Source organism: Thermobia domestica, chromosome 10 (genome assembly GCF_964235325.1).
Source record: "Thermobia domestica chromosome 10, izTheDome1.hap1.1, whole genome shotgun sequence".
Taxonomy (NCBI): domain Eukaryota; kingdom Metazoa; phylum Arthropoda; class Insecta; order Zygentoma; family Lepismatidae; genus Thermobia; species Thermobia domestica.
The window spans coordinates 158,145,198-158,289,376 of record NC_137463.1 but is presented as its reverse complement, the minus strand read 5'-3'; the positions used below and the strand labels follow the sequence as shown (position 1 = coordinate 158,289,376).

General features: G+C 35.7%; 1 protein-coding gene across 2 annotated transcripts; it reads left to right on the top strand.

Annotated features, from left to right (window-relative positions):
- The first annotated feature begins 67,413 nt into the window (after window positions 1-67,413).
- LOC145662788 (uncharacterized) lies at window positions 67,414-138,907 on the top strand. Of its 2 annotated transcripts, none has more exons than XM_081728671.1 (9): window positions 67,414-67,455; window positions 76,866-76,929; window positions 83,595-83,732; window positions 96,781-97,014; window positions 105,858-106,178; window positions 110,087-110,185; window positions 121,715-121,866; window positions 127,365-128,057; window positions 130,254-138,907. In XM_081728671.1, exons 1-8 carry the CDS (start codon window positions 67,420-67,422, stop codon window positions 128,037-128,039), a joined length of 1,719 nt encoding a protein of 572 aa, XP_081584797.1. In that variant the 5' UTR covers window positions 67,414-67,419; the 3' UTR covers window positions 128,040-128,057; window positions 130,254-138,907. The 2 variants fall into 2 exon arrangements, with proteins under 2 accessions (XP_081584797.1, XP_081584796.1); XM_081728670.1 differs by having other exon boundaries at window positions 67,414-67,687.
- Window positions 138,908-144,179: the final 5,272 nt, after the last annotated feature.

The window sequence follows — 144,179 nt, the reverse complement described above, 5'->3', positions numbered from 1 at the left end:
TATCGATCCTTTTCTAGAATTTTTGATATGTATCCCGACAGTACTCTTTTCCAGATTGTAAGAAATATGGTTAAAATTGCTCTAGACATATCAGAATTATGTCGAAACACACACATACATCCACTTTCATATATATATATATATAAATACAGAGTGAGCGAGCGAGAAAGTGAGAGAGAGCGACCAAAGGCATCACCAAATCCACATTGCAAAAGCATATATCAGGTATTGAATTGAAAATCTATGTAAAGACCTTCTGCTGTGGCATGCTTCATAAGGACAATTCCAGTCTGCTCACGTGACCTTTGGGGTTCATGAATTTCTTGCGAGCGTTCCGACTTTGGATTCTCTGTTTATACCCTCTTTTAATGCCTCGGGTATTTTTTCAAGAATATCAATGACATGCTGTAATACGAATGTTGAGAAGTAACCTCTATATGACAACTAGCTGCAAATAAATACACTACATAATTTATTTATTGCGATGATATTATTTTCTTAATTTGAATTTAACATTCATATATATCATAGAATGCCAACGTACTGTGAACACCTGTTATATTTTAAACATAATAATCACTATGTTCTGCAATGATTATATGTTATATATATACAACTGACGTATTTTAATGTAATTATTATATAATTTTTTATGCATTGCGGAAAATAGAATTTCATAAAAAAACGTTGACTCAGACGAGAATCGAACCCTCAACCTTAAGATTTGAAATCCAAGAGCGTACCAGTGAGCTAACACAAGCGCTCTGCGAAGACTACTTCTAGCGATATATAGCTGTATTTAAGATAATAATGACATTCATATCCACTGCAAAGGCTGTTTTGTTCTACTTTGACTTTTATTTTAGTACTTAGGAGAGAATAATGTTCTATGTCTTAACTTTCACCATTCTTTTACATATGGAAAGATTCGTTTACGTATCTAAATATTCCATTAAGTATGGAGAGCAAAATGACAAACAAGCATGAGCTGACATTAATACAAAGTTTCGAAATATTGTATCATTAAGTATTTCAATCAATGTTGCTTTTTTATATATAATTGGTAACAAGTCTTATTATATTTAAAAGAAGAAAAACACATCTGCAAACTTTTTCCCGATTGCAAAGGCTGGCTTCGAGGTTCGAACCTGGCTTACTTTTTCCCGAAGATACCCGAAGCTGGACTTTGAAAATTTTTGCCTCAAAACACCAATAAAGAATGCGCTCAACCTTTTTGAGACAAGGTGTACACCTTGTCTCAAAAAGGTTGAGCGCATTCTTTACTGGTGTTTTGAGGCAATAATTTTCTAAGTCCAGCTTCGGGTATCTTCGGGAGAAAGTAAGCCAGGTTCGAACCTCCAAGCCAGCCTTTGCAATCGGGAAAAAGTTTGCAGATGTGTTTTTCTTCTTTTAAATATAATAAGACTTGTTACCAAGTGTTTAAAAAAGCAACATTGATTGAAATACTTAATGATACAATATTTCGAAACCTTTTTTTTTTAATGTCAGCACATGCTTGTTTGTCATTTAGCTCTCCATACGTAATGGAACATTTAAATACGTTAAAGAATCTTTCCATATGTAAAAGAATGCTCAAAGTTAAGAAATAGAACATAATTATCGCCTGAGTACTAAAATAAAAGTCAAAGTAGAACAGAAACAGCGTTTGTAATGGATATGAATGTCATAATTATCTTGAGATCCTTTATACATCGCTAGAAGCATAATTCTAGAAGTCCTTGTGCTAGCTCATTGGTAAGCTATCGGATTTCAAATCGTAAGGTTTTGAGTTCGAATCCCGTGTAGGTTAATCCTTTTTTTTAAAATTATATTTTCCGCAATGCATGAAAAATTATATAAAATAATTACATTAGAATACATAAGTTGTGTATATATAACATAATCATTGCAGAAAATAGTAATTATTATGTTTAAAATATAACATCTGAGATAATTTTCACAGTAGGTCGGTATTATATATGAGGATGTAAATACAAGTTAAGAAACTCGTTCAATAGCAATAAATAAATCATGTAGTGTATTTATTTGCAGCTATTTGTCATATAGAGGGTAATTCTCAACATTCATAATACAGAATGTCATGTATGTTCTTGAAAAGTTATTCGATGCATAAACAGAAGGTATAAACAGAGAATCCAAAGTCGGAACGCTCACAAAAAAATTCATGAACCCCAAAGGTCACGTGAGCAGACTGGAATTGTCCTTATGAAGCATGCCACAGCAGAAAGTCTTTACATAGATTTTCAATTCAATTCCTGATATATGCTTTTGCAATGTGGAAGTTGTGATGCCTTCAGTCGCCCTCTCTCGCTCGCTCACTCTCTATTTATACAGAATATAAAATTGGATTTATGTGTGTATTTCAACATAATTCTGATATATCTAGAGCAATTTTAACTATATTTCTTACAGTCTGGAAAAAGAGTACTGTCGGGATACATATCAAAAATGCTAGAAACGGGTCGATATTAGTATCGAATCCATAGTTTCGTGGTCGCTTAGGTGAATGGTTCTACTTTCAATTCAAGTCCAACTAAGCTCCCATTAGCACCCAGGGTGGTTACGTAGCGACATAAAGATATCGAAATCATTCGATATTAGAATCGAATCGTAAGTTTTCAGCGCCGCTAAAAGTGCAGCATTTCCCATTAGTCCACAATAGTCCACATTTCACATTAGTCCCATTGCCTAGAGGGCAACATATTTGCAGAGTGCAAAGTTTAAAACTTGAATAATATTTTATTTTTTTCCGTATGAAAAAGTTATAAATCAAGAGCAAATATACTATTTCACGAACAATCCTCTTTTACTATTCTAATATGTTTAATAATAGCGTAAGAAATCTAATAGTAATTCAGAACATGTTTCACAGTTGTTATTTTTTGTTACATAGTTGTAGCTGTAGCATGTAGTGAGTGGAATTTAACTGTAATAAATTCACTAATTAACCATATTCGAATTCAGTTTTATTTTTAAGTTCGGGATGAAGAGGCGGAGAAATATGTAGTTATTGGGGGCACCGAGCTTTTCTACATTTTACTTTCAAGATCTCCATTTTTCTTTTGTCATTTGTTCCTAATAAAAACAGTTCAGTCACTTTTGGATTGTCATAGGATAGTAGGAGTTGGATTTTGGGATGCAGCCTGTGAGATTCTAGAGGAGCTAACTGCTTGAAAAAGTATTTTTGAATCATCTGTAACATATGAAATAAGGATATGTATCATGAATAAATTGAAAGTAACTATGTCTGCGTAATCATCACGGTCAAATTGCAAAGTCAAATAAATTGACGTTTGGTATATAATCAGGCTCCAATCCCAACTGGGAAGTTATCATACGCGTGTCACTTTCATTATAATACATATCCTTAGGGGGAGTAGAAGTCCGAATTTTTGCGAAAAATTGAGTTGAGTTGAGTTTAGTTTAGCGTCCCTTTCAGCAGCGAGGCTATATGAGACGTGGACCTACTGATTAACGTTGAATCCGAACCACATGAGCGAAAAATTAAGTATCTCACAAGCCGTTCAACTGAGAGCTGAAATTCAGCATATAACTCTTTATTAAAAATAAAGAGAATATGTCCTGGCATTTTTTAAAATTATCTTCTATGAGCGGGGGGACGGGGGTGCATTTTCTATATATTGGAAATTGGTAGTGGGTTGATTTGTAAAAATAATCGAAAACGATTGATATTAGTTGAGAAACAAATTGAGTAATGCAAATTAAAGTTCTTTTTGAATTTTATACCCACTGCTTTCTATTTATAATTGCTGAAGCTGGTGTTTAATATATGGAGCATTCCGACCATAAGGCAATCAAGCCATAAAGTTAGAGAAAAATGGCCATAAAATTTGTATTCTAAACTTTATTACATGGGCATTTTCAATTAGTACGGCATGCTTAATTATATAGAAAATTAGTTTCTCTCTTTCTCTCTCTCTGTTTTTTTTACGTTGGTCTACTTTTCCTTGATTTGAAACTTTCAAATTTCACCCTATTTTCTACTGAAATGTGTCTGTAAGGCAACAAAGAAATAACTATATATGATAAATTTAAATTCATTTTAATTTGGAAGATGAGAAACACTTTGCCATTATATATCGTAAAGGTCAGACCCACCAGTATTGTAACAGAGAGGTGCTTGAGCCATTAACGGTAGAAATTCAAACTCCGATAAGTGATAATTTCACAGTCTTGTTTTATTACAAGTGTAACCTCTTTAGCCAATGGAGAGAAGGACGTGGGCCATCGGTCAGAGTTGATGTCGATAGGTTTTGGTGGGTCGGAGTTGGTCACAATGGTTCAGAGTGGTTCATAGTTGGTGGTGGGTCAGAGTGGATCACGATGGTTGATGGATCAGAGTGGGCCAATGGGGCATTTGGGTGGTGGGTGATAGTGGGTCATGGTGGGTCGTGGATCAAATTTTCATTGACCCACACCATCTCTGGTTAAAATTGTACCAAAGATAAGAGGCACCGAAGATGCATGTCGGCTATTATGCTCAAATTTTGCTCATGGATAGTACTCCACCAGGAAGCAATCTGAAACGGTTCACGGTATCACCTTCTAGAACTCGAGATGTAGGGGTTTGTCTGATTGTCTAAATTAAGACGTCAATGATTTATCCTTCAACAACCAAGCTTTTTATGATCGTTTCCGTGGGGAAGTCAGAAGAACACGTGCCTAGTAATGATAGTTTGCGTCCACCCCGGGTATTTGTTTTGTGTTTTTTGATTCACCTAAATATAAACAAATCACACATATAGGCATTTTGACATATTTTGGGAGAGTAATTTTGTGGTTCGTTGGCGTTTCATCGCGTCTCTGCTGCTGGTAGTAAAGTTTTCAAAATGGAACTTGGGCCACCACGGATCGTCGCTGCGGGGCCACCAATTTCTGGCGAGAGTTCAATAGTTGACCATCTGTAGTCCACCGACGCTTACAGCTTAGAGTAATGAACGATGTCTTTGCCTTGTAGAGTTCATGACTACCGACGTCGGCAGTCAACTAGCTTTTAGTATTCCTTTACTAACCATCTATTGTTCATGTTTGTACACGGTGTTGTCATAATAATAATAATAATAATAATAATAATAATAATAATAATAATAATAATAATAATAATAATAATTATTATTATTATTATTATTATTATTATTATTATTATTATTATTATTATTATTTGTAGTAATAGTAGTATAATTGATGATAGAATAATTATTGTCTATGGATTGTCCAGGTAGGACTACACACAGGATTTTGCTCGTTTTGGTTCGACTTGACTCTAATCCGAGTCGAGTTGGAAGATATTTTTCGCGCCGAGTCCAAGAGTAGACTTCAAAGATGTCTGTTTCGAGTCGAGTCGAGTTTCAAAGAAAAGTCGTTCGTGCCCATCCCTACTAATGAGAGCTTAATCGGAGTTAAGCGAAATTGAAAGTCTCACTATTTATCTAAGCGACCCCGAAAACTATGAATCTAATATCGATCATTTTCTACCAATCTTTTATATGTATCCCCCTCCCATTCACCATAGGTAACCCGACAGTACTCTTTTTGAAACTATAAGAAATGTGGTTAAAATTACTCTAGGCCAGTGGTTCTCAATCTAATTCCTATCACGATCCCCTTTTATCACACGCTCTTGCCAGCGACCCTTTTATAATTTGTTTTATAATAAGCTTGTGTGGGATTTTTAACATACCTATTTCTATAATAGTAGAATCCATGTTTTGTTTATAGTGAACAGTGCCATGGAAAATCAGCGCCTGGGGCGATAGTATAGTACGATGTCACCGTATATATGAGTGACGTCGACAGACTAGCTACGAAGCGCCGCCATGGTTGGCACGAAGCTCAATAACATTTTCAAAGTAAACCCTACCTTTCCTTAATTTTGAGCATATTTTATTACGTTTTTCCTTCTATTTTACACATGTGCACATGCACTTTCCTAACATGAGTAACACACTTCCTCCGAAATGTGTGGCTCCTTTTTTCGGCGCCCGGCACTGACAGTGGATACAGTAACTGTAATATCTATATTCCCAACGACGAAGGTGCTGGTTCAAGATGGATGTTAAACTCCTTCATTGAAGAGGCCATTAACGTATCCGATCTAAGCCCACAACTTCTTGACCAAATAATAGAATGATCATGCGACAAGTCTTTGCAACTGGTTTTTTTTTGTAACGAAGACTTGGACAAGTTCTGCCTGATGAGGAGAGAAGAATATCCTGGTCTGGGGATTGCTGCTTTAAAAGTAATAATTCCATTTGCTATATCGTACTTGTGCGAAAGTGTGTTTTTTATGGTAAACATTAAAACAAAGATAAGAAATCGCTTATCAGTTGAAAATGGCTTGATAATGTTCGTCATGAAGATTGAACCGGACATTGCTGAACTAGTGAAATTACACCATGCTTAGGTGTCTCATTAGGTTTTAATTTTAATTGTATTTCAATGTGCAGGCTTTGTTGCATGTGTATTTTTCTAGTATTTCTATATACAGTTCTCATTAGTTTTATATCATACCTCTTTGATTTAAATTCATTTTTAAACAACTCTACTAACTAACTAACTCTATGGCCTATGGAACCCGGAGGTTCAATGCCGCGTTCACAAAAGCTCTACACTGACTTCTATCCTTAGCCAATTGGATCCAGTTTCTACTTTGTATTCGTATCTCAGCGAAATCCATCTTAATATTGTCCTCCCATCTGCGCCTAGGTCTTCCTAATGGTCGTTTTCCGATTGGTCTTCCAGTCAAGATTTTGAAAGCGTTTCTACTTTCTTCCATTCTAGCTACATGACCTGCCCACCTAAGCCTTCTAGACTTGACAACCCTAACAATGTTGGGTAAACCGTATAAATTATGTAGTTCCTCGTTATGAAGTTTCCGCCATTCCCCATTCCCGTTCCTCTTGGGTCCGAATATTCGTCTAAGGATCTTGTTCTCAAATACTTTCAGTCTATGTTCTTCCCTCAAAGTAAGCAACCATACAGAACAACAGGCATGATTATCGTTTTGTATATTTTAAGCTTCAAATTTCTCGACAGAATTCGCGACGTCAAGACTTTGAACCGAATAGTAACACGAATTCTACACCCTTTGAAAATGTTCAGTAGACTTATTTTTTATTGTTCTTTACAGTGTGTATAAAAAACAAAAGTATGCCTATCAGAACAAAATTAAAAATAATATTTAAAAATAATTTCTGGTATTAGATTCTAACTATATTTATCTCTTCCGCCTATCTTCGCGATCCCCTAGGGGCCGCGACTCCCAGGTTGAGAAACCCTGCCCTAGGCATACATGAGTTATGTTGGAACATACATACATACACTTTTATGTGTATAAATGCAGATAAGAGAGAGTTGAGAGAGAGCGATTAAGGAATTACCGCTCTCAATCTCTTCACTTTACTTTTGCGATTCGCGAATTTCTTACGTGACAGTTTGGGGCTAGCTAGTTTTTTGTCTTGGACCACGATCCGATTTTCGATATGCTCTACCTAAATGCTGTAATGCGAATATTGAGAAGTTATCTGCGATGAAAGTAGCTGCAAATAAATACATTACATAACTTATTTATTGCTATTACACGATTTTTTAAATTTGTATTCAATATTCACACATAACACACCGACGTTCTGTCAATACCTCAGATGTTATATTTTAAAGATAAGAATTACTTATGTCGTGAAATGATACGAATATATATATATATATATATATATATATATATATATATATATGTATATATATATATATATATATATATATATATATATATATATATAATCAACTGATATATACAACTGATGATATGAATATATATATTCAACTAATATATACAACTGATGAATTGTAATGTAACTATTTTACATAATTTTCATGCATTGAGGAAAGTAGAATATCATAAAAGAATTTCACCTGAACGGGTATCGAACTCACGATTTAAACGCTCGGTGGTGTACCACTGAGCTAACATGACCGCTTTTCGGAAGCTGCTTCTGAAATATAACTGAGCTCATACGTAAATGCTCTTTTCCGTATGGAAATCACAATGACGAAACGAGAGTGTGAATACATAGTCTCGAAATATTGTATCATTAAGTATTTCAATGTTACTTTTTTCTACACTTAATACCATTTCAACATGTCTTATTATATTTAACAGAAGGAGAAACATATCTGTACATCGTTTCCCGATTACTAAGGTTGGCTTTGGAGGTTCGAACCAGCAGCTTTAGTTTACTGTTTTCCGAAGATACCCGAAGTTGGACTTCGAAAGAGTTTGTCTCAAAACAGCTATCATCATATCGCTCAATCTGTTTGGTATATGGTATATGTTTTTATACGTGTAAAGTCGTCAGTATAACAATTCATTCTTTAAACAGCTTTTCGTATGTATTAATATTCCTTTATAAAAACTGTTTTTGATATTATTATTACGGCACACCATTTTCAGATTTCTTTCGCGAGTCGTTGACCAAGTCGTTCCCCACCAGCGTTGCCAGACTCACAGCTCGGAATTATTCCAAAACCTGATCGAACTTATGCTAAATTCGGTCAAATTATGCTAGATCCTCATAATTACTAATTCAGGAGTTTAAAAAAACGAAGTTGAAATACGATAACGTAACTTAAAATACACAGAGAGCAAGAATGCAATACTTCACGCACCAAAATTTTAACTCAGCTAAATTAATGCAGTCGTTGCCAGACTCAATGGCGTATATATCGTATAAATGAATGCAAAGTTTTTGTTTACATATTTTGAAAGAAAATTACTTCGCAGCATAAGGGGAGTTGGGAATCGTCTGCTAGGGGGGGGGCGGCAGATTTTTGGTCGCTCTCGGAGCTGTCATTTCAGGAATAAATATGATCATGAAGTCAGAAATAAAGATGGTGAAGTTGTCAAAAAGTTGGCGGGAGAATGGCCCCCATAGCTCCGCCCATGCCTCGGAGTTAAAGGATTAGAAAACCCTGGGTGGAGCCACAAAAAATCCCAAAGACGTTTCGAACTTACTTCGGAAAATAAGACTGCCTGTATGGTTTACCGACTGTATGAATCAATGGAAGAGGAATTTCTGCCGTTCTTTTTCTTCCCACGACCAACTTCTTTCTCATCTCCAGGTTTTACGGCTTTCTGATAAACTTGCTGAAATTGTGCTAGATTTGGGCAGGATGCTAAAAGCAAGATGCTAGATGCTAGAGACATGCAAATTATGCTAGATCTAGTATCATTATGCTAGATCTGGCAACGCTGTTCCCCACAATAGGCGTGTCGTGCAAGTAACCAATCACACGTCAGGTACTAGCTTTTACCTATTGCTTCCTTCTCACAGCTCAGAACATTGGTAACTATGGATAGACGTACAGCAGTAATTACTTTATGGGAGTTGGAAGGTTATTCTGCAACTGCAGCTAGCAGGCGAGTAGGTGTCCCGGCCTCTACAGGAAGGCGATGGATTCGGAAATATGGTGCTACAGGTCAGACTGATAATTTACGATCTCCTGGTCGTCCGCATGTGTCAACCGAAGCCCAAGATGCGAAATTAGTAAACGAAGCCCGGTTAGACCCACTAAGGACGTCTAGACAGCTAAGGGAAGTTTCTCTCTTTCCTGGTAGAAAGCATTCAGCTCTGCGAAGGCTTCGTCATGCTGGGTTACGTGGCCGTGTTGCTGCCGTGAAGGAAAACTCTCAGACGACCACAAAATTTACCGTCTCGCGTTTGCACAGGCGAATGTGGGTCTCAATTGGGAAAACGTAGTTTTCTCAGATGAATCCATATTCACAACATCAAAGAAGGGACGCCGTTTTGTGTATCGTCCGAGAGGCACCCGATATGACCATGGATATGTGGCTGCTTGCAATCGCAGTGGCCATGTATCTATTTTATGTTGGGGTTGGATTTCCAGTCGCGGAGCAGGACAGCTTCATAGAATTGAAGGACATCTGGACAATGCTCAGTACTTAGACATTATCAGTAATATCATGGTGCTATCTGTACGAGTATTTCAGCCTGATGGTGTAATTCAGTTCCAGCAATACCAGTCGCCAATACATACTTCCCGTGTGATTCAGGAATGGTTCGCAGGGCATCCTGAGATTGATTTAATCGACTGGCCGCTCGTGGAGCAGACCTCAATCTCATGGAAAATATGTGGGCAGAAGTGAAGCGTACTCTAAGGAAAAGTTGGCCTGAGGCAGATCCACCAAGAACTCAGGATGACCTGTGGCATCTTGTTTCCGAAGCATGGCTGGAGGTAGGGGAAGGAGATAGATTTGTCACCCATGTAATAGATTCCATGCCCAGAAGAATGTAGCGTGTAATAAATTCAGAAGGGTCTTGGACACAATATTAATATCCCCGCCTTAACTCCCGAAAACAGCCCTTTTCAGGGCTACCTAAACGCTTCTGAAAATATTTCTAGAAGTAAACCACTCCTTGTATCCGATTTCTGTGCAATCCTACTAACAAAAGAATGATTATTAGCTGTAGGCTTTGAACTCAAGACCTCTTTATTGGCAAGTCCGTACTCTACCAGTGAGCTAACATGAACACGCAAACCCAACCTGAAGAAACACGACTTTCAATTTCTGGTATTCGATGACAATGATGCTCATATACTTGGCAAATGTTGTATTCAACTTGGGATATTCCGCAACACGCACACACACACACACACACACACATAAACAAAGTGAAAGAGAGAGAGAGAGAGAGAGATGAATATACAAAAGCATATTCAACGTATTCGAATGAGACTCTAAGTAACGACATTCCGTTCTAAAGAGAGTTTGTGTTTCTTCCCGTCACGTTAAGGGGATCGGGAAAAGTTATGTGTCTTGAAGCAGGATACGACTTTGGATACTCTGTTTATACACTTTCTATATCCGTAGGAATATATTGTATTTCACGAATGTAAATGACATGCTGTAATGAGAATATTGAGAAGTTACATCTGTATGACAAATAGATGCAAATAAATACACTACATAACTTATTTATTGCTATTGAACGAGTTTCTTAACTTGTATTTACATCCTCATATATAATACCGACCTACTGTGAAAATTATCTCAGATGTTATATTTTAAACATAATAATTACTATGTTCTGCAAAGATTATGTTATATATACACAACTTATGTATTCTAATGTAATTATTTTATATAATTTTTCATGCATTGCGGAAAATATAATTTAAAAAAAAGGACTAACCTAGACGGGATTCGAACTCTCAACCTCAAGATTGGAAACCCGACAGCTTACCAATGAGCTAACGCAAGGACTTCCAGAACCATGCTTCTAGCGATGTATAACGTATCTCAAGATAATTATGACATTCATATCCATTACAAACGCTGTTTCTGTTCTACTTTGACTTTTATTTTAGTACTCAGGCGATAATTATGTTCTATTTCTTAACTTTGAGCATTCTTTTACATATGGAAAGATTCTTTAACGTATTTAAATGTTCCATTACGTATGGAGAGCTAAATGACAAACAAGCATGTGCTGACATTAAAAAAAAAGGTTTCGAAATATTGTATCATTAAGTATTTCAATCAATGTTGCTTTTTTAAACACTTGGTAACAAGTCTTATTATATTTAAAAGAAGAAAAACACATCTGCAAACTTTTTCCCGATTGCAAAGGCTGGCTTGGAGGTTCGAACCTGGCTTACTTTTTCCCGAAGATACCCGAAGCTGGACTTAGAAAATTTTTGCCTCAAAACACCAATAAAGAATGCGCTCAACCTTTTTGAGACAAGGTGTACATGAGTGTGGCGTAGTTAACCTTGATAAATCAGAAAACATTGGTACTCATTGGATATGCTATTGGAAAGATAACAACATAAAGTACGTGTTCGATTCTTATGGTGGTGTTCCTCCTAAACAACTGGTACAATATCTTGGTACCGAAAACTTACTTTACAATGACGAACGAATACAAGACTTTAACTCCGTTATATGTGGCCATCTTTGTGTTAAGGTTTTAAATCTTCTAAATCAAGGGTATTCTTTTAGCGACGTTATGTATATGATTAAAAATGATTAAGTGCTTTTATGGTTTGTATCCATAAAAGTTTTTCTTTAAGATAAATATGGAAGCTATACACAATAGATTTTTAGATTATTTTGAGAAGCATGAGGATGAACTAGATGCATTAGATAGATATAATTTTTATCAGTATTTTCAGGATGTTAGCGAGATAGACTTAAAAGATAAAAACAACGTATATAATGCTATTGATCTATGGAAAATGCTAATACCAAAATTTTTGTACACGGAAGAAGAGTTGGAAAAGTTACGTCCAATAATTACCTTAAAGGACTTGTTGTCAAATTATAGCTCTAGACCATTAGAATGCAGTAATTGTGGTAGTAAGTCATTAACAAAAGGTATGAGTAGTTACATTTGTGATAATTGTTGTGTAGAGAGTGGTTGGGTTTACAGTACTTGTGAAGAAACGAAAGCTGCTTGTGCGAGAAAACCCTGGTACGATACTATAAAAAGATTTAAGTTACAGTTATCTCGTTTGCAAGCTTTACAGGATAGAATTGTCCCCGAAGAGGTGCTCAAGGTGCTAAATGATGAACTTAGAGATATACCAAGAGATTTAATATCAACAAAAGATGTTCTAGAAGTACTAAAGAAAAACAAATACACAAAATATTATGATGATGTCTATTTAATACACTATCACCTTACCGATCAAAAACCATTAAAATTACAACATATGGAGGAGACACTTATAGACGACTTCGAAAACTTACACGAGGTCTTTAGGGAGCTGTATAAGGAAAGAGCATTGTTTATTAACCTAAAATGTGTATTGCGCTATCTGTTGAAAAAGCATGATGTTCATGTTGATATTGATTTTAAACGCTCACCTAGACAAATAGAGATGTTAAAGAAATGTTTTGAAAAACTAGGATGGGCATTTTCTGTATAATAAATGAGTATAGATATATTTGGTAATGTTAAAGATAGAAAAGACGATGTTGATATTAGTGAAGAAAAATTAAAATTGTTGGAGAATTTAAATGATATTGTTAGCGTAAGTCAACTTAGATCAATAGAAGCTCAATTAGAGAACGATAGAAAACGATTTGAAGATGCATTAGAAACGTTACAAGACACATACATAAAGAAAGAAGATTTTCAAAAGATTAGGATGGATACTACTAAATTGGTTATGCAGAAAGAAACCATGCCTCTACTATATCGATTAAGAGCTAAAAACGTTAAGGAGCCAATCTTTAGAATATTTAATCTCTCTAACGGTTACAAATTTCTCTATAATGGGAAAATAATGCACATGGAATTAAGTTTGGATAAATACTTTCTAGATATATATTTGGGTGATACTTTGATTAACGAGATACCTTTTGACTTTAAGAAGAACGATATAATTACGATTAAACCAAATAAAAATTCTGCTATGGAAGAAGGACAATTATTGTTTGTTGTAATGTACATAGAAAGAGAGCTTTCCTAAAGACGTTTGCTATATAATAAATATGGATATCTTTGGTAATGTTAAAATGACATCAGAGTTAGATAATACAGTTGTGAGAAAAGATATTGCTATGTTGAAAGAAGGGCTTAACTTCATCAAACGGAGTTATGTTATAGAGCTTCATAGTCGATTGATATCAGAAAATGTTGAAACTCCGTTCTTTTTAATACATAATCTATCACATACAAATTTCTTTATAAAGGTAGGATAATGCATATAGAGTCATCTTACAATACGTATTATATAGATATATATTTAAATGATTCTCTAGTTGAAACTTTTCCATTGCACTTTAATACAAATGACAAATTAGCAGTTAGACCATCTAAAGATTCTGATCTGAAACATGGTAAATTACTATTGCTTCTTATGCATGTAGAAAGAGAAGACGAAGATAGTGATGATGATGGTGAGAATGTTGATAGCATAATATTAAACAGCGATAGTTATTGATTTTCTATATAATAAACAGGATGTATTGTGTTAAGTGTAAGAAATCGACAGATACGAAGAAAGATACCATTAGAATTGAACAAACAAAGAATGGAAGATATCTAAAGAAAGGTATTTGTTCTGTATGTGGTGTTACTAAAACTCAATTCGTTAAAAAGCCTGATTGACTAGAAGAAGGTAAAGGTGTTAGAGAAGACATTATAGAAGAAATTCACAAACCATCTAGAAAAAACTTTGACAGATTAAGTGTAGTTATAAAAGGTATCGATGATCTTTGGCAGGCTGATCTTGTAGAAATGGATAGTGGAGTATTAAAAGGTGTTTCCAAAATCAATAAAGGTTATAAGTATTTGCTAACGATTATAGATGTGTTCTCGAAATATGCGTTTGCTGTTCCTGTTAAAGATAAGAGTGGGAAGAATGTTACAGAAGCATTCGAATCCATATTAAGAACGAGAAAACCTAGTAACTTACAAACTGATCAAGGTAAAGAGTTTTACAATAAAGAGTTTAAGAAGTTGATGGATGAAAATAAGATTAATCACTACTCAACCTATAGTGGTAAAAAAGCTTTTGTTGTTGAAAGATTTAATCGAACACTTAAGCAGAACATGTGGAAAAGGTTCACGACACAAGGGAACTACAAATGGATAGAGATATTACCAACACTAGTTAAAGAGTATAATCATCAAATTCATAGAACAATTGGTTTAAAGCCTATAGAAGTTAATAAGAAGAATGAGCGAGCAATATTGGAGAAAGTGTATCAAAAAGAATATAAGCGTGTTAAGCCCAAATACAAGTTAGGTGATCATGTTCGTATAAGTAAGTCGAAAGGGTTATTTGAGAAAGGATATACACCTAATTGGTCAACAGAAGTATTTGTTATTAGTGAAGTTATTCCATCTAATCCGCCTACATATAGAATTAAAGATTTAGAAGAAGAGGATGTGCAAGGTAGATTTTACGAGCCAGAACTATTAAAGACGAAACACAAAGATGAATACTTGGTAGAAAAGGTGTTGAGAAAGAAAGGTGATAAAGTATATGTCAAATGGCTAGGGTTTGATGATTCACATAATAGTTGGATAGATAAGAGTAATGTTGTAGTGTAAATATAAATGTTTGTCTTTTATGGTTATTATGCCATAAAAGGATAGTTTGAACGAGATAAGGGGATAACGAAACGTTACCCCCATAACATATATTTCCAGGGTCGGAAGAGCGGTAATTCACCGCCCTGCGTTAATCCACAACAACATACAATCTTCATCAACGAGTCTGGTCTACTACAACAAACTTCTTGGTTACAAAACAAACACTCAAAAGAGTTATTAGATTACTACAACAAACTTCGAAATTCCCAGCATGCTGGGGAATTCAGAAACTCATCTTACACAGTAAAACTAGCTGGATAACGAAATAAACAATCTAAAGAGTTAATTTCTTATATAAAGCCATCGCACTGAATACAAGCGTTTAACAAAGAAACACAAAGAAACTCCCGAACGGAAAATTTTCCGGTTGCAAAATACACCATCATGACACAAGACCACTTCAAAGAAGCGACGTATGCATGTTTGAAAGGGGTCCAGTACTGGTGGACCGCACGAAAATGAAGTTAAAAATAAAGATTTTCTATATAATAAATATGAGTACTATGGATAATTCTCCTAGTTTAAACGATATTTGCTACGAACAGATTAAAGATGATTACTGGTATGGTCTGTTTGGTGATTTCAAGTTGATTATAGATAAGAGTACAGGATATTTCAATGCAACCAAGTTGTGTCAAGATGGTGGTAAGCCGTTTAAAGATTGGTTACGATTGGTTAACTCAAAGAATCTTATTGAATATTACAACAAAAAAATAAATAGAGCAGATGTGCTCCACTTAAAAAGTTCAACATACGAAATAAAACTTGAAGGTAACGAGATAAATAATAAAATTTCTGGAACATATGTGCACAAAAGAATTTTTCTAGCTATTGCTTTTTGGATATCACATGACTTTTACGAAAAATGTTCTGTAATCATCGAAGACTATTTCGTTTCTAATTTTAAACAAATTCAAGAAGACCAAGAAGAGCTGCAATCAAGAGTAGAAGAGATAGAACAACAAATGGGGCAATTACGATTGCACAATCAAGAACTAGAAAGCAAAGTTGATTATCTTAAAACAGTTGCAGCACCATATACAGAAGATCCAGGAAAGATACATAGGCTATTCATTATCAAGAAAAACCTTACTAAAGAACAACTTGAAAATATACTCCTTTACTATGACGAAGAAGAACGAGATCAAAAAGAAAGAATAGAACGATATAAGTATTGGGTTGGAAGAGTACAAACATGCAATTACGAAAGTAGGATTAAACAACTCAAACTTAAGTATCCAAGTATGAGTATTCTGCTTAACGTCGACGATCCAAACTCTGTCAACTTATACAACAGAGCTAAAGAAAGATATGATGATAGAATAACTTGGCATGGTTCGCATATGAACACAGATTTAAGTGATATAGATCTTGTTGACAGGTTTATTCAGTTAAGAGACATTTAAGTATAAAAAATACGAGAAACTAAATATACTATTGCTTTTATGGTTTAAACCATCAAAGTACAATTTCAAGCGTTAAACAAACCATCTGTTGCAACATCGAACGCTAAATTCAGCATACTACCTAAATCAGGATTATTATGATATTTTCTTATTATGGCTCTCCAATCTACGTAATGTCTAAATATATATATAAAATCTACAGAGAGGTCTTGATAAATTGAAATGTTATGCCAACGAACTCTGTCTTTGAACTCTGCAATAAATTCTTCTGTTAAATTTTGAGACATTGAAATCATTTCCCAATCTACTTTGTCAGCGTAATCTCTTATAAAGTTTTCTGATAATTGACGAGTTCCAGATATGTACCACCAATTAACTCTATTTGCATGTTCTCGTATAAAGGCTTCAGAGAGTTCGTTTTTGTAAGATATAGCATCAAAATCAACTTTATCTATAAACTCATTAATAAATTCTTCAGATAGCTTTTGGTGATACGATACTTCTTTCCAATCAACTCTATCTGCAAATTCTCTTATAAAGTCTTCTGATAAGTCTTGGCTTCCTGAAATAATCTCCCAATCAACTTTATCTGCAAATTCTCTTATAAACTCTTCCGATAAATTTTTCCATAAACATATTTCAATCAAATTAACTTTCTCCTGATATTTGCGTATGAAGTCTTCTGTAATGTGATCATAGTTATATTCCTCCTCATAATCATCATAGCCTATAGATAGCCATTGTTCATCAGTCAGTGAATCTAATATTTCATCAGACAAGTTCATAACGTTCGCATAGAGAATGTTTTGCGTAAGAAATGAGTTGTTTTCTTTAGTGGCCTTCTTGAACAAATGATCTAACATACCTATGGACACGCTAAAATTTATTTTGTCTTTATCATTATAACCACCAATATCTAAATATTTACATACACAATCAAATATAGGTTTGTAAGATAATATTTCCTTAGCTCTAGTCATGTTTGTTTTTTATTCTTAGATTTAAATTTATTTCATTTTTGTTGGTTTTCTATATAACAAATATGGAGAAAGATTTTGATTTATTACATGATAGACTTGAACTAATTCATCATGATCTTAAACTCTTAGCAACACTACTAGAGAAGCAAATACTGTTAAAGGAAAAAGAGTTATTAGTAATGCAACAAAAAACATCTGATTTGAGTAGTGATGATGAATACAAATATGGTAGTGATGATTATGATTATGATTATGATGATGATGATGATGAGTAAGTTTAGAAAAATGATTCAGTTTTAAATGTCTATATGTGACTTTGATGGGTTATTCCCATGAAAGCCGTGTTCTAATACAACGCGTAATATGTAGACAATGGCTGGGGTGTACAATGTTAAGCGTTGTACTAGGACAAATGAAAATGAACTGAAATAACCCGGTGAAGAGTACTAACGAAGATTTTCTATATAATAAATAGGATGAGTAATTATAACAAGTTTACTGTAATAGAGTTAAGACGACAATGTAAAGAGAGGGGAATCAGAAGATATTCCCGACTACGAAAAGCAGAACTGATAGACCTTCTTAAACAGCATGACAATGAACAAAGCAGGAGGCAGATTAAAGATGTATTCCCATTTAAACAAGAAGTATTTGAAGAACCGAAACCGAAAAGACCTAAGCTAAAAGTTGAATTGAAAGAAACATCATTGAAATATAGATTACAGACATTTAGAATAGAAAACATTGATGGATATAAAGATCCTTTGAAATTCTTAAATGCAAGTAGTAGGATTGTTAAAAATAAAATCAAGGACAGTTTTAAACTTTTCAATGCGCTTAAAGTTAATATGTCATTTATTTGTAAATTTAAAAAAGGAAATACAAGAACATAATTTTAAAACTTCAAATGAAATAATACTCGAATTTACAGATTTAGATGACTTTTGTAAAAAAGCTTCATACAAACTCATAAGAGAAATGGAAGAGTTTCAAAGTAAAGGATCTGGATGGATGTTACATTCTATAGACTTTTTAGAATTAAGAATTAATAAGTATGTATCAATGAGAGGTTCCTCTTACATAGAACTTCCATACATGATTAAGAAGAGAAGAGCATGTGTTAATATAAAGAATAATGATCAAAAGTGTTTCCTATACTCAGTCATATCTGCATTATATCCAGTTAAACATGGGCAGCATGGAGACAGGGTCTCTACATATAAAAAACATGAAGATAAGTTTAAAGATGTTTTTAAAGATATCCCATTTCCTGTACAAATTACTGATATAGCCAAGTTTGAAAAGATAACTGATATTTCCATTAGTGTATTTAGTTTTGATCATAACTATTCAATTTTTCCACTTCGAATCGCACAAGAAAAGAAAGAAAAACATATTCATCTGTTATATCTTAAAAGTGAAAAGAAAACTCATTTTTGTTGGATTAAAGACTTGTGGAAGCTTGTAGGCAGTCAAATAACTAAAGATGGTCATAAAAGGTTCCTATGTGAAAGATGTTTAGCTAAGCATTTTAAATCAGAAGAGTTATTAAAAGAGCATGAAAAATACTGTGGATTATATTCAGCTGCAAAAATCGTTTTACCAAAAGAATGGAATAAGGTACTTGAATTTATTAATTATAAACGATCTTTGAGAATTCCATTTACAATTATTGCTGACTTTGAATCACTATTAGAGGAAATTATTACATGCCAACCTGATCCAGAAAGATCTTATTCAAACGCATATCAAGAACATAAACCAAATAGTTTTACATACTATGTCAAAAGCACTTTAGATTCTTATAAAAGCAAACCAGTAGAATATATAGGAGATAATGTATCAGATGTATTTGTAGAAAAATTAAAAGAAGAAGCTATTAAAATTGCAAAGATTTATGATACTTATAAACCTATGAATCGCCTTACAGAAGAAGAAAGAAATATATTTGAATCATCTGAAAAATGTCATATTTGTGAAAGAACTTTTGAAGAACTTCCACGCTTATTAGAAAAGAAAATAGAGAGGTTAAATATTTTAACTAGTTGTTTAAAAAAGAAAATCGAAGAAGGTTATAAACATCTAGAAGAGGAATTGTATATGAAAAAAGATGATGATGATATTGATGATATAGATGACATATTAATGGATATAAAAGAGCAAAAGGAGGATATAGAAGTTATACTTGATGACTGTACTAAAGAATTGAAAAAGACTATAAACAATATAAAATCATGTATAACCAAAGTTGCTGATCATGATCATTTAACTGGAAAATTTAGAGGAGCTGCTCATTCTTATTGTAACATAAAATATACAAACCCAAGATTTATTCCTGTGTTTATTCATAACTTATCTGGATACGATACACATCTATTTATAAAAAGTTTAGGAGGCGGAGAATTAGAAGAAAAGATAACTATAATACCTAACACAGAAGAAAAGTATATTACATTCTCAAAAACGATAAGATACAAGAATAAAGAAAATAAAGAACGATCAATCCAATTAAGATTTGTAGATTCGTTTAGATTTTTATCAAGAAGTCTAGCTGAATTAGCAAAAAATTTAAAACCAGAACAATTTAGAGAAACATTAAAATTCTTTCCTAAAAATGTAATTGATTTAGTAAAAAGAAAAGGTATCTATCCATATGATCATGCTGATTCACCTGAAAAACTAGATGAACCTGTTCCACTATCTAGAGACAAGTTTAAGAATAGATTAACAGGAGAAGATATAAGTGACGAGGATTATAACCATCATCTATTAATCTGTAAGATATTCAATTTAAAAACTTTAAGAGAATATACTCAATTCTACAACAAAACAGATGTACTTCAATTAACAGACATTATTGAAAACTTCAGAGATACAGCTCTTAATACATATAAGTTAGATCCTGCATGGTATTTCACAAGTCCAGGCTTCTTCTGGGATGCAATGTTAAAGATGACACATCAAAAATTAGAATTGTTAACTGATTATGATAAACTGCTCTTTATAGAAAAAGGTATAAGAGGTGGAATTTCCCAATGTTCAAATAGATATGCAGTAGCTAATAATAAGTATCTAGAAAATTATAATCCTAAAGAAAAAAGTTCTTACATAATGTACATGGATGCAAATAACGAATATGGATGGGCTATGAATCATCATATGCCTTATGGAGAATTCGAATGGAAAAAGGTTATTAATGGTGTAAATGATAAATACTGGATAAATAAAATATTAAAGACAGACGATGAGTCTAATACTGGATATATACTAGAAGTCGATTTAGAGTATCCAAAAGAACTTCATAATAAACATTCAGATTTGCCATTAGCTCCTGAAAATTATATAAACAACAAGAAACTTCCAAAATTATTAACAACACTTTACGATAAAGGAAACTATATATTGCATTATCAAAATTTAAAATTCTATGTGTCACAAGGTCTCAAAATTAAAAAGATACATAAAATATTAGAATTTAAACAATCAGGCTGGTTAAAGAAATATATAGAATTAAATACAGAACTTAGATCGCATGCAAGGAATGATTTTGAAAAAGACTTCTATAAATTAGCGAATAATGCAGTATTTGGAAAGACTATGGAAAACATAAGAAAGAGAGTAGATATAAGACTAGCACATAATGTAAAATTAGCAGAGAAACTAATAGCTAAACCTACTTTTAAAGATAGAACTATATTTTCTGAAGATCTAGCTGCTATTCATATGTATAAGACAAAAATTACTTTTAACAAGCCTATCTATGTTGGGATATCTGTTCTGGATATATCTAAAATTTGTCTATATGATTTCTATTACAATGTGTTGAAGAATAAATATGGAGATAAAGTCAAACTATTAATGAGTGACACAGACTCGGTTATAGCACATATAGAAACAGAAGATGTATATGAGGATATGAAAGCTATGTATGAGCATCTAGATACATCTGATTACAAAGATAATAACAAATATGGGATAAAACAAGTTAACAAGAAAGTATTAGGAAAATTCAAAGATGAACTGAAAGGTGAAATCATAGGAAAAGTCGTAGGTCTCAAATCAAAGATGTATTCAATACAAGCACCTCAAATAGACCTCGAAGATAAAGACTTTAAAAGTAAATTTGATAAAGACAAATGTTGTAAAAAGGCAAAAGGAATAAAATCGAATATTGTTAAATCAGAAATAACTTTCAAAGATTACGAAGATTGTGTCTTAAAAGATTATGAATTATATAAAATGCAAAATACTATTAGGAGTAAAAGACATAATGTATATTCAGTAGAAGAAAACAAGCTAGCATTAAGCTCTTACGATGATAAAAGATACATATTAGAAGATGGGATACATACTCTAGCTTGGGGTCATTATTCGATAGATTTAAGGAAAGAAGATTTACTAACAACGCTAAAAGAACTAATGGATAGCTATATCAAAGGGAGACAAGAAAAAGAAAAGCGAAGAATAGAAAGTTTAAGAAATGTTTAGATATAAGTTTTAGATGTAAGTTTAAGAAATGTTTAGATATAAGTTTTAGATGTAAGTTTAGGTGTAAAATTCTTTTATGGTTATATATCATAAAAGTAGATTGAAGATGTATCCTGTATGGGGTCAATGTGGGGAAGATGTAATTTTCGATGTGTATAATTAGATTCTATGCTGGAGGATTTCATATATAAAAAAGCCTGGTTTGAGGAAGTGGCCCCAGATTGGTTTTATGAATACTACTTGTATGGGAAAGCACTATGTTAATATTTGAACTTTGTTCGGTGACAAACAAAACTTTAGTTGGCTATCGTGGCAAGCAGATGGCTTCAAAGTGCAACGATTCGAAACCAAGAAGCTGATGGATGTATAAACTAAAGTCTTATGATAATGTAGCCAACTACGAGTGGTTTGTGAAGCTAGAATTAGAATCACAATGTTGAAATACTTAAAAAAAAAAAAAAGAAAAAAACTTTTAGGAAAAGTGCTTCGTAGTTTACCGTACTTAGTATAGCATTACATAAATTGTGTTGCATCAACTGGAATTTTTCATGTTACAGAAATAAAAGTATACTGTCACTCATGTGTGCCCGAAGGAGGGGCAGGGGGTCGCTCCACTTGCTAATGAAAACGTATTAAATTTCTTAATACAAATAAAAAAATATCAAATGTAATAGGGTATATAGTAACCAGGGAGTTGAGTCTCCTAGAAAATTTTCATCGGGCGCCCATACTGTCATTATTTTTTCTGGATAAATGAATTGTTAGATTTGAAAAATATTTCTGCAAATGTTTTCTCTTTAATTTTGTTCTGAGTACCTATAATCTGTTCTGGTGTCTTGTTAATACATTTGAGCGTTTAATAAATATGCAAAAGTTCGATACTCTCGATGTTTGGTGATTTTTTTTTTTTTTTTTTTTTTTTTGAGAATTGATGCCACTGTTACATAATTATGCAAACACGTATTCTGGTCATTCTAAGCTATGTTGTCGGGTACCTGCTTGGTTATTTGAAACCGTAATAATGCGACTAATCGAATGAATCGCTGATTAGAATATTTGAGGTCTATTAGTCTACTGGTACTCATAGCGAAAATACATGCAATAAAGCTAGTCTTAACACTGCAACAGAATATCGATTTATGAATATCTTAAAAGGACATGGAGGGAATATCTTGTTCCAACTACATCTTCAAAGCGTGCGAAAACTCAGCTATAAAATTCAAGAAGTAGTTTGTGTGTGTGTGTGTGTGTGTAATATCGAATCCTTTTCTGGTGTTTTGTTCAATACATGACAAAATTGGTAATTTTGGAAAAAAAAAAAAAAAAAAAAAAAAGCAATGTATGTTCAAGATGATATCAAAACAAGGGTTCGATATTACAAACTAAGAATTAATTTCAACTTTTATTCTTATGGATATTATGCACGTCGTAGGTCCAACGCTTCTTTCGTTCACTTTTGTGTTTTCTTTAGTTAAGTAGTCTTTAACACCAGTGGACCAGTGTGCACTCTTGTTGAATCCATAGAGCAAAAATTATTGCTAGCCAGTGTGTGTACTGATAGTTTCCAGCAATTCGATGAAAATTGGGTCAATATATATTGCCCAGCAAGAATTCTTACTGGATCTAGCAAGACGACATGCTGGACCGGCAAGGACCTCTAGATAGGGAATCGGTGTGATAATTACCGTAAATCTTGTACGGTAATAACACACCTGTGCTTTTTTTTTTAAAAAAAAAAACGACCCCTAAATATTACGGTAAATTACCGTAAAATATACGGTACCAAATTTGTTTCTAAACACGGTCAATATTATTTTGCTTCTAAATATACGGTCTGCCGTTTTTATGAAAAAACGGTGGTCCGTAAAATTTAGGGTAATCGGATGGCAGCGAGAGATGACGGTAATCGGTCAGTAAATTTAAGGTGAAATGTTTTACAGTGTATTTTTGTATCCACTTTGACGATATAACTTAGGGGGGGAGGAGTTAAAAAAATAAATAAAACTTAATAATTCTTGAATGAAACGATTAATCCCGATCAAATTTTTAACATAGATGAGGTTCGAGACACATGTTTTTTACCATGTCACTTTGAAAGTAGAACTTAGGGGTGGGGGAGGAGAGGGAAATTTATAAAAACAAATAACTCTTGCACTACCGGACTGATCTTGATCAAATTTTCAACCAAGATCAAGTTCGAACCTGAGATGTTTTTTGTCATATCACTTTGAAGGTGTAACTTAGAGGAGGAGAAAGAGGACAGACATTTAAAAATAATCGAAAATAACCGATATTAGTGCCGATCTATAATTTCTGGTGTTGCTGAAATGAACAGTGATACTTCCGATGCTGTTTAAATCCAAATTCAACCCCGCAGCTTGGGAAAGGTGGAAGGGGATATATATATCAGACTAATATCATTCATTTTTGGTCATTTATATATATATATATATATATATATATATATATATATATATATATATATATATATATATATATATATATATATATATATGAATGATATTAGTGCCGAGTCTATAGATTTCCAGGTCGCTGAGATGAACAATGACACTTCTGATGACGTTTAAATCCAAATTCAGCCCCGAAACTTGGGGGACGAGGAGATATATATATATAGGGTGTCCATAAAGTCCGTACCACCCAGTATATCTTCGAATCGACTACGAATATGAGAAAACGTAGAACCACTTCAATCATTATTGCAAAAACACGACCCCTCGTACTCCTATCTCGGGGTGTATGGGGTGGACCTTTTATAACTCAAAATTCAAGTCCCTTAAAATAATGATGGACGTGTTTTTGCGTTTTATCATATTCACAGTCGTTTCGAAGATACAGAGGGTGGCTACCGACTTTATGGACACGAAATATGAACTCCAGTCATTTTGGACGGGGTAAATATAGTGACTTGAAACTTTCGGCAAAATATTTCTCTGGTCGAAATCTTTTCAACGATATATTACTCGACCCTCTTTGCTATTTAAAATTTTCAAGTTGACTCCATGTACTCCTATATGGGAATATCTGCAGTGGATCTTTTATAGCTCAAAATTCAAGTCCCTTAAAAAATTATGGACGTGTATTTGCGTTTTCTCATATTTGCAGTCGTTTCTCAGATACATAGGGTGGCAACTGACGTTATGGACACAAAATGTGAACCCCCGCAATTTTGGACGGGCTCAACATAGAGACTTGAAACTTTCGGCAAAATATTGCTGTTGTCGAGACATTTCCAACCATACATTACTCGATTCCCTTTGCTATTTGAAATTTTCAATTTGATCCCACGTACTCCTATATGGGGGTGTCTAGAGTGAACCTTTTATAGCTCAAAACTCACGTCCCTTAAAATAATGATGGGCGTGTTTTTGCGTTTTCTCATATTTGCAGTCGTTTCGACGATACACGGGGTGGCACCGGACTTTATGGACACCCTGTACTTAAAAATGATCGAAATGACCAATATCAGTGTCGAATTCATAGTTTTCGGGGTCGCTGACACGAACAATGACACTTCCGATGCCGTGTCCCGCAACATGGGGAAAGAGGGGGATAGGCCTTCATAAAAATCATCGAAAATGACCGATATTAAAGAGTGCTTTAGAAATAGTAAAAAGTGACTGACTAACGGAACATATTACTATTTTTTTTCTTAATTTAACTCAGTGAAGCGGGTATTCTATAATTCTAGTACTCTACAATTTTAAACTTGGTTAAAAGCAAGAGGTTACTATCCTTTGACTATTCATTTCAATATCTTGTATATTTCTTGCCGCCCTCTTTTATCTTAAACAGGTAAAGTCGTGGAACGTAAAACACGAAACTACAAATTCAAGTGCAAGTACCAACGAAAAAAAAATCTGACAATGGTGAAAAGAAAATCAAATTTGAGTACAGAGGATTTGGGACGAGAATACATGATTTTTTTCAAACGTTTAGTGGGGAGGAACATTCACATCAACTCGGATTGGAGCCGAATTTGAAACTTAAGATTGATTAAATGGCACTCTGTCTCTTTACAAATTTCAGGCTAAATAAGACCATACATACTGTTTCTCTTTAGTGGCTTTTGTGTGTTTTTTTTTACGCCTTTATACAATATCGAAGCCACGAGTGACATGACCTGCTAATGCTTTCCGAGCTATGATTGGAGTTTCAGTTCGGTGCAATTGTCGAGTGCACACACTGCAAACAATTACGGTCACATTTACTAACCGATTACCGTCAATTCTGGTTTCCAATCGATTTCTCTAAAATTTACGGTATTATTGTAAAATTTATGGTTATAGGCCACAAAAAGACCGTATTTATACCCTATTGCCACAACTTTAACACTAATACCGTAAATGTTTAGGGTAATCAGTTGGCAGCCAGAATTAACGGTAATCGGTTAGTAAATGTGACCGTATTATTTACAGTTCAGACCGTTATGTAAGATCAACTCTCACAGTATACGCCGTTCATCGCCACACTATTTCGCCTCCAAGGGAACTGGCTGGCAGGAGCACTCCACTAGTCCAAACTGTTATTTCTTAAAGAGGATCATAATCACTATCCTGTTTTTCTTCTTTTAATCCTAAGCTTAAAGCAATTGTCTTAGGTTTGTGGACATAAAGGACTATTTTTAAGTAAGATTTGTACAAAATCACCAAGAAATATTCTAATTTTTACTCTATTACATAGACATGAGGGTAGAAAGAATAATAATTTATATCTACTCTGAGAAGTCCAGAAGAGCACACATGAAACTTATGATGAGATCATGAGGCCCTATTCTATCCTGCACTTTCATGTGGCTCGGATTCCACGTTAATCAGTAGGTCCACGTCTCATATAGCCTCACTGCTGCACTGGAAGTTAATCTCAAAATCAACTACACCTATCCTGCACTTACCTGGCTAATTTTACTGTTCTACTTTAATCAGTACTTTCTGTTTATATCTTATTCTTCAATCCACACTGAGCAAGTAACACAACGCAGTTATACGGACGTAACATGGTGGTGCTACCTAAATGTCAATCGTAACTTCCCCTAGATTTTGAGGCTCACTCCTCTGGGTTGGACTATTACGAGGAATGATAAAAAGAAAAGGGGGGGGGATACAAAGCATAGAACTCTTATATTATTCACTGTAACTTAACAAAAGGTTATTTGTAGATTAATAATATGTCTGTCTTGGTGCAGGTTTGAAGACTTCAGATACTGATAATGTATACCTGAGAAGCGGACATTAAAAATGATGACTCGTCTAGAAAATTTTTTTCAAGAGTAGAAGTGGGGTCAGTGGTTTCAGTGGACCAAAAACACTACACCTGCTGACATTCATAGGAAGCAACATGTAGGGCAGTGATGTCATGCCTTCAAAGAAAGGCGAACCAATATTGTTAATGACAACCCTGGGCATAGCGCTAGACCCACTAATTCAACAACTGACATTACACTTGGAACGACTAGAACACTCCTTCTACAACGGTGACTTCCATTTTTTCCCTGTTCTAAAGCTAAAAAAAATGGCTGTCGACAATTATCTGACATGTGATTATGTCAAAACCGCTGTCTCACGGTGGATCGAGAAATTGACGCGGATTTCTATACAAATGGTATAGAAAACTTTATCTGTCGTTGTGAGAAGCGGTTGAACAAAAACTGTGATTACATCGAGGTAGGGCTGCTCCGATAATCGAGTAATCGATAACAATTCGATAAAATTTCAAAACCGTTTCGTCGATAAAGAATTTTAATTTTATCGAATTATCAAACTTTCGAGACTGTCGAATTGTTTGAGACTCTGGAAATGTTTGAGACTCTCGAATTGTTTGAGACTCTGGAAATGTTTGAGACTCTTGAATTGTTTGAGACTCTCGAAATGTTTGAGACTCTCAAATTGTTTGAGACTCTCGAACTTCGGTTTTGAGAATTTATTATCCGGTACTTGAATCCCTTGGAGTATTTGGGATTGTCTAAATTTCGCGTAATATCTGAACTTCAAGTATCATTGAAACAATCTTTGGGAATTTTGGATGCGAAACTCCCTATAGATCGCGCTGTCTGTTTGTGTGATGTCCGACGATAACTTTCGACCAAATTGTACGATTTTGATGGAACTTAGCTAAAATGTTCCTCTTTGCTTTCGTCATACAGCAAAGTTGGCGTGAGTCAATGAAAACTTGACCCACGACCCACTGACCCACTACCCACCGTGACCCATTCTGACCCACCACCCACCATGACCCACTCTGACTCACCACCCACCGTGACCCACTCTGACCCACTGTGACCCACCACCCACCATGAACCACTCTCATCCACTGTGACCTATTCTGACTCACCAAAATCCATCGTCATCAACTCTGAACACGATCCACGGCCTCTTCTGTACTGACTAAAGAGTTTACACTTGTAATAAAACAAGGCTGTGAAATTGTCACTAATCACAGTTTGAATTTCTAGTCAATCTCTCAAGCACTACTCTGTTAGAATAACGGTGGATCTCACCTTTATGATATAAAATGGTAAAGTGTTTGTCAGTGAGGAAATTGAAACAGTTCGAGGTGGGGGGAAATTAGTGTCAGCCTAAAATATACTTGTACTAAGAGAGTATTCTAGCAAGTGTTAATTTCTGAGCGCATTCCAAAAGAAACTTCTATTCGCAGGAAAATACCTCTATACAATATGGAAAAGGTTATGGTTTCTCAGTTCACAGTATTTTTCTCACAAAAACAAAAAAAAAAAAAATTGAAAAATCAGTTTTTCATAGTTTATAAAGGTGCTCGGGTACCCTATGTGAGAGCATCTCCATAAAGTATGCTCATAATTGTAATTTGTGTAATCACTAAAACACCACGTTAAATTAAAGTTACAAATATAAATAACTGCAATTATTATGAATATTTATTCAAAGTAGTTTACCTAAAGCAAAGAAGAGACTTACTAAAAATTAGGTACAAAGTTGAATTACACAAATAAGCCATTACTAATACAAGTATACATTTTCTATAACTCGTAATTTTCCACCTTAAAACAAACCTGAAATCGTTTTTATTTCCTGTTGGTAACTTTTTCTTGGTAAATCATCCGCAGCGGAAAAATGTCCATCCTTCAGCTAAGAAATAACTAGCTCGTGTACTTTGAGCTTGTCTAGCGGTGGGCCATTAACATTGATGAACAACAAGTTAGATAATGTTTGAGCAATTAGTCTATTTCTAATATCAGTCATCCGTAAATTCATAAGGGGAAATCCCCGTTCGCATTCTAACGTGGAAATTGATAATACTTCTACCCGATTTCTGCAACTCCTCATCGACAATCTGCTTGTTAGACTTAAGTCTGATAACGATTTTTCTTGGTCAGTTTTGAAATACTTAGCAAGACGTATAATCTCTCTATCACCATACAACATCTCTTCCATATCGACCATGTCAGTTGGCAATGTCGACTCATGGAGAACAGAAACTTCATCTACCACGCCTTCGGTAGGGAATCTTGTGAATAAATTATAATTTATTAATTAAAGCCTGATAAACTGATGATTTCTTATTTGTTTATAAATTTAATTTTTGTAGTTACACATGAAGGTTTGTTGCCATTACGAAGTTCCTTCCCCCGTCTAGAAAGTGAAAGGGAACGAGGTTCCTGGAAAGTGTTCAGAGGTGAATAGGAATTTCCCTCCTTCTTCCCCTTCAATTACCACACTGATGTTTGCCATGTGCCAAATTACGATGAATTTAAATTAAATTATCACAGTATAATTATTTTCTTGTTGAATTATCAATACTTTTCAGTGGAAAAAAGGATGAAATTTGAAAGTTCCAAATCAATGTAAGTAGACCAACGTAAAGGGAAAAAAGTATAAAATTTTCCATATAATTATGCGTACAATCCAAACTTAAAATTTCCGTGTAATTAAGCTTACAGTACAAATTTTATGCCTATTTTAGTCACAAGTTTTTGAATTGATTGCCCTGCGCTGTAAGCGCTCCATATAATAAACATAAGCTTCAGTAATTATTATAGTAGAAAGCAATGGATATATCAAGCCAAGCACTGTATTTTTTGTTTCTGATTTTTTTCTTAAATAACATCGATCGTTTTCGATCATTTTTACAAGCCAACTCACTACTAATTTTCCATTTACAAAAAGTGCCCCCCCCTATAAAAGAGAATTTTTAAAAAAATGCTAGGACACATTCTGTTTATTTTCAATAAAGGATTAATACACTGAATTTCATCTCGTAAGTTTAACGGAGTGCGAGATACTAATCTTTTTCTCGCAAAAATTCGGATCCTCACTACCTCCTTAGGATGTTATGCATTGTAATGAAAGCAATATAACATCCCAGTTTGGATTAAAGCCTAACTATATACCAAAAGTAATTTCATTTGACTTTGCAATTTGACCGTGATGATCAGGCACACATAGTTACATTCATTTTTTAAAATAATAATTTATATATTACAGTGATTCAAAAATGTATTTTTTTCAGTAGTTAGCTCCTCTAAAAACTCACAGGTCTCGAAAGCCAGGTAGTAGTATAAGTCCTATTGCTATTATTACTATTAAAAATATCAATATCCAAAAGTGCCTGAAGTTCATTTTTCACTTGGTTAGATATACTCACCTCAGGTAAGTAGACAGAAACAAATGGAAAAGGAAGGGAAATGAAAGTCTTGAAAGTAAAACGAAGACAAATTTACCAGTCTTCAGAAGATACAGTCTACAATGCAGTGAATAGAGTGCGTTGGTAGATCATACTGAGTCGGTGGGTCGCAGTGGGTCATGGTGGATTGTAGGTCGCAGTGGGTCTCGGTGGGTGGTTGGTCGCAATGGGTCACGGTGGGTTGTGGGTCACAGTGGGTCATGGCGGGTGGTGGGTCGGATTGGGTCATGCTGGGTGGTGTTTCACAGTGGGTCACATGCTATTGACCCACGACCTACTGACCCACTCAATCTCTGTCATACACCTATTGTTTTTGGTTGCCTTACGACAAGGAGAACTCCCTTGAATTCGAGTATCTGTTCTTACTTTGGGCGTATTCGTGATGTTATGACTATTATTAATATTACTATTTTCTCACTATTAATACTACTTCTATTACTATTACTACTATAATATTTTACTGTCATTTTTGAATCTGATTTAATACGTTTCAGTAGTATATTTCAGTCTTTTTCCTTTCGTCATAGTAGACTCATGGTATTATGTAGGTTATGTGAAGTAGGTACACCAAATTTTAGATATGTTTTAGAATAGTTTAAAGTTATACAACTTAATTTAATTTTAACTATAATCAAAAAAAAAGCGAATGCTGCAATGGTAATAGAAAACTGAATTACATTACATTACTAAAGATCCCTTTCCGTCTAATACTTGCTGCATGCGAATGAAAAACAAGGTAGACCAGCACTTCCGCCATGTTCGCCATTTTTTTTACCACCATTTTGCCCTCCATTTTCTTCTCTGCTGCCACTTTGAAATGCCTATATCACGTACTGCAGTAATACGAAAAGATTAGAAATCGGGACATAAGACCGTCCTTCTATTTTTAACACGTCTTTCTATGATTAAAATTTGTTTTGCCGCCATCTTGAAATGCCTATGACCACGTACCACAATCGGACCCATTTCTCTCTGATAAGGTTCGCAGAAGAACCCTCATCTTTGCCGTTTTTGAACATTTCTTTTGGCATCCGACGGAGCCCGCCCCCGATGAAATTATAAGCGTGTTCCTGTAGGTGACTCGTGCAAAGAATCATTCGATTCAGTTCACCAGTTTAGAATATTAGCATGATTGTTCTTCGTCACTTTCCCGTTGCCTCCATTTTCTTTTGGCCACCATGTTAAAATGAAATGGTGCGACTGACAACTTTTACCGTGCCGGTTCTGTTGTCTGTGGCACTAACTTACAATGTTAGTGCTTGCAAAAGTGCATTGCTCTATCTGGTGCCCTTTGCATGGCTCCAACCATAATTATCAACATTAAAATTTATGTAATACCTGTAATACCTTCCAAATGGTACAAGCTACGGTAAAATACATTACACCAGTGAATGTAAACGTAACACTTGCACGTGTCCGATGTAACACTTGCACCTATTTCCATTTGAAAAACCGAAAGTAAAATCTAATATGGCGGATCTAAGATGGCGACCGGGGTGGGTAACATTTTTCAGAAGCAGTACTTGATCCAATCTGTTTTGCATATGCCCATATTCATGTCCAGTGAGTAATATCTAAAGAAACTAAAAGAAATTTTGTGTCCGAGCGTTATGGTAGTGTATGATAGAATTCCGGATATATGAAGGCCCATAAATATGCCAATTACCGGCATGGGCAGCTAAATTTAGTACAATACACATTTGACAGCAGAGAACTTTGTATTTAAATCAATTTTACACGAATCTAGAGGGGACACTTCGCGAATGTACCTGGTGAGAACCAACATGTAGGCTACTATATCAACGAATGCCTGCGATATATTAATTTCAGAACCGCAATTTAGAACCGCAAGAACCGTATGCTTGTTTTCTGAATGCAACATAAAAATTTGTTTCCATGATAATTCTTTTATTTACTTTTTAATATCAGTTCTACAAGTAGTACAACCTTCGACTATGACACTTTCTCGCAAGTTAACTTATTAGCATTTAAACAATACAATGAACATTAAAAATCAAAGGGAGAAAATGAAACAAAATAAACTGTAGATTACCACATTGCCACGAGAAGTCAAAACATTCACATGAGAAGAAAATAGTCTTCTGAATGGGTAGCACTTTTTGACAATTTTCTTTCTCTGGCAGATTTTTTTTTTTCAAAAATAAGACAAAATAGAAATATGTTTAAAACAAGTCTTAAAAATGCGTGTTTAAAACAAAATGTTTAAAATGTATATAAAATTTGATTTAAACAAAACCAATTGTTTAAAACAAGTTTTAATCACTTGTTTTAAACATTTTGTTCTAAACAAAACAACCCTGCACCAGATTCATATTTCAAGTCGCTATGGTGACCTGGCACTCCGGATTTTTCAACCCATACACACACACACACACACATATTATATATATATATATATATATATATATATATATATATATATATATATATATATATATATATATATATATATATATATATGGCCGGATTTATTGGGGTGCAAAGGTGCACGTGCACCCCCTTCCTTGTAAATATACACTACCTAAAGTGAGAAGCTAGGAGTGAAAATAACAACACTTTCAGAAAGTTTCTTCTGTCATGTTTCGATTTGGACTTAAATCAAAGGGATGTTTTGCAAAATCGATAGTTTAAGTCAATTTTCTAAAAGTTCAACAAAAGGATTCACCGAGAACAGATACTTAGGGTTTCCAGGGCATTTCCTCATTCACACCACAGGTGCCTAAAGGCATTTAAAAAATTCCAATTCAATTCAAATGTACTGGTAGTTATTGGTGCACCCCCTCAGAAGATCCTTTCTCCCAAATCCTGTGTGTTGGTCCCAATTGAGTTTCTCGCTACGCCACTGATGTCTGATGTGTATTTGATTTATAAACTAAATTGCTTGCAAGCAAATGAAATGTCCTTCCTGCTTCCCTGGGGGCCAGTGTATGTAGCTCCGGGTTCGATCCTTGTTGGAAAGTGATCCTCAAGCTTCAATCACATTGGTCAGTGCAAGACTGTTGTAAAATAAACATATATGGTGACTACCAGCAGTGAGCTCCTTCATGCCCAAGCGCTTAGCGCCTTTGGCCTGGAAGACCCAGGTTCGATTCCCGGCGTGAGCACATGTGGTTTCGATTCAATGTTAATCAATACGTCCCGTCTCATAAAGCCTTGCTGCCGAAAAGGACGTTAAACTCCAAATCAACTCAACTATCGACAGTGTCATCACAAGAAGTAAAAATCTTATCAATAAGCTTATACCTGTATTAAAAACTTCACTCTTTGATCATGTCTCTTTTTCCTTTTTTTAAACACAGAGCAATTAAAGTAATACTATTCTCAAAGGACATGTGCCTGGGGGCCTAAGGTGTTTACTGAATCTTAAGTATGAGGAAGAAGAAAACAGACTGAAAAACGTGGAATTTATGTACTAGTATAATGGAGATTCTTTTAAAGCCAACCTTAGACTCCCTGTCGCCAAGGATGTTTAAACGTTACTCAAGTGTAACTTCAAGACCCTCAGAATTGAAGAAGATGAAATACAGGTACAAAAGGTAACCAATAAAGAAAAGAGAAACATAGAAATGGTACTCATCATAACAAAAATATGTCTACTTGCACAAAAATGTTCTGCAGAATTTCAATACGTTTCATATCGCTAAAATCAAGGAACAAAACACTTTGGGTTCGAGAGAGAACTGGTATTCAGTGGAACCAGTTTTATCTTAACAATCTCAAGCAGGTACGACATAGGTGGGTATTTCGAGTAACGCTAATCCCTTGGTAACTGTAACTACAGTACCAAAATGCAGAATGTTCCATTGAGTAACGTTACTCATTGTAACGTAATTCAGAGGGTACCATTTTAAAAGTTACACTGACTAATAACGTTATTAACTAGGTGCAGAAATGGGTTGCAAAATAGTAACCGTAACAGGTAACAGATTGTAAATATTGCACATTTCGTTAAGTTATCCACCCTTGCATTAAATCTCCTTGTCTTTATATATGTGACTATGTAGGCTACAGCTGTGTTGAAATAGCTCCCATTATGAATGATTAATAAAAGGTATAATTCAAAATTGATCGCTTTTCCGAATATCTTATCATAGGCTATATGGAGAAGTTACTAATTTTTCAGTATTAACATATGCTTTATTAGTCTGTTTTTCTGTTAGTATCAATCATTATAAAGAATTCTAGTGTCAAATCATACTTAACTTTAAATTATCTTCATAATCTCTTTCGTAATATTCCTATATTGTCTTTAGCTGTATAATTATCCTTTGGTATTTTTAAATTCCTCATATTTAGAATTTCTTGCGAGAAGAATAATCGTCATCTAGTTTCTACATATTATTATTATTATTACCAATATTTCCAAAAAGCCTATTCCAGATAACAATGTTGTTATTTGTATAATATGGGCAACTCGTGGAAACAATTGTATGCCACATTTTCTGACTTTCGAGTATGTATGAAAAGAAAGTTCATCATTCCTAGGTAATTCGATACAATGACACATACCAAACAAGTTTCCCTTGTGGTTTAATACCAATCCAGTCCACTTAAATACTTAATTTTACCAGAAGTGACAATTATTATGATGTTCGCTAAATCCTCTCGTATCATGGTAAAAATGAAATGAAATCTTTAAGTTTTATGTCCCACGGTTATGCCGGTTAGGCTAAAGTAGACGGTGATGATGATGAGAGATGAGTGAAATGGTGGAATGAAGAAAGTGGCAGGAAACGGGAGAACCCCGAGAAAACCCACGAGCACGGTGTTTGTCCACCACAAAGTCCACACGGCGTGAGCTGGGATCGAACCAGGGACCCCCAAGCAACGGAGGTGAACGCTCTACCACTGAGCTACCGCGCCCCGCACGCATCATGGTAAATAAAGTGTTGACTTCGCTTCTTAATATTTTGTATGGCCGGAAATTCCCTTTTATCTTATTCATTGGAGGCAAACGTTCTTACAGATTTAGACTGGACTGCAACTGAACACGTGTGGTTTATTGTTCAACAACCCTGCAACTCTGCAAGTAAACAAATTATCACCAAACGGAATCTGTAATCAGAGGTTCCTACAGAGGTTCAGACTTTTATTTACTGAATAGTTTTAAGCTCTTTCCTTTTTTTATAGTAGGCAATAAAAATAGGAGAAGAACAATATTACTTTTCTGTGGCAGTGTGTCATTTGTTTGAGCAAAGCTATGATAGTCAAAATTTGCAGACACTCCTCAAATAACAGGAAGAATCCCACAGCTATTTACAAAGGCAATCGAAAAAACAAGTTCATTTCACGAAATATTTACATATGTGACACTTTGCGTGCTGAAATAAATAATAATAATAATAATAATAATAATAATAATAATAATAATAATAATAATAATAATAATAATAATAGTGAATATCTACAACATATTATCATTTCTGACAGCAGTGTTACATACATAGTTTTGTCTTCTTCACTCACAAGCCACTGTTGTGCTTATCCGATTCAAATCTCTCCTCCATATCGTTCTGCCTATTTACTCAGTAAAGTACTACTAGACTAATATTCATTCAAAACAACTCTTTGATCCAATACTTGATCCAGTTTGTTTTGTATATACCCACATTCATGTCCAGTTCCATCTAAAGAAACTAGTGTAAAAACAATTTTGTTCCCGAGCGTTATAGTAGTGTATGATTAAATTCCGGATATATTAAGGCGCATAAATATGCAAATTACATATGGGCCGTTAAAATTAGTGCAATATGCATTGGGTCGCGAGGAACTTTGCATTTGAATCAATTTTACACGAATCCCGAGAGAACGCTTCGTGAATGTAGCATAGATTGTGTCTTAAGTTACCCGGTACTCATATACAGACTATGACAATAGTCTAGGAGACAAAGTTTGTGTATCGTAAAAGTGGTAGTCTCTTAGGAAGTGTATATGTACCTGGAAAAGTATGACTTCATGCCCACCATCACCCATCTTTTGCAGAATTAACTGAACGAGAGATATATTTATTATAAATTACTAAGCTACCAGGTACAATCTCAGAGGCCATTTTACACTGGAGCACTCAACAAATTAACAATAATAACAACATTGGGAAAGGAAGTGGAAGGATGGCGGCCAGGGTCTGTATTTTAAGGTACCATCTCAACATTGATCTGGTGTAACTGAGGAAAACCCTGGAAAACCTCAGTCAGGATACTGAACTCTGGATTCGAGCATGGGACCTTCCAATTCCGAAGCAAAAACGCTGTAATAATAATAAATCTTTGAGTTTTACGTCCCACTCTTATGTCGGCTAGGCTGAAGAAAATGGGGATGATGAGAAATGAATGAAATGGTGGAATGAAGAAAGTGGGAGGAAATGGGCGAGCCCAGAGGAAACCCATGCACACGGTGTTCGTCCACCACAAGGTTCACTTGCCGGGAGCAGAACAGAGATGGAGTGGGTCAGTGGGTCGGTGTGTCAAGTGGGTCAAGTTTCCTGAGTGGGTCAGTGGGTCGTGGGTCAATAACATGTGACCCACTGTGACCCACCACCCAGCATGACCCAATCCGACCCACCACCCGCCATGACCCACTGTGACCCACAACCCACCGTGACCCATTGCGACCAACCACCCACCGAGACCCACTGCGACCTACCATCCACCATGACCCACTGCGACCCACCGACTTAGTATGATCTACCAACGCACTCTGTTCACTGCATTGTAGACTGTATCTTCTGAAGACTGGTAAATTTGTCTTCGTTTTACTTTCAAGACTTTCATTTCCCTTCCTTTTCCATTTGTTTCTGTCTACTTACCTGAGGTGAGTATATCTAACCAAGTGAAAAATGAACTTCAGGCACTTTTGGATATTGATATTTTTAATAGTAATAATAGCAATAGGACTTATACTACTACCTGGCTTTCGAGACCTGTGAGTTTTTAGAGGAGCTAACTACTGAAAAAAATACATTTTTGAATCACTGTAATATATAAATTATTATTTTAAAAAATGAATGTAACTATGTGTGCCTGATCATCACGGTCAAATTGCAAAGTCAAATGAAATTAGAGTAGTAGGGGTCCGCGTTGGCCCGAATGACTCATCCTCACTCTCTTTTATGACCGGGATTTTTGAAATTCGTTTCCTTTTACGGCTAAGATGAGTGCTTTGATACCTCGATTCTGATTGGTTGAGAGATGTCACGTGATCTTACGTGATCTTACACGTGATCTTACCCACGTCTAGATTTTAAATTCGTTCCCTTTTATGAGTAACATGAATGCTTTGGTACCACGATGATGATTGGTTGATAGAGGTCACGTGATCTTAGGCTCTGGGACTTTTTTAAAAATTCGTTCCCTTTTACGGGTAAAATGAGCGGTTTGGTACCTTGATTTTGATTGGTTGGTAGAGGTCATATGATCTTAGACTCTAGGACTTTTGAAATTTGGGTACCCTCTTTGATCATTACTTTACTACCTCGATTCTGATTGGCTGATAGAGGTTACATGATCTTAGACCCGCTACACAGTGAACAGGTCACATGGTATGACGTCATGTTTTACCCTTGCGGGGAAATCCATCACTCGGGATTTTTGAAATTCGTTTTCTTTTACGGGTGAGTGCTTTGGTACCTTGATTCTGATTGGTTGATAGAGGTCACGTGATCTTAGGTCCTAGGATTTTTTAAATTTCGGTTTACTTTAGTACGGTACTACGATACTGATTGGCTGATAGAGGTCACATGACTTTAGACCCACCACACGGTGAACAGATTACATGGTATAACGTGGGGAAATCCCTCACTCATTTGTTTCCTTTTTTACGGGTAAGATGAATGTTTTGGTATCTCGATTTTGATTGGAGGATAGAAGTCACATGATCTTAACCACAGCCCATGTGAGAAATTCAGTGTTATGACGCCGATCCACCCTAGACCTGGATTATAGAATTTTGTTCCCTTTTATGGTTATCCTTTTTGATACCTTAAAGTTCCCATGGAGGGTTCAACCTCCTCCTTAAATAACCTTTTTTTTTTTTTGGTACCATGATATTGTACTAAAGTTTACATTAAATATTATCGTTCTCTTTGACAGATAAGATGATTACCAGATTCCTTACCTTGATGGAGAGACCTTATATGTTTACGTATGGAGATCCTGTCCTTGAATTAGTAGCCTATGTCTCTGAAAGGAACAATGGTGAAAAAGGGGTCCATTCTTGTCTCTTGTAGATTTCTTATAACACATTGTTGTGAGTTTAAGCGATTTATTGCTCAGTAAGCGCTTCATTAATTGAAACAGTGTTGCCAGATTTTTCTTACCGAAACTGCTCCGATTCTTTTCGAAACGGTTCCGCAGAGTGCAAGAAATTTTAAACTAAATTTTTTTTCGAACTAAAAAAAATTCAAAACTAAAAATTTTTCGAACTTAACAAAATGAAACAAAATATTTTCGAACAAAAAAATTGAAACAAAAAGTTTCAAAAAAAAAAATTCGAACTAAAAAATTTGAAACTAAAAAATTTCAAAAAAAAATTCGAACTAAAAAAATTGAAACAAAATTTTGTCGAACTAAAACATTTTTAAAAACAAAAGTTTCGAACTAAAGATGTAAATCACATCTAAAAATTTTCAAATCAAACTTTTTATGGAACTAAACTTTTAAAATTTTCGAACTAGAAATTTAAACCAAATTTTAGAAAACTAAAAAGAAAAATCCTAAGAAATGTTTCTCCAGGAATCGAACTCAGGTCTTTCAAACCAAAGATGTGTATGCTAACCGCCTAAATCAGATCGGATTTAATCATGCTTGGTAGGTTTCGAACCATGGTCCTTGAAAAAAATACACTTATACTTTAAGAAAATAAATCTGACAGTGTAACGCTTCCGTTCGTGGATTAAAATAAAATGCTGATAGACTTCTTTGTGTGTTGACATAGAACCACATATGATTGAAATGCAAGCGTCAGCGAATGTTGTATCGTATGTGTTGATTTAAAAATCTACACATTAATTTTTGTATAATTTACATAAATAATTATAGTATATTGATTATATTAATTGTCATGAATTTTTTTAATTGTTTTTTAAGATTTTTCACATACAGTATTTTGCACTTTAGTTACTGTTCTCCTTAGAAGAAGTAGCCGTGGGAAAAGATTTTTTTTATAAACATATGGATACTTGGTGAGCTGGGAAGCTGATCGTATAAATACGGTCCATGTTGTGTGGGGGAGGCACTCTCTTCTCAACCACTAACTTCTTCACATCTCCCAGAGATCCTTACCCCTCTGCGCCTCCAATAGTGAAGGGACGCAGGGATGAAGTTTTCTACCACTCAACCGGACTTACACAATGAGTAGTCGGCTCTGAGATATACCCTATCATTTCTTTTTAAATCTTAGGAAATTAGGATATTTTTAGATAGGATGAATTAAGGATTTTTAGTTAGATTCCTATTATAAGGGAGTCTACCTTTTATTTTTTGATGTAGTATTTTTAAAATATTTTGCTTAATTTTATTTGGGCAGCTCTCTTGAATGATAGAGACTGTTCATTTTAAGTTAATAATGATAACTCTTCTTTCGGGATAAGTGAGCCTGGAAGAGGGTTTGATAGAGATAAAATTTAGCTATTTTTTTTAATAGGTGATGGCGGTCGTTATACGGCGAACCAGATAAAGGTTTTTTTTGGAACCGCTTTCGAAATGAGGAGGCGCTGTTCTTTTTTGCTTTTTAGTACCCAGTCGCCTGAATGATGTCGGCTGCGGATTTTTTTTTAAGAATATTGTGGTTGTCTCTTGAATGAGGGGGCATTCACTGAGTTGTTATTGCCTTTGGAATGAGGAGGCATTTAGAGTTTTAATTTTCTAATTGTCTCTTGAATGAGGGGGCATTTAGATAAACATTTTTGATTGTCTCTTAAATGAGGGAACATTTCTGATTGATTTTTTTTTTAACCCAGCTATCTGAGTGATGAATAGCTGCGGATTTTTTCTATTATTTAAGAAATTTTAAGTAGGAACAGCTGAATTAAAGCTGAAAGAGTAATTTCTTTTTTAACCTGTAAAAGATCGAGTGAGTCTTCTACTAGGTCCCATTTTTTAACAGTCGTCTAGTCGAGTAAGCTGGCGACAAATATAATACTAGGTTTGCTTCGGTCGGGGATCGAATGAGTCCTCTTCCGGAATGGATATTGGCCGCTCGGCTAAATGAACTGACGGCCAAAAAGATAGTAGGTCGAAGAATATAATTTGATAAGAACAAGAATATTAATATTGTATAAAAATTGTACAAAAATTGTAAAGAATTTAAGGGAACTCATTAAAGAATTAAAACCAAGATATTTTTTTATGTTTAATTTTCGCAAATACAAAGATTTATTCACAAGTTATTGAATAGTCTCTATATTTTTACTGTTACTTGTGTAGCTCTATTCAAGGAAACCGTTAGGATTTTTTTTTAAATTCTTTTTTCCCCGGATTAGACCGGGAAGGAGCGAAATTTTCACTTGAAAGTATATATGTAATATATTATCAACTATATATATATATATTATAGAGAACTAATTATATATGTGTTTTATAGTTAAGCGACACATATTATTGGCGCCCGAACAGGGACAAAGTGAAAATTAATTTTGTATAGAGACTAAGTGAGAGGAAGTTTCTAATTTTTTAAGGGAAGCATCAATTTATGAAATTACGTTCGGGAAAGTTTTTAAACATGGCAACGGGACTAGATATAAGAACTATTTACGAAGCACTTGGACTAGAATATAGAGAGGGAGTTAGCTCAGAAGAAATAAATTTCTAAGATACAGGAATTAAGAAGGGAAGAGAACAGGCGCGAAGAAGGAAGTAATTCTGCTGGAGATAATGAAGAAATGGAGTCAAATATTAGCCAAAGTAAATGGGTGGAAGAAATTAGGCTTAACCTACCTGAATTTACAGGAGATATTCCTAGGGAGGATCCATTTGCGTATCTAGACGAATTAGAAGAATTTAAGCAAGCTAAGAAGTTAAACGATGAACAGCTATTGGAATTAGTTGTCCCTCGAACATTGAAGAAAAGCGGGAAAGTTTGGTTTGCTTTTAAACAACCCTTTTCTAGTTACAAGGAATTCAAAAAATTCTTTCTTGAAAGAATATTTTAGTTTCAATTACGAACAAGAGATTAAAGAGCAATTGCAAAATAGTTTTCAAAAGGCTGACGAATCTTTAGCTTCGTACACGAGACATGTAGCGCTTATGTTCAGCAGATTAGAAGATCCCCCGGATGAGAAATCTCAGTTCGATTTCATTATGGAGCGTTCTCACCCAAGATTCAGACAGCTGTTATATAACAAGGAAATTGTAACTCTGAAACAGCTAGAAAGCGAAAGTTTGAAGATCCAGCATCTCCTTTTGAGTGAATTATTATATCTACCCGAACGAGAGGCACCCAAGGCATGCAATCCTATTGCAGCGCTAGAAAGAGCAGAAATGGGGCGGGGAAGTAATTTATTACCCTCGGCTCTTGATCCTGCTTATTTTAAGCGTGGACAGGATGACCGCAAGGAAACCGTGACGAATTCTCGCTGTGAAAACAAGACTTTTTCTTGTGATTTTTGTCACAAACGGGGGCATGTTAGTAAGTTTTGTAGAAAGAAAAAAGAAAATAAGAAGGAGAGCTCTGTGGTTCATACGAAAACACATTCTTCTGAAAATAAAGCCCAGAAAGTAAATAATCCAGTAAAAGAACCGCTTATTCTCTGTAAGATTTGGGGGGAAAGTATTGAATTATATGCTGACAGCGGAAGTGAAATTTCATTAATAAATTTATCCCTAGCGGAGAAACTTATAACGAAAGGTGCAAAGATGAAGAAGAAAAAATAAAATTACACTTGGCTGAGGGAGAAACAGAAACCGTAGGTGTCATGTATGTTAACATTTACATGAAAGGAAGGAAAGCACGTGTAAAATTGCATGTTTAAGAGACCTCGCTCATGACTTGATCGGCGGTAGAGATTTAATAAGTGAAATGAAATTGATTTTATTAATTTCGCAGAATTCGTGGACATTTGAAGACGAAAAGCGAAAATTTCCTTTTGAGAAATCAACAAAGCCACTGAAGTTCACCGGAATGATACGGCCGGTTGATAGAAAAAGTGTGGATCGAGTCCAGAGAAAAGAAGATAGAATTAGCGTAGCGGATAGGAATTTCCAAGAGGAAAAAATGACAGAAAATTTGAGAGAGAGAAAACATTTTAGGGGATACAGAGTAAGACACTTATCCCAACATAGAGAAATAGGAAACATTAATTCCGTGATCCCAAAAAACGGATTTTTGATGCCGGCGAGGGTAGCCGGGGAAAGGAGAAAAAAGTGTCTTTAGCAAGACTAGAGCACATGTTATCAACTGTACTGTCTTTGGCGTAAAGTCTAAAATGTTACTGGATACTGGGGCTTCTGTTTCGGTTTGTTCTAAAGAACTCGCAGATAAATGGGTACAAAATGGGGGGCAAGTAAAAGAAAATTCCTTGACCCTAAGAGTAGCCGATGGGACCACTGTTGCGTGTGGAGAAATTACAGCGACAGTAAAATTTTATGATTTCACTGTTAAACACAAATTTATCATTCTCGAAAAATTTTGCGAGAAATTCTGGCAGGAAGAGATTTCATTTCGAAGGTGGGGATTGTAATAAATCTTTCTAGAGGAGGATGGTATTGCGAGGACATAGAACAGCCGATTTGTTTACTTGATAGTGATTTCCCAGAGAATTTAATTTTAGATTTTGATAGAAAAATAGAGGGAAATTTACAACCGATAGTAGATAAATTAGACATAGGTGGAGAATTTAGACAGAGAGTTATTGAAATGCTCATAGAAAATAGAGAAGTTTTCTCAGAAGAACCTAAGGTAACTAATGTTATAGAACATCATATAGAGCTAAAGGAAGATAAGCCAATTACAGCTAAATTAAGACCCTTGTCAGAAAAAAAAAGAAGAATTATGTGCCAGTTACTAGATGAGATGGAGTCTCAAGGAATCATAGTTAAAAAGCCTACTAAATATCTCAGTAGCCCATTATTACACAAAAAGAAATCGGGATCTTTCAAAATTATATTAGATGCGAGAAATATTAATAGGGTTACGAAAACTGAAAAGAGTCAATTACCTGACATACAGGAAGCTATAGCTCACCTTGGGGGGAAGAAGATATACTCAATTTTTGATATTTGTAATGCTTATGGACATATACCTATAGCAGAAGATTCTCAAAAATACACAGGCATGCTTACATGTCGAGGGATATATCAATATGCCCGTGGGTGTTACGGACTATGTATATTACCCTATACGTTGAATAGAATGATGCAAATAGTACTTGCAGAATGTTATTTTAAGACCGCAATTGTGTACTATGATGATGTAGTGGTCGCAAGTGAGAGTGAAGAACAGCACTTAGAAGATTTGCAAATAGTATTTGAGAAATTGAGAAAAGCGAATATAGCGCTCAATTTTAACAAAGTACAGTTATTTGTGAAATCTTTCGATTTTCTTGGTTTTCATATAGAAAACGGGAGTGTATCGTGTGATCGAGAAAAGGTTAGGATGGCCAGACAGATAAAGAGACCTAGGGGTATCAAAGATCTACAAAGAGTCCTGGGGTTTTATAATTATTTCAGATCAGCTATACCGAACATGGCGAAAATTACTGCTCCTCTTTCCCAACTTTTGCGTAGAAATGAAAAGTTCAAATGGACAACTGAATGTGAAGATGCTATTAAGAAACTGCAGCAAATCCTTGAAAGCGATCCGAAGTTGCTTTTGCCAGATTTAAATAAGGAATTTTACCTATTCGTGGATACATCGGATATAGCGACGGGGTTTGTGATTTCTCAGAAGATAGATGGAAAGAAGTTAAGAGTAATCGCGTATGGATCTAAGAAACTGACAGATTCTCAGCGGAAATACAATACTACAATGAAGGAACTTCTTGGAATATTAATCTCTATAGAGAGATTTGAGAAATATTTGCTGAATGCACCCACAGTCTTTGTATATACTGATCACATTTCTTTATTACCTCTTTTGAAAGCTACCAAAGTACCTGCTGTTGTTTGCAGATGGATAAATAGAATTAGTAAATACCCTGTTGTTTTGAGACATTTAAAGGAAAAGGCCCTGTATGTAGACTATTTGAGTCGCATACAGGATGATTACACAATCCCGGAGGAATATGAGGGAAATGATTTAATGAATTAATATTATCCCTTAGAGGACGTCCGAGACAACGGGTTCTTGAAACTCGAAATGAGTGATGGAAAATTGATTGATTTTCAGGAGTTACCTAGAGAAGAAGTCAATATAACTGCTTTTTATAATAGCGACAGTTTGAGAGAAGAAAGAAAAAAGAAGAAAGGTATTAGTAGTATACCGAGATGTATTTTACATAACTTTGGTTCGGAGGAAATAAAAAGAGGATTTGAAGAACTACCTTTCCTTGAAAAAGATGAAGATTCACACGGAGAAGTAAAAACCGTGGATAAAATTGTTAACGTTGAAGAATTTAAGAAAGCTCAGAGAGAAGATAACGAACTGGGAAAAATAATAAAGCTTTTTAGTGGGAAAGAAGTAGTTTTAGAGGGAAAGCAGTATAGCCGGATTAAACGATTAGCTGAAATATCAATTATTGATGCCGATGGCCTACTAAAGAGAATAGTTACGGATAAGGTAACCAATGATACTAGATTTGTTATATGGGTTCCTAATAAATTAAGGGATGTTGTATTGAAAGCTTTTCATAGTTCTGTTTATTCCGGACACCCTGGAATAAAAGGGACCATTTTGAAAACTCAGACGAAGTTTAGTTGGATAGGAATGAGTCAAGACATAACACGCTATTGTTTAGCTTGTGAGACATGTGCGAAATTTAAATCGTCTTCAAGTAAGAATACGGGGTTTATGAGCAGTACTCTAGTAACCAAACCTGGACATACGCTATATGTAGATATACTGGGTCAAATAGTCAAGGGGACAGGAGGTTTTATGTATGCTTTTATAGCAACGGATGCGTTCTCTAGGTTTACTAGAATATTTCCATTGAGAAAGATTTCCGCCAGAGCTGTGTGCGACTGCATAATGACAGTATTTTGTCAAAGCGAATTTTATGAAGTTCTGGTTTCTGATAATCATTCTATATTTAAAAATAAGCTTTGGTCTGATACCCTGAAGCTATTGAAAGCTAAAGAGGTGCACACTGTTAGATATAGACCCTGTGGTAATAAAAGCGAAGTATATTGCAAGAAAGTTAAACAGCTTTTAGCTATGTACTGTAAATCACATCCGCAGTGGCCTAATAATATTAAAGAAATTGAATTCGCTATAAACAATCAGATTTGTTCTAGCACCTCATTCTCGCCGAGTTTTTTACATTTTGGTAGAGAAATGAGGGATCCTTTTGAATTAGTATCTAATGAGATGCGAGTAAAGGAGAACGAAAATAATGTATTGAATTATATGAGAGACACGGCTAAACGAATATCTGAAGCCAGAGAATTAGCGTTAAAAGTACAAGAAAGGACTCACAAAGAACAAGAAATAAAATATAATGTTAAAAGGAAAGAGAATCCGTATAATGTCGGAGATAAAGTTTGGTTAAAAGCTGTAAGAGTGTCGTGCGCCGCAAAGAGGGAGACAGCAGGTTTATTAGCAAAGTGGACGGGGCCTTATGTTATTAAGAACAAAATCGCTCCTAATAGTTATGAAATTGAAGACTTAGTTCGAAAAACAGTGTTGAAGGTTAACTGTGATCAGCTTAAAAAGTATTATGACAAACCAGACTTTGTAAATAAGGAAACAGAAAAAGAAATTGCTACTCCAAAACGTTTTCCTAGAATGTCGTACAATTTTCGATACAAGTAAGAGTATAAATGTACAAGTTAGAGTACTTTAAGATAATTTTTTTGAAACAGACTTTCTTACTTTTTTTTTCTTTCCTTCCCAAAATCCTCTGTGAATCCTATTTTCTGAATAGAAGAGAGTTAATCATAATTATGGAAACAGAGAAATAGCCGAAGAATTGAGGGAACAAATGTGAGACTTCTGACCAGAGAAAATGAACTTTGAACCGTAATAAATTTTAGAGGGAAACCTTCTCTGAAGACAGAACCAGAGGTCATGGAAATAAGAGACGAAGGGGTGGGTTCTTACCCTTCGACAAGTGAACTGTGAAAATGAAATTGGAGACTACTCACAGGATTCTCTCGTATATTTTTAGTGGAAACAGTTCACAAAGTATTAAGATGGATTTATTGAATATCTTTCTATGGGAACTGGGCAGATCCATGTGGTTATAAGAACGAGAATTCTAAAATTCCTCATTCAGTACTAATTCTGGAGTTGAGAAGACCGCAGTTTTTTCTTTTTGTTGTTGTTGGTTCGCTTAGTTTCTCAACATGTCCTTTAAACTACCAATGAATCACCGAAACGTATATGTATCGGCCAGACCGAAAGCCTTCTCGAGTCTGGATGTCGAGCTCTTGTTCCAGGTGGACAGAGCAAAGAATAGAAACAAAAGAAAGAGGGAGGAAGAAAACCAGCCCAGAGGTCCAGAATCGACGAGTGCAGAAACAAAAGACTGGGACCTTCCCCTTAGTCTAGTACAGCAAATTGAAAAATTAAGGGGACAAGAAGAAAAGAGAAAAGAGGAAAGGGAAGAAGAAAAAAAGGAGGAACCAGAAGGAAAAAGGCAAAAGATGGAGCAAGAGCTTCCTATAGAAGAAGAGGATGACTATATATCCATCTATACTGAGAGCATCGAAACACCCCCAACCCCCGGGAGAGATATTGACTGGGAAGAACTAATAGAGTCAAAACTCAGTGGAGAGTGAGTGAACTTTTCAAAGTGAAGTGTTTTGTGAGTGACAGAGTGTATATAGTGTTATAAGAATATTTATAAACTGTGACTTTTTAAATAACACAGGAACAAATGAAAACTTTTGCATAAAGGACTTTTTTGGAAATTCAGAGGGTAAAACAGTCTTTTTTCTTTTTTTTAAGTTTTTTCTTTTTTCTTTTAGGAAAGGTTATTATGTGTTGATTTAAAAATCTACACATTAATTTTTGTATAATTTACATAAATAATTATAGTATATTGATTATATTAATTGTCATGAATTTTTTTAATTGTTTTTTTAAGATTTTTCACATACAGTATTTTGCACTTTAGTTACTGTTCTCCTTAGAAGAAGTAGCCGTGGGAAAAGATTTTTTTTTTATAAACATATGGATGCTTGGTGAGCTGGGAGGCTGATCGTATAAATACGGTCCATGTTGTGGGGGGAGGCACTCTCTTCTCAACCACTAACTTCTTCACATCTCCCAGAGATCCTTACCCCTCTGCGCCTCCAATAGTGAAGGGACGCAGGGATGAAGTTTTCTACCACTCAACCGGACTTACACAATGAGTAGTCGGCTCTGAGATATACCCTATCATTTCTTTTTAAATCTTAGGAAATTAGGATATTTTTAGATAGGATGAATTAAGGATTTTTAGTTAGATTCCTATTATAAGGGAGTCTACCTTTTATTTTTTGATGTAGTATTTTTAAAATATTTTGCTTAATTTTATTTGGGCAGCTCTCTTGAATGATAGAGACTGTTCATTTTAAGTTAATAATGATAACTCTTCTTTCGGGATAAGTGAGCCTGGAAGAGGGTTTGATAGAGATAAAATTTAGCTATTTTTTTAATAGGTGATGGCGGTCGTTATACGGCGAACCAGATAAAGGTTTTTTTTTTGGAACCGCTTTCGGAATGAGGAGGCGCTGTTCTTTTTTGCTTTTTAGTACCCAGTCGCCTGAATGATGTCGGCTGCGGAATTTTTTTAAGAATATTGTGGTTGTCTCTTGAATGAGGGGGCATTCACTGAGTTGTTATTGCCTTTGGAATGAGGAGGCATTTAGAGTTTTAATTTTTTAATTGTCTCTTGAATGAGGGGACATTTAGATAAACATTTTTGATTGTCTCTTAAATGAGGGAACATTTCTGATTGAATTTTTTTTTTAACCCAGCTATCTGAGTGATGAATAGCTGCGGATTTTTTCTATTATTTAAGAAATTTTAAGTAGAAACAGCTGAATTAAAGCTGAAAGAGTAATTTCTTTTTTAACCTGTAAAAGATCGAGTGAGTCTTCTACTAGGTCCCATTTTTTAACAGTCGTCTAGTCGAGTAAGCTGGCGACAAATATAATACTAGGTTTGCTTCGGTCGGGGATCGAATGAGTCCTCTTCCGGAATGGATATTGGCCGCTCGGCTAAATGAACTGACGGCCAAAAAGATAGTAGGTCGAAGAATATAATTTGATAAGAACAAGAATATTAATATTGTATAAAAATTGTACAAAAATTGTAAAGAATTTAAGGGAACTCATTAAAGAATTAAAACCAAGATATTTTTTTTATGTTTAATTTTCGCAAAAACCAAGATTTATTCACAAGTTATTGAATAGTCTCTATATTTTTACTGTTACTTGTGTAGCTCTATTCAAGGAAACCGTTAGGATTTTTTTAAAATTCTTTTTCCCCGGATTAGACCGGGAAGGAGCGAAATTTTCACTTGAAAGTATATATGTAATATATTATCAACTATATATATATTATAGAGAACTAATTATATATGTGTTTTATAGTTAAGCGACACACGTATTACTTTAGTTTTACTTCGAACGTGTCAGCATGATTCATGGAAAAAAGCAAACATTGATATTTTCTTACGGAATATGAGGAAAATGAAATGTTGTCACAATTTACGACAGGTAGTGACATGATCCTGACAGCATTTGGGATGATGTCATGATCGGAATTGCGATACTAGATGTTGTAACTATTGAGAAACTTGAATGACGTCACGATCGATTGTTACACATCGGTTTGGTTCGTGATTCATGACAAAAGCAGCGTTTTGATTGGATCGTTGTGATGTCATTTTATAAATTTCCTCGTTTCTGATTGGTTGATGATGACATCGTTTTCACAGCGACCTAAATAAAAATCTAAATTTCATTTTTCAAATCCTACACCGCTCTCAACTGTCAAGTGAGAAGGTCTGTTTTTTAAAAGTGTCTTCATTAAATTTTACTGCACCAACTTTTTGTTCATTGAATTTGAGGTAAGTTCAGTGAGATTTTATTTTTCACACAAGATTCGAAAATCATTTTTATTTCATATTTGTGGGTGGATCACTAATACACTGTTTTACTTTTAGTACGAAATATTTAGGCTATGTGGAATGGGAAAGTGGGAGTACGAATCAGGAACCCCCACACATTAAAACTAAGCATGAGAAATGATATGGTTTGCTTATTTTGGTTTAACGTCCCTTCTGCTTAATGTTGAATCTGAGCACCCGTCGGGAATTGAACCATGGCCAGAGATGTGTGCGCTTGGTTTGAAAAGAATGCATTACAAAATTTCTAAAACTATGCCTGAGAATAATATTGCTCGATAGGCCTACCCTTTGAAACCATTGTTTTAGTTTAGCGTCGCTTCAGCTTAACGTGATATTCGAGCAACCGCCCTGGATTGAACCAGGGCCAGAGGTGTGTACGTCAACCATTTAGCTTAGTTTGAAAAGAATGTATGATAACGCATGAGAATATTAAATTTCAGAAAAAAGCTTGACAGCGCCCCGACGTGGAAAGCAAACCCACCGAGGATTGAACCAGGGCCTTCCACGTTAGAACCACGTTACGTTTAGTCATGATGAAAATAAAAAAAGAGTGCATGCATATTTGGTTAAAAGTTTTACGCTATACAGATTTTGTTTTGACAATTACATATGTGTAACGTTAATGCTTGGTGGATCTCTTCAACTTGCAAACGCATCATTTTAAAGGTTGTTGTGAGTGGAAAAAATGCTTACGCGTATTTTGTCACGTCTCAGCACTGTTAAAACATTCATTCATTTCATGCATTCTTTTTATCACTACAGAATCGTAGGTCAGTTAAATGCCGATGTAATGGTCTCGAGTTTGATTTCCAGTATGACAACAATAAAACACTCATTTCAGTACATAATTATTTTTTTAAAACTTTGATTTCTATTACGTGTGCTTTAATAATGAGATTCTGAACGCCACCGCCAGGAATCAAACTCAGGACCTTTACATGAATTACTTAGTTAAGAATTTATCATAAACGTTATGATTTCCTGTTTATCAGGTGATTAAGATTTTTCTTTCTTCTTTTCTTTTGTAGTAAATTTACGCTGGTCAATTCATTTTTCCCCACATTACATATTTTATCATAATTGTACCTGTTTGTTTGTTTTCTCCTTTTTTAACCATGGCCGAATCGGGTTTTACTGTTCGTAATGAAATCACTCGTCATTATAGACGATTTAACATTGAAGGTAGAATGCTCGAAATTCAATTTAACACACCGCCCGTAGGAACCGATATTATCCAATACGTTCATAATAGTTTCCAAGCAATGCTGGACCATTTATTAGCCAATGTCGACGATGAGGCGGTGGTTGGTTTATCGATAATATCACCACGCGACACCAATAAGCCATTTTGGGTGAGTTTTCGCCAAGCGCGAAACCTGACACTGGAAACGATGTGGGCCTCGTTCGAAAGAGTTTTACAAAGTAACAATGCATTTCTCCTGCACGAACCATTCACCGTTCATTTTCATCGTGTGGATATACCACGTGGCTATGGCGGTGGTTTGCGGCAAGGAATACTTCAAAATGAAGAATTATTACGTAGCAAGCGAGGGATTGTATGCGTAAAAAATCAAGATTCAAGGTGCCTGGCGTACGCCCTTGTTATTGCTATTGGTCTGAAGGCATACAAGAATGTAGATGTGCAACGTTATAAGCAGTATCAACGCCAATCGAAATGTATTGTGGACGATGAAGTCGATGCGTTATGTGCAAATGCAGGAGTGAATTTGGACCATGGTGCCAGTGTAAATGAAATTCGACAATTCCAGTCATACCTCAAAGAATATAAAATTACTGTGTATACTAGTTTCACAGGCCGTGACATCATGTACGAGGGGCCAAACGATGAAAATCGCACTCCCATAAATTTGATTTGTTTGGCTGGCCATTTTGATATCATCCAATCTTTATCTGCTTGTTTTGCAACCAAGTTCTACTGTGAAGCGTGCCATAAAAAATACAGTGAAGGTAACAGACATGTGAAAAATTGTCCTGTAACGTGCTCCAAATGTTTACAGAGACCTCTATGCGACAAGAACCAAACGCCGATATTGTGCAACGACTGCAATCGTCAATTTTACGGCGAAGAATGTTTTAACAATCATCGTAATGCTCCATATCATCAAGGGGAATCTGTATGTAAAATGGTGAAGCAATGTACTAAATGTTACAGAGTATATTCTCTTGTACGAAGTGGACGACGCATTCATGACTGTAATGAGATCATTTGCAATGTTTGTAAGAAGATAGTTCCAGGATCGCATCAATGTTTTATGCTTCCTGATCGACAATGCTTAAAACTTGCTGTTCCTTCACTCATGCACGCAAAGAAAGCCTTATTGATTTTCTACGATATAGAATCCATGCAAGACAAGAATATTGGCGATAATATGTACACCGTATGTACACGTTCCGAATTTATTGGTTGCACAACAAGTATGTTACGCATATGTTGAAAACGATAATATCGAGCAGTCTTGCAGTACGTGTGGTCAGCGCCAACATATTTTCCAAGGAGACGATCCAATTTATAATTTCCTCCAGTACTTGCGGGAACGTCGTCCCAATATAAATAGGATTTTCTGTCTCGCTCACAATTCGAAGGGCTACGATGGACATTTTATTTTAAAGACCATGGTAGAACAATGTCAATGGAGACCTGACGTCATATTAAATGGGACCAAGATACTAAGTTTAACCCTGAATAATCTGACGTTCATTGACTCTTTGAACTTCCTGCCTATGGCATTAAGCAAATTGTCCAAAGCCTGCAATTTACCCGCAACCAAAGGCTACTTCCCGCATTTCTTCAACACCGAAGAAAATCAATCGTATATTGTACCACTTCCAGAAACGAAGTATTATGGTGCAGATGAAATGTGCGTCGAAGACAGGAACAAGTTCATGCAGTGGTACAACGATCATCGTAATGACACGTTTGACTTCCAGAAAGAAATTATCAACTATTGTATTCAAGATGTCAATGTACTGCGACAAGCATGCGTTTCGTTTATGACGTCATTTGAAGCAGAAACCAAAGTGAATTCCTTCTTGGAGACGATAACGATTGCAAGTGCTTCCAATTTAGTATTCCGCCGGAATTTCCTCAAACCCAATATTATTGGAATTCTACCGGTACATGGCTATCGATGGAGAAGTACCCAATCGATCCCTGCAATGCAATGGCTGGCCTACATTGAAAAAACAGAAGGAAAACAAATCTTACATGCGGCCCGGCAAAAAGAAGTGTTTATTGCGGGATTCCATGTTGATGGCTACTACCAAGATCCTGAGACGTTAGAGCATGCCGGCTGTTTTTATCACGGCTGTAAAGTGTGTATTACTACAGGCCGTAATCAGCCCATCTACGGCAATCCAGAAGACACCATGGAATTCCGTTATGAACGAACGCAACGAAAAAATGCAAGACTGCGTGAATTGGGGTACATTGTACATGAAATGTAGGAGTGCGAATTTAAACAGTTCTTGAAACAAAATCCAACAATGGCGACGTATCTCAAGAATCATCCGTACATGAACCGCAGACCCTTAAATCCAAGAGATAGCTTTTTTGGAGGAAGGACCAATTGTGTGAAATTGTACCACCAAGTCGACGAAAAAGCAGGAGAAAAAATAAAATATTTCGATATTGTTTCGCTTTATCCTTACATAAATAAGTGTGCTAAATACCCTGTAGGCCATCCTAGAATTTATCTACAGGGTGATGAAAATATACCACCAATAAATAAAGTTAACGGTCTGATCAAAATGACGATATTGCCAAGTCGCCATCTTTATCATGGTCTCCTGCCTTACCGATGCAACAAGAAACTACTGTTTCCACTGTGTGCTGCTTGTGCCGAAGAAATGAACCCAGACCCTACAGCAACGTGTACGCACAACGATCAGGAGCGATGTCTCACTGGAACATGGGTATCATATGAAATACAGAAGGCAATAGAATTAGGATATCAACCGCTGGAAATTTTTGAACTGGGATTATGACATTGAACAATATGACCCCATCACGAAAAAGGTGACTTGTTCACGGAATACATCAATACGTTTTTGAAATCGAAAATGGAAGCTTCTGGTTGGCCAAGTTCCTGTGTCACCGAAGAAGACAAAACAAAATTTATACAAACCGTCCTGGAGCGTGAAGGTATTGCATTGGATCTGACCAAAATTGAAAATAATCCTGCATGAAGAAGTTTATCTAAGCTTTGTATTAACTCTCTATGGGGAAAGCTTTCTCAGCGTACAAACTTTAGCCAGACCACAATTATTGATCGGCCGGAAGAATTTTATGAAAAACTCACTTCCCCCGACATTGAACTCCATCAAATTGTACCCATCAATGATACCATGTTGTATGCGTTCTGGGAGTACAATGAACATGTGCCTGTTCAAAACCGAAACACCAATGTCGTTTTAGGAGCATTTACAACATGTCAGGCACGTCTGGAACTGTACAAGTACCTGGAAATGTTGCAGGAACGTGTTTTATATTTCGACACGGATTCTGTGATTTTTACAGAAAAGCCCGGGGAGCCAACCATTGAACCTTCCACGTACTTGGGATGCTTATCGGATGGAGTCTTATGGACAACGAGCATACATCAAGACATTTGTTAGTGGTCGGCCAAAAAAATACAGCTTAGAAATATATAATCCAGACACCAACGTCACCAGCCACGTATGTAAAATTAGAGGATTTACATTAAACTACAATGCAGGACAGCAATTAAATTTCAACACGCTAAAAGAAATGATTACAAATCAATGCCGTGGACAAGTCACCATTACCATCCCCCATAAAATATGCAGGACCAAAGACCATTCCATCGTCACACGCAAAGAAGAAAAATGTACAGCATCCGATACACAAAACGTCGATTTAAAGAACTCAATTCTTATGATACGGTTCCGTACGGGTACGTTAAAAAACGGAAGTTGGAACTGGAAAAAGAAGAAGATGAAGAAAAAACTATAAACACCCAATGAGGCCACCATTTCTTTTTTCCTTTTCCTTTTTTTTCCTACTTGACCACAAAGCAGCAACACCAAGAAAAAAATGAAATACCCAGAAGAGTTCATAAACCACCAACACCACCATCAGCGGAAGAAATGCAGTCATCTCGTACCCAAGGGGGAACCTTGACCATAAAGCAGCAACATCAAGAAAAATGCAGTACCCAGAAGAGTTCATAAACCACCAACACCACCATCAGTGGAAGAAATGCTGTCATCTCGTGCCCGAAGAGGATGAGGAAACTAAACACATCCATCTTTACGAGTAAGTTTTATTTCTCTCTTATCAATATTTACTCGTTTTTATTGTTTCAGAAAAAAAAAGAAATTCATAAAGTAATCCGTTGTTTCTTCTTTTTCTTTACAGGATACGTCTACAAGATTCGAAGATGATGACGCGTCCAAAATATTCATTAACTAGATAGTGCATTTATTATGTTAATAAAAATGTATGAGGAAAGCACATACTTTTCGTTAAAATACAACAAGTTGAAAAAAATATGTTTTATTATTTCTTGAAACCTTGAACACTTGTTTTCAAATAATGGTAATCTTGAAAATTTAAGGTGGAAAATATATCCAAGATTTGGTTTAAATTATTAGTTTGAAAATATTTTGTTCGAAAAATTGATTTGAAAATTTAGTCCAAAATTTGATTTTTAATTTAGTTCGAAAAAATTTTGATTTGAAAATTTTTAGATGTGGTTTACATCTTTAGTTCGGAACTTGTATTTAAAAATTGGTTCGAAAATTTTTTGTATTTTTTGGGGGTTCGAAAATTTTTTTCAAATTTTTTGTTCGAAAAAATTTTGATTTGAAAATTTAGTTCGAAAGTTTTTAGTTTAAAATATTTTTTTCGTTCGAAAAATTTTTGTTTAATTTTTTTCGAAAATTTTTTTGGATTCGAATTTTTTTTAAATTTTTTAGTTCGTAAAATTTTTCATTTGAGAATTTAGTTCGAAAGTTTTGTTTAAATTTTTTTGTTCGAAAAATTTGTTTAAATTTTTTAGTTCGAAATTTTTTTGAAATTTTTTAATTCAAAATTTTTAGTTCAAAAATTTTTTGTTTGAAACTTTTTGTTTCAATTTTTTGGTTCGAAAATTTTTAGTTACAATTTTTTTAGTTCGAAAAATTTTTAGTTTTGAAATTTTTTTATTTCGAAATAATTTTAGTTTAAATTTCTTGCACTCTGCGGAACCGTTTCGAAAAGAATCGGAGCAGTTTAGATAAGAAAAAATCTGGCAACACTGTTTCCATTAATGAAGCGCTTACTGAGCAATAAAACGCTGATCGTTTAAAAAAATCGCTTAAACTCACAACAATGTGTTATAAGAAATCTACAATCGACAAGGATGGCCCCCCTCTTTCACCATTGTTTAAAAGGTAAGAAAGCTGGTAATCATCTTATCTGTCAAAGAGAACGATAATATTTAAGGTAAACTTCAGTACAATATCATGATACCAAAAAAGGGTTATTTAAGGAGCCCTCCATGGGAACTTTAAGGTACCAAAAAGGATAACCATAAAAAGGGAACAAATTCTAAAATCACGGTCAAGGGTATATAGCCGTCATATCACGTAACCTAAAAAAAATTGAATTTCTAGCATGGGCTGGAGCTAAGATCATGTGACTTCTATCAACCAATCAAAATTGAGGTACCAAAACATTCATCTTACCCGTAAAATGGAAACAAATGAGTGAGGGATTTGCCCCACGTTATATCATGTAACCTGTTCACTGTGCGGCGGGTCTAAAATCATGTGACCTCTATCAGGCAATCAGTATCATAGTACCAAATACACATCGGAAAGGATACCCGAATTTCGGGCTAAGATCACGTGACCTCTAACAGCCAATCACAATCGTGATATCAAAGCACTCATCTTACCCGTAAAAGGAAACGAACTTTAAAAAAATCCCAGAGCCTAAGATCACATGACCTCTATCAACCAATCAGCATCGTGGTACCAAATCATTTATCTTAACCGTAAGAGGGAACGAATTTCAATAATTTCAGGGTCTAAGATCACGTGACCTCTGTCAACCAATCAGTATCGTGGTACCAAAGCATTCATCTTAAACGTAAAAGGGAACGAATTTAAAACAAAAATCCCAGAGCCTAAGACCACGTGACCTCTGTCAACCAATCATCATTGTAGTACCAAAGTACACATCAAAGCTGATACCCTAATTTCAAAAATCCCAAAGCCTAAGATCACGTGATATCTGTCAACCAATCAGAATCAGGTATCAAAGCACTCATCTTATCCATAAAAGGGAGCAAATTACAAAAATTCCCGGTCATAAAAGAGAATGAGGGATTTCCCCGCGGGGTGACTCATGACGTCATACCACGTGACCTGGAAATTTGAATTTCCCGCGTGGGCGGGGCCTAAAGTCACGTGACCTCTATCAGCCAATCAGAATCGAGGTACCAAAGCACTCATCTTAGCCGTAAAACGAAACGAATTTCAAAAATCCCGGTCATAAAAGAGAGTGAGGATGAGTCATTCGGGCCAACGCGGAACCCTACTACTATTACTTTTGGTATATAGTTAGGCTTTAATCAAAACTGGGATGTTATATTGCTTTCATTACAATGCATAACATCCTAAGGAGGTAGTAAGGATCCGAATTTTTGTGAAAAAAAGATTAGTATCTCGCACTCCGTTAAACTTACGAGATGAAATTCAGTGTATTAATCCTTCATTGAAAATAAACAGAATGTGTCCTAGCATTTTTTTAAAAATTCTCTTTTATTGGGGGGGGCACTTTCTGTAAATGGAAAACTAGTAGTGAGTTGGCTTGTAAAAATGATCGAAGACGATCGATGTTATTAAAAAAAAGAGAAACAAAAAATACAGTGCTTGACTTCATATATCCATTGCTTTCTACTATAATAATTGCTGAAGGTTGTTTATTATATGGAGCGCTTACAGCACAGGGCAATCAACCCATAGAGTTGTGAGGAAAATAGGCATAAAATTTGTACTGTAAGCTTAATTACACGGAAATTTTAAGTTTGGATTTTACGCATAATTATATGGAAAATTTTACACTTTTTTTCCCCTTTACGTTGGTCTACTTACCTTGATTTGGAACTTTCAAATTTCATCCTTTTTCCACTGAAAAGTATCGATAATTCAACAAGGAAATAATTATACTATGATAATTTAATTGAAATTCATCGTAATTTGGCACATGGCAAACAACAGTGTGGTAATTGAAAGGGAAGAAGGAGGGAAATTCCCATTCACCTCTGAACACTTTCCAGAAACCTCGTTCCCTTTCGCTTTCTAGACGGAGTAGGGATCTTGGTAATGGCATCAAACCTTCATGTGTAATTAAAAAAAAATTACATTTATAAACAAATAACAAATCATCAGTTTATCAGGCTTTAATTAATAAATTATAATTTATTCACAAGATTCCCTATCGAAGGCGTGGTAGATGAAGTTTCTGTTCTCCATGAGTCGACGTTGCCAACTGACATAGTCGGTATGGAAAAGATGTTGTATGGTGATAAAGAGATATACTTCTTGCTTAGTATTTCAAAACTGACCAAGAAAAATCGTTATCAGACTTAAGTCTAACAAGCAGATTGTCGATGAGGAGTTGCAGAAATCGGGTAGAAGTATTATCAATTTCCACGACAGAGTGTGAACGGGGATTTTCCCTTATGAATTTACAGATGACTGATATTAGAAATAGACTAATTGCTCAAACATTATCTAACTTGTTGTTCATCAATATTAATGGTCCATCGCTAGACAAGCTCGAAGTGGAGGAGCAAGTTATTTCTTGGCTGAAGGATGGACATCATTCCGCTGCGGATGATTTACCATGAAAAAGTTACCAACAGGAAATAAACCCGATTTCAGGTTTGTTTTAAGGCGGAAAATTACGAGTTATGTAAAATGTATACTTGTATTAGTAATGGCTTATTTGTGTAATTCAACTTTGTACCTAATTTTTAGTAAGTCTCTTCTTTGCTTTAGGTAAACTACTTTGAATAAGTATTCATAATAATTGCAATTATTTATATTTGTAACTTTAATTTAACGTGGTGTTTTAGTGATTACACAAATTACAATTATGAGCATACTTTATGGAGATTAGTGATGAGCGCAAGAGTCTTGGTCTTGCAGTTTTTGCAAGAGTCTTGCATGCAAGACCAAGACCAAGACCAAGACCAAGACCAAGACCAGCAATCCCGATGCAAGACCAAGACCAAGACCAAGGGTGCAAGACCAAGACCAAGACCAAGACCATACCTGCAAGACCAAGACCAAGACCAAGACTCTTGCGCAAGAGTCTTGCACAAGTACCGGTACTACTAAAATTTTTATAGGATGTAAAAAGGAAGGGGAAATATAATTACATCTATCACTTGAACTTCTTGGCTTCAGTAAAAATGCAGCTGGAGTGAATGTGTTCCCAGTAGTTTATGCAATTCGTGTGAGTCGATCTGCCCCTGTAGCTTATAGCAACAGTATGTCGTTTTCTGAATTGGTTGTTCGCGTTTTCTGTAAGTATTACTCGTTTTCAAGCCACACAGATGTCATCTCGCACCGTGTGAGCTTTTTTTGGTGGACAAGCACTGTGTGCGTGCGTTTTCTCGGTATTTTTTCGTTTCCTACTACTTTCTTCATTCCACCATTTCAGTCATTTCTCTTCATCACTGTCTCCCTTAGCCTTGGTGTACAATCTTGGGACGTTAAACTAGATACTTCATTTCATTTCAAAGTATATTAGTGGTGTTCTCCCAAAACTAAAGACAAATGTAGCATTGAACATAGGTAATACCGTACACCATAGGTGTCAACTACATGGGTATGGGCTTGGCTCTGAGACTCAAGCATCTGTTGTAAATTTTCAATGTGTGCTCTTAAAACTAATATCGAAATAACATTTTCATGACATTGACAAAAACTTAGTGCATGTGTCCGCAAGTTTGATTTCATAGGTGGATGCTTATACATTGAATAATTGTTTATTAATATAACTTTTAGCCTCCTTAGGTATACGGCACATCGATGATTGAACGATATAACATTATACTACAACAACAAATGTATATTATAAAATTGAAAGTGACTATTTTTGTGACTCCTAATCTCTTGAACCAGCCGACCGATCTCGATCAAATTTTCAACATAGATGAGGTTCTGACTTGGGGTGTTTTTTTTTTTTTTTTTTTTTATCAAATCACTTTGACGGTAGAACTTAGGGTAGGAGGTGGGGATGGAAAATGTACAAAAATAAATAAAATTTAATAACTCGTGAATCACCCGACCGAACTCGATCTCATTTTAACATAGATGAGGATCGGACCTGAGGTGATTTCTGTTATATCACTTTGACGGTGAGGGGAGAGGGAATGAAAGATATTTAAAAATGATCGAAAATGACCGATATTAAAATGGAGTCTATAGTTTTAGGGGTCTCTGAGATAAACAGTGACACTTCTGATGCTATTTAAATCCAAGTTCAGCCCCGTAGCTTGGCGGAGGGAAGAGAAGATATATAAAAACGATCGAAAATGACAACCGAATCCATATTTTCCAGTTCGCTGAGTTGAGTACTGACATTTTCGATGCCGTTACGAAGAAATTCAGCCTTGTAACTTGGGGAGAGGGAGATACATAATAATGATCAAAAATGACCAAATATTGGTGTCGAATCCATTGTTTTCGGCGTCGCTAAGGTGAACAGTGATACTTCCGATCCCGTTTAAATGCAAATTCAGCACCGCAACTTGGGTGAGGAACAACATATATAAAATTATCAAAAATTACCATTATCAATGTCGAACTCATGGCTTTCGAGGTCATTGAGATGAACAATGACACTTCTGATGCAGCACGTCGCAACATTGGGGTGAAGGAGATATATAAGTTTATTGAAAATGACCGATATTAGTGCCGAATCCTTAGTTTGTGGTGTCTCTGAGACGAACAGTGACACTTCTGATGCCGTTTAAATTCATATTCAGCCCCGCAACTTGGGGAGAGAAATATAGAAATAATCGAAAATGACCGATATCAGAGAGCGCTTTACTAGTAGTAAAAAGTGACTGACTAACGAAATATATTATTATTTTTTTAAGTTTAACCGAACGAAGTGGGTAATTGATGCTAGTAATCCATATTCACAAGTGAAACTTCAAATAACTTTGAGTTTGATGCCGTTATTTTGTATTTCCAATACAGGTCAAAAATATTTATATAGATTGAATTTACACAAAAGACATAGACAGTTGAATCGTTTTCAGTTTTCACTCAAATTATTCTAAAATATTAAGAGGTTTGATAATAATAATTATTATTTTAATTTTCTCTCTTTTAATCAATATTACAAAATATATCATCATCTTCATAATAGTTATTCTGCCATTATTGGCAGGTTACTTGCTGCAACTGAGAAGCTTCGACGTTCGGTGGTCCTTAGCTAGCCTCTTCGTCTTGACGTAGCAATTTTTTGTTTTAATACCTTCCTTCAAGTAGTCTCCTTTGCTCCCTCCATCTCTTTCCTTCCACAATACTTTCCAGCACGTCTCTCATAAAACAGTTCCTCCTCGGCCAATATCCTAACCAGTTCCTCTTCCTCCTCTTAACAATATCTAAAATTCTTCTATTTCCCCCCTACTGCTAATTTTTTGACTACCTTCTCATTCGTTGTCCGTTCAGCACAGCTAATTATCTCCTTTTTCCTCCATGCCCATGTATCGAAAGCCTGCAATTTTTCATCACTTTTGCGTAATGTCAATGTTTCTGCCCCACAGAGTAAATATTGGAATCAGAAAAACAAAATCTCGATATTTAATTGGAAGTTTGATTAATATAAGTATTAGCTAATCGTGGTTGAAAAGAAAAATCTGACGCCTTTAGAGTGTAAAAATAATTTTGCAATTCATGGTATTTCAATAATCTGTGCCGTCTTGATTTTCTTTCATGCGTCTCAGGAGTAGCCTCCCCAGTTTGGGAACCAGTGGAGTGTTGGATCTGTTAAAAAATATAAATAGATTACGAAACGTTGTGATTTAGGCATATCTTACAAGTAGTGAAGCGTGGGCATCCATTAAAAAAGGAAAGGTCAGTTGATTTTTAGTTTAGCGTCCCTTTCAGCAGCGAGGCTATATGAGACGTGGACCTACTGATTAACGTGGAATCCGAACCACATGAGCTCCCGCCGGGAATCGAACCCGGGACTCCCACGCCAAAGGCGCGTACGCTAACCGCTTAGCCACGGAGGAGCTCGAAAAGGAAAGGTCATCACCTATGTTATACACTATCATGATGCTTACACAAACTTAAACTATATTACATTTAGGAACATTCATTGTATTTCCGTTATTATTGGCGCATTGTAGAGTTTATTGTTGTAGAGTTTATCCATAGTAAAATTTACCTATGAAAAGCTTGAGATTTCTTAAATGCAAGACTTGCAAGACTCTTGCATGCAAGACCAAGACCAAGACCAAGACTGGGTGTGCAAGACCAAGACCAAGACCAAGACCATGGGTTCCAGTGCAAGACCAAGACCAAGACTGAATGTGCAAGACCAAGACTAAGACCAAGACCACCCCGGTCTTGGTCTTGGTCTTGCATTTGCTCATCACTAATGGAGATGCTCTCAATAGCGTACCCGAGCACATTTATACACTATGAAAAACTGATTTTTCAAGTCTTTTGTGAGAAAATTACTGTGAACTGAGAAATCATAACCTTTTCCATGTTGTACAGGGGTATTTTCCTGCGAATAGAAGTTTCTTTTGGAATGCGTTCAGAAATTAACACTTGCTAGAATACTCTCTTAGTACAAGTATATTTTAGGCACACACTATTTTCACCCCACCACGAACTGTTTCAATTTCCTCACTGACAAACACTTTACCATTTAATATCGTAAAGGTCAGATCCACCGTTGTTGTAACATAGTAGTGCTTGGGCGATTGACTAGAAATTCAAACTCCGATTAGTGACAATTTCACAGTCTTGTTTTATTACAAGTGTAAACTCTTCAGTACAGAAGGGGCCGTGGGTCGTGTTCAGAGTTGATGACGATGTATTTTGGTGAGTCAGAGTAGGTCACAGTGGATGAGAGTGGTTCATGGTGGGTGGTGGGTCACGGTGGGTCAGAGTGGGTAACGGTGAATGGTGGGTCAAGGGTCAAAGTTGATCACGGTGGGTGGTGAGTCAGTGGGTCGTGGGTCAAGTTTTCATTGACCCACGCGAACTCTGGTTGGAGGTGGCGGATCTAAGGGGAGGGCTATAGGGGCTATAGCCCCCCCTTGACGCTCAGGTGTACACTGGATAAAATGGGCTTCAATCCTGCTTTACACTGGATAAAACGGCAAACTATGGCTCAGCCCCTCCCTTGATCATATCCTGGATCCGCCAGTGTATATATATATATATATATATATATATATATATATATATATGATAAAATATTGGAAAATATGGTAAATTTTACGTATTAAATAATTAATCACGAGTATTCATAACGTGAGAGCTGCTTCAACACGGCTATAGCATAAAGGTGTATACCAGAAGATAAATTAATACCGACATCAGTTTGATTAAAGAGGGTTTACCATCCTGTATAGGCCTATATCCATCTTAGAATACCCCCGCAACTCTGTTATTTTTCTGTTCTGGAGTTAGCAGTCATCTGAATCACCACGGTGCTCGGCGCGGGTCTAGGGTTGTCAACGGATCGAGTGGCTCGGCTCACAGCTCATCTACTATCGAGTCGAGCCGAACCGAGAAGTAAGCCGAGTCAACACCTCACCTAACCGAGACGGCAAAAACCAATGGCCCACCTGAGCCGAACCGAACCGATTCGGTGGTTCATCCTGAACGAGCCGGCTCGAACTGTTCGCTCAGTTGAACCGAGCCGAACCCGTTGACATCACTACCCGGGTTGGGCTTCTGCTTAGGTTCAGAAATACGACCGTGCAGGTCTTAGCCTTGATGATAAAAAATACAGTATATACTTATATTGGTGCTCACGACATTTGAGGCTGTTTTTTTATTTTTAAAAAATCTATTGTGGTCTCGTTATTGAGACGAAATGAGATGCAAACAGTGTCCCCTCTCGTGAGTAACACTAAAAGTATTCCAAATTACAGCTTTCATTTCTCATGGTTTTCGCTTTCCAGTTTAATCAGGCCATGATTTCTAAACGAGCTAAAACGAGCTAAACGAGCGAGCCATGTATCAAACTCGACTCGACTCGAAACTCGATCTCAAAAACAGTAACTCGGCTCGGAACTCGACTCGAGAAAACTATCTTTGACTCGGCTCGAAACTCGACTCAAATTGGAGTCGAGTTTCGAATCGAGTCGAGTTTCAGCTCGACTCGTGCCCATCCCTAGTCACAAAAAATAGACAGCACTTCTTTTTACAGTGTATTCTAGGATATGTGTTACAAGATGTTCACGACAGTGTAAGTAACTAGTCATTCACACGACTGCAAAGTGTGTTTATAGTCTATATTACGATATATCCTATCCTAATCCTAACTATATATAAAATTACATGAGCTGGCATAAATTATAATTATTGAGCACTTCCTGTAGGGCTACAATGATTAAATTTGGCATAATTGTAGCTTTCCGGAACTAACCCACAGGAAAATTACCAAAAGTGAATATTTTTAATTTTTAGGGGGTCTAAAGAGGATTTGGGTACAAAACCTCGCGGCGACAACCTCGCGGCCCAAAATCTCGCCGGGCCGAAACCTCGCCTGGCCAAAACCTCGCCGCCCAAAATCTCGCGGGACAAAATCTCGCCTGGCCAAAACCTCGCGGGCCAAAATCTCGCCGGGCCAAAACCTCGTCTTCCAAAACCTCGCGCCCCTAAATATCGCTATACCCAAAATCTCGCCTGAGCAAAACCTCGTTGTAATGATCTCGCGACACACAATCTCGCCTGGTCTAAATTAAGAAAGACGTAATGTCTCCTGGGAAGAAATGTAGTCAGGATAAAACCTCTTCACGACGATTTCTTCAATGTAGAATGTTCTATTTATTACTATATGTATATATTTAGTAATAACACATAATTACATTAAAATAGGGTTAGGTTAGGTTAGGTTAACCTAACCTAACCTACCTAACCTAACCTCGTGTCCCCAGTTATTGAAAACAAGTAAAAAGAAGCGCCATATTGTGTCAATATGTAATACTATTTATTTAAATGAAAATTACTGTATATTTGAACTTTTTTAAATCGGGGAAAAGGGGCATTAATTCGCACTTATTTGCAGGCTAAATTCATCGTTTATTCCTGACTGATTTTAATCAAAGCTGTGAGAACTGTGCCAACCTTCAAATAATATATACTTAAAATTTTAACAAAAATCTAATAATATTTATGAAAGCATGAAATAATATATGAATTTTTACCCTTGATTATGTCCTGTAGGTTAAAGGAGATGTAGATGAGCAGGATGAAGGAAATTATCGAATAAAGAAAGTGGGAGGAAACGGGAATTACCCGAGAAAGGCCACGCACACGATGTTTTGTACCTTATTATTATTATTATTATTATTATTATTATTATTATTATTATTATTATTATTATTATTATTATTATTATTATTATTATTATTATTATTTGTAATGTGGAATTGCATATTAAGAAACTCATTGGGTAAATTTTAAAGAAAAGTTTCATTCCGCAAGGTTTTGTCCAAGCGAAATTTTGGTTCGCGAGGTTTTGGATGGTGAGGTTTTGACAGGCGAGATTTTGGCCACGCGAGGTTTTGGGCGGCGAGATTTTGGCCACGCGAGGTTTTGGCCCGGCAAGATTTTGTCCCGCGAGACTTTGGGCGGCGAGGTTTTGGCCCTAATGAATCCGTACGCAATTTTTTATTTGCGTGCCAGAGTAATAACAGCTCAGAAGATTATGGAATCATTAAAAGCAAGAAAATTGAAAGAAAACCTGTTTAAAAAAAAAAAAAAAAACAAAATGACGACTAGTGTTAATCTGACCTTGTTATCATTATAAAATAATATGTAGCAAGTAATTTTGATTATACTTTTTACGATTATTGCGATCTAGAAAATTTCCAACCCTGAAGTTGATTGATACTGGACTGGCAGCTGCAGCAGGAGCAGTGTTGCCAGGTCTCCTGATATTCCAGGAGATTTCCTGGTTTTGTAAGTTATCTCCTGGGCTACTGATTTTTCTTTTAAAAATGTTAAAAACTCCTGGTTTTGCGCATCATCCAAAAGCTCTTAGAAAATGTAGTCTTCAGAAACCAAAAGTAGTTCTTATCTACAGATGAAATGTACTTGCAGCAAGAGTTTCCCTATCCATGGCATCAAGAAATCTCCCAAATTATGGACTGCAAGATTTTAAAGTCAGGTCTCTTGAATTATATATTGAAGCAGAACATCACATTCGAGAGAGATATGAGATCCTCTGTGGCTAAGCGGTTAGCGTACAAGATTTTGGCGTGGAAGGACCGGATTCAATTCCCGGTGGGACCTTATGTAGTTCGGATTCCACGTTAATCAGTAGGTCTACGTCTAATATAGCCTCGCTGTTGAACGGGACGTTAAACTCACTCAACTCAACTCGAGAGAGAGATATGCTTCATGATTCTGTCATGAAACATTTAGAGATGATTAGCCCATCAAATGAGATAAAGAAATCGCTCCTCTCGTAGCTTACTTTCCTAATGATATAGAATAGAGTAAATTGCAACAAGTAGATACAGAATGACGGTTATTGCGAAACACAGATTTGTAAACTGAAAATGATGTTTCTATTCAAGATTTTTGGATGCTTGTCAGGAGCATCATTTCCGATTTTGCTTAGGGGGGATAAGACAATTTGTTATAGGTAAAATTTCGCACATTTCATTGATTCACTACTACTCTATTGATAAAATCAATATAAATCTCCAACTCAGGAAGGGCAATTGCCCCTGCCCGTCCTCCCTAAATAACGCCTCTGATGCTTGTTAGAAAAAAAAAAAGAAGTAGATAGCCTAACCACTTAATATTTCCGAATTTATCCACATTTGTTATGTGTTTGCTGTGCCTTCCTCAAGAGTCACTGTAGAGAAAAGTGTTTTTAATAGTAAATTTGATGAAGGCGAAACAGACAGACTTGATACCCAAACTTTGCAAGGATTGCTGCACACAAGAAGGCTCACTTCTAACAAATCATGCTAGGATCCCCTGTGAATCGCTCTCTGACCAGCAGAGTCAGTGTTAACATGTACGCAGATAAAGATGATTAACCTTTTATTGGTAAGTATAATCATTGATGGGTGGACTGTTTGCCTTGTAAAAAAAAATAATCATCCTAATTAACATCTTTAGATTTTAAGTTGTATCTCCTGGATTTTTCCTGGATTTTGTATAAGACTTTTCCTGATTTTTCGAAAAATTGGTTGGCAACACTGAGCAGGAGGCAGATGAAACTGAAAGAAAGTGGTGGTTTAGTTTCTGGGGTGTGAGGAAGAGGGGTTAATTTCATAGATCAAAAGACAAATAGTACTATTAACTGGTAGTGATTTTATTTTTTTATTCTGTACTCATCTAGTTTCGGACATGCGGTGGATTGTCAAGTTGTTTGTGTTGATATCAGTAACTTTATTATCAAATGTTGACGGGCAATCTTCCACTCGTAAAATTTTCAGTAGTGGTTTATGTAAGGGAGAGAATCAATCGTGTGCAGCACAGGTATGTTATGAGTTTATCATTTACAAGACGAATTGATACAGATTTCGGATTACGTTCACATTTAGAATACCATAATGTACATATAATACACATACTGCCTTGCTTCTCTTATGCGTATAAATTACACGTCCTGAGGTACGTCATTAAAACGATTATGCAAAAACTTCCGATGGCGTTTAGTATCTCCCGCAATTTCTTTCTTTGGTCCAGAACCGAAAACCTTGTTTTCCTCTAGATTGTGATAAAGGTAGAAGAAAACCGGGCTCTTGGGGGCTTCTAATCCCCTTCGCTCGCTCAGCTGTATTTTGTGCAGCAAGTAACACTGGAGACCTTATATGTGCAAGATTGGGAGAGAGATTGGTAATAGTATACATGAGAACCCCTGATCTGCGTTTTTTCTGTGTTACCACTTCTACATGAAATACCATAAATTTTCTACGTAGTGCAATAGTAAGAAGTATCCATGTGCACAAGACATGGGATATGCGTTAAATCCCCCCCACACACACACACACACAGTCATAGATAAAGTACAAGGGCACTACACATGCAGATATAAAGTACAGGTACGTTCTTTTTTATTTTCGTATCAGTCGATAAGTAAATAAAAGTCGCTTTGTTAGCCCCTTTGTAAGTTTGTACATACTAAATGAATAATCCCTAAAAGTATAAGCGTCCTGCTCCTTCGGAAACTGATGCAGCTTCATGTATGCTATATCCGAGAGATTAAATATCAGCGAGTCTTCATACCCGCTTCGGCATTTGTGCCGTATCGTCGAACCACTTTGAAAAAAAAAAAAAAAAAAGACCGAAGTGTATTGCATTCGGTTATATTTTGTTGGATTACATTAAGTTACGTTAGATTACCTTACATTAGGCGTGCAGTATTACTTTAATATGGATCCATAGTATAAGTATTAGTAGTAGTAGAAGCAGGAGTAATAGTAGTAGTAGGAACGGGTTAGAAGCTCGGCAATGGTTAGTTGGGTTCTGTTCTCGACATGAAATGGGCAAATTAAAGACTTGCCAATTTTTTCTGTACATTTTACAATTTTTGGATCCGTATAGTAAAACAAGTGTACTGGTACCTCTCCGCGAAATAGTGCATCCGCCTCCACATACAGTGCCGCTAACAATCAACAAATATAACCACTTCCTTAACTTGTACTATTCCCTTTACCTCCCTTGTACTCGTTCTTCCTCACAAACTTAAACAAATTCTCCAATCGACCCGGGCCGCGGTGTAGAGCTGTGCGATATGTCGATATATCGATATCATCTTATGTCGATATTCGATATCGTCAATATCGATATTCGATATTGGTGTTTCACACTTCCTCGAAAAAATTGCGGTGGGTTTTGCTTTATATATATATACATGACGCTTTTTGGCTCGCGATAGTAGCTGTATTTGCATTTCTTCCGAATGAAACCAAACTGCACGATACTCGTATGAGGCAGAAAAACGCCCCGTTTCATGAGTCAAATTAATGTAGGGCTTGGGGACTATGCTTCCCAACATTCCATGTTAATATTTAATTTTCTCTTTTGAGTTCATTTCTTAACAGAATGAAGCCAAATTTACAGAGGATTAGTATGGGTTAAAAATTTGGTTCCTTTTGAAGATAGTCCAAATCGGCGGCGGTGGGGTAGGGATGTTTCTACGTCTACTTAATCCACCTAAATATTGTGTATTTAATTTATATTATCGGCTACACTTCTTCACCGAATCAAACCAAACTTTGTGCAAGAATTGTATTGGGTAGAAATGATGTTCCTTTCGAAGATAAAGCCAAAACCAGTGCAGAGCCGGGGAGCTATGCCCTCCAAAATATTTCTCATCATTAACATGGCTGCATTCCTTAACCGAGTCAACTTAATATCCTCACTGCAATTAATGTTTGTGCTGTATTGCCATTTCGAGTGAAAAATCAAATGCCTGTGCTAAAATTTGCTTAAATCTAAACAGACAGGGAAACAAGAATTTACTAGTTTTTTGTGCAAAGTATTAATTTTCCGTTTATTTGTATGTGGTTACTAGATGTAAGTTGAGCCACATAACTCAGCCCACTAAAACAAACAAAAGCCTCCATTCTGTCATTTCACTACACAGACCTACATATTCTGTTTAGGTAGTATTAACACTTCCCTATTTCTTTGGATTTGCTTAAGTATTAGAATATGCATTATTAGGTGCATTGTTATTAGTAATGACTTAGAACCTTTCTAAATTGATTTCATAAGCAGAACTGAATAATCGTGTAAGACGTAAGGTTTAGCCTAAATTTAATAAAAACATAAACACTTTTAGATATGAGTTTGCACCACACATACAGAGAAAAATGAACAATAACTGTCTTGTTTAGAAATATACCTATTAGCACTGAGTATTCAACTAGAAATGTATGATGCATTGAAGTTCATGACACTGCTATTTAGGAACGAGCTCTTTTGTTCATGGAAAGAAAATCAGTTGTTTCGCATGTTCTGCACTAACTGTAAGTGAAGTATGAGCATCAGTTACGACATTGCATCCACAACTAAATACTCTTTCCGATAGAACGCTGGTACTTACGAGCCAGAAGAGCTAATTTTGGAAATTCACTGTCATGAGATTTCCTCCAGTGAAGGAGGTTTTCTTCCATATCTGTAAGCAGTGGTGCTATTCTAATTTTTGGTGACTGGTTATATATATATATATATATATATATATATATATATATATATATATATATATATATAAGAGAGAGATAGTAGATGGATACATAGAAATATATCTCTTTCCAGTGGCGTAACTAAGGGCTTGGGGGCCATCTCGCAGCCAACGTGGAATGGGGCCCCTTTTCTACGTCCTACATCACAATTTGGGGGCCCCGCGATGGCCTGGGCCCCCACAATGCGGGGTCTGCGGGGCCCTTATTTATGCCCTTGTCTCTCTCCCTCTCTCTTAGGAAGCAAATCATACAAGATAGACAAAGGCAAATTTTTCACTGGATGCCACAAGTGACAAGTAGAGACCACACAGCAACCCAATATAAGGTGTTGTGACGAAATTAGGTAGCACTGCGAATATCTTGGAAACGAATTATCCAAAATAGATGTTTGTCAAGAAGTATTGGAAACACCTTAACCCAGCAATGGATCAACAATTATTGATAATGGTATGTATGCGTTTCAAATATAAATAACCCTCATCACTGCACTCATGTGATCCCAGTTTTCATTCTTGATATCTAACCAGCCCATTTGAAATTAAGAAAAAATCGCTTATACTTTATTCTGAGAGATCATATATCTAACCCTGTAGCTATAAGAATTTCTAAAAACAAAGCTAAACAAACTGAAACTTGCTCGTTCTTGGGTATAACTGAATAAAATTTACTGTTATGCCTGGGTATAACAAACGGTTTAGCAAACTCGAAATATATTAACAACCGAGAACCGGTGCGAACCGGCTGAATAGCACCACTGTCTGTAGATGGCACTGAAAGATATGCATCGATTTCCTGTTGCAGTGAGGCATCAAATGATTAGCACAAAGAGAAACGGGGATTCCCCGATTTTGCTTTTGTTGGTCGGGTACGTCATTCGTCCATATCTGAAAAAATGAAATGAAATCTTTAGTTTTACGTCCCACGATTATGCCGGTTAGGCTAAAGGAGACGGTGATTATGAGAAATGAATGAAACGGTGGAATGAAGAAAGTGGGAGGAAACGGGAGAACCCCGAGAAAACCCACGAGCACGATGTTTGTCCACCACAATTTCACTTGGCGGGGGCTGGGATCGAACCCGGGACTTCATGCACCAGAGGTGAACGCTCTACCACTGAGCCACCACGGCCTCTGTCGTTTATACCTGGATCAAGTATTGTTTGTGCGTGAGCTTAAAATACAACACATGCACGTGTTATGCTATAGAAAGAACTTCTCTCTCTCTCTCTCTCAAACGCATACCGCCACAAGTGCACATTCACAAATGCATATACATGAAATAAACACCTACACACAAATAAAACACGTATATTCTATGTCACCGTGTTTCACTTACATTATTTCCGCAATGATGACCAATATGATAACTGAGGAAGACAATTCAATGAATATTTTTATTAACTTTTTCCGAGAAAAGAGTGGTGGATTAGGAGGAACACAAGTCTGTTTTCCTCTGAGAACAAGTATTCTGAGATATCCCCCATTGAAACGTTTTGAGACCAGATTGTTTATATCATCATGAATGAAATGAAATGAAATCTTTGAGTTTTACGTCCCACGGTTATGCCGATTAGGCTAAAGTAGACGGTGATTATGCGAAATGAATGAAATGGTGGAATGAAGAAAGTGGCAGGAAACGGGAGAACCCCGAGAAAACCCACGCACACGGTGTTTGTCCACCACAAAGTTCACTTCGCGGGGGCTGGGATCGAACCCGGAACCCCAATGGAAGTTGTCGATATCGGTATTTGATGTCGATATCGATATTCTGGACGCGTGAAGAAAATTTTCTAGGGAAAGCCCACTCCATGGTTGCTATATTACGTCTGATATTTAATATACGTGGTTTGCTATATTACGTACACATTTTCATAAGCAACCCTCCTCCTTCGGGTGCCCATAGTCAGGATAGCAGACCCCTCATTTGAATCCCAAACGAGACAGAGAAGAAACTCACAGGACACTCACTTTGTCATTATTTTCTCCTACTTGTTAAAAACAATTAGTTCTAAAGAAATAGTGTAAGTAAAAGGCTAATAGTCACCGCAAGAAACAAACCTTATCTCTAGGAAGTACTTTCGAAGAACATCGTCAGCCTAGGCACACTTCAAAAAGGATTTAAACCATAAAAAGCATTTTAAAAATGTACGAAGTAAAAATCTTCTTGTATGTTAATAACTTGTAGACACTTACTTTTACGTATTCGAACCTTTTTCTATAACTGATATTTTCGCATTTCTTCGAGTATTTTTAGAATCTTGTCTATGGCGATGAGTACATGAGCCGAATCGTGTGTTTTGTCGTCGCGTATTACGAAAAAACTGTCAGTTGTTTCATAATAATATACCTGGCCATAAATTTGCTCGTTTTTCCGGTGATAACTGGTGCCTTCCATTTCAATTCAGGCAGAGCATGTACCATCACCATCTCAGATATTGTTGATTTTTTTTTATAGCAACTAGACATGTTTTTAAGAGAGTTTTTTTTTTGTTTTTTTTTTTTTTGTTTTGTCGGAAAAAATTTTCCCGCCAAGTAATGGGCCATCAAAGACGGGGAGTACAATTTATGAATTGTAGAAGGCATGGAAAATGGTCAACTTCGGAGCCCCACCATTTTGCTATGGAGACAGGTAGAGTTATATTTCTTGTTGTGGTATGTACATAGGGCTATAAATAAACTATATTTTATTATAATTTAGTTTGTGCATGGGTATCTTTTTCTACATAAATTAATAAATTAACGTCAGTTTATCTGAAAAGTGGAAGCTTGCGCATTTTTTTCTAGCACTTCCGGTTCGAATTTTAAAATTCTGTTTTCACGGTTGGTAAGCCGTTACCTGCTTTCTGAAAAAAAAAATATCGCTTCTGTGTGCAACCGTTTTGTTGCAGAAAATTCTGGAAATTGTAAGATTTTCAAAAGTCGCCATTTTCTCGAAAACCATCTTTTAAAATTCTGAAATTTTTTCAGATGGTTCAACTTTACCTAAACACACCAAATACAAATGTCATTACAGTGATCGAAAAAGGACAAAAAGTTTTAAAAAAATCGAAACGTTTCCTTACGCGTTCCATCAAAGAAATTTACGGACTTTTTAAACAGAACAATTCCAGCATAAGAATGGGTCACTCGGAATTTTATAGTATTCGACTAAAGTGGGCCAGTTCGCAACCTGCGAGGGAAGTGTGTGTGTATTGTGCAAATTTTAAGTGAGCTGCTACTGCGTTAAAATAAATCAGGTGCAGCCTGTATTAAAGCTGTCATGAGTGATCTATTTCCTTTAGTAGTATGATACGTAGAAAATGACAGCTGTCTTCAAGAATGTGGTGAATGTCCTGGAGTGGACGGAATAAGTATGGAGTCTTTAATTACTGATCCTGATGAAAATGAAAGTGTTACGTATGCCATATGAAAAAACAAAGATCTCGTTAAAAAATTGTGCCGCTTTCTGTTTTCGTATCGTACATTATTGGTTTAACTTTAAGTATTGTAATTCATGACCACAAGAAAATCCAAAGAGAATTAATTCCTACCGAAAAGCATCGTATAAAATTTCAAGATACAAATTCTATTTTACTTTATGTGGACTTCGTTGAAAACTGGACTGTTATTCTGCAAAGTGGAATTCAGAGTTATCACCGAAACATGAAACAACTGACAGTTTTAAAATATGGTGTTTTCGAATTTTAAAATATTAAATATGGTGTTTTCGAGAAAATGGCGGTTTTTGAAAATGTTACAATTTCTCGATTTTTGTGCGACAAAACGGTTGCACACATGAGCGATACATTTTTTTTTTTCGAAAAGCGGATAACTAGGTCTTACCAACTGTGAAAACAGAATTTTAAAATTCGAACCGGAAGTACTCAAAAAAAGAAAAAAAATCGCAAACTTCGACTTCTCGGATAAACTGACACTCATTTGTTAATTTATGTACAAAAAGATACGCATGCGCAAACTAAACTATAAAATATAGTTTATATCCCTATGTACATACCACGACAAGAATTATAACTCTACCTGTCTCCATAGCTGAATGGTGGGGTTCCGAAGTTGACCATTTTCCATGTCTTCTACAATTCATAAATTGTACTCCCCGTCTTTGATGGCCCATTACTTGGCGGGAAATTTTTTCGACAAAATGTATATATATATGGATCTTAAAAACGTCTAGTTGTTATTATAAAAAAAAAAAGTTTCAACAATATCTGAGGTGGTGATGGTACGTGCTCTACCTGAATTGAAATGGAAGGCACCATAAGATGTTTATAGTTTATCTGATCTCATCTGATGCTCTGATCAAAATAACAAATGAATTGACTTTTGGAAGAGCACGTGTTGCCCTAGAACGCTTTTTGTATGAAATCTACATATTTTTCAAATAAATCAAAATAACATAAGTAAAATAAGAGTCATTTAGATCAATAACATAGATATGATAAGCGTCATTATTTGTAATCGTTCAAAAGAGAAGTATTGCACACAGAATACATACTGCAATGCATGACATGGTTTCACCAAATAGTCTGAATCACAGGACAAAAACTCCCGTCGCTGCCTACCACTTGCTGTCTTCGTATTTCTTGTCTCCCACACCCGTAGAATACCGGTCAAACATACCTGACAAAAAATTGGAAGTTGATATTTGTTTTGTTCGTAAATATTGTACAAATGTGGAACATCATGATAAACATTATAAACGTAGAGATTCTTTTATCCGAATGAAGGACTATTTTAAGGGTCACAGTACATGCCTAATTAAATGGAATAATGGTTAATTGTGGTGCGAAACAGTAGAGGGTGGAGGAGTGTAAAAAGGTAAGAGATGTAAATGGTGCTGAGTGATGTGTAACATTGTTTTTCAGTCCTTGCAACTTATTTCTTCATCCTGTTACTACGTGATTCCTTTAATGTATGTTCCAAGCTCAAATTGGGGTTAAGAGAAAGAGCCCTCATCTCTGATGCAAGGCGTCCTTAGTTCGATTTCAGGCTAAGTGAGTTTGTTGTGTCCATGGGTTCTCCCGTTTCCTCTCATGTTGTCACTCCATTAGTTCCATTCATAATCATTCGCTTCCAGTACTTATCTCTCAGCGTTAGTTCAGTGTTTTCGGTTTTTCATAAATAGACACGAAGCGAGTAAGGCTATTTTTTAGAGATTTGGGCTATGTTTTTAAGATGTTTCTAAATTTATGATATACTGTATAAATTATCTGCATAGAAATTGAGGTATTTCTCAACTCATTGACTGTCAGTTTCATAGGGGGACAATATCTTGGCGAAAGTAGGCATGTCCGAAATCACTAAGTACACTCAGCAGAATAATAGATGAGATATTTTCTAAGAACTTGAAATATAAATCAAATGAACGTGGAGGAACGAAGTAGAGACAGAATTATACTTATAAAATGACCCAATTAATTTATCGTTATTGGCCCTTTCAATGTAGAAATTATTGTCTTTGATCATTGGTTGCAGGCCATCCCTTATTAACAGGGTGGGTAGAATGTTCGTAAACACAACTAAGGGCAGCGGTGTGATTCAGACTTTAATTGACCAGTTCTATGATTAGTAGGTAACAACAGCTTCTATGATTGGTATTTAAAAACTAGTTCTATAATTAGTATTTAACAACCGGTTTGTGATTAGTGTGTCCAGTTGACTTATTTATTGTGTATGATCATATTATTGTGTATTTGTGTATTATTGCTATTATTATTCCAGTGATACTAGTAACAGCGAGTAGGACTAAGTTATAAGCATGCTTTTCACTTCGCATATTGTTTTCCAAAAATAGTACTAGAGAATTGTTTTTATAAATACGGGATCTAGAGGTAGAGAAACAATTTTAAAAACCGGTTTCAGGATGTGAAAAATTGTAACAATCGATTCGACCGAACCGGCTGAATAAAACCACTGACTAAGGATCGTGACGCTGTGGTTCTATTTTAGTATATGTGTATATTAAGGTATATCTGAAATTGGTTACGTAGCTCGATGCACAAATATATTTAAATAAACGAACAAGTATTATCTTATTATTAAAAAAAAAAAAAAGAGAGAGAGAGAGAGTACTTATTCTTTGTTCGTGCAGTTCGTATGTATCGGTTCCTCGTTGTGAGCAATAATTACTTCTTTCTGGCTCTCTATGACTGCTTCGTATGCTATTTAAAGCCGCGTCACCATTGCAACCAATAAGATTATGTATGCAAATTAAATCAATGTGTCAAAAAATAATTAGTGTAAACTTTTATGCTCGAAAGTACAAACTCTTTATGGCCTGGTAACGATATATTGATGACCAACTAATTACAGTGATTGAAATGTGAAGTTGATTAACTCACTTTCAACTCCGAAATAATGTTTTCTTTCCTATTTCTATTTTTAGTTTATATGTAATTTAGATTGGTATTTGTTGTTTTCTCTTTAAATACGTACTTTTGTTAATATATATTTTTTTGTTTATATCAGCTTGGTATGACCAATGTCGATGACGAGGATTGTTGGATGAAATACTATCCATTAAACAGTTCAGGTATGTGTTGTGCAACTTCACATGTGTGGACATAAATTCTTTGTTGTAAGTACTTGTTGGTTTGCAGATAGAACACCTATTTGTCTGTTCAGAAACCATATAATTTAACTTATATCGGAAGTAAGACCACAGTTTAGAACAGGCATGTCAAACTCGTGGCCTGTGTGCCCACATGGTATGGTATGGCCCACATCACCACTGAATACGGCCCACTTATGTTATATTGTATATCTTACATTTGAAGAAACAAAAAGTATCCTAAAAACATAGGAGTATAAAATAAAGTATAATAAAATACAGTAAAAATATAGAAAAATTTAAACTTATATCTTAATATTTTGTAGTTTATTTTTCAAAGAACCCGACTCGCCTTAGCTAGACCAGATTGACCTTTCGTTGATAATTATGCTGACAGTCACATTATTCCATTTCATGAAAGTAAATAAATAATAGAAACAGTTGTTCTGTTTAAAAATAAATAACAATTGGCCTGTCAGTTCTAAGTAACTTTGGAAGGAAATATAGTGTCTTTTTCTGTTGTTGCTGAGGAATACGGATTCCTATTGCTTACTGTCGTATTTATGAGCAATCCGTAAAACTAGGGCTTGGGTCCAGTCAGAAAGCATACCTATTCCTTCTTATTCTAGATGTACAGAGTCTTCCAAAAGTCCTGCAAAAAAGTAAAAAGCTGTAACTTCGAAAGTACTACTTACAATTTTGTATTTTGTTCGTAATGTTTAGTGGAAATGTTAAAATTTTTGTTGGCAACAATGAGCGAATGTAAACGTTGACGTCATAACCGCAAATCATGTGACAAAGATGGCGTTTACTCAAGAGAAAGCGTAGTGTGTGGCGTGGTTTTGTGAGTTAAAATCTAGTGTTTTGGTGAGAAGAAAATTCCGACAAAAATATCAGAAACAACCACCTGCAGGTTCAAGTATCAAGAGATGGTACGATAAGTTCCTAGCTACCGGAAGTGTCTTGGACTTGCCTCGTAGCGGAAGGCCAACAACCAGTGTTGATGTGATTCAGTCCGTCCAGGAAAGCGTGTTGCGAAGGCCAAAGGAATGGTTTAAACACAGATCCATGGAGCTGCGAGTGCCAATGTGAAGACAGAAGTTTACAAGCAAAAACCGAAAGATGTTCAGGACCTCCGGAAGAAGATACGTGATGTGATTGGGAGTATTACGGATGAAGCACGTCGAAATGCCATTCTTGGATTCCCGAAAAGACTTCAGCAATGTTTGGACGTAAATGGTGCTCAGCTGGAGGTTTGGCGTTGAAAAAATGCTTGGAAACAACATTTCAGACTTTCTTACAAGTCCACTAAAAGTTTTGTACAAATACAATAAATGGTTGCAAAGTTACAGCTTTTTACTTTTTTGCAGGACTTTTGGAATACCTTGTATAATGTAATTGTTTCCTTATATTTTATGTAGATCTGGAAATTTTAACTCGTAATCTGGAAATTCTGGAAAAGTCAGGGAATTCGTGCTCGCCAGACAATTGGGAACCCTGATTGTGATTGTCGCTCAAATACTTTTCACGTTCACCTTCTATGACTTCGTTCGCTAGAGATTTTTTTGGTTAATCATTATTCACGCATTATTGTTGCAGTAATTCAGTAAAGATAATGTGCATTTTATTGTAAATGTTGTTGTTGAGCTATTTGTAAAAATCATACTTTTTAAAAAATATTTGTGTGATGTTTCTTTTCAGCAGCGAAGCTATGTGATATAAAGCCATAGCTGTAGGTTACAAAGCACATGAGCTTCAACCAGGAATCGAACCCATCTGCTCCCGTTGGACAATGCGTATGCTGAACATACAGCCATAAGAACTCTGTAACATATTTAACATATATACAGAATGGTATATTCTGCAAAGTAATACCAGATGAGAGTCTAACGGAGCAACACAGCCTTCTAGAAGCCGATAGCTTCATGAAAATAAAAGTAGGAAGAAGGCTGCAAGATGTTCCTGTTCGAAAGAAATAATGGAAAGGAGATGGGACATGTGCTGAAAAGATTCGAAAGGAAATTACAGGATTTCTATCGATCACGAAAGTCATGAAATCAGGAAATAGTAATGAAAGTCATTAAGAAGTCACGAAATTTTGCTTTTGAATCACGATTTTTAAAATCTGAACAAATATAAGTATAAACTGGAAAATTTTGTTCTATAAAACGTAATAATTCACCACAAAAAATATTTATGGTCGGCTTTAGACGCTACCAAATCGCAAGCAAAGCACGCTTCTATCGCATGCATGAAAATTCGGCCCAATTAGCAGCAAATTCGCTCTTAAGAATGTTACTAAATTTTATGGTTTGGGAAAGAAAAGGTCACGAAATTTCATTTTGAAATTTTAGTAGACACCCTGAAATTAACACATCGGAAGTACTGCAAATGAAGGAAGAAGAGTTGCTCGTGGAAGAGAAGTTGATCAGAGTATCAGTAGCACTCAGGGAAACAGCAAGAAAAGTTGTACGAGAAACAAAAAGAATCGACCTCATTCATGAGGAACCGTGGGGGTGGAATAAAGACGTTCAAGCAACTATGAAGGAGAAGAACGAACTATACAAAAAATGGGAGAACTGTGGCAATCAGCTAGATCTGATGCATCACAAGGAAGCGAAAAACGCCAAGAAGGCAGTTAGTCTAGTAAAAAGCAAGGCTTATGATGAGTTGCACAACAAACTGGAAACAAAACAATGAGAAAAGATTATATCCAAGCTTTTGAAGGTAAGGGAGAGGCAAAATAAAGATATTTCACATGTACGCTGCATCAAGGATGAAAATAATGAGATTCTGACAAGTGAGAAGAAGATAAAGAAGAGGTGGAAGGAGTATTTTCAGAAGCTTCTCAATGAAGAAAACCCGAGGGAAATTTGCAAAAATCAGTCCACGACTGGTTCGGCTTGTGACCGTAGTGGAGGTAGAAAATGCCAAAGGATGCGAAGTGCAAAAGTTCCAGAACCAGATAATCTCCCTATCGAACATGGAAAACTCTAGGTAAAGAAGGAGTGCAGTTATTTAGTCGACTTTTAAATAGGACATTGGAAACACGAAATATGTCAAAAGACTGGAGAAATACCTACATTGTGCCTGTTTTTAAAAACAAAGGAGATGTGCAAAAAATGTCGCAACTATAGAGGAATAAATCTCAGAAGCCATGCAATGATGCTGTGGGAGAGAGTGATAGAAGCAGGGTTGAGGGAAGAGACAGAAATAACAGAGAACCACTTTGGTTGCATGCCAGGACGATCGACAACGGATGCAATATTTGCACTTAGAATGCTAATGAAAAAATACAGAGAATATCAGAAAAACTTTCATATGGTTTTCGTCGATTAGAGAAAGCATATGATAGGGTGCCACTGGATCTTATTTGGTGGATATTGAAGAAGAAGTGTGTTCCCGAAAATATACATCTGTATTATTCAAGATATGTATAATGGACATAGGACTGGAGTGAAGAGCGCGTGCGGAATAACAGAAGAATTCACAGTTAAAGAGGAACTTCATCAGGAGTCTAGTCTTAGACCATACCTTTTTTGCAATTGTGATGATGAACTTACAAAGAATATTCAAGAGTTTGCACGTCGGAATATGCTATTTACGGATGCTGGTGAGTGAGATCAAGGCAGCATTGCAAGAGAAATTAAAATAACTGTCAAGAGCAAGGGGCTTAGAATTAGTGAAACCAAAACAGAATATTTACATTGTCCTTTCAAGAAGAATACAGGGTGTCCGAGAAGTCCTTCCCTGATTACAGAAATTGATAACTCAGGCTAGAAATAAGATAGAAATATGAAACTGGTGTTGAATTGTTTACAAACTATAAAAGTTTTGGTCACATCAGTACACTTCCACATGAGCACCCTTGGTAGCACGTAGCACATCTAGGCGATATTCAATTTCCATCCACACAGCCAACATCACTGGAGGGATCGATGCAACGACTGTGGTTATTCGTTGCAGCAGGGTTTCAAGATCTGGTACACGTGTTCGGTAGACCTCATCCTTGACATAACCCCATAAAAAGAAGTCTAATCGGGTTATGTCAGGAGAGCGTGGAGGCCAAGCTGTTGGTCCATCACGACCAATCCATCGCCCAGGAAATGTCCTATCGAGATAGGCACGGACGTCCAAACCCCAATGAGGTGGTGCACCGTCTTGCTGAAAAACGACATCGGGGCGATACTGAAGCAGCTGAGGAACAGCATACAGCTGCAACATATTCAGGTACATTGCAGATGTGATGGTATCCTCAGCGAAGAAGAATGGCCCGATAATTCGATCGTGCAATAACGCGCACCAAACATTCACCTTTGGACTGCCTCTGGTGACCTCCCTGGGGAGTTCTGAACCCCAAATGCGTACATTATGGCGATTCACTACTCCACTGACAAAGAATGTCGCTTCGTCGGAAAAGGCAATTCGTCTGAGATAACCATTATCGTCCTCAATACGTGATAGCATTTCGACCGCAAAGTCATATCGACGTGTACCGTCGTCGGGCAACAAGGCCTGAACGAGTTGCACTTTGTAAGCACGAAACAATAAACGTTTGTGTAAAATGTCATGGATAGAGCTTTTTGGCATCTGTAATTCACGTGAGGCCCTGCGCACCGATTTCTTAGGACTTCTCAGAAAAGACTGCCGCACAGCCTCCACCGTGTCTGCTGAGGTTCTTGGTCGACCAGTCCTCGGAAGGTCAGCAACCGACCCTGTGTTCTTGAACTTCTCATATCAGGCTTTAATGCTCTTGACATCAGGTGGAGTCCTCCCAAATTTTGTCTGGAACTGTGTCTGCACCGTGGTTGGTGATCGTGTCTCATGACCACAGGACACACTGTGCCTTCTCCTGGTTGGTTGGCATGGCTTCTTACTTACGTACTACAAACCTAAAACAAAAAAAAATTGAGACTTGGTAAAACAGAACAAACCTAACACAGACAAAAACTTTTATAGTTTGTAAACAATTCAACACCAGTTTCATATTTCTATCTTATTTCTAGCGTGAGTTATCAATTTCTGTAATCAGGGAAGGACTTCTCGGACACCCTGTATAATCACGAATACAAGAATACGACTGGTCGAAGAAGAGGTGGTAATGATGAGGAAATTCAGATACTTGGGATCAATACTACAGGAAGATGAAGGAATAGAAGAGGATGGAAACAACAGAATTAGCAGCAGTTGGACAAAATGGAGAGAAGTGGCAGGAGTATTGGCTGACTGTAGTCAAAGGAAAGTTTACAAAACAGTAGTGAAACCTACCATATTATACGGACCAGAATATTAGAGGACCAAGAAGAAAGAACAAAAGTTGCGCGTTACAGAGATGAAGATGCTGCAGTGGATGTGTGGAGTATGCAGAGGACAAAATTAAGAAAGTACACTCAAATGGTTTGAGCAGGTAAGAAGAAGACCTTTTTAATACGTAGCTCACCAAGTGGATGGGAAACGAGTCTGAGGTCTGCCAAAGAAGTGGGGGAGATTGTATTAAGAACGATATGGTGCAGTGTGATGTCACACCGGATATGATACAAGCTAGAAACAGGTGGAGACAGTGCTCCGAGAAACCTATCGCAGCTAACTGGGGAAAAAAGGCTTAGAAGATGAAAAAGGAGAGAATAGTATATTCTAAATTAGCAGATGTTATTAATATATTTCTTATTACTGGTAAGTTGATGTTGACTTATATTTTTTTCCTACTGAATAGAGTGAATCAATTCGTGTTATATCGGCATATACAAAATAGCTTTGTTAATATATTTCACAAAACTGATAATATAAAATGATTAGTGTAGTGTATGTATATAAAACTGTTAAAATCCTTGTCGACAAAATAACTTTAGACAATAATAGTAATATTAAGATGAAAATACATACGAGTGGGATTCTTCATTATTATTGTTATAAATGGTTATTATAAGTGGAAACCTGATCTCTTTTTTCAAAATGGAGGAACCAGCTTCCTTCGTCCGTCTGTTTGCATGGAGAAAGGACGATTGTACTGTTTTCAAATGGTTGATATTAGGCATTCAGCATTTGTGAGGTAAGCTTCTCTGCTGACATCCCAATCAAACACCCAGTAATCAATCAGTTTTTGAGGTTGAAGTCTCACTCAACAAGTAAGAGCATGAGTAAGTTGATACGCTAGCGTACCACCTCATTTTCACGACCACGATATGGAACTCATAACCCTGGTCCCGAGCTGCTAGTGAAAACCCATCTTTTCGTAGGAAACTGCAATTCAGATCACAGCTAGGTAGCAGTTGGTCCAGTGCTACATTTGTCAAATCGGCGTGACTGACTTCTGTGTGTGGACGTGCGTTTCACTGAATCCTGACATTGACAGGAGACATTGATGACGTTGCAAGTAACTGTTCGCATTCGAATAACCAGCACTAGTTCTAGTACTCTAATATGAATAGCCTTTTAACTCAGCTTGGTCAAATCAGTATCTCTTTGAAGTGCAGGTAATTATTCCATTAATTTTGATGTTCTGTGTGGTGTAATTGATTGAGAAATTTGCTGCGTTAGTCACCATAATATGCCTAATAACAGATTTCTTAGGCCTAACATACAGTAATAAAAATGATTTTATGCAATATGAAATAGATTATGAAGTTTGTGTTTTAATTTCTTTGCAGAATGTGAGAAGCTGGAATTTTCTGGAGAGCCAAATGAAGAAAATTTAGGTGTTGTTCGCATACGTTCATACACCTATATTGATGACTTATATAGTCAAACTGCATTTAATGTTACTTTCCGAAACATAAAGTGGACACGTAAGTTAAAATATAAAATATTGTGTTATGTACTGCAACATGTTGTTCCTTTTTCACCCTTAAAAGTGTGGTACACTACTAACATTGAAATTCAGTTATATGTATTAGCTGTTACTAAAAAAGTGTGAAGGTGTTTGACTTTTATTTTATTATTTTTTTAAATTGAGGTGTCCTGATTCACCTGACCTAGTATTTCCAGCACCCTGCAGGTTCTTCTGCCTCTCTAGGTCCTGTTCTCAATAGATCACTGTCTCCTGCCTTCGAGTGCAAATCAACTACAGGAATAAGGATTTTTTATCACCCAAATTTTGTCTGTTTCTGTATATTTGTGTCCCTTTCTTTGTTTTGTGGATTTGTTGTGTTTTTATGTTCAAGGGTATGATTTTACATCTGTTAGGATAAGTAAGTGATTGCTAGGGTGTTTGGACTTAAATCAAAGTGTGGGTGGATGTGTTTCAAGAAAGTGAAAGTTGCACCTAATGGCAACGAACATATTTCGGGAAGCTGTAGAAGTATTTCTTTAAATGTCGTAGCATATGCTTGTAGTATTTACTGTCTTTCTAAAAGTAATAACATACATTTGATAGCATGTGTGGTATTAAAAATATAAGCTATTTTATTAATCCCCATTTTCAATATAACTTGTGAAACAAGTCCCATTATTCATTACTATGATTAATATTATCTTCTCCATTTATTGTTTTGCAAATTTGTTATTAAATAATCTGATCACACAATTTTCCAGACAGAATTTTAAGATGTCCATGAGTAAGAAATCAAACCTCTTCTTACACCTTCAGTGTTTACGAGACAAAGGGCTACTACCGATCTATTCGCGTTCTTCTTGTCAATTTACTTAATAAAATACGAAATACGATATTCGGTATTTTAACTGAAAAAATATAGTATCCTATTAGTTATACAACCTTTCGTTAAACAAAGTGTTAGGAACAGCCAGAGAAACTACCATTGATATAAAAAGAATCAGATCATGTTTTGCCCCCCCCCCTCTCCACTTTTAACGTCCAATCGCCGCCACTGTTGTACCTAAAGGAAGGGTGTTCCTCAATGTTCTTTACTTGCCTTCTATTTCAAGATGAAAATGAAATATATATATATATATATATATATATAATATGGCTCATTCCATGTGAAATCAACAAAGCCCACAACCCGACCATCTTAGATTTTTACAAAATTTTAGTATTTCGTAGGGATTGTCGAGATGTGGAATTGTGCAAAGTTGTAACTTCCTGTGCGACGAAGTTTCTGAATTATGGGGGCTCAAAAATACGAAAAAGTCGTCCACTTTGGTACATCCATGAAATTTTCGGACAACACTGCTCTTGATCGAATTGGCGTAGAGAGCTGATTTTTGTTTTGTTTGAAAGAGTGTAAAATAAGCTTTCCAACGATATATCGCATGCCTAGTTTGGGAAAAATATCCATTTAAGGTCACCCAGTGTGACCTTTGACCTTGAACTTTTGAAAATGCATATCCGATTTTTCCAAAACTCGCATATAATTTACACAGAAGATTACTCTATAACATAATGGAAATAGAAGTTGGGACAGTAATGGGAACTTTCAATAAAAATGTTTTTTTTTTATTAACAATTTGTTTGTACCAGACAGAGTTTTAATGTATAAAGCAGTTTGCAACACTGCATTTAATGTAATAATAATAATAATAAAGCGACAGCTGTCGTATCCAAGCTGGAAAAGTTTTTTAAGTAACGTGCCACGAAAGCCACAGGAGTGACGCTTCCGCTTCGTATTCCTTATTAGTGACATATTTTAAGGCCATATGTTTTATATTTTGCCTTGCCCAATCATGTAATTGTTTTGGTGTTATTATCTGGTCACTAGAAGGTCTTTTCAAACTTGCTCTTGCAGCAAGTCTCTTTCAAGTTTCCCGGCAAAAAGCATTCAACAGGTATGGAAAAATCGCTTTAATGTATCTAATATTGATGAAGTTCTTGTAATGAGCTGCTGCTCCATCGGAGAAATAGAATAATTTTGTTAAATCTTCAGAACCGAGTTTATCTCTCAAAAAGGTAATAAGTATTTTCTGCAATAGGTACACTAAAATTGTATCATGTTTGAGACAGACATATCCAACGATCACATTGTCAGTTACTTGGGATTTGTGGAGTATAAGCAAAATAGTTGCTCGACCGTTATTCCAGTGGAAATCTTGTGACGCTTCTAGGAAAACGAACGAATAATTTTCTGCAAAATCGGTAAGAACAATGCACTGTTTATCAAGAAGTTTTTCTTTGAGATTCTTAAGATATGAAGATTGTTGATGAGTAAGTTCTTTTGCTTTACGAGCCATATAGTTAGTGCAGTGAAATTCTGGCTGATGTTTTCTGACAGGTCAACTTTTTGGAAGTACAGTTAGCAATTTTACTTGCACACTTCTATCCGCTGTTCGAATTTTTTCTTTCAACTGCATTATAATTTCACTTTCTGCTGCATTTTGCTTCCCATACTCTGTAGAAATGTCTAATAATTTTGTGATCTTTGAGGTTGTGGTTCAGAGATTCTAACGCACTTTCTTTGACGCACTGCTCAATATCACTATTTCCAGCATCGGTGCTGCTAATTATCACACACTCTGTTATTATAGGAGTCGCTCTCGCATCACAAGGTGTTGCTAGATTCTTACGACAGGAATCACAAATTTTAAATCCATCTTTTAGCGATGAACACTTTGAAATCATCCACGGCAACATATTTCTCAAATTTCTTTTGACATTTCTGTGACCTTCTATATTAAATGCATTGCAGCAAACTGTCTTCTTGAATCTTGACGATGACATTATTCTGATATAATAATTCGTTAAATAAGACTGACCATTGGAACACTGACTTAACAGACACCACAATCAAGCTTCTGTTCTCAAGTACAAAGTCAGCACCAGCACATAAACACCTCAATCGTACATTTGAACGTGTGAACTCAGTCCCCTATCAACGCATTCCTCTAACGTATCCACGCCTCTCAATCTTCCAAACCTTTCTGTAGCAGATGACTGCGCAATCTATCATGCTGTTGTGCAATGCTATAGTGTTGCAAACTGCTTTACACATAAAACTCTTGTTTGGTACAAACAAATTACTTTAAAAAAAAAAAAAAAAGTTCCCATTACTGTCCCAACTTTTATTTCCGTTATGTTAGAGAGTAAACTTCTGTGTAAATTATGTGCGAGTTTTAGAAAAATCGAAGATATGCATTTTCAAAAGTTCAAGGTCAAAGGTCACACTGGGTGACCTTAAATGGACATTTTCCCAAACTAGGCATGCGATATATCGTTGGAAAGCTTATTTTATACTCTTTCAAACAAAACAAGAATTAGCTCTCTACGCCAATTAAATCAAGAGCAGTGTTGTCCGAAAGTTTCGTGTATGTACCAAAGTGGGCGATTTTTTCGTATTTTTGAGTCCTCATACTTCAGAAACTTCGTCACACAGGAAGCACAATTCCATATCTCGACCATCCCTACGAAATACTAAAATTTTGTAAAAATCTAAGATGGTCGGGTGAGAAATTCCTGTGTAATTTGTTGATTTCACATGGAATGACCCATATATCTGAAGTAGTTACTAAGGAAAAGTTCATTCTGGTTCAGGAATGGCTCATGAGCTACCTCGTGGCTAAGCGGTTAGCGTTTGCGCCTTTGGCGCGGGAGACTCGGGTTCGATTTCCGGCGGGAGCTCATGTGGTCTGGATCACACGTAAAGTAGGTCCGTCTCTATAGCCTCGCTGCTGAAAGGGATGCTAAAATGAAAAATCAAATCAATGGCGCATTTAGTTGTTCTACAACATTGTTAAAATTGTATTATTTTTTTTTCTTTTCCTTTCTATTTAGGTAGCAAAAGAAAAGACTGCTTGATTTAGAGCATTTAAAATACACTAAAAAGCAGAAAGAAATAATTCGCGTGGTATTTGGCTACAGTGTGAGTTCGAAAATTAAAATTTGTGATATTTGTCATAGAAAGATATTACATTTCCGGGCTTCCCAACTACAGTTTACAATATAGATAAAATATAATTAAGGTTCATTCCAGGTTAGGCTATAGTAGAATATAAAACCATGTTCATAGGTGTCAGAATTCTGGAAATGAGATTAAGAGATTCTAAAACTCCAAGCTTCAAAGTTTCTTGGTTTCGCAGTTTTGTTGGTCAAAATTTTAATACTCTGGAATAACGTATTAGAATTGGGCATTCTGAAGTTCCGTTATTCTGAAATTCCAACGTGCTGAAGTTTCAAGATTCCGGAATTCGGACCTTCCGAAATTCCGAGATTCTGGGAAATTTAGTCAGAAGAATTAAAATAACGAGATTTCGGAATGAGTGAAATATTAATAAAGATTTTCATTCCGAAGTATTCCGGAATTCGAAAAGCATGCTTCTGCCTTAATGTTTCCTCCCAATACATATACACACACATACAAAGGATCATGCTTCTGGTTCTAATGTTTTCCAAGTTGTAACGAAACTGGGGGATTGTCCATTTGGTAATTCTTGGAAACGTGAGATGGAGTAGAAAGACGTCAGTTGTTCCTCCTTCAGGTAACCTTTTATCAGATCTCATGCCATAGAGAAATATATATTATTACTCCAGGTTAAAGAAAGTAAACAGTTTTAAAATTTGGCCCTTTTAGTTGAAAATCGAATACCTCGAATATTTATTTTATGGTATGTGGTCTGATAGGGTGTTCCCTGAAGGAGCGCTTTTTTTTATTTTTTAAGTTCGTTTTATGCTGACCATTTTCAGGATTTGTGCTCGTAAAGATGAAAATATCGACGATTATTGTCCCGAAGTGATTGGAACTGTCGTAAATTTATACTGTTCGCGATTATTTTAACATTCTATAAGGCCAAATATTATTTTATTTTAACTTTTTTAGTGTCTTCGAGATATGTAATAGACCACTCCTAAATTTTGCAATTTAGAAACGTGAAACTTTGAACATGTTTTCTACGATATTTATCAGTGCTCCATTATGGTAGTTTTGCTTATCATTCAACGCTTTTCGACTTCCAAACTATGCTATGCATAAATGTTGAACTCTTATAGAACGAATTTGTTCGTTTGGACGCAGGTATCAGAGCAAAAACGTACGCAGGTATCAGAGCAAAAACAGTAAGATATATCGATTTTTTTTAATGCAATCAATTTGGCGTCTCAAGAATAGGTTCTATGTTTTGCATTAACACTCTATTCGAACTGGAAGTGGTTCAAAGCAGTCATTTCCGGTTTCAACGTATATCGCCATAAAACGAAAACGGTAACAAATAGCGATAAGCTTTTTTTTAAAAAAAACATTCATTGTTTCAAGGTAGTGTTGTAAATAGAAAAAAAAAACGTTTTTTTTTCAGAAATGTACGTTTTTTTTAGAAAAAAAAACATTGCCTCTCGTTTTTTTTTCTAAATTTCGTTTTTTTTTCAAATAGTCATTTGTAATGTATCTTACGTCATTTAAGTCTGAAGTATTTTTATGTAGGTGTAATTACCATAAAATGCAACATAAATTAAACACTAGATACTGATACGGTACAAATATTTTACAATTTATATGAGTAGCGTACCTACTAATAATCCGTGTTTCTGTACTGTTTCACCAATATCAACGAAGAAATAAAAGTATAAATGAACATTTGTTTTTTTTTTTTTTTTTTTTTTTCGTGAAAGTAGGCCTTTAATAAGTACGAAAATAATATCACGAACAGTATAAAATGCAAATAACTTGTCTAAAGGTAAAAACTAATACTAATTTGCCTACTAATATTTTCTGAATATCATATAAATAATTTGTCGACTAGATATATGATATGCATTGCTGGCTCTACCATATGTGCAACACGTGCATTTGCACTGGGCTGCAATATCTGTCATAAGTGTTTTATGTAAAATAAATATTTCTTGTTGGAGATAGACTTCATGATCATGGTAGAGACCTGCACGGGCCGAATTTTTCGGCCCGAGCCCAATCCGGCCCGAACGTACCTAGGCCAGGCCCAGCCCGGGTCCGAAAAGTTTTGGAGATTTTCGGCCCGGCCCGGCCCGATAAGGTTTTTAAAATTCTTGGCCCAAGCCCGGCCCGGGCCCGATATTTTTTTTTAAAAATTAGCTCGATACCCAAACTTTCTCAAAATTTAGTACTAAATTTGACCTAACCCTCAGAAACATTTTCTAAACTCTGGGTCACAACCTGACGCTTGCCTCCCGAATGGTACCATTGCCTCCTAGAACTTTGCCTATTATCGAGAGAACAAAAACTCCATTCCCTGTAACAAAAATTTAACTTAATTGATCTTTAGCAGAAAGTGAAGATGGCAATATTGTTTAGCGACAGGCAAAACATTCCCACCCCTTCTTGTTATATTTTGAGTTCAGTGAAGGTCAAAGTCAGAGCTCAATTTACCGCATAATGCCTGCAATCCTCTATAGTGAAAGTGGAGCCGCTAAGCAACACAAACTGTAAATAGCTATTGCATCCTTTGTAACATTTTTCACGGACACACTTCTTCAACGTTTGGCTTTATTCCAATTATCGTTTAACGAAAGTCAATAATTATTAAAGAATTGCAATTGATCGGTCCCAGCCCGGCCCGACCTGAAGAGAAATCAGTGTCGGCCAGCCCAGGCCCGGCCCGGCCCAAAGAAATAACAGTGTCGGCCCGCCCAAGCCCGGCCCGGCCCAAAGAAATAGCAGAGTCGGCCCGCCCAAGCCCGGCCCGTGCAGGTCTCTAGATCATGGTAGCTAAATTTACTAAGCCAGGGGGGCTATGACGCAAATTGCGTCATTGAAATATTTGGGGGGATTAAAAATCTATATAAATATGCTTGAGGGTGTGTAAAAATTAATCGAAAAGATTTTTTTTTTCATGGAAGAACACCTACGGATAGACAATTGAGGGGGGGTGCGCCATGGACATGAGGGGGTGGGCACCACTGACTAAGCTGGCCTTCTATTTGAATGCTACATTCAGAAATTATGTTTAGGTCGCATTAGTTTAAGTAACATGATCACTGCTAAAGCAAATGGTAAAATAAATCCCAGAATAAATTGCTTGATTGTTGTCAAATGCAGGAACTCAATTCTCGAATGCCTGTCCCCTTTGGTTAGTTATCAAAGTTCTGATACGAAAGCTTCTCTTGTCTTTGTCGCAAATAAGATTGTTATCATAGAAAGTGGAAACACTTTAAAAAAAATAACAGATGTAGAAGGAAAATAAAGAAATAAAGGTAAAAGAGCTAGCTGCACTATAATTGCAAACTGATATGTTGAGATTGAAACTCGATATTGAATTCTATATAAAGGATTACCATCTTTCAGATGTATTTGCTTTATCTTTCACTAACATAATAGATTAATATTTAAAGAAAAAAACAGACACAACAATATTGTATTTGTAGTAAGTATTTAAGCCTTTCTGAGTGCGAGTGTAGTTTCCCTCCCTTTCGTTGTTCATGCTGGAGTAGCATACTTAAAATCGTGACTTTTAAGATTTGTTCTTTCTGGAGAAAGATTTAGGCGGCAAATTACGTCATTGCGCGGGCGACAAATTGCCTGGGGTCGGCCCGATGATATGTACATTCATGTCCACAATGATTGTCGCATATCTATAACTGTCTTCTTGTAAGAATATAATTTGATAATGATTTTGCAGGGTACTTTTAATATTACGTGTATAATCGGAAAATGTATATTTGTTGTAAATTTCAAAGGAAAAGAATTATAAATACGAAAATGAGAAAGAGTAAAAGAAACTGTTGCTAAATGGAAAGAAAGTTTTATTTTTGTTTTATTGTTCTTATTTACTGCTGTTTTGACATGAAATTTGCCACATACATGTCTTTGCTGATTATACACATACTAATATTATAAGAAATACCAGGCGGATTCGTTATCAAATTATATTCCTGCAACAACATATTTATAGACATACAACAATAATCTTGGACATGAGTGTACATACAAGACATGAATATAGGATGACATAATTTGAAGTAATGTAGGGTGTTTCAAAATGAATATTAGGGTTTTGAAACTTTGTAGTATCTATTACAATTAACTTACAATTATAAGTATTATCAAATAAAAGAGCAACTCAAACAGTTTTGTACACATGCATGCCATGCATTGTTTCCTCTGTTTGCCGTTAGAAAGAGCAAGTAGCAAAGATGGAGACTAGAGACCAGAAAGCTTTGTGTGTTTTAACTTTGCAAAGACTGAATCTGTAGTTACAGTGCAACCGTCTGTGTGAATTGAATGTTTTGTGCCATATGGCGGAAAGTTTATGGGCCTTTCTCACCTATTGACTCTATGTGTGCCATGTGACGAATGAAGCTTACATCGAACACTTGAAGCAAAAACTGTTTGAGGTGTTCTTTTATTTGATGTATTGTTTATAATTGTGCGTAAAATGTAATAAGTACTGCGAAGACTTAATTCCCCGATATTCATTTTGAAACACCCTGCATTTCTCAGCATCAGTATTGGAACTAAGATGTAAAAAGGAGAGATTTTGATTGTTTACAACAACGATATTATTATTAGTCTAGACTATAATTAATACTACAACACAAGTTAGTAGTCAAAAAATGTAATTAAATGTACACTCGTAACCCTTTCGGACCCAGGTGGCCAAAGTGGCACATACGGATATGTCAATTTTTTAATCCGCTCCTGTATGGTCACTAATTAAGATATCGGTATATATATATTTCTTGCCAAATATGGTTGGTCCATAGTTTATCATTTTAGTTTCTTTTTCTTCTGTGTGTCGAATTTCCCTCTCAAATTTCACCCCAGTCAAAAATTCAGAATTTTCGAATTTTCTTTATTACTTTTCCCCTGTAGCTTCATTCGTTGTAGAGAGACTCCTTAAGACTTGTCAGGTAGATACGTCGGATGGATACCTAATTGTTGACTCAATTGGACGGGCTTGCGCGCAATGTTGCCAACTACGGAAATTAAAATCTCCTTAAATTTGGGCAAAAAATTCGAAATTTTTGTTATAAACCGTACCTATACGTCGGAATGCAAGTCAACTTACGTCAGTCGAACATTTGTTCTTACTGAACAAACTCGGGTACATATCGTTACAGTGGGGTAATTAGGGGAAGCACGAAAAATTCGGATTAAGGTTCTAACTCTTGATTTTCCCCTACTTTTCTCTTCATCGAAATATATTTTTGGTAATTAAAAGCATTGTTTCTTAAATATCGCCATGATACTTGTAGGATATATTAGTAATGTACCAGTGTTTATTTTAAGATAGTTTTCGTCTGTCTGGTAGCAGTGTTGCCACCTACGGAAAATTTTAATTCAATATGTTAGGGGAAAGTTACGTGTTTTGTCTATTATATCCCTCTTGTTGGCTACATAGGAACAAAAGTGCCAGTATCTGAAAGTCTTGTCTTTACCCTTCACAACGCACTATAGAAAGTTTCAATAGGATAGTTAGGGGAAGTACAGTTAAAGTTTACAGCAGATCTTGTTCTCTAAGTGGAAAGATAACTGTGATTATTTTTAGGTAGACTGAGATATTTTTTAATGACCTGCTTACTTTATTAGATATTGTCACAATACTTGTAGGGTATATTATAGGGATACCAAAGCTTCTTTTAAGATAGTTTGTGTGTGTCTGCTAGCACTGTTGCCAGCTACAGAAAATTTTAATTTCCGATTTTAGGGAGAAATTTTGTGAAAAAATCCCTTTTTGTCTCTATTATTTCCCTCTTGTTGGCTACATTCGAACAAACGTACCACTGTCTGAAAGCCTCGTCCTTGGCCTACACAGCACACCATAAAAGGTTTCGGTAGAATAATTAGGGGAAGTACAGTTAAGGCTTATAATAAACTATGTTCTGTAAATGTTAAGAAAATTGTGAATTTCTGAGGTAGAATGAGATTTTTTTTTTTTTAAATCATGCTTACTTTGTTAGATATCGCCATGATACTTGTAGGAAGTATTCTTGGGGTACGAAGGTTTACTTTCAGATACTTTACGTCTGTTTTATGACAGTGTTTGCAGCCAAAACAATTAATTCCTGATTTTAAGTAAAAAAAAATTGGCAAATTTCCCTTTCCCCTCTGTTATTTCCCTCTTGCTCGCTACGTTGCAACAAATGTACCACTACCTGAAAGCCTTCTCTTTAGCCTACAGAACGCACCATAAGAAGTTTCAATAGGATAATTAGAGAAGCTGTAGCCCCGGCATATCTGTAGGTTTTTGCTTCTGAGGCGTAAAAAGTGTCAACATTTCATGTGTATGGAAACAGAGAATTTTTTCTTTCTCTCGTTGAATGGAAGCCAGCGACTTTAGATTTTCACTGTACCTTGTCAACGCACCAAAGAATTTTTTTTAGGTGACTTAGACCCATATGGCATCAGTGGTGCTAGATACAAAAATCTTGAAATTCGGTTAGGGACTTTTTGTAAATTTTCACCCCTACATTTCCCTCAGTAATTTCCCACCCGCTCGCAACACTGCAATGTAATGTACACCAAAAAATAGCCATATTCCTTTTCTAAAAAACAAGGTCTTAACCATAGGAATAGGGTAAATGGTTTTTGAGCAGTAAGTCACTAATTGACAAAGTAGGAAAACTCCAAAAATGATCTGGGTCCGAATGGAATAATCACACGATTTTGCTCGTATAGGTACAAGGAAACAAACGATTTGTAAGTTACGAGGGCTTCGATTCAAGTTCTATTGATTATTTCAATAATTTTCAAGATAAATCAATAAATAATAGCTGCCAGAAAAAAAACAGACATTTGAAAAAAAACATGAAAAAGAACGATGTTTTTTATTGAAAAAAACTTCACAGAAAAAAAAACCGTTTTTTTACAACACTATTTCAAGGTAACGTATTACGACAATCCCGAACACACAACCGAAACAGGAAGTGTTTAAATTTTATATTACTTTCAGTTTCAATTCTGATTTTAAGATATCGAAATGTGGTTTTCTCGAATCGATTCATTGAACCTAGAACAGGCTTCTTGATTAACCTTCTCCATTTTCAAGACTTATCGCCATAGAGCTAAAATAGTAATAGATAGCGGCAGGCGGTTTTCAGCAATCGATTCATTGTCTCAAGAGAGCATATCGTCTCAACCCACAACATTCTCCAAAACTAGAAATGGTTGAAATTTTCTACTTCCAGTTTCAATACTGATTTTCATAGAGCAGAAATTAAGAGTTATCGAGATATGGTTTTGCAATCGATTCAGCGTTCCAAGAGTAGGTTCCAACTCCTCTGTTAACCCTCTGCTCGTACTGGAAGTGGTTCAAATTAACTATTTCCGGTTTCAACATCTATCGCGATAGAAGAAGATTGTAATAGATAGTGACAAACGGTTTTCTGGAAACGATTCAGGGTCTCAGGAGAACATAGCAACAAATCCACAACACTCCACCAAAACTGAAAGTGTAGGAAGTGTATTACTACTTCTAGTTTTAATATTGATTTCCATAGAGCGAAAATAGTAAGAGAAATCGAGGTGCGGTGTTTTGCATTTGATTCAGCTTCCCAGGAATAAGTTCTACCTTCTCATTAACCCTTAATTCAAGACAAAAGTGGTTCAAATGAACGATTACCGGTTTCAGCATTTATCGCGATAGAACAAAAAATGGTAATACTTAGCAACAGGCAGATTTATGTAATCAATTCAGGGTGTCAAAAGAACATACTACCACAATCCGCAACACTCTGCCAATCGGAAGTCGTTGAAATTTACTGCTATTACCCTTTTCAATACTAATTTCCGCAAAGAAAAAAAAAATAGTAAGAGATAATATGGAGATGCACTTTTTGCAGTCGATTATGCTTCCCAAGACTAGATTCTATCTCCTTCCTTAACCCCTTATTGAATCCAAAAGTAGTTAAAATTAACAATTAACAATTGCCACAGAACAAAAATGGTAAGAGATATCTACCATTTTCATAAACAAAAGTGATAAGAGGTATCTAAATGCAGAAATCTATTGAGCTTCTCTATAGTAGGTTTTCTCTCCCCCCCTAACCGTATTTTTCATTCCGAAATCGGTTCAAATTAACGATTTCCGATTTCAGCCTTCATCGCCATAGAACAAAAAGAGTAAGGCATGGCGAGTAATGGCTTTTTGATGTGGATTCTTAATTCAGAGTTCGAGGAATAGGTTCTATCTCTGACCTTATTTATGTATTGCAACCACTAGGTACAAATGTGCTGCTTCAAGTTTGAGTTTTGAATTCCTATAGTTTAGAAGTCTGCTTTAGTGTCACACAGTGAAATGAAACTCACTTGTCGATATATGTAAATACATAGATCCAGAGATCAAAAATAGGCAACGTAGAACCCCATAGTAATTGATACTCTGGGGAAAAAAACCTTCCGTGTTGTTCTCGATTTTTAACACTCTTTGAGTTTCTTCGGGGTTAAAAATGTAATTGTTGCTCTCACATACCAACACCGTTTTCGAGGTACGTGGTTCTGAAGATTAAAAATTCGAACCACAAAGTAATTCGAGGTGACTGAAATTTCAAAACATCTTTTATATATATATATATATATATATATATATATATATATATAGCGTTGGCCAAAAATATTCTCATTTTTTCTCTCTCTCTCTCTCTCTCTCTCTCTCTCTCTACACACACACACACACATATATATATATATATATATATCGATAGATAGATAGATAGCTTGTAAGATCCATGGACTTAAGTGAAGACATTGGTGAAGGTTTCACTGGAATTAGTTCAGTACTATTTGATCCGGTGACGGCCGGGAACGCAAATGTACATCGTACCCATTATTATTTTATTAATGTTTCTATTGATATTCTTATATAGTATAATTTATTATATTTATATTGTTACAGTAGATATTGTTTTTTATTAATAAAATTACAGAATTGCAGTTTCTCAGATTTTTTACGTGGATAACTGAGATTTATGCAAAGTTCTAATCCTGGTATATTTTTAGTTTAAATTATTATTAGTGGCACTAGTAATCGTTTTCTTTCTTACAGATATCCGAATGCGGTTTAGGAACAACGATAAATTGACAATCGTGAACACTTGCAGAGAATTTAGCCTTTCAAATAACATTACTCTTCCTCCTTGGGTAGAAATCTTTTATGACTGCATTTGGTCCTATCATGAATACGAAGGAGCCTTCTTCTTTTTTGACTATGTGGCCAAGAATTCAGAAAGAACAGAGATGAAGAAGTATAGTTTTCGAGTTCCTCTTCATAACAGAATAAGTAAGTATTTTCTTTATTTTTATCATTTACGGTTGGCTACTCTCCCCGCGTCAGTAACTTCTGCTCCTGTTTCTAGTTAATTTCTTTGTGCAAAGATTTATGTACTGCCTGTCTTTTCAACTTAAAAATAACATATACTTTTTGAATTGATACCGTACTTAGAAACCTAAGTAAAAGATAAGGTGTAATTTTCACATAGCATTTACCGACGTCTCACATTGTGAGCGAACATTCAAATGTATAATCAGAATTTTCCTTAATCCTTAGAACTTGAAGTTGTTTATGCTTGTGTGGTAAATTTTGTTGACTTTTACTTAAGGTCCTCCAGTCCCCACTGTCATTGAGTGTTCTTGAAACGTTAATTTTTAAGGGAACAGGTTTTCGAATGTTTCTGCTTTGCATACTTCGTGTAACGTACTGTTTGATATTTATGGAGGGAATCTCCAAGAAAATTTTGTGTTGAAAAAAAAAAAAAAAAAAAAAAAAACGTGGATTTGGTGAACTTGGAGTCTATCTATCACTCGAGCTATATATATATAAAGTGAAAAATAACCTATTGAATTTAGAACAAGATATCCGCGTTTTCTCTATGATTATGGGAAAATTCACATAAAAATTATAAACTTCAACGCCATAATCGAACAAGAGACGAAAGAAAAATTAGTAAAAAGAAATCTGTTAAAGTAAACAAGACGAACGTGGAACGAGATATTTCGAAGGCAACTTATACGCTATAAATTTCTTTTAGAAAAAAAAAATAATAAAAAAATCTCCAAATTCATACGACGATACCCAAGTAGTAGAACAAGGGAAATTGACTGCATCATGTTAAACAGAATGTATATAAATGAATGTATATATATGATGAAAACTTGTACGCAATTAGAATATATAGATAGGAAGATTCTTCAGGAGCAGCGTAACGCATTTCAACTAGAACTAAAGGACCATTTCATTGCACTTGAGGAGATGTGTACATATGTTTACAAGGAGATCACAGAAATTGTGATAGATGCTGCTGCAAAGTGGGCACTATTATGAGTGAGGAAAATTAGAAGAGAATTTGCGAAGAAACACGCCGTTGAATCTGGAAAAGATTAATAATAACAAAATATCCTTGCGCAGCTTTATACTAGGAAGAGAGGTTGCTTCTGTCCAGGCGTTTGTGATATCAGCAACCAACCTAATGGAGTTAACAATAGTCAGTGGTTCAAGTACAAGGGGTGTAAGAGTAGGAAACGGAGTATAACAGTGTGGTACTATTTTTCCCAAATTCTTTATAAGCATACTTGAATATGTGTTTAGATTTCTCGAAAGGAAGAACAAAGCGATAAACGTAATCTTGGAATATCTGACCCATCTTAGTTTCACTAACAACATCGTTATCTTAACACACAAGAACAATATTGCAATCTATGATAGAAGAACCAGGAAGAGTGGTTAAGGGTAAAGACATACCGAAGAGACCTCGCGATCGAGGGCGAGGTTTAAGTCGCGGTCGCACCCTCGATACTGGCACAAACACATTGATTCAAATGGATAAACGCATGGCGAAGATGTACGCTACATCGCGACCTAGAGGTCGACCGCGATGGTGAATTAGTGGTCGCGATAATAAACAACCTAGTTTGCTTTACATCAATGTTCAGCGGAAGCATCGCTGTGGCTCGTGTTCTCATTGGTTCTCTCTGAAGCGCTGCTCGGAATAAAGTCTTCATTTGTTTAGAATTTTGTCTACAGAGGATTGCATGTGTCTATGTTCGAGAGGTTTTGCTGCACTGTTAAATTTAATTATGAAATACATAATAGAACTAGTGAGGAATGTCCCAGCTCTATGGGATAAGAAACACACAAACATCATAATAGGCACTTTTAAATAGAGAATGGAAGAAAATAGCAACTGAAATGGGAATGTCAGATAAGTTATTCATATTCATTTGAGAATTATACTGTACAGTGACGACGCCAGCTTTAATTTCGTAGGGGGGCAAAGGAGGAGCAGATATATTTTTTGGGGGGCAGCTATTTTTCATGCCAAAAATAATAGTTATATAATATAATATATAGTATAGTTATGTTTATCATACATTACAGTATAACGTGTATTTCGTTGATGTTCATTACCAATTACAGTAAAAAAATTGTATGCACATTTAGAGCTTGCGTTCCTTACTAGTTTCAAGCTGCTATTTTATTTGAAGTAGTTTTAATAAAATGAAAAACAATACGAAGGGAAAAAATAGTTTTATATTTCTAAACATCCAAGAATAGCGGTCTATAACTGTTTTTATCGACTGTTTGTATATAACTGTTTGTATATTAATGAACAACAACGAAATACACGTTATACTGTAATGTAAGATAAACATAACTATACTATACTATGAGACTTCTATGCAAAATAGGTTCTACACGTAGCATTACATTGTGAACGGAACTCATTACTACGGTTGTTTTCATCACTTACAACGGCAACACTGGAAGAGCTGTGTACATAAATGGACTTCGCAGTGTCCTCACATCTATCCTCGTCTTTTCCATGGACAGTCTTGGGATGCTATTGTAAACTATTGTGATCATTTTCAATGGAAAAATATAATATTACAACCCAGGCATGCACCAAGAAATTTTTGTTCCAAGCTTTGGGGTGTTCCAACACTACAAGCCACTACGTATATGTACTATTAAACGTGTATTATTCTGTACCCGAAAAGCCAATAAGTAGCTGTAAAATACTTCCTATATTTTCAGAAATATTATAGAATTAGATTGTTTTTATAAGAGAAAGAGTACAGATGAAGTGTAGAATCAAATTTTCATGCCGCATCATCATTTTCATGTTCAACAAGTAAAGTTTTATTGACAAGATGTAGAAATATATGTTGGGTTAGGAAGTTTTTTGAGGTGGTGGTGGTGGTGGACTTCACTCGTCTGTGCGCCCCAACTACAATCGGCATTGTAAAATTTATCTACATTCGCTCTCCACAAACCAAATAAATTTATCATCATCATCAGAGATATTTATAGCCGAAAGTAAATAAATAAGTACCACCATTTCATACCATTACTACGGAACTTTTTAGTACGTACTGAAAACGTTCCTAGCTGCATGGAAGCCTCATTTAAGGTTACAAGTTTAAATAGCATAATAAAGTATCATTTCTAGTACGTACGATAAAAACAGTTATAGACCGCTATTCTTGGATGTTTAGAAATATAAAACTACTTTTTCCCTTCGTATTGTTTTCCATTTTATTAAAACTACTTCAAATAAAATAGCAGCTTGAAACTAGTAAGGAACGCAAGCTGTAAATGCATAACCTTGAGTAACATAGGGATAATACAGTACATTCCATCTTGTGAGCAACTTACCTGAGGCCTTCATGGATCCGTGGAAGAAAAATCTCGTAACATCGACTAACTTTGAGGTGTTAGAAATATAAATAATATTAGCGCCTCATATGAGGTTGTTATGCACGAAAGGGTTAATAATAAATTTTTATTGCGTTTTCAGACCTGACTGAAATGATTATATGTGCCCAACCAGCAAACTTTAAGAACATCGAGATCACAGCTCTCATAAAGAGGTAAATTCATTAGGAAACCAGTGAAACAATATGGGACTCTCCTCCGTTATACATAATGGTGAAGAAATGAGTGGTACAGGATTTAAAAGTGGTGATTTCTCAACACATGATGCTTTACATCCAGGATGACCAAAAGCAGTGACTGTCCCCGAAATCATGGATGCAATTCGTGACATTATTCTTGAAAATTGCAAAAAATTCAGCACAATCTTTTGATTGTGTGTCAAAGATTGTGGGCATTTTTGTGGAACGTGTCGGTAGCATAATTCATAATAACTTGGGCATGCGCAAGTTATCGGCATATTGGGTTCCCAGAAAAACTATCAGAAGATTAAACGAGTGAAAGAGTGACGACATCAAAGGAAGTCTACTCCCATTTTGACGATGATGCACATCAATTTCTGTCACGAATAGTAACCATGGACAAAATGTGGTTGTTGTGGGTTAAAAGTGGAACTGAAAAGGTAGGGGGATGGCGCATAACATCACGCCAATAACTTTGTCTATCATTTCCCATTGTAATTCTTTTAGAAAGTGGGAGGACGCCACAGATATTCTCTGGAAGTGAGGAGATGAAGTCCCTCCGCGTTCCCCTCTCTTTTGCCCCTGGTTGTACTGCTACGATTCTGAAACAAAACAACAGTCAATGAAGTGGTAGCATTCATTTTCCCTCGCCCCAAGAAGTTCAAGAGACAGAAGTAGGCTGAGAAAGTGTTTACAGCATTCTTCTGGGATAAGGACGGAGTCGTACTCATAGATTACCCGCCCAAGCGTCAGACATTTAATGCAAAATCTCAGCATTACTAAAAAAACAAAGAAAAATTGAAAATACAACGCCGCGAAAAATGAAAAGAAAGGAATTTTGTTCCTTCAGAAGAATACATCTTTTCATCAAAGACTGCAAGCACAACTGACCTTTAATTATCTAGGATTTCAGTCTAGATCATCCTTCTTATTCCCCAGATTTAGCTCTGTGTAACTATTACTGATTTCGCACACTCAAGTAACACTTGAAAGGATGCCATTTTAGTTTTCATAAGGATGATGCTACGAAAAATGGTGCGAGGAAGTCTCCAGATTTTTTGAACTGGCCTGCAAAAACTGGAGCACTGTGCAAGGAAGTGTATTGAACCTCGTCGAAAGTATATAGAATAACTAAAATTTTACTATTCCACGTACGAATTTTCTAGCAGTTCCTCGTACATTTCTACTCAATAGGTAGACGTTACGTCAGTGCTTTGAAGCAAAGTAACTAAGGGAGCACTAATTACTAACTAAAGATCAACACTCTGACAATACGTCTCATTGAGAATAATCGATTTAATTCCAAATCTTTATTATTATTTGCAGTAAGAAAAACAACTCTTTTTATCTCCTTCATAAATTAACTTCTGGTACTCGCAAATTAAGCTGTTATAAGAATATTCTATGAATATTGAATGCTGTGAATAATGTTTCAGAAAAAAAATACAGAATCTTTAAATAAAACAAAATGTGTAACTGAAAACTTCAAACCTGAATCAATACACACGAGTAATTTAATGTATTTAATATAATTAACGATTTTACTTTCCTTCTGTTTCTAACAGAAATTCATCCAATGCGTAGAAAACAAGTCGACCAACTCTATTATTGTTATTTGCTAGACACAATGAAAAGTTCTGTTTTCAGTTGAATGGGACATACAATCTTACCTATTCTCACTGTTGGAAACTGAAAATCACAAGAAAGAACTATAACTAAAATTTACCGGGAAAGAATATAAATTAGAGAACAGAAACGTATGTACATATGAAGATGCTCAAAGAAGAAAGCTTGAACACAAATCTGCCACGTAGTAAATGTATAGATAATATAATTTGCCAATGAGATTGGTTATGATACTGACGTATAAAATAACCTATGTAGAATATTTTAAGATCGTAGAAGTCTGGGGGGGCAGTCCGGGTTGCAGTCAGGGGGGCAGTTGTAACCACTTGGGGGGCGCTCGCCCCCTTGCCCCCCCTCTGGCGTCGTCACTGATACTGTAGCTTATTATAATATAAGGCAGTGGCGGGTGCAGAGTGGGGGCTTTCGGGCTGAAGTCCGTAAATTGTGGAATTTCTAAAGAATAAAAGAAGCTACTGTTAATCATATCTATGCTTAAAAATTCCCCCCCCCCCCCAATTCGAGATTAATGGAAAAGGGTTTCTTCTAAATTCGTTATTGATATAAGGTAAAGAAATACCTGTGAAGATGCACGTATCCATAGGGGTAAATGTCGAATAATGGAATTGCAGTGACGAAACTTCATTTGCTGAAGTTAATACCCCTACTCCTCGAAACCTGAAGACATGCCTTAAAAAAATTACTGGGAAATGATTTCTTGCCTGAGTGCTGAAAGAGACCATTTCTTCATAGAAAATTGAAAAAATGTAAAAGTCTTTGATTTATTGATAGAGATGGACAAGAGATGAGACTCAAAATTTTTGCAAAACAAGAAAACGAGATTTTAGCATTTCTCATGTCTCATCTTGCGATAAACAGTTTAGTCTTTTTAATTTCAAAATGTCGTTTTGCAGTGATTTTTATGCAATAATTTCACACGCATCACAGTAATGTATCTCCTCAAACTGAGAACTTAACAGCGAGGGTGTGACCTCCTCGCTATGTGCGCCCTTCATCCATAGCGACCTAGACATCGAGATAGCTACCGCGACTTAAACCTCGACCTCGATCGCGAATTACCTTTTGTTTGCATCTACCCTAAGGATGAATATGAAAGAGAGAAGATTACGAACAACTTTGATGGGAAATGAAGGATTGGGGTGCATGTTCTTCTATCGTGGACAGAAACTATCCATGAGTGACAGCATTAACGTGAAGTTAACAGATGTATTAAGTTTGGCTGGAATGCATTCAGAAGGAGTGGTTCCACATTGTAATAATAAGATGCGAATGTATGTAACGCATGTATTTTTCAACGACTGCAGTCGAACTGTTTTAAAATATGAATTTGAGACGTAGATACAAACAAAATCAGTCATACTTAGTCCTCAAGATACGTAACGCAGCATAGAAAGATACACGCTAGAAATTACTTAGAAAGATAAGAAAAGTTACATGGATCAGAAATACAGTAATGACTGATCTGTCGTGAAAACAAAAGCATTGAAGTGTCAATGGACTGGACATACATGGAGAAATGATAGGTCAAAGCAAAGCTTGATTGAAACAAGACCCTGAAAGCCCATGAAGCATTTAGCATAAAGACATGCTGAAATTGTAACTTATAAATAACTTACAATAGCTAACAATGTTCAATTAACAGTACTTGTGTACATCAGAATTGATTATAATATATCTCTATCTCTGTCTATAATATTATTGATCTAGAAAAGGCTTTTGGCCGCGTGAATTGGGAATTGCTAGTTGGAGTAGAAATATCAAAGATTCGTAAGAAACATATATGAATCAACAAGTAAGTGTTAGAATAGGGGAGGAAATGCCAGAGAAGAGTGCAACTGGAAGGGGAGTTCGACTGGAAGGGGTCTCTGACCTACATTATTTAACATCTGTCTAGAAGAGAAAGTGAAAAACAGCCTACAAAATGAAGACTGCATTTCAGTAGAGGTAGAATCATTAGGTGTATACGGTTTGCAAATGATATGGCACTTATTGCAGAATCTGAAGAGGGAATCAATTAGATGATAGATAACTTAAGGAAGAGCTGTGAAGAATATGAGATGAAAATAAATGTTAGAAATACAAAAGCCATGGTGATTGGAACGAAGGGATCAGTGTCAAATATAGAAGTAAGAGGGCAGAAAATAGAACAGGTGACTAGTTTTCGATACCTGGGTAGTACTATTAGTAATGATGTGAAATATGAACGTGAAATAAAAGCAAGGATAAGACTGGCGAAAGAAGCTTTTAGGAGGAAGAGATTACTATTTTGTGGGACCTTGAATAAAGAGTTGAGAAAAAGACTCAAAATTGTTCGTGTGGAGTATTGTACTGTATGGGTCAGAAACATGGACATTACACAGAAATGATGAAAGGACTGACAGCTTTCGAAATGTGAGTGTGGAGAAGAATGAAGAAAATTAGCTGGAGCAAGCAGAAAACAAATGAGAGAGTGTTACAAATGGTGGAGTAGAAAAAAAAAAACAATTTTAGATATTATTAAGAGGAAGAGAAGCTGGTTGGGACATTGGATGAAAAGGAACTGTATCATGAGGGACGTTTTAGAGGGTATGGTCGCAGGAAAGAGAGAAGGGGCGAAGCAGACTACAATTAATGGACGATATTAAAACAGAAAAGTCGTAGGTGAAGACGAAGAGGTTAGCGGAAGACCGTGGAACATCCCAGCCCCCGCCAAGTGAACTTTGTGGTGGACAAACACCGTGTGCGTTGGTTTTCTCGGGGTTCTCCCGTTTCCTCCCACTTTCTTCATTCCACCATTTCATTCATTACTCATCATCACCGTCTCCTTTAGTCTAACCGGCATAACCGTGGGACGTAAAACTCAAAGATTTCATTTCATTTTTCCTTAAAAAGTTGAACTTAAGGTGCCATAAGCTTATGTATCTAGTATTAGCATGAAGAGAATGTTCATGTGGAAATTATTATTATTAATAATAATAAACAGAACGAGCGGAAAATGAAGGGTCCGAAAACAAAATCTAGAATATCTTAACCCTTAGAATTCAAAGCACTTTCAGTAATTTTAGTGGTTTACGTGTAAGCTCTGTAATTGTCACTGTAATGTGCAATGAATGATGATAACTCTCGATTTATTCGTAATTCAAATCCCTGTACTTTTGTGTTGATCTTGTCTGTCAAGAATAATAGAGAGACTTTTCATAAGTTTCCATCTGAAAAATCTTTAGAAAACTCATGGACTATAAATGTGCTAAGCGAGATTGGTTTCTGTGTGAAAAAGAAATAGAGTGGATAAAGTTTTAGTAAAGGTACTTCATAAAGGTACTTCGTAATTTTGGCCAAAGCTTAGTTTATTCTAATGAAATTTTGATGTCCTTACAAATAATCTAACTTTAGATTCTCATTAGCAACCAATGGTGATCTATGTTAATATTCAGTGATTCTCAGAATCAAATAATTAAAAGTAATTTGAAAGTCAACATAAGAAAATTAAGAGCAATATTTTCAGACCGTCTTAAGGTTTTCAACACAGTTTTGTAGTGATGTTTTTATATACATTATATATTTTTAATATACCACAAGAATTATTGATTGAGTGATTAATTTTTTCAGACGAGGATGAAACACAAATTGACCAGTGGGAAACATTTATGTACGTGGAGACATCATCTTACCCTCTCTTAAAATTGGTATTCCTCAAAGCACCAGAGAAATTTAATATTAAGAAATACAATATAAGTGTTTGGTGGAACGGATATTTGAGTAGTACACACTCGATGTACCCTGAAGATAACCCAGATGAAGACATGCTTGTATTTAATTATGAACTTAGTTCATTTGCCGAAGGAAGGTTGAATTTTAGTGTGCAATTGGTTCATCCTGCATGTGATGAAAGTGAATGTTTCTTATCTTTTTCACCAGAAATAATAATAGGTAAGTTAATAGTTACACCACCCATTTTGTACCGTGAAAATATTTTTATTTCTGGTAAGGTTTTGGAATGTGAACACAGTCCATCCTCAGAATAGTAAGTGTAATAATAAGCATAAATCTTTTAAGCTCTATAATGAGGGTTAATAAGTGGCCCATGAGAGGATGATTTAAATTAAAAAACAAAAAAAGTTGCTTTCTTGATTAAAAAAAAAAAAAAATGCTTGCAATATATGCTCCCGTTGGAAAGCTAAATATTTTCCAGACGTATCGGAACAACAAACTAGTTCCCTTTTTAGTGGTAAGGTAACAAGAACAAAAACAGATAAGAGAAATATTGTATGGAAACAGGAATACATACCCCCAAATGAACGTAACGTAAAAAATGGGTACTAAAAAGGAGCAGAGCGCAGTGGAAGAAATAGAGTTGTTTCGAAGAAGCGTAGTGTCTATGCTACGTCACTGTTGCCAAAACCAAAATGCTCATCAAAGGTAGTAGCCAGATTTTGTCAATATTTTCAAAATCCGGATTTAAAGCCTGTTTACACTTATGGAAAAAAGAATGATTCTTTAATCTCTTGTTATTTCTTTATTTTTCCTGAACATAGTACATTAACCTGTTTTTTAATATGTACGTTGCTTTATGAGAAATGAAATCCCGACATACCCTCTTCTTGTGATTTGTGGCTCTAATGATTTTTTCCTGCGGTAAAATTGTGTTTATATTATCCAATTGTTGGTTTGGCCTTGAGAGATCCATTGAATTAACTTACCGTAACCTACTATAATACACAAAAAGCCTTGGATAACTTCCCAACCTACTATTACCCTAGCGTTCACTTAGCTGTGAGAATGAGGTGGTGAAGGATTGTATCTGACCAATAAAAGGGTATTCACCTTACAAGAAACCTCGCTACCGCAACCACCAATAGTGTTTTATTTTATTAAATTGCCAGCACTATGGACTATCGCCCGTCATCGAAATTTCCATTGAAGCAGACTTCAGCGAAGCATGAGCAAGGGAATTGAGTTCCATTCTTTCCTGCAAACTTTCCAGAGACCAGCGAAGCCTCGGATGCGGATGTTGAAGATGTCTTTCGAACAGGCTGAAGCCGCATTAAACTGACATCAGAGCTCTTTACAGGAACGTATTGAAACCAAAAGACATGATTTCCTAATTCTCATTTCACTTCCTAATAAAAACGCAGATATTCGGAAGGTACGACTAAAACCACCTTCGTATGGAATGGATTCTTACCGGATTGGCGCCTGCACTGTACAATTGTGAGAGTCGATGCAAAAGATAGCTGTCATCTTACACTAACTTTCACATTTTTATCAACCTTGTGAATCAGCAATGTCCCTACTTAACCGAACATCATAACAACCATAAACCCACGCTGGAAATTTTCCTAACAATTAACAGCGGTTTTGAGCATCGTGGTAATGCTATGATAGCGCCCGAATGTGATCACCGGTAATGAAATGTGTGTATCCTACATCCATTATGACGACTGTCTGGCATTTGGATCCCACCAGGGATATTTCTTACACTCTCCTGCAGTTGTTTTTCGTTCCGCAATGTGGCATGTGGGCAGATTGTACTTGGGCCTTACGAGCCTATGAATGGTAGCATTCACAGTTTAAAGTGCCAAATTGATTAGCTTGGCTATAACGTTGGGTCAGTGGATTTTTCTGTCATTCTAATCAGCGGATCCTGTGTAGCACTGCGGGTTTTACTTTCCTTGGAGCCGTCTTTTTTCGGGGACAACTATTTCGTGAGGAGCTCTTGGTTTATGTAATAGGTCATAACAGCTTTCGAAGTAGGCACCTCGAATGTGAACCCATTCTCTCGAGACTGTTTCACTATGCATATGTTGCAGAAATGGGCATGAAAAGTGATCATGACATACCCTTTCTAGTAACTCTTTCTAGTGACATACCCTCTCCTTGAATGAAAATGTGTCACTGTGGTGAATTTAGAACTCAGAAAGTGCTTTACTGTACATCTTTACAATAGATAGCAATTTTTAAGTGTCAAATTATAGAATAAACCCCTTTCAAAGGAGGAAGGAATTTCCAAGAAACACAGAATTTAACTCTCACTGATACAGGGCTCCCAGCTGTTCTATTTTTCTATTCTTTCCTATATTTTGGAAATTTGTGTATTTATCGCATACATGTGTATTTTAATCTTGTCCTTTATTTCCTGTATTTTTCAATGATTGAATTATTAAAAATACAAGCCAAGGGCAGTTCTAGTGATAATTTAAATCGTTACATATTAGCAATATGCTAAATGTGTCCTATATTTTTTTTCTGAGGGAAAGTTACTACTACTACTACTACTACTACTACTACTACTACTACTACTACTACTACTACTACTACTACTACTACTACTACTACTACTACTACTACTACTACTACTACTACTACTACTACTACTACTACTACTACTACTACTACTACTACTACTACTACTACTACTACTACTACTACTACTACTACTACTACTACTACTACTACTACTACTACTACTACTACTACTACTACTACTACTACTACTACTACTACTACTACTACTACTACTACTACTACTACTACTACTACTACTACTACTATTATTATTATTATTATTATTATTATTATTATTATTATTTTGCTTTTTACTATCATCCCATGTCCGCGCTTTCTTTTTCTTTGTTTTCTATGTGCTTATTCTTCCTCAATGAAACTTAGCTGAGAAACCTTGCCATGCTCCAGTTTCTTATAATGCAAGCTGTGTTAGCATTTTCTTTCAGCAGTGTGTGCAGCAGTATTGGCTAGGCATTTAGGTTTGTTGATATTCACCAACATATCCTAGCGCCTTCCAATATTGCTGTACATAATATGCAGGGTTCCCACGTGTCCTGGAAAACCTGGATATAAAAGTGTGTCGTGGAAACGCCCTGGAAAAGTTATGGATAGCAGAAAAATGGTGAAAATCCTGGGAATTATTTATGAACTGGAAATTGAAAATTATGTTGTATATTAGTTGTTAGAAGTGTATATATAATTCGCAGAGCTATGATGAATGAAATGCTGTTACATTATTTATTTCAGATTCCGTTGGTGAAATAATTCAATGTTTAATTAGATTCAAATATTTCATTACTGAGAAATAAGTTATCAATCTTGCTTTTTCATTAGAAATATATGAAGTAACGAAAAATAAGGTGTACTAAGTTTAAAAAGTAAAAGGTTAATACTCTTATTCCGTATTAATCTAAGTCTTGTTTCCATTTACCCATCAGGGTGAAGAGTGGCTTTTTCTTACAACACATTCATACTTTTTTCTGTGTTTCAGAGCATAATATTCTATTGTATAAACCTGTGGCCTCGCGTAGCATAGTCGCTAACGCTCTCGCCTTCGGTGCGGGCGGTCCCGGGTTCGATTCCCGGTGGGGGCACTCGGTCGTAAAAGTTTAAGAAGCTTTACAGGACAGCCATTCTGAATGAGTTTCCTCATTCACACCAGGTCAATGCCGGGGTGGTACCTAACTTAAAGGTCCCAGGCCGCTTCCTTCCTTCCCTTTTCACGGATAATGTGCTCGCCGAGACGGGCTAAATGGCGTTAGATGCCGAGAGCCAAATCTAAAATCCTAATCCTAATCTATTGTATAAACCAAACTGTCCTATTTTATAAATCAAACTGTCATATTTTCTCAATATCACGCTGGGAGGTCTGCTAATAGAGTTAATGTGATTACAGTTCATTCAGTTGTGATTGGAAATAACGAACCATACTGTTCGTGGTGGATATTATATGTGTACTGTATTATATGCATATTGTATCACAATAATGCTTAGGTATACTTTTCTTTCAATTTAAGATGTAATACATTTATTTATTTATTATTTAATTTCAGGAAGGAACAAAGTGGTGTACATAATGATCACAACAGTTATATTTGTAATATTGATAGTTGGATCATTCTTAGTATGGAAAACATGTTCTAAGAGAAAACGTAAGTATAGTTACTTTCTTTAAATAGTTACATTTCATAGGATTTTGTTAGACAGAAAGTTTCATTGACTGTCAACTCATTTAGTTAATTACTTACAACATAGATTAAATTCAGAGAGGACCATGATTGTTTTGTGCTCAACATTACACGTCTGTCTTCTTTTGCACGTATAAATTAATATGAATAAGACATCTAGAATTCATTTTACTTATAACCTCGTATTTATATTTCCTGGGAGAAAGAAATACAAGGTAACCAAAAAAATTCTTGTCGTTTTTGATGTCTCATTAATAATGCGCTCGCAGAGAGGAAACGAAATTACGCACGTGGCTGCAAGCGATCCAGAATTAGTCTGACGATCGAGCTTCAATAATACAGACATGACCATGCAGCAGTCATAGCTCGTCAAGTGTCGAAGACAAATGGAATCATCTAAGCAGCTTGTTCGCATGTGTTTGTTGTATAATTTTAAAATGGGTCTGTCAGTTGCGGCATCAAGTCATCACATAAGCCAGGCATTTTGAGGAGAATGCTGTGAACGAGCGCCACCAGGCATTGGTTCTAGAAATTCCATTCCAGAAATGTGAGCCATTCGGATGAACCACGCAGTGGATGACCACATGTATTGGATGCCAAGGCCCTGAAAGTAGCAATCGAGGAGGACAGTGGTCTATCGTGTGATAAACTTGCAGAAAAGTTCTGTTTCCGTTGAAACAGTTAGACTACACCTGCATGGAATAAGGAAGTCATACAGGTTAAGCAAGTGGGTACCACACACATTGTCGACGGCCAACAAGGAACAACGAATGACAACCTGTTAGCCCTTTCTCACTCGGCACCTGAATACACCCATCTTTGATTGCTTGCTCACTGGTAACGCAAAGCAGGTACTGTGTGACACTCCCAAGCATACCAGACACTGTTGTCACGTGACCCTGCTCCTTACACCTCAAGAAGACCTGTATATCCACGAAAGTTGCTCTCTGTATGGTAGAATTATAGGCAAGTAGTGCATTACGAGCTCCTTCCACCTGGTGAGACCATCACTGCTGACCTCTACTCTTAGCAGTTGCAAAGGGTGTATAGTGAATTACGGCAGAAGGAGCCGGTATTGGTGAATCGCAAGGGTGTGCTGTTCCTCCACGATAATGCGAAGCCATACGTGGCAAAGAGAACCCGGGAGACATTGCTATGCACCATATTCACCGAACCTTGCGCCAACAGATTACCACCTGTTTCATTTCCTCAACAACTGCTTTCGTGGGAGATCCTTCCCAAACGAGGGAGACATGTGGAATGCACTCATGGACTTTCTTGCATCAATGTCCGCCGAGTTTTATAACCATGATATTGTACAGCTGCAGGAAAGTTGGCAAAAGGTGTTGGATGCTGATGAGATGATTTCGAAACCTAAAGATATATACCGTCCACTGTATTGCTCTTTGTTTATCACTACTGGAGAATGGGAAGAACTTTTTTTGGTTACCTTGTATTTGTTCATTATTTTGCGGGGAGGTTTAAAAAGCAGCAGAAAGTAAATAAGTTATATGTAGAACATTAAAAGTAAAATCAAGGAACATAATGTACTATTAAAAATTCTCACTCAATCCTTTAATAGGGCGTGTGTGTGCTGCTTTGAACAAAGAGATAATATATATCGCACTAAAAGGCAGAACTATGCCAAGGATAGATTCAACAGTGTGCGTCTTTAGAAGACACGTTCTCCGAGGAAGAATAATTTTTTAAAGCGCATCTGTAAGCGCACTTTCCATTAAAGGGGTCAAGTTCTTTTAAAAAAGAAAAGAAGAGATGTTTTCACCTAATTTTCGGTCGACATCTACGTCCATTTAGAAGTGAACTATTAATTTTAAAGTGAAGTGCAATATGTTATTAGGAAGGAAATACAGGGAAACGTCTTAACACTTTCCCTGGCGTCGGCGTGTTTTCACGCTTTGAGATTGTGTTAGATTTAGTTGGGTCTGGCAACATTGCAAAACAGAAGACGTCGGTTGTGCGTACATAATACACTTCGTAAATGTTGTTACTTATGTTTAAGCGTTAAGTGTCTTACTTTGTGTGTGTGTAGTCAGACTGATTCATTGTTGAAGTAATGTAATCAGTTGATTTGCAATGGCTGCTCGACGCAAGAAAGAGGTGATTCCAGTTGATAAACTTTCAGAAGTAATAAATGAACTCTGTGTAGATAATGACAGTGGCGACGAATCGATGATACCAGAACTGGAAGACAGCAGTGATGATGATGCATGGGAGGAGGAAATTATGTGTGAAAATGATGAAAATATGACTGACAGTGATTCTGAAAGTAATTTGTGCACACAGATGCCAAATACTTCATCTTCATGGCAAAGAGTTGATAGTGTACCTATTATTGTTGATTTCAGTGGGGATTCCGGGATCAAAATGGACGTGAAAAACAAAAGCAGTCCTTTGTCGTATATGAAGGAGTTCTTCGATGATAGTATGGTAAACTACATTACCATGGAAACAAATAGGTATGCGCATCAGTATCTGGATACTCATGATCTGTCTCCCCAGTCTCGGGACCGTAACTATAAACATGTAACAACTAGGGAAATGTGGAAGTATTTGGGAATAGTTTTTATGACTGGAATTGATCAACGACCGGAAATTGAAGACTATTGGTCAACCAGTGCATGCTTTTATACTCCCTAGTATGGTCAACAAATGTCATTACGTCGTTTCCAGCAAATATCAAAATTTTTACATTTTGCCGACAACAATGCTAAACCAAATGATTGTGAAGACAGATTATACAAAGTTCGATATATTCTAGACCATCTGGTGAATAAATTTAGGACTGCATATATTCCCACAAAGGAGATTTCTATTGATGAGGGTATGATCGCATGGAAGGGTAGCCTAGTCTTCAAGGTGTACATGCCGGACAAACCTTCTAAGTACGGAATAAAAGCATACATGTTATGTGAATCTGCTACAGGATACATTTGGAATCTAGAGGTGTATACAGGAAAATCAAGACCCATAAAAGAACTTGTACTTGATCTCTTAGGATCGCAGTTGTTAGATAAAGGTTACCATCTATATCAGGACAATTTCTACAACAGCGTAGATCTGAGTGAGGTACTTCTGCAGAGAGATAATACGTATGTGGTACATTTAGGATGAACAGAGGAGCCCCGAAAGAACTACAACTGGAGGCAAAGAAGCTAAAACGGGGGGAGTCGACGTATATGCGAAGAGGACAAGTTCTTATTCATGTGTGGAAAGATAAGCGGGAAGGCAAACTGATTTCTACTATGCATACAGCAAACATGGTTGAAATAGAGAAACCACGACAAAAAGGACAGAAAACCGTAAAATCAGAAATAGTGCGAGACTACAACAAATACATGAAAGGTGTAGATAAAGCTGATCAGCTTCTAAAATACTATCCATGTTCGCGGAAGACAATCAAGTGGACCAAAAAATTTGTATTTGTAATTTTTCAAATGGCAATACTAAATAGCTTCATTCTTTTCAAGAAATCCACAACGTCTGGCAAATACAAGAATGGAAGGTATCAACTAAAGGACTTTATTCAGGATTTAGTGGAGGAAATGACAGGCCAGATTGAAGAAATTAAAGCTGAGCAAAAGGACATGTGTGAGGAACCAGAAACGGCATCTACTTCAACAGTAACTTCAACCGACCTCGTACCAGATAGGATAAGAAGACCACCAGCTAAGGATCCATCGAATCGTCTGCAGGGAGGTCTGAAAGTTCACAAAATGATCCACGTCCTACCAAGCAAGAAGAAAAAAGGAACTGCAATGCGAAAGTGTCGTGTCTGTGCAAAACACGGTGTTCGCAAAGAAACTAGCGTTATGTGTTCTAATTGCTGTGTAGCTTTGTGCAAAATTCCCTGTTTCCGTGCGTATCACACTAAGACAATATACTGAGTGGGAAGGGGAGGGGAGGGGAGGATAGGGGAAAGGATTATATAGAATAGAAGAGAGGGATGGTTAATAATATGTGATGTTGTTCCTCACCAAAATGTATGAATCATATTCATTTATTTTGATGTACCTTGGTATAACACAATAAATACGTGCACAGACAGAAAAACCCAAAAATTGTCTGCCAGGACACGGATGTTTCACTGTATGCGCATTGCCAGGGAAAGTGTTAAGCAAAAATCTGTATAAATCACAAATGTAGTAACAGTTTCAAAAACCGTTATCTGTCATGTCGGCATGTTCCAGTCCTACCATAGCCAACAGTATGTCACAATGCTGGAAGAAATTTTTACTAGTGATGGGTCGTTACAAATTAACGACTCTTCTTGAATACTCAAAGGAACGAATACTGAAAACAACTCAAAAGACTCGGATTCGTTTCGAAATCTTGCGAGTCCAAGGACTCAAAGTATTCATTTGGATTCGGATGTAAAGTTAGACATATGATTCCTGGAATCAATTCACATTTGCATTGGAGAGATTGACAACATTAAGTAACGAATACTCACACGAAACGGTAGACAAAAAGACACGTTGGAAGCATATGGCTATTATAGTGCGCATGCGTTAAGAGAAAAACACCTTGTTTGCTTGATTCTTCTTCTCGTCGAGTGCTCTCTCCTCTTCTTCCTTATGCACGCTTCGTAAGCAGGAAGACGAAGCTAAACTGCTTTCCTCCTCCCCTTTCTCAAACGGCACGGTAACTTTTAGCATCCAGCGGTTTGAGAATCCACGGCTTTGCCCATACAAGGAGACAAACAACAAAGTAATAAAAAAAAGTGTGGTGCCATCTATTCTCTAATTGTATACAAATTGTTTTTAAATGTATTTGCAACTATTTACACTGGCAGTCTTTCTTACATATTTGCATATAAAAACAGAATTTGGGAGATTTTGAAAGATTGCAATCGTCTGATTGCTTTCTTCATTTCACCATTTCATTTATTTCTCATGATTACTGTCTCCTTTAGCCTAGACGGCATATACGTGGAACGTAAAACTTAAAGATTTCATTTCATTTCATTTTAAGACTGATAGCAATGGTTTCAGGGAGAGTTGACAATATATTCTTGACTGCATGTTATATTGCTTTTTAATGTTCTTTCAAGCAAAAAAGTCTAATTTGCAATGTCAAGGCATATGGTACTGTATCATACACATATTATTATATACTTACATGATAAATTTTGTGCAAATAACAATTACTCATATTGAACATAATAAATATGTAAATACAGTATAACCTCGTTAACACGAACTCGCTTAAGCCGAACACTCGGTTAGGACGAATAAAATTTCGGTCCCGGCATCGCTGTACGTTATCTTATAGGAAGTTTTATCGGTTAACACGAATTTCGGTTAGCACGAATTACGAACTAATTTTTAGTCTCTTGAGTCAGTAAATGTTTTCGTTTAACACGAACTTTCAATCCTTAGTTTTTTCCAGATTATTTTTCTTATTTTAGATTTCACTCCAGAGCAGTTTTTGTCATACAGTATTTATACAGACGAAAATTGCCTTGTAAATAAGAGAAAAACCAGAAACGGGTATCTTTCCTCTCTTATGAGGTGTTGATTCTGTCCTCCGTCAAGCGCTGAACATGCAGGTGCTTGGCAGACCAGCTGGTGACAGCTCGAGACAAAACGTCTTCTCTCCCCTGTAACTCCAAACTGGGGACAGCAGTCATAAATACCTTTCCGTTACTAGCGATGCCGAACCTGCTAGCGGAGTTGTCAATTTTATAACTTGACCTTGATTTTCGAAAATAGGATAATAAGCTTACTGTAGTGTTTTCACTTTTCAGAGGACGGTACCGAGACCGAGCCGTGCTTTTCGAAATCGAGACGAGACCGAAACTCTCAGTCTCGTCTCGAATTTGGAACCGAGACGAGACCGAGACTACTCAGTCTCGTCTCGATACCATCTCTAGTGTTTTCCTAATATACTGTCGTGGCATGTATAGTCTGTATACTGTAGTGCGTATGTATGGAGAAAATGTATTCGAATAATAAAATGTGGGTCCCCGGTTAACACGAATTTTTTTAACACGAACTCCTGAGTTTTCAGTCCCTTGGAATTCGTGTTAACGAGGGTTTACTGTAGTAATTAAAGGAGTGTGTTGGACAAGTATGGGGATGGAGTAGGCCGTTAAAAAAGTGTATGATAGAAGTTGCCCTATATCTTACCATTTATATTCGAGAATATATGTTAGGGAAAACAAGAATTTGTCAGGGAAATCGATCTTCACTTTTTTTGGGGGGAACCCTGTATACATTCCAACACCAAATAGTTGTATGCAGGGGTTGCATGGCTTTCAGCCGTTTGTTTCATGGCCAAATGATAATGATAAATTCTCCAGTTTAAGATGACTAACTATTATTTGGAGTGTTTTCCCCAATGAACACCATATATCACTGACATTATAATTGTGTGTGCAATGTACTTGATTATTACATACTGCATGCAGGAAGAAAGAAAACACTGATCGTACATGAATTAGAAATCCCAACAGAAAGTGATCTCAAATCTTGCAAACGATGTGAGATATTGAAAAAAATCTCTCCTTTATTTTGTACCCCTTGCCGATTTTTATCAAGATGTCTTTCACTTGTCTGTAAAGCAATATATACTGATGTTGTGAGGAATGACAAGGAGGTTCATGATGAATATGTGAATCATATGTGGATGATGCGCTGTGTATAGAGCGTAGTTCAGCTAGCATTTTTTTTTAAAATATGTGTTCCATGAAGATTAAACTTACTCGCAAGTAGTATTTCCATAAAGAATATATATGTCATGGTTAGGAAAAGATAAACAACAATCAGTATATTTTACTGTATATGTAGTAGATAAATAAATAATAATTTCTTGGAGCAAATAAAAACTGTCGATTATTATTGGCAACAAAAGACTTTTTAGTTCCACAAAAGGATTTTTTTCTTTCTTTTTTTGTTTCTTGATTTTCTCGAAAACTACACATAAACTTTCCCTCAAGCATCTTATTCTGTATGTCATATATTTCAATAATATTTTATTAAACAGAAATTAAATTCAAGTTGATGATAATTTCAAGGTATATCTCATTAACCATATTGTATGTTGTCGTTTTGCTAGTTTTATAATGAAGAGTTTGATAATATATTTTTTAGTATCAGTGTCATCTCACTAAGTAGAAACGAGAGTTTATTATCCTTCACCGATACTCTGCGTTCAGTCATAAAAAGAACACATTTTCAAGCCCTAATATGGCGGAAAGCACATATTGCGAATCTTGAACTACTTACAGTGACTAACTAGGGTTGGACTATTAATGGGAAAGGGCAATATGAACCAATAAAGTAATATTCCTTGTGGACCTAAAAACCTTCTCTCAGCGATGAACTTGAATTGTGGTTATGAGATGGGTACCTCGAAATGGACTATGCAGATATGGAATCTGTTACTAGGATAATGCGAAGGATAATCTCGTGAAGTAAGGAGGAACTGAGCACTGTCATAACTCGATTAAGGGGAAACCTTTGTTATGTAACTTCTTATTCTACTCTTTCGTGAATCAGTCCGTCCGTCTTCGACCTGCTGCCGATCGGTTGAACAGCGTGAAATCCTTGTGATGTGAAGGAATGAAAATCAGGAAGCGTTTGTGTGTTTCCTTTGTCCCCCTTTTAACTATTTCTTGTTTTTCTTGGTGCGTTCTGAATGTGGTGTCATTGTGTAGTGTAGTGTAGTGTATATTAAAATTTTAAGAGGAATTAATGTTATGAAGGCAGACTGAAGAAGAAGTAAGATTCTGGAAGTGTCCCGATAACTAACGTGTGGATTCACACCAAAAGAAGAGTATCCTTTATTTTCAGTAAATTAATAATAAGAAAACACATGACTGAAGTATGTACTTATTCCATGATAATTAAAACATATTTGAAAATACTCATGAACATCTACAGAATTAATATTACCATGGATCACATAATATAATAAATTGTAGGAATAGGTGTAATGATAATTAAAAAGAATTAATTGCCTCTCTTGAGTGAAATATTAGATTTTATATATTGCTCTTTTCCTTATGTTTTATGTAACAATGATTTTGAAGATAAAAATTTATTCGTATTTCATGCTTCTTTTATAAATTTAGCTATTTAGCATAAATAAATAATAGAAAAATGATAAATGAAATTGTCAAATGAAATTGAAATTAACCAAAATGGCTACATTTACGTAAAAGGTGCTAATAACATAATGTATAGAACGTACTTAGACCTTTCTTTTTAAAAAAGAAAATTAAAATCGAATGATTAGGAGCAAAGTTATAAGGGGTTAAGCGAGCAATGACTCATCATTTTCCCCCCACCTGCTCCCAGTCGTGGGTTTGACATGTTCACCATCACTTTTCCAATTCCCTAACTTATAAGGAACAAAGTGATGCCATCCATAATACTCTACCATTAAATTGCACACGGGATTTAAAAAATGACCATTAGAAAACTGACTAATTCGATTTTTTCCTCTTCCGTGCCAGTCCGGTTTGAATTATTATTCACCTTTGTAAGATCTTGTTTTATGTTATCTTGTTAACTTCTTGATCTCACCAAAGGTCACCCTTTCTTAGATTTTCTGACTACATCACCGCTTGTATTTCTTTTATTGAAGATGTGTTCCACCTCTCGGAGACATATCATTAACCTTCGTTTGCATTTCAGTAGCCAACTGACGCCAGTGGATCACTCCTTAGTGAGTCTGTTGACTATGTTATCTGCATAAATAGTGGTCTGCGCTAATAAAATAATCCCATAATATGAATATGGAAAAAAAAAAATCAGTTATTCGGATATGCCGTCTGCATGATTCGCTTCACAAATTCTCATAGAAGGTTAGATAATTTGCAGTAAAATTCTATCCAGTTCTGACTAATTGTTTTATACTATTATAACATTAGGACGGTTTGTACCTTTAAGATATATTTAATTAATAGATACGTTGTCTTATTCTAGGTAAAAAGTAGTACAAAAGAGCAATAAGAAATAGATACGTAACTAAACGTACATAGATACATAGCAGAACTGCAGAACATATACCCGACGCAAGAGGTGCCCTTTCTGTATATGCAGAAAGTCCCAGTCGTCTGATTCAGATACGATAGCGATAGAAGAACTTCTGGCTGCTTGGCGTACTCGCCTTTGGAGCGGGAGATACGGGTTCGACTCTCGGTAGATCATGTGTTTCGAATCCCACGTTAAGGTATAGGTCCATGTCTCATAGCCTCAGTGCTGAACAGGATATTAAACTCAGATCAACAACAATAACAAAAACAGTATACCTTCTAAATGGCTAGGAAGTAGTTGAAACTCCTTTATAACTGAAATCAGTTATTCAGAACTTCGTGATATGGGCTATTACATGTAAGATTTTATACAATAATTGAGGAAGTTTCTTAATGACTTTGTAGTGCAAAAGATTTATAGATTCGGTGCAAATGAAAATATTTTTCAGAAGAAAATTATGGACATTTAGTTAGAACGTGTCATGCTGGACAGTTCCCTTTAGCTTTACTATAATATAACTTTAGTCGTTATTTTGAGTCCCAATATATATATATATATATATATATATATATATATATATATATATATATATATATATATATATATATATATATATGTGTGTGTGTGTGTGTGTGTGTGCATGTCAAAGTGGAGACTTGATGTCTAGATATTGCATGTTCCCTACGCCTGTAACGTGAATGCTTCACTCTAATCAACTTTGTGCATCGCATTTACCTGTTTAAGCTATTTACTCACTACACGTATCTGTTTAATCCATTTATTGGCAGACATGATCATTGCATGTTCCCATTCATCTGTACATTGCCTGTACACTGCATGTAGGTGAGTTCACACTTTTCATCTTATAGGCAATGTGTCTGATTCTATTCCAATGTACTATACATGTGTCAGGACCTTGTATATGTGTATGACAAACTGGAGACTTTGTACCTAAATATTACATGTTTCCTACACCTGTAACATTAATGATTCGCTCCAATCAACCTTGTTCATTGCATACACCTGTTTAACCCATTTATTGGCAATTATGATCATTGCATTTTCCTTTTACCTGCACATTACATATAGGTGGATTCACACTTCGCATGTACACGGAGATAGTACAGGCAATGTATTCAGTTGTAATCCCATGTATTGTACATGTGTCAGTACCTTGCATAGCGAATGTCGAAGCTCCAATCCACCTTGTTCACCACACGTATCTGTTTATCCATTTATTGGCAATCATGATCATTGAATGTTCTCGTTCACCTGTACATTGCCTGTACACTGCACGTACGGGAGTTACACACTTCGCATGTTCACGAAAATGATAAATGTAAAATAACATATTCTACATCATGCGTTTTCCATGCTATACGCTAATACATGGTATTTACATGTAATGCGAATGTCACACATGTATATTACGTGTTGATAAATCGGCACCTTCCTTATACTTCTCATTCTTACTGTATTGCGAATGTTATCAACAATTCATTCAAGGTGCATGCACATATTCCCTCCATTTACTTGCATGTGAGTGACTACGTGTACAGTGTATGTTCTTATTTTAATGTACAGGCTCTGTACAACATTTTTTCCGTGCAAAATTCCCAACAGAAGTTTAATACTTTTTCGACATGCATATCACCGAAAGACACTGTATCTGTAATATTTTATTTACATGTGTTTTCGCCGAAACAGGCGCCTGTATAATGCCTGTCAAAATCTGACAGGCTTTTACAGGCAATTCCATGTACTAAAAACGAATATTTTATTTACATGTGTTTTCGCCGAAACAGGCGCCTGTCAAAATCTGACAGGCTTTTACAGGCAATTCCATGTACTAAAAACATTGCATGTTTCCTCACAAAATTTCATATTATTATTATTATTATTATTATTATTATTATTATTATTATTATTATTATTATATTTACTTTTTGTTGTTTCTTTGTCATGAAGGTGTACATAATAATTCCTAAAATATACTGACTAGGGTTGTGATATACTGTAAGATAATACTTGTAAGTTATCTACGGTAAACTTTTGCATTGTTTCATTTTTACCATTGATATTTCTTTCACATATAAACAATGCTTCAACGGTAACAGAAAAAGCAAAATTGCTGATACAGCTGATATAGAACATTTTGATGTAATTTGTGTTCAGGGTAGACCGTGACATATATAAATGGATTTCAATATATATATTTTTAAGATTATATTGCAGTAAAGAGCATCGTTTGTTTTCGTTTGATAAATCGACAAACTGGTCGATCAAGATCAAAATGTAAAATCGCTGTAAGGAAAAAAATGTGCTGTTTACAACTGGATGTTTCATAAATGCAAAGATCTGGAAAATAAATAGACATCCTAACTCTCTTTTCGTTTATAGAATGTCAGATCTTTCTACAAATGTTTAATTGATATTCTTTAATATAGTGACGTTCCCTCAGTATTACTTTTTCTTTTGAACCATGTTGCAGCTTATAAAACAAAACCAAATGTACTCATCATATATAAACCAACTCACAAGGAACATGTGAAAGTGGTGAGAGCTCTTGCAGACTTTTTGAGAACCAATTGTGAAGTTGATGCGGTAATGGATGAAATAAGCATTCCTAAATCTGGAAATAAGGTAAGTGCCTTAAAAAAAAAATCGTATTAGTGGTAGAATATTCATTACTTCTTGCGTTAGTTTTCTTTATGTTCATAACAGTATAAACGTTTTTTGTTGTTCTATGACGAAGTCTATCGTGGCTTAATTGTAATATGGAAAGTTGAGAAATATTAAAGATGCAAATTAAGAAAGTCAATATTTAGGATGATCCGTATTGTATGTGTTTCTACTTTTATATAAGACTTCTATTAGGCTGTATATTTTATTCGAAAACGTGTATATTATATCTAGAACCAAAGAATTACATTTTTACATTTTAGCTTTTAAATGTCTGGAGTTGTTGCATTTAATCTTTTAAGAAAAATAATATTGTTTTTAAGTGCCATTACTGGAATGGAATAGTACAATAGTGTATAGTATTACTGGAATAATATAACATTAATGAAAATGTAGTAATTCCCTGTACTGTGATTAAGTATATAGTACGAAACATCTTAGCTTCTTTACAATAAGCATTAATTATTCTCTCAACCTCATAATTTTTATTCTTGCGGTTAAGCAGTCTATGCGGAACCGAAATCCATGAGTTTCCGACCAAATCACGATATCATCACTGAAACTTGGCTCCATAAAATCACTTAAAACTACATGTAGTACTCGAGACAAAGTTTGGGTGCCTGTACGGAGATACTGTGCATGACGAATAAATTCGAAACATTCAGTTTTAAAGGCATATACGTATATTTAACGATTTCTCGGTTCCTCGTAGCATTTCGCTAGGAAAACTTCTGAGTACATCAATTCTTGTGCCCTTAGCAAAAAGTACGCGGAATTCTTCCTCATTCGAACAAGTAAATGTCTTACGTATCATTTTGAAATCCTGCTGAAATTCAAAACAACAGTTTATTTAGATTTATAAAACATGAGAAATCATGTTCGGATATATTTTTTTTTCTGTACTCTACCATTTTAAAATAATTTATACAGATGAAGTTAATAGTTCGTCATGCTTTTTTGGATTGGAGATATAAGGATACTTTTTCAGAAGCAGTATGATGATTTTACATAACTTTTTACCAAGATTATCCGAATGGTTATTATACCTACTTTCTTACCATCTTTGCATATAATGTGTCAAATGAGGGTCTTGCTTTAACAACAATCATACATTGTTTTGAATATACTTTAAATCAGCAGTAACGTGATAGCCGAGAGCTAAAGGATATTATAGTAAGAAAACACATCATTTTCTTCATTATCTTCAACAAAAGTGCTTGTGTTCGTAAAGGTCAGGCTCGTTAAATACACTAATTTTTATTGCAAACTAGCATATATTACCCACTTCGCTGGGTTGAAATGAAAATTTAAATGCATAACTCTGTATCTCATGTGTTTAGTACCCGTGAAATATGCTGTTTTCGTTTTTAATGGCATCGATTTAAACAGCATCAGAAAGATCATTTATCATCCCGCCGACCCCGAAAACCATGGATTCGACACTAATATTGGTCATTTTCGATCATTTATATATATAGATGTATATTTTCTCCTCCCCCATGTTGCGGGCCATGGCATCGGAACTGACACTGTTCATCTCAGTGACTCTAAAAAATGTGGATTCAGCACTAATATCGTCATTTTCGATCTCTTTTAAATCTCTCTTCTTCCCCCTCCCCCAAGTTACGGGGTTGAATTTGAATGGGATCGAAAGTTTCGCAGTTCATCTAAGCGACCCACAAACTATAAATTCAACACTGATAGTGGCTATTTTCGATCATTTTATCTCTCTTTCTCTCCCTCCCCCAAATGGCGGGGCTAATTTTGGATTTCAACCGGATCGGAAATGTCACTGTTCATCTAAATGATCTCGAACTATTTTCGATTATTATTATATACAGCTTCCCCTTCCCCTCCTCCGTGCTGCGGCACACGGCATCAGAATTGTCACTGTTAATCTCAGTTACTCCTAAAACTATGAATTTCACACTAATATTAGTCATTTTCGATCATTTTTAAATCTTTATCCCCCTTCCCTATCAGGGCTGAACTTCGATTGAAACAACATCAGAAGTGTCACTGTTTCTCTCATCGACCCCGAAAACTATGGATTCAACACTAATATCGGTCATTTTTGATCATTTTTAAATTTCTCTCCGTCCCCTACGTTGCATCGTAAAAATGAATAGCCTAAAGTAATCTCTGCCTCTAAACTCATGTGTGTTGAAAATTTGATTCAGATTCGTTGGGTGATTCAAGTGTGATGAAGTCACAAAGGTAGCCATTTTAATTTAATTTTTTTTTTTTACATATATCTCCCCCCTCTCTCTCTTCTAGGTTGGCTCGTCAAAGTGAAATGATTAAAAAAAAAAAAAAAAAAAAAAACGAAGACCCAACATTCATATATGTTGAAAATTTGATCGAGATTGGTTGGGTGTTTCAATAGTTATTAGGTTTTATTAGTTTTTATACGTCCCCCTCCCCTCCCCTAGGATTTACCGTTAAAGTGAAATTACGAAAATGTTTCCAGATCCGAACCTCATGTATCTTGAAAATGTGATTGAGATCGGTCGGATAGTTCAAGAGTTATTAAGTTACAAAAATAGTCACTTTCAGAATATATAAATTGATATATATTACATAGTTCAGAATATATATATATATATATATATATATATATATATATATATATATATATATACACTACCGGCCAAAAGTATTGCATCACTACCGATATCAGTAGAAAACGAAATGAATGCACATAATTATGAACACAAATAGAACAATTTTATATTTGTGAAACGAAACAACAAAGGGTAACACAAAACCAAAACAGAAGAGTCAGAATGTGAAACGAAATCATTGAAATTTGGGTTTCATAAAAATATCCACCAATAGCTCTCAATACAGCAGCACACAACCTAGGCATCCTCGCGAGTAATTTCCGTAATGTTTGGGCTTTAAGTCCATTCCAACAAGTTTGTAAATGTACCCACAACTGTGTTTTATTAACTGGTCGACGTTTTCGAACGTTTCTGTCTAACTCATCCCACAATAACTCGATCAGATTTAAGTCCGGGCCTTCCGGTGGCCATCGCATGTTTATCAATTCTTTTCGTCTTTCTTTCTTTTCTAAGTACGACTTGCACAAATGAAATGTGTGCTTGGGATCATTGTCTTGTTGAAAAATAAATCCCTGGCCGACAAGCCTGTTGCCACTGTCTTTCGCCACTGATGCGATGATAATCTTTTTTCGTTGTTCTCTCAATTTTCATTAAATCACCAACATTTTCACCCGCGATTCAACCCATTCCATGACAGACCCACCATTATGTTTGATACTTGGATTAATGCATTGTTCGAGCATACGTTCTCCAGGAAGTCGACGAACAAACTTTCTACGTTTAGTTCCAAAAATTTCGAATTTACTTTCGTCACTAAACAGCACTTTATACCACTGTTGTACTGACCAATTCTTATGTTCTTTAGCCCATTGCAATTGTTTACGTTTGTTTTGTTTACTCAAAAGTTTTGGTGGTGTTGCAATGCATCCCCTTGATGAACCGTGCTTTAACAGATACAGATAAAGTCTGCGTTTCAGTGTTTTAACAGATATGATTGTTTCTCGGGTAGCATTAAGTTTTTCTCGAATTATGGGCCAGTTAGTGTTCGTTGACGTTTGCTTGTCACCACAATAAACCGATCTTCATTCTTTGACGTTATTCGCGGTCTTTCAGGTCATCGACAATTAACATTTGACAGAGTTTCGTTGAAACGTTGAATAGGCGAACAACTGTAGATTGACATATGTTCACTCTTCCAGCAATCTGTCACGTAGAAAACTTTAACGTGTACAATTCCACAATAACAGCACCTTGTTCTTTACTAAGTTCACGAATTTAGCCATACTGTTCATATGTGTCGGACAAACAATAACTTACTTAGTATATTTTAGTTGACAACTCTTGATGACCACTGGTCTCTGAAAGGCGAACAGAAAAGAAAACTAGGCACAATTGCAGCTGGTTTCGTACTTACAATGACATTTTATGTTGTATGTAAACAAGTATTGCTGTTAATATTTATACCAGCTAAAAGCATATTATCTTCCTACTTGTCAAGAACTTTTCTTTTTGCTGTGAGGATGAGGTCTCACTACATTTTGAACTAATTTTTGATCGCGAGAAGTTATTTTAATGGTGACAAATTTAGAAACGTTTCAGAACGACTTAACGATAATTTATGTATAACATTGCAACATATTTTCATGAAAATCGGTACACCTTGTACGTATTTACAGCATTCCCATGGGTGATGCATTACTTTTGGCCGGTAGTGTATATATCCGTCCATTTCCTCCCTTACGTTGCTCCGTCAAATTTAAATCATAAAAACGATCCTAGGCCTGAACCTCATCTATGTTGAAAGTTTGATCAAGATCGGTCGAGTGGTTCAGGAGATATTAAGTTTTATTTATTTTTCTCTACCCCCTCCCCCAACCCTCACTTCTACCATGAAAGTGAACAGCCCAGCCTCGCATCTCATCCATGTTACAAATTTGATTGAGATCGGTAGGGCGGTTTAGGAGATTTAGTCACAAACATAGTGATTTTCAATTTTATATATATAGATTAGTTACTCGAATCCCCGTCTCAAAATTCTCATACGTAATGATAAACTTCAGTCACTTTCTGCATGGTTGTTGAACTTACAGCTTACTTTCATATACACACATTTATGAGCATCCGTGATAATTTTTCCGTGTGAGTAGCTGAGAAGCAACCTGTGAGAGCGAGAGAGTGTAATATGCTTCAGTTAGGTTCTCATTTACCATGAAGAGAGACCCAAATTCGATTCGCGGTGGGAGCTCATTTGCTTCGGATCCCACGTTAAGTTGTAGGTCCATATCCTATATAGTCGTATTGCTGAAAGGGACGCTAAATTCAAATCAACAACAATTATTTACCATGAAGTGATGGAAATACTTGAGTATTCCATCATATTTCTCTGATAGCTTTGTGGCATCCAAATTGTAATTATTTTGAAGATTCGGTAGTCTTTCAGGAACAATGCTATGGTCATCACACAAACTAAGAATGGTACAATCTTCTTGAAAGTCTGTAGAGAACGAAACATGAAACATGTTCCTGTAAATTTTGATATACGAAATTTACAGAAGTTGTCCTGGTCAGTCATCCTGCTCAATCCACTATAAGATGATTCCTCCCTACATGACTTCTAATTTGATCGTGAGGAACGCGAAGTCCCAGCTGTATGTAAAGAAACATTCCAAATGTGTACAGTTTCAAAGCGACCACTCCGAAGGAGCTTAATTTCTGAATAATTGGCTCAGTGAATAATTGTATTTTTTTTCTACAAAAGTCAGATTTGTTTTGGATTGACCTCACAAAGTTTATACTAAAATACACATAATTGAATTGATTTTAAGTGTGGTGAAGAATTATTGCGTAAAAGAGAGTTAAATACGTATTTTTCAGAATTGATTTTTCTCTTTTCAGGATCCATTCACATGGTTCAGCAATGCATTTGCAGAAGCGCTCTGTGTTATGGTTGTACCCTCACCAGAGTACGAGCAGGAGACAACAGAAGTGATCTACAGAAATCTATATGAATTGGGGCTAACGTTTCTTAAGGAAAAGCTTGCAGAAGGTTCATCAACAAAGTTTTTGACAGTAATGCTTCCTTATTGTTCTACGTCAGATATTCCTCGTGAAGCTAGAAATCTCCGTCGCTTTGTCCTATTGAAGGATTTTGATCGAATGCTAAGTTACATACATGATGTGAAATCTTTCCCGGTAATAGATTATTGTTGTATTTATCCTACATCAGCATGTCAGTTCAAAACAGTACTAAATTGTAAAGATGGTAAGGAACTAACATCATTAGTGAAAGAGGTCCAACGTAAGTTAAACAAATGTCCACAAGTTGCAGCTCGAAATATTAAAGAATATCCGTTTGAAGACATTCTTTCAAATACTGAATTTGGAGAAGAAAAGTTGCCATTTGTACCTAAAAGTAAGGAGATATCTTCTGACTGTGAGGGTAAACAACAGATTTATTCAGTGGACCTTAATACACTAGATCTTTCTGGGGAACCACGACAAGATGCTGCACAGAGAGAAAAACTTATACCAGGATCCAATGGTATAGATCTTAATAAATTTCCATTGTAAAAGAAGCTAAGAAAGCAGGTAAATTACGTAGATAATTAACTTTCTTCTTAGTATATGTGGATTAACAATTAGTTTGTAATATAAGTAGTTTTTGCATTTGGTGATAAGTAAACCTATGATAGATTGGTGATTGTTTCAGTGAGCCATGATACAGTTTTTGTGTCAGTATCTAGTATTTATACGTTAGAAATGGAACGCAGGGAGCAGAACATGTTACTGTGTGTACTTACACAAGTTTATTATTAATTATTTCACCAATTGTTGAGTAACTATTATTATCTGTCGACAGGGTGAGTTTCATTAGGAAGGGATGAACGATACAGATACATCAGTTCTGAAAACACAGGTCAGATGAACTTGCCCTTTAAATGAAAACACTACGATATTGGGAGAAACACTTATGAATCATTTTATATTTTAACAGGGGAACTTATGTACAGATACGTATAAATCCAATGGGAACATCTGGAATTGGAAACACTTCAGGTGTCTGAGTTGGCAACGGTCAGGCTACGGCCGTAGTGCCAGGCTGTTGATGGTAGTTTGTTAGAACAAACTCCGTACTCCCTGGGGAGCAGTAAGCGGCAACTGGTAGTATAAAATGGGTAACCTCTCTGATTTCCAAAGAAGGCAGATTGTTAGCACTCGGATATATGATGCGAACTTTACGGAAATGTAGAGTGTTCAAGGTAATGACGGACGGCAAAACTACATCGGCGAAGAGGAGTGGTGGTCGGAAGAAACCCTTCAGTGACAGATCCCGCCGAACATTAAAGCGGATTGTCACAGAACCGTCATGCGATGATGCAAATGACGAAGAAAATCAGGCAGCACTTTCCATCGTGTATCGACAATCACAGACCATCGAGAGTTACATGACATGGACATACCCTCAAGTTGCACGGCCGAAATCGCTAATGCGAGACCATAACATTTAGCACGACTCCAATGGAGCCACGAATATGTAACATGGATCGCTGATGACTGGAAACGTATGATATGATCGGATAAGTCATCGTTCACCTACTTCAAAACACAGGCCGCATTTATGTAAGGCAGACATTCAAAGAAACTATGATCGATCAGCTGTGTGTCTGTTCAACCATAAAATACGGCGGCGGCTCTGTGGTGTTCGCGGTTACCGTGGGCCGCAACGTCTTGGTTTTCAGTGAAACCTGTGCTGACACTCCAGGCGCGTTACGACTTGTAATTGTGTTGCCCATACGTTGTCCTTATGCGTACAGGGTATTGCAAGTACTTCAAGGTAGCAAGGGCGAATTTTTGTTCTAATAAATACTGAGTCAAAAGGCTGATTGAAAAAGTGTGCATTTGAAATTCAATGTTTTAATTTCCTGTCTGATGCGAGAAAAAAAAATCGATTTTTCGAGTTCTCCTTTTCTCTTTCAAAGTTCTGATATTTCCAACTTCAGGTGTTTCTATTAAATCGATAAGTATCTGCATGTCAAGAATAGTATTAGGTACTTTCTTTAAAAAGCAATAATAAAATACAGTGTTTTCAATAGATATTTCAAGTTCTATTGAATTACTTCAAGAATTTGGTTCTAGAAAGTTTTCTTAATCGAACCGAAACTTGGCTATAAATTACACAGAACATGTAAGTTACAGGTTTAAATGCCACTCTCGACTGTTAAATTCTTCTGTTTTTCAAAAGTGCCCTTGAAATTTTCATGAAGGAAGCGTCTGTATAGGCACCTAAATGACACAGCTGATCTACAGTAAGGGTTTCAATGTTTAACATAACACAAGGTGACGGACTGTTTTGCTTCCTAAGGAAATTCAAATAATGTCCATAAACGTTGAAGTGATTTACTATAGATAGAAATTTTACAATATAACTTTAACTTGAAACTAAACGGGAAATATAAATACTTATTTTTGGTTCTTTTTTCGGGTTTTTGATTTAATTTTAAATAATGCAGAATCAAAGTTTAAGCTATTTATTCGTTTGTACAGGAATATCTTTTTGGTGCGTTTTTATTGTAATAATTCGTACAAAGAGTTTTTTTTTCTTTCTTTAGTATATCTCGTATATTGTACTCAATTTTGAATTTATATCATTCTATTTTCTGCAGGGAAGAAAATTAGCTATAGAGTCTAAAATAAGCAAGGATATTATAATAAAAATATTTGTTCCTTTATGTGTATTTCTTTCTAGTAGCTAAAAGTAGTAATAATATCCTCTAATCTTTGCAGGTTGGATGTATAAATTTATGCTAATTATGATACGTTTGGACTCGTTAAGAACTGCAGCTGTACTAAAGATTAAAAAGCAAGAAAATAGAAACATTTTCTTTGTAATATATTTTCACATTGGATATGCAGTTAAGATTTATTTTTGAGTAGTATTTATTTTCGTATACTGTAATGTACATGACTTTTCTTAGTTATCTAAGGGTGCTCCTAAATATTTAGCTATTCGTAGTTTACAGAAACATGCATGTATGGGTTACGATAAAGTTTAATTAACAATTCAGTTTCCGAAGTGCGATATGAAGTAAGTATTTTTATAACACTTTTCCGTATTTTTAATTTTTATGTTATTTTAACATTTTGCGTGTGAGAAACCGAAGAGTTTAATATGGCCTAATATGTACAGAAAGCAGTAGCAGCTCAAGCAAGTTATATTGATGTTCTAGGTCAAAATCCCTTAATGGTAATCGAAAATGAAACTAATAATTTGATTGCTGTTATTACAATGTTCCACATTATTGTTTCTCGCGTCATTTTGAATTTACATTTTATATATAATGATGATTGTAAATTGTTATTGTTATGAAATTTGTATATCATTGTAGATGACAATTTAAAAAGGTCGTTTTCTTAAGACTAATTAAAATTGCAGATCTTTCTGCAAACTAAGACTTAAGATTGTCATGTTGTTAATTTTTAAGTGCTTTGTGTAAGAGGTCTATATAGGAATAAGATATTCGTAGTTATAGCATTGTTCCCATGTCGTTGTTGAGAAATGTCAAGTAATATCAACTAGTCCACCTTTGAGGTAAGGAAAGATTAATTTAAATAATGTAAGCATTTAAAATAAAATTAAATTTTAGCTATTCCTTTCAGAGCTATTACGCATTACTTTATTTGGAGCGTCTTTCCGCAGTTCATGCCTGCTGCGAGTTCCCTATATGTAACTTCCAATATTTTATCGTGTCAAAATTGAAACAGGACCTCTCTTTCGATACAAGTATTGTAGTTAAAATTGCAGAACAATGCGTAATATTGAAATTGAGAAAGAAGGCAACAACTAGAATAGCATATTTGATACAAATATTTTAAGATATCTGCAGTGGAAACAGTAGAAAGAAAGAAAGAAAAAAAAACTTGAATAGACTAGAAACCATTGCCATTACTGCATGGATTTTGGGAACAAATTATCAAATAATTGATTCTTTCTATGTTTAGTGTTTTGGAGTGGCTATATGGAATATTATAACGTCTTACCAGATTTCAGAATAGTAGCATCGTTTTCATTTTTCCACCTACAAGCGGCAGGAAACATTAGGTAATAATTTATAGTTTGATTCCAGCAAATTTGATGATAATTTATAAATAAACTTATTCAATTTGAGGAAGAATGATAATTTGATGAATACGAATACCAAATATTGTACATATAAGAAAAGTATTTGGGAAGAAGTGAAATATTGTAATTCCTGTCCTTAATTTTTACTCTCACGTAAATAAAATGTTCAGGAAATCCTATTATAGAGATCACATGCAAATATCTGATTATGAACAACGCAATTGTCCGTGTTTCACCAGCTTAGGTAATCTCTAAAGAAAGAGTATTTAATTTAAATGCTATATATTGGAAAAATACATGTCAGCCACTTGGTTCTTTTGAACTCTCGTATGTAAAGAAAAGTTGAATTTGTACGCCATAGTAGTCCACCAGTGCCGGAAAAATAAAATCGGTTTCCTGTCGTTCATATGTAAACAGATTTATGGAATCAAGTAAGAGCATATGGAAATATAATATTTTAATGTGGTTTCTTACAGTATACGCCAAAATATAAACAAAGTATACTTGGAAGCGTTTTGTGTAATAGATCATAGTGTGCCACACATGGATACAAAATACTAGCCAGATAACGTAGGAACGCAAGAGAAAATGTTCAGTAAAAACTGATCTTAACCAAAATCGTAATGAAGATTTAAATGGAATGATTAATTTATTCATGGTTTTACTATAACCTCATGTAGTTCACTTAATAGTTCTTCTAATGTGAGAATATCCATTTAGCATTCTTAGCTTCGCCAAAGCTCGTGAGCCTATCTTTGTTTTTCATACTACATAACTAAATTTCATATTTATTGAGATTCACATAGATTTCTCACTTTCTGAACATTATATTTTGTTTTGCCCGAAACAAAGTTGAAAGACCTTGTGAAAGCTACGTAATATGATTATACCTTTGTAATCTCTTCTTCATAGCCCTCTTTACGTGTCTAGGACATGACGAACAGCATCCAAAAGTTTTACCTTGGACAAACTTAGAGTATTGGTTTATACTTAAGTGTCCCTTGTTTTAGGTAGAAATGTACAACAAATGAAAATCTTTTACATATATTTTTCATTTTCGTGTTCTTATGCCGTTTAAGGCAAAACACAACTTTCATGTTCCTGTTAGTAATCATTTTGTTTCACATAATCACCAGCAAAAATAGATATAAATCGTATATATTGTACTGAGTTACTAATATACTGTACTGTATAAAGAAGTACATGCTGTTAGCTTTAAAAGAAAAAACGTTAAAATCGGTATACTGGGTACACTATTTTTGCTGTGTCTGTACAAGGAATGCGATAAGTAAATATTTTGATTGTAGAAAGTACTTACATCCTGCTTGCAAATAATTCGTAGTTAACTATTTTGCTGTAGATGTTACACGTTTCTCTCTGATTGAACAAGACCTTTATCTGAAAGATGTCTCCATTCGTGTGTGTTCCTTAAAAAAAAACTGGCTCTCTGTTGTCCGAGAAGGTACTAGTTTTCGTCAGTCAGTGACGTACCTCGGTAAGGTGTGTAGTGAGTTGGCTCGGTTATATTCCTTGGCGCACACATTAAAAAAAATTCAGCCATGACTGTTGGTACGCAGTACACCTAGGGTAAAGGGCCCTATGATGATCACCTTGAACCTATTTTATTTTGCAGCAGTCATGATTTTAAAGTGAAGGATTATATACATCAAGTGACTTGCATGTGCTATACATCATTGTAAGCGTGAATCGTGATAGTAGAATAATCAAATAATTTAAGAATAAATAAGTATAAAAAGCGACCATCATGGAACATGTACGCATTGATGGCCATAGTATTTCCCAATATGGCTATAGTAAAACGTATTAACCTTCCGAGAACTGAAAATACTAGATATCAATACAGAAACGTATCGCAGTTGTTTTATCTAACAGCCTGAATTAGTTATAGTCTGTGAAATTGTAAAGCATCGAATGGACTGCACTGGTTGAGATCTCATTTTAGGTCTCGTCCCATATAGCCTCGTTGCTGACAAAGATATAAATACAAATAGATGACAAACGAACATTTGTCAACAATTGATACTGTGATATACGCGTTACAAAATATAGCTATAATGTTTCTACTATATTGTGTAACAGTACAATATTATGTAATCTAAACAATATAGAATATCATAATGTGTTGCCGTGTAAGAGATCAAAGAACTTCTACAGAATGTAAAAACAAAGCAGCACACAATGCTGAGTCGCAAAAGCAGAATATATACACCAGTTTGCAACATTGTGCTAATAAATGTGTGTGTGTGGTTTATAAAATATACAGGACTCCAGGAATTTATGTATCCACTGTGTGTTAAGATTTGAATAAACATATAATGTAAATGAACATATTTTTTGTTACATTATGAGCCTTGTTAATGTTCGAAATTATGCATCTTTCTCCCTCTCCCACACCAATCAAGACATAGAACAGAGCGGCACACATATATAATTATTGGTGATGGAATAGCAGTACAGGCATGTCCGGTTTCTTCACTTCTATCCACCAAGTTTCGTACTTGTTGGGCGTATACTGTGTTCTGTAATGTATACCCTAAAGCAGCGTTTCCTAACCGGTGTGCCGTGAATGGGCCACTGGTGTGCCGCGAGGAATCGAAACAAAATTATTAATTTTATAGCAATCAAATTGTAAAACGTAGGGAAAATGTATATTTGTATTTCACTTTACTATGAACCTCTACTATGAATCTACAATTTTAAGTTTCATACCGTGTTACTGTTCTGTACATTTCTAATGTTAAAAAAAAGTATTTGTTGTTATTGTTATGACCATTATTGCTTCTTTATTGTTGCAGACTATTTCGTAACTTGAAAATTTAAAATATCATTCAGTCCTTTCGACAAATTACCTACATTTGTAAATGAGATTTGTTTGTTTGTTCGTTATTTAGTAATCTTCCTTCTTAGTAAAAGGTTGGATACAGTTTTTAAAAAGAAAGCGTATTTTTAAAAACTTGAGTCCAATATTTCATTGCAATTGTTTTCTATTTTTAAATTAGAATGAAAAATAAGCATGATTTACCACGGGGAAAAAAGTGTTCGAGCTTTCTTCTCTGTGAGAAGGAAACCAATAATCAGAAAAATATCACTGTGTTTTATATTTACAAATAATATCTATAAGTGTGCCGCGAGAATCCAAGTAACACCCGTAGTGTGCCGCAAGTTGAAAAAGGTTGGGAAACGCTGCCGTAAAGGATACATGATTGTTAGTCCTGTGATCGACAATTTCCACAAATCCCCATCCCTATATAAACCTGTGGTAATGTGAGATCGAGAAAATCTCTCATGTCACAATAAAAATGTATCCACCATACGGTTGAAAATAGACCACATTTATATCAGCGAATATTTCAGTAATGAGTAGTACAGATTTTATGTTGCATCGTTTTTGTGTAGGAGGCACCTGTGTTCGACTCTTCAAAGAAAAAAAAATATTTAGTTAATCTTCAGGACGATAGGTTACACTGCACAAATATTCCTCAGAAATTCCTCCTCCACAACAGTACATAGGCATGTTCCTAGCTCAGTATAGAGTGATGTCGATTTATAGTAGTATTAAGTTCAAAAGTGGCTTCATCAGACTAAAGAATTTAATTTTCAAAACCGCTGTTATTTCTGCACATGTGTGAGAATCATTCACAAAATTCTATAAACTCATTTGGATCATTGTTATCAAAGCATGCAACGATCTTTGAATGTAAGACTTCGGCTGTATATGGCTTTTGGCTGATGACTGTGTAAACAACTCATTATATATACATGAAGCAATTACTCTCAGGTTACAGTAGATTTAAATTTGATCTAAAGAGACAACGAAATATTCGCATCAGAAATATTTCAATTCCTTTCTTCCTGAACTTATGTATGTTTATGAGTTCCACGACCGTGACTGATGTTGCATGCACTTATACCTTCTTTTCCGTTATCAAAACTATAAATACTAGTACGAACTCCTATTGTAGTTAAATAATGGCTTTTAGTGCTGCAATTATTTCGCATTTGATCGTGGAAATAATTTATTCAGTCATATGTTTTTATAAATTAGGCATGATCTGACAACAGACATGGGAATTAGTTTAATGTAATAACAGAATATTATCTTTTCATGTTTATATAATGTAATTTCTTTATTGGTATTAGCGCTCATTGACACGAGAATTGCTATAGAATTTTCGATATTTTTATTTGAGTGTGTAAATACTGTTAAATTTGTCTCTTTTGGTAACAGGATAAGAAACAAAATATGCTCAAATACGTATCATTAGGGTACACACAACTTTTGACGTGAAAAGCTGCACGTATGTCTTTCTAATGAACGTTGTTGATAACATATATATTTGTACGTTAGTATTAACCAATTTGTACTTAACGAGAAAACTATTTTTGAATGTAAGTATACATGTTAACTATTTATACAGTTTGCCTGTATTTTTGTGTCTTACCTGAATAACGTACTGATGTGGGAATACTAAAATTATGTTTTGTATATAATATACTGTTTTAAAGATGAGTATTTATATGCGTTAGAAATGAGCACGTGTTGTGATCCTCAGTTTATAATGAGAGTAAGATAAAATATATCTAAATAGATGGAAAACAGTTGTTCATATGTAGTGACGGTTAAATGTAGTTTGTACACAATTTATACCACTTAACATTTTAATCTGATGGTAAATATTATCAAAATAATAAGACTTTCTATCTCATGTGGAAGTGGGCAGCATTAATAACAAAACAGTACATCTTTCATGTCATATCGATGACTTTGTGCTAAGCAAATAGTAGTTGTTGCTGATCCGACCCACAACAAGAATTGTTTTGAAAAGAAAAATACGATAATTGAACATTTCTAATTGTAGGTAGTTATTCGTGTTTGTACGGTAATTTTTTTTCCAGTGATTGTACTTTTTCATGTTTGATGTGTTTGGTATGAAATAATATGTTCTTACTTTTGTATGTATATTTGTTGTGAGAGATGCTTACTTAATGAAATATTTTGTGTCTCATGCTCTAGTAAGAAAACATGATGGCAGCTAAAAGAATAAGCTACAAATGTATTCTTTCTTTATCATCGTTTATGTATTGTTATTGTTGTGTGTGGCGGTTAAGATAATTATTGGACATAGCTGTAAATAATATTTTGTTAAGCGTATAGTAAATGTTCGCGAATTATAACTTTCTTCATAATGTATGTATGTTGTTGATTTGTGTACTTAGATTTTTTCATGTTATCTTATTTAGTTGTTTGAGTAACATTTCCAGTGATTAAAATCAATTGTGGAAATACTAAAGGAGATTATTTATCTCGTGTGCTAAATACTAAAAGAAAGAAGTTGGAATTTTGAATTTTTTATGTATTATGAAAGGAAAATAAAAGAAAGTACAGACATCCAGATTTGAATTCGAACCCGGGAAATATGAAGAAAACTGGAAATTTAAATTCTACCTTACTGTGATTTCTTTTCATATTTATGTGGTGTGTAAATGTAATTCTTATGTATAGGTGTAATCAATGTAGTATTGAAATGAAGACTATTTTCATCGTTCAAAGAGCTGATTGGTTGAAGGGACCACACAATTATCAGGTGATCCAATTTGGAAATTACTTTCGTCAATGAATTTATTAAAACATGTACGCATATATTATAATATGTTCAGAATCAAATGACTACTATAATTTTCTACTGAGTAAACTTCAGTTATGTTTTCTAAAGATAGTTTTGTAGCAGAATCATAGTGTCTATAACAGATTAAAAACATTCTGAAACTACGCTTAAAAAAAAAAAAAAAAAAAAAAAAAAAGCTTTCAGTGTAGCTTGAACAATTTAAGAGATCTTTCGTTTTTTCGTACTTGGAGCTACAGATTAAATTTAAAATCAAAAATCTTGCTTCGGAATGCTAGTAGGCGTTACCTTGTAATACAGAAATCAAATGTACTTGTGATGATCCCGAAATTCAGTCTTCTGTTAGTCTTTGTATGCGTGCCACTAAATCAAATTTGACGTTTCAGAGAACGAAATGCATACATGTTAGGGTTCCGAAGAAGTATTATAAGTAATGAATGGTTTTTATTGTATCTGTAGGTTTTAATGAGTTAGTGGAACTTGCACAAAGACTAAAACAAGGTGGGATTTTGTATACGTTATGCCATTGTCTATGTATATTGTCTATTGAATAGGAATGAAATCAAAGAATTAAGGTAAAACATACTAACTAACCTATGATTTTGTTTATTTATATCGACTTAATCGTCCCTTTCAATACTGAAGATTTGAGAAGTTGATCTAGCTAACGTCGGATTCCAATCGTGTATTTTGGTCTGTGAATAATTCTAAAATGTCAATATTTGAAAATTTATCTCACATTTCCTGCTGTTAACCTGTTAGTATTTAATCTTCAAGCATACTGTCCTGTGCACTAAATATCATTAATTCTATTTGTTAAGAGTCTTTAAAAATGTGGAAACTATTGTTTATAACATTATTGTCTTCACGTTCACTCTTTCATTTTTCTTCACTTTGTATCATAACATGTTATATATAACTCTTTAAAGAAAATGTACTTGCATTTATGAAATTGTGTCCGTTAACAACTAAAAAAAGCTTTTAACAATGGAACGGAATGATAGATAAATTAAGATAATTTGCATTTTAAACGTTTTATTCGCACAAAGGCAAATGTAAAACTGTATAATGTATGCGGAAGTATCTGAGATAAGGGACTTCCTTTAATTAAAAAGAAACAAGCTAGTCATATTTGAAATTAAAGTATTATTTTGAAAAGTTAAAGATGCATTTTTGTGAAGCATGTTTCAAATGAAAATGTGCAAATAAATTAGGCATATTTTAAAGTAGTTTGTAATTTTTGTTTAAAGTAAACTTCTAATATTAAATATTTTGCAGCTTCCTGAAATAGGTGGATACGCGCTGTAAAATTCAAGCATCCTTAAAAGCGTAAGAAGAGTGTTGAATTTTGCTAGAATATAATAATTTTAGGGAAATATACTTTCCTTTGTCTTATTTGTGTTTTTCATGTTAATTTTTTATTGTTCCAATTATGTAAATTTTATGCGATTTCAAAGAATCGGAATATAAATTTAAGGGCTGTGAATAGGAAATGTGCTTTGTAAATAGTATGTGTAAGAATACATGAGGTCAGAAGCATTTTGTATGAAGTACTCATTGTTGCTGATTTAATGAGGTAGCTCAACACTTCAAACTTCCTTTTTTCTTTTCTTTGTTTGTTTGTGTTTTACTAAATCATAGTCATTTATTTTGAATTAATAACAATTTTTGTCTAATGTTTGTTTTATTGATAAGTATTTGGTAAGAGAAAATAACCACTGTTTCTATTACTATTATTATTTATTATCTAAATTAGTTTGGTATATCTACTTTTCAGTTGAGAGTGCTCACACAGAAAAAATATTTTAACAAACTTTATATTTCTTTCAGTTTTACGTCCCACGTTTATGCCAGCTAGGCTAAAGGAGATGGTGATGATGAGAAATGAATGAATAAAGTGGGAGAAAACAGGAGAACCCCGAGAAAACCCACACAGACGGTGTTTGTTCACCACAAAGTCCATTTAACGCGAGCTGGGATCGAACCATAAAACCTACGCACCAGAGGTGAACAGTCCACTACTGAGCCACCGCGGTCCCCAATATAAACTTTAGTGTGTATATATATACAGTATATAAAGGTAGACCATTTATGTCTTCATACGCCCTTGTAACTTAAACTAATCTACAAAAAACTCTGAAATTTCGTACCATGCAAATATCGGCAGGGGACATCGTTTGGTGTTTGGTATGTTTAACATGATACCACAAAGTTAATAGTGTTGCCAACCCAACATTAAGTTGTATTTTTTTTAAATGGCGCTACGTCAAGTTGTTACATATTTCAAAGTTACATATAAAATGGAAACTTACAATAGCACATTTGTTATGCAGTATTGCAAACTAAGGACGCTACAATATCAGAAATATCAAAAAGCCACCAAAGGGTCTTTCCAAGTAAGATAGTGAAATCGCCCCTTGATCCAAATCGGGTTGCTATTGACCCAAAATGTTACCCTTGACCCAAAACTACCACAAAAAAAATTTTGACCCCTTATCCGCTTCCCTTACCGAATTATCGTATCAAACATGCTCAAAATTGAATATTTTTTAATTTTGGTGGGGGTGGTCCAAAAATTTTGAAAGTTTCACAGATTGTAGATACTATATAGATGCAAATAATAGTATTTTTCAAAACTATCGATGCGTATTTTCTTTATTTCATTGCGTGTTGAAAATTTCAAAAAATTGTAGAGAAAACTTTTTTTTTGGGGAGGGGGGGCATGTTCCTGATTTTTTGGTTAAAATCTTTGTTATACCTTTATGTACAACATATATTTTTTTCGGGGCCTGAAAGTGATGGCAACATTGTCAAAAAGAAATAAAACTGAAAACAAACGTGTTTTTCGCACAGTTTTTCCACCATTTTAGGGCCCTCAAGATGACGGCCTCTTCAAACAATTCTTTGCCAAAGTTCACAATTTTCCTTTCTCTTGCGTCCCTTCTGCTTCTGTCGTTCTTTGGATGCTTCGATTGGGTCCATTTCGGAATTGAAACACCAAATAAATCTCCGTTACAGTGCTTCAACTTCAACCTACTCTTGCAAAGTTAAACATACCGTGCGACGGTTTCTCGTGTCTATCAGTGCTTGCTTCAGTGGCCGCACACAGTGGCACACTCTACCGCGAGCTGTGTTTAACTTTGCTGTGCAAGAGTCAGTTGAAATGGAAGCACTGTTGCGGAGATATATGTGGTGTTTCTGTTTCGAAATGGACATATTCGAAGCAGCCGAAAAACGACAGAAGCGGAAGGGACGCAAGAGAAAGGGAAATTATAAACTTTGGCAAAGGATTGTTTGAAGAGGGTCCTCACCTTGAGGGCCCTAAAATGGTGGGAAAACTGCGAAAAACACGTTTGTTTTCAATTTTATTTCTTTTTGACAACGTTGCCATCACTTTCAGGCCCCCCCAAAAATATATGTTGTACCTAAGAGTATAACACATTTTTTAACCAGAAAATCAGGTACGTGTCCCTCCCCTCCAAAAAAATTTCCGCAATTTTTTGAAATTTTTAACACGCAAAGAAATAAAGAAAATACGCATCGATAGTTTTGAATAAAAAAATGCACATTTGCATCTATACAGTATCTACAATCTGTGAAACTTTAAAAAATTTTGGACCACCCCCGCCAAAATTAAAAAATATTCAATTTTGAGCATGTATGATACGATAATTCGGTAGGGGGTCAAATTTTTTTTTTCAGGTAGTGTTAGGTCAAGGGTAACCTTTTGGGTCAATAGCGACCCAATTTGGATCAAGGGCCGATTTCACTATCTTACCAGGAAAGACCCTTTTGAAGCCTCCAACAGTAATAACGCAAGTGAGACGAACAGGGTAATACACATCTGAAATACCGTAATGTCTAATACTACGGTCACCATATGACTTATTTCGAACAAGTAGAAACAAAGTAATAAGGACTTGGAAAGTTGACTTATTCAAATGGTTTTACTTCGAAAAATTGTTGAGAAAAGTATCACCCAGTTAACTACACGGTTTCCAAAGACAGAAAGAAACATAATGTCCTTTACAGCAATTTGATATCTCAAACCATTTGGTAGATTCAAAGAAAAGTAAAATTTGATATGTTGTTTAAAATGACGTATTTGTACGAACGTTTTTGAAAAAAAAAAATACTTCGCTTCTATAACGACACAACAATAATTTTTGGTAGATGTAATCACAAGTTCTCCGAATCACACAATTTAGGCAGCGTTGCAAACTGCAACTTCTTTTACCATATCTCCAGAACGGTTTGAGATGTCACATTGCTATAAAGTGAATTGTGATCTTCACGTGTATGACAGCCATCCGTGCAATTGGATGAGGTACTTATATAAATAGTTAATAGAAAGAATAAAGGCTTTTGAAAGAAATCAAATTTTCAATCTCTTTTAACTGTGTTTGTAGTCATTCGAAATTCGTCATTTCATGATCGAAGTATTAGAATGTTTGTAATACTGTGGCGTCCTTAGTTTCCAATACTGAATAATAAATGAAACATTGTAAATTTTCATTTAAATGTGTATTTAAAATGTATTATAATCTGATGTAGTGCTATTTGAGAAAACAAAACTTTATGTTGAGTTGGCTACATTGTTAACCTTGTTGTATAACAGAGTATGTCAAACAATGTTCCCTGCTGATATTTGCATGGTATAAAATTACATTGTTCTCTGTTTATTATTTAGAGGTTACAAGGGATTAACTCTGTAACCTATGGAATCAGGCGGTTCAACACCAAATACACATAAGCTCTCCATTAACTTTTCTTCTTAGCTAGCTTGATTCAGTTTCCACTATACGTATAGTCAATCCACTCCTAGAAGGGTCTCTCCAAATCATCTCCACAACCATCTATCTCGGTTAATTTCTTTCCAGGCTACTCCTAGTTTTTCTTGATTTCGTCGCACCGCCTTGCATGAGGACTTCTCGTAGCTCACTTTTTATCTCTTAGTATCCAAGCAAAAATTGCTTTTGTCCATCAATCAACATGTCTTGCAATATATCCGGCCCATTGCCAATTCGGTGCTGTTATTTTCATAATATCCATCACTACTGTACGTCTTTCTGATCTTGTGGCCCCGCGTAGCGTAGTCACTAACGCTCTCAGCTTTGGTGCGAACAGTCTCGGATTCGATTCCCAGTGGTGACAGACACTCGGTCGGAAAAGTGTAAAACATTTCCCAAGCCAGCCATCCTAAGTGAGTAGCCTACAGGTTTTCCTAAGTTTTCCTCATTTCCACTAGGCAAATTTCGAGTTGGTATCTACTATAATGGCCCCAGTCCACTTCCCAAATTTCCCATTCCTTTTTTCCTCCCCAATTTTCGAGTAGTGTGAGATCGGCAAGGGAAGTCATCCCTCGTACGTGTTGGGCTAACGTGGCTGTAGTTGCCGAAAGTCCAGAAATCTATTTCCTAATCTTGAACTTTCTCATTCATGTTGTTATTTTCTATCTCTGCGGTGTTCGTAGCACACACTTCACCATGTTTCGTCATGTAGTCTCCAAATGTTTAATGTCTCATATTATTAGTATACACGTCTCCAATCCTTATATCAAAATTATTGGAATACTCGTACATTCATCAAAAATCCGAATACTTCTTTCTACCCTAGCTTAATACATCTGTTAATTCATTCTCTATTGTTGCCATCTATAAATATCGTGTCCCAGGTAGGCGTAAGTATACATATCTTGTAATTCCATATTTTCAACTTCCAATTCTTGATTTTCTTACGAAGTTGTTGAACATTACTGTAGTCTTTTCCATATTCAATTTCAGCCCAAGTTCCTTGTTCTTAAAATTCAGCTCTTCTATCAAATCTTGCAGATCTGTATTGTTGCTCGCAAAGAGAACGATACCACCAGCGAAAAGATGGGTATTTTTAATTTATTCTTTTATCTTAAATATCAAAGCTTGGGGGAAATAGTATCACCGTGTTGTATCCTGTTCTGTTCGTACAGTTCTGTACAGCTGACCAGTTGGATATTTGCATTGTTATTTGGCATTGCAAGCTTTCTCACAGTCAATGAATGCGGTACATAAGAGTAAGTTACCTACGTTTGATCTTTCTATCATTTCTCTCACTGCCTGAATTTAACCTACTGTTTTATAACTATTTCCAAATCCAGCCTGTTCTCTTAGTTGGGCGAGGTCTAACTGGAGCGTCTATAATTTCATATTTTGTAAATGCAGGGAAAAGATGTACGAGGCGCATCCAAAAAGTAACTTTCTTACGCGTGCCATAGCTAGGAAGCCGTATGTTGCGCGAAGTGACTGCATGCACATGAGAGAGTAAGGTTCTAGCATGGCGCATGCGCCAGCGTAACTTCCATAGTGCTCTCAGTAGCATCGTGGCAGTGGTTGAAGATGGACGTTCCAATCTCAGCTCCCGTCGGGTGTGGAGTGCGAGCAGTGATAAAGATTTTTAATGCACAGGGCATAGCGCTGATTAAAATCCATCGTCAGCTGTCCATCGTTGCAAAAATGGCAATGCTAACCCCATGTGCCGTGCTTTGTGTTCTGGAGTCAATTGCTTAGGCACCTACCTGGCACACAACTTTTTGGACAACAGGCGCTCCGTGACAATAGTGTGTGTATAAGGGGCGGGAAATTGCGGGAACTGACCGCTGAGTTCCTTTATTGTGATGCGACCATTCTGCATCATGCCTTCCCGAACAAAATCCACAAGGTCGTATGTGATTACGGTTGGCCTCCCACTGCGCTCCTCATCGTATACATTTTGCGTCCTGCTGCAAATTGTCTGCAGCAACGCACCATCTGCTTGCTTATGATGTTAGGGCTATAGTTTGGCACAGCTGACGATGGATTTCAATCGGTGCTATGCCCTGTGCATTCAAAATCTTTATCACTGCTCGCACTTCACACGCGGTGAGATCTGGAATAAGAACGTCCATCTTCAACCACTACCAACTAAATAGTA

Coding starts and splice junctions, on each gene's coding strand:
- LOC145662788 (XM_081728670.1), top strand. CDS start 67,556: ATGCGGTGGATTGTCAAGTTGTTTGTGTTGATATCAGTAACTTTATTA. Junction 83,733..96,780: donor CCGAAACATAAAGTGGACAC/GTAAGTTAAAAT, acceptor TCTTTCTTACAG/ATATCCGAATGCGGTTTAGG. Junction 110,186..121,714: donor AACATGTTCTAAGAGAAAAC/GTAAGTATAGTT, acceptor ACCATGTTGCAG/CTTATAAAACAAAACCAAAT.